Source organism: Schistocerca nitens, chromosome 5 (assembly GCF_023898315.1).
Source record: "Schistocerca nitens isolate TAMUIC-IGC-003100 chromosome 5, iqSchNite1.1, whole genome shotgun sequence".
Classification (NCBI taxonomy): Eukaryota; Metazoa; Arthropoda; class Insecta; order Orthoptera; family Acrididae; genus Schistocerca; species Schistocerca nitens.
The window spans coordinates 869292710-869436888 of record NC_064618.1 but is presented as its reverse complement, the minus strand read 5'-3'; the positions used below and the strand labels follow the sequence as shown (position 1 = coordinate 869436888).

General features: G+C 47.9%; 1 protein-coding gene across 1 annotated transcript; it reads left to right on the top strand.

The window, feature by feature from the left end:
* Window positions 1-44760: 44760 nt before the first annotated feature.
* On the top strand, window positions 44761-110491 carry LOC126260780 (mucin-19-like). The gene is made up of 54 exons (XM_049958117.1): window positions 44761-44854; window positions 64203-65657; window positions 65744-65850; window positions 65938-66235; window positions 66322-66432; window positions 66515-66620; window positions 66707-67774; window positions 67861-67966; window positions 68053-68158; window positions 68245-68350; window positions 68628-70270; window positions 70357-70467; window positions 70550-70692; window positions 70743-70848; window positions 70935-71040; window positions 71511-73345; window positions 73432-73574; window positions 73625-73922; window positions 74009-74063; window positions 74201-74499; window positions 74586-74691; window positions 74972-75075; window positions 75162-75267; window positions 75354-75464; window positions 75547-75851; window positions 75934-76047; window positions 76130-76273; window positions 76519-76818; window positions 77101-77207; window positions 77490-77595; window positions 77682-77825; window positions 78072-78214; window positions 78461-78566; window positions 78653-78958; window positions 79041-79274; window positions 79430-79536; window positions 79819-79924; window positions 80207-80350; window positions 80597-80703; window positions 80793-80897; window positions 80986-81090; window positions 81177-81288; window positions 81371-81477; window positions 81564-81675; window positions 81758-81864; window positions 81951-82062; window positions 82145-82288; window positions 82339-84600; window positions 84651-84983; window positions 93857-93945; window positions 96136-96251; window positions 98194-98447; window positions 109374-109525; window positions 109733-110491. Exons 1-54 carry the CDS (start codon window positions 44761-44763, stop codon window positions 109889-109891), a joined length of 15465 nt encoding a protein of 5154 aa, XP_049814074.1. The 3' UTR covers window positions 109892-110491.
* Window positions 110492-144179: the final 33688 nt, after the last annotated feature.

Here is a 144179-nt window from a genome sequence, read left to right as displayed (position 1 = left end):
CAGCCTAACGACAAACTTTGACACAAATGCACAGCAGTTTATTACTAGTCAAAACATCAACTGTAAGTACACTCAAGTATCGTCAAAGAAACACAGTGATCAATGGGATCATAGAATGAGTCTCTAACGGTAGTTTTAATGTAGCGTGCCCAGGTGGAGAACTCTTTATTTAGCCGCTTTTCTGCATATTATTGGAGAACTCTTTATGAAAATTTAGTAATTTGTTTAATAATAAGCGGCTTATTTTCATTGTTAGTATTAACAGCTTTTATAAGATGTGCCGTATGCGTACTTTGCATGTCTGCTTCAGTTTTTATTAACTTAAAAATCAATAATAATAGCAAATGTCAATAGCTCTGTCAATAATACGTTTACACGCACAGTTTAATTTGCAGTGTGTTCGTCTCACTGCCTTGAACCGTAAGCTTTCACACGCAGAGTTTAATTTGCAGTGTGCTCGTCTCATTGCCTTGAACCGTAAGCTGTCTTTAGCTTTCTCGTAGGATGCTTATCAGGCATTTGAGATATTGTCGGTGAATATAACAATGTCGGCTCACTAACCACTTGCTGTGACCGCCTGGCCACTGCTCTGCCCAGGGGCGAGCCTGTCTCATATAGCCCAGCCACACTGCAGCAACTTGCCGGCCACAGACCACTCAACCAAGCACTCAGCGCTCACACAGCATTTAGTGGACGAGCTGCCCGTAGTGCCACAGCGTACAACACCTCGCCACGTACAGTCCGCTCAGGATACAGTCGATGATGCGCAGCAACCAGTTTTCGTCCAAAGAGCTGGGCGACTTCGTCCGTTTGTTCGGAAGCTGAGGCCGACGATGTTTCCGACTTTATTTTTCCGGCCAGTTGGCTACACGCTGCGATAACAGTCAAGGCACACGCCCTCCAGTCTTTCGCAAACGCTTTTACAGAAACCATTTGGCAAAAAAAAAAAAAAAAAAAAAAAAAAAAAAAAAAAAAAAAAAAACATTTTTTCGTTACTTGTAGTTTTATACGTCAGCTTCGTGATGACATGCCCATCATTCTGTTAATAGTTATATTTATTGTGATATTTGCATTTAAGTGAGACACTACGCGAAATTCTAAAAAGATTGCAATGAAAAACAGGGGTCACTATGATTTTGCGTTTAGTTCATATTACCTAATGTGTTGCTACTTATGAAATTTAGCTAACACATTGAATTTTTCTTTAGACTTGGCTGGAGATCTCTGTCAGCAATCTCAAGAAAACTGATTGTATGTAGCACACTCACTTGCGATGGCGCGCGCAAACGATAAAGTCAGAATGAAATACCTATAGCATTCCTCACATCTCACAGGTAGTTCGAGATACCGAAATGAGATTTTGGCCGATGTTGGCAAGCAAAGAGCACAATATTTTGGCATATGGTTATTATGTACAACTTCTTTATCTACCATGTAATTCCACTAACTGCACACCTTTTCGGTGAAAGAATACAATTTTTAAGGACCATCGACAGCTTGTGAAACTAGAAATGCTGTGGGTTTTCCAACAACAGAAGCGAAGACGTTACACATTCACTTCTGTACCGAGTACGCGCTGATTTATGAGCTGTTGACCTTGTGTTTCCCCAGTTCTTCACTTAAGAAACTTAAGAAAACCACCGTTTCAGAATGTCTCGCAATTTCGTCTGCACAACGTGTTAGTGAGGTGACATTGTATAAACTCCACTGTCCTTTGGCAATAGAAGGAAATTTTAATATGGCAACAACAGAACTGTAGGTTTCACTGAAAATTCGCTACTCGTGTCGCTTCTCCCGAAAGTTGCAAATGGTTAAGAAGCTTTTGTTGTCTTTTCGACAGAATTCTTTTTAGTCATTAACAAAGACAGATGTGACACTAGATCTTTTTCATTGGTCGCCATGCAAGTTTGGGCATCCTGGGACTCAATATGTATAAGAAATGTGAACGTAGGCCTCAGTTGAGAACGGCACTTCTCCTCGAGTGCTTGGCATCACCCCTGCGGCACACTGACAATAATCCCCACCACCACCCCTCCCGCACGCGTGCCCTGCCGACTGTGCATCTAACAGCCACGTTATTCTGCGTCCGCTCCACTCGTAGCTTCACCATTCTTTAATCACTTCCCATAGATGTTTACGACAGTATCCGACCAGCTTTGCTGTTATCTAGATACTCACTCTCATTAGCTGGGCTACAACAATCTACCGTTTGTCGAAATCACTTATTTTAGTGTGTTTTTTGCCATTTACATCCCGCATCGTCTCTAGAATGATTTCCTATTCGCCTCTGTTGCATTTATATTCTCTCCTCACCGCATCACGTGTCTGCATTGCCGTCAGCTGGTATTCATTCTCGCAATGGGCATTGGTCATAATGTTTCGGCTCACCAGCTTGTAACGTAGGGTGCGGCTGAATTCTGTGACTCATCTGCAAGAGCATGAAGAGATAGGTTCGTTTTAGAACTGCGTGCCAGACTGGAACTGGAACCCAAAACTTTGTGGCTCGTGGGCAGCGCTCCGAATGACCGGGCTGTGCGGGCACCACCCACGGTATGACTTAACAACTTCAATTCTGGTGGCACCTCTCTACCGCTTCCCACGCTCCATTGAAACTCTCTTGTAGTCTTTGCTGGACTAACTCTGCTAAAATAAACGGTTCCGCTTAGATGCAGCCTTAGAGACAGTTCCCATAATGAATCATTCATTCCACTACAAAATGTGCTCTATTTTGAAATTTACTAGCGGATAAGGCTTTCACAGCAGTTGAACGGAATGGATAGTGTCTTGAAAGGAAGATATAAGATCAACATCAACAAAAGCAAAAAGACAATAACGGAATGTAGTCGAATTAAGTCGGGTGATGCAGAGGGAGCTAGTTTAGGAAATGAGACAAAGTAGTAAAGGAATTTTGCTATTTGGGGAGCAAAATAACTGATGACGGTCGAAGTAGAGGGGATATAAAATGTAGACTGGCAATGGAGAGGAAAGCGTTTCTGAAGAAGAGAAATTTGTTAACACCGAGTATAGATTTAAATGTCAGGAAGTCGTTTCTGAAAGTATTTGTATGGATTGTAGCCATGTATGGAAGTGAAACATGGACGATAACTAGTTTGGTCAAGAAGAGAATAGAAGCTTTCGAAATGTGGTGCTACAGAAGAATGCTGAAGATTAGGTGGGTAGATCACATAACTAATGAGGAGCTATTGAATAGAACTGGGGAGAAGAGGAGTTTGTGGCACAACTTGACTAGAAGACGGGACCGGTTGGTAGGACATGTTCTGACGCATCAAGGGGTCACAAATTTAGCATTGGAGGGCAGCGTGGAGGGTAAAAATCGTAGAGGGAGACCAAGAGATGAATACCCTAAACAGATACAGAAGGATGTAGGTTGCAGTAGCTACTGGGAGATGAAGAAGCTTGCACAGGATAGAGTAGCATGGAGAGCTGCATCAAACCAGTTTCAGGACTGAAGACCACAACAACAAGACTTTGACACTGGGTCGTGAGTCTTGTCTACATAGCTCTGTCCGTAAGAACCATGTCCGTAAAAGGAAAAGGTCCTCGGTTCGAGTTACAGTCCAGCACACACCGTTAGTCTGGTATAGTTCAATTCTTTTATCTTGGCGGCTCGCGCATGCCCGTCCAGACGCGGGAGATTGCTGCGTTGCCAGTTGCACACGACGCATGCGTCAAGAGAAGCAGCGCCATGGTATACCATATTTCGCAAGCTTACGTTTAGGGGGGAGCGCGCAGTTCATGAAGTAAAGCCGCCACGGCCGCATTAACCCTTTCGCTGCTACAAATACGTGCTCCGTGCATTCCGCGCTGTGCGCGATTTTGTCATCACTGCACTGCTCGCCTGTGCAGACACATGGTGTTCCGACTGCTTTGACACTCTTATCATTCGATTCCACAAAAACTATTTGGCCCAAAAATTTGATTTTTACACATCTTCTTGACTGATACCTTCCCCCCATAAATGACTTACTTTTGTTTCGATGTTCAACGCAGTTATTGTGCAGCATTAAATATAGTAAACCATTGCACGAAATTTTGAAGCGTTTGCAGAGGTAAAAGTCCATAGAGTATACTTTCCGTATGGTCGATTTTAGTTGCCACAATGTTGAGAATGAAATGTGGACAAGATACCTAAATTTCATATAAAATTTACTTTAAAACAATATCTCATTTAATTTAAGTACCACATAGGTGTCGTATGTAATATTGAGAAATATTCCATCTTTCACGACTGTAACAAAAGTTTTATTTACACCTGGCACATTTTGCTTTATTTTAAAGCCTTCAACATTTTTAAAGTGCTCAGCAATGGTGGGCAGATGGTACTGGTGGCACTGAGATTGTAGCCCAACTGGGCGGTCCTGTAGTAACCATCTGCCGTTTTATTCACTCAAGTGTCCGTGTCGCTCCCCTCAGTGATCACGCCACAGGGGGTACTGAACGGTCCTTAGTGGTTCCACCCTGTATACCAGAGCTAAAACTGTGGTCACGTTGCACATCAAAACGGTACGAGCACGTTCAACGGCAATACCGGCCAATAACGTCCTTAGAGAAGGGTTAAGTCGTTCGGGAGTTATCACCAGTGTCAAAAGTTGTCCAGAACGTCCTCCTTTTCCTCGTCACACTATGAAATGGGTGAAAATCAGCACCTCAAGGAGGGGGGTGGTTTCATTGACCCCTTAGGCCTTTTTGTGTTGGTTTTGAACGGTGGTGTGTGTGAAATGTTGCCTCGGCCACTCATAAAAGCAACCACGTAATTTCAATGCTGGGCGTCGCGGTTCTGGCGTGAAAAGAATGGGTGGACAGTGTGTAGGACGACCTTCCCACCGTGTGACGCGACCACGATGGCGCTGGGTATTGTTCTGGTGGAATTTGGTGCCAGTGTGACATTATTAAACCACCTTACACTTCGCGTTACCTTCTAAGCTCTGGCCTTTTTTTCGCTTGTGTCGGCACCTTGCTGTGTGAGGTGTTATCGACCCAGTGGAAGGCAGTTATTACGGTGTTACGAGAAAATTATCGTGTAATTGTTGTGCGCACTGTTTTTAGGCGTGTTGTGTCACACTAGTTTCTGATTAGATTCATTTTCCAGTCTTCATCTCAGGCCTGATCATCTCAAATATCTCTTCTTTATGTAGCAACGCTGTCAGCCTTTACATAATTACAGTAACGTGTGCCTTACAGAACCGTATTGGTTATCTGTTTGGAATTATGTGTATATGTATGTAACGCCGGAAATGCATATCCTCCTATTTCCATCTATTCTACTGTAAGTTTTTTCCTTAATTTGTTACCTGAATATATGACATTTCTGTGCCTTTATATATTGTAATTGGTTTACTATTTGTATACATATATATATATATATATATATATATATATATATATATATATATATATATATATATATATATATATGCATTTATGTCGATGTATAATTGGTTTGTTTCGTAAATATTATTTGTATTTTTACGCTGGGTCTTGCCTAGGGAAAACTGCTATCGAACGATTACATCGATAGGTCGTGTGAAGAATCAAAGTGTGTAGGATCTTTGGTAGGGTTAACTCTGCCGCGTGGAGCGCGGGCAGAGCAGTTGGAGTCTGGCTGGAGTAGCGAGTGGAGCAGGTGTGTGGTGTGACGCTCCCGCGAGTTGCCGCGCTTTCGGGGTTTAGCAGCATGTAATTGCGCTCGACTTGCGATGATAGTTTCTGACATGGTGTCGCGGACGGGAAGCATTAGCTGGCGCACATCAAGAGCCCGTTTCGTCTGGTGACCGTGTTGAGAAGAACGCGCGCCAACATCCAGCTTCTGCAACAGCGACGGCCGACAATGAGTGACTGTCGCCACCTCCTCGATCGACGGCTTCAAACCTTCAATCAACTAACAAGGAAGACCAAAAGCACGTAAAGTTTCAGAACTGTATGGCAGACCTCAGCTTTTCACATTGTTCCATTTGCCTCGCAAAATTACAGCAACTTAGCATGAACCTTTGTTGCTCATTGTCCCAATTGCATTACCAAGCAGGGTCCCTTCCTTTTCCGAAATGAAACCGAGTGTCGTTGAAATTCAGACGCCAGCATTAAAGTACTATCATTGCATTTCATTACTTTAGTTTCAAAGTGCAGTTAAAGCATAGCCGGCTACAATAGTTAGATTACACAAGCACAAATTAAGAGTGCGAGTTTTGTTAGCATATTTTAGCTTACCTGTGACTGCAGCTCAGCTTGGTACGTACTAAATTTTACTATTGTTAATTATTCAGAATCATTTAATTCAAGTTCAAAGTTAAATCTCTTGTTTCTAAATTGCGTAGAGTCAAGTTGCTTTTGAAATGATTGTTGAGGTAGTCCAAGGCTAACCGTATTCTGCTGGATTTCGATGTGCTTCAGAAAGAAAGCTCACTATTAACTTCAGTCACTAAATTAACTTTCGATTTTCCGGATTTATTAATTCTTTTGCTAAATTAAGTCAGAGTGTAGCGAAATTTATTACTTCTGACAAACTTTCAGTTTTCACACTACACGTGTCAACCTTCAGTTGCCACGCTTCTAGTGCTAATTATATGTGTAATAACCTTTCTTTTTCAGTTACTATAGTAATTGTCCTTAGGACAGGCGACCGTGTTTTCCCCCAAATCTCAAATGTCTAATTACCGCTAGTTAATTGTTGACGTAACGGCCGCACATTTACTTTCTTTATTAACTTTACCCCTTTTCAAAATTAATTTCCACCAGTTTCATTTGCATTTTTCCTTTCATTTAGATGTAACCCTTTCCTCCCTCTTTACCGACAGATTAACTTCGGTGACGATTGCTTTCCCAAATTTCCCATTAGGCACACGCGGTTTAATTTTTCACTGTCATTAAGGTCGATAAGTGAGGGGGAGGTTACACGTGGCGACCTGGTGACAGGACAATCTTCAAATTTGAGGTTGTTCTGGACACGAATTTTGCATTGTGCAAATCTCGTAACAAAGCACTGACTGGTTACGAAATGGTCGATACGTCAGCGAGATTATTAGTCTGAGGAATCCTAATTAGATTTGAGATTTGTTATTTATATTGAAAATTATTAAAATGAGTGAAGGCAACAATTACCAAAATTTGGTAGACTTGGGTACGGAACAATCGGTCGAACAGTGGGAAACACGCACCGCGGTACCCATTGTTCAGGGGCAGGCGGCTAGCATGAAAGACGCGACCGCCGAGACGCAACAAAGAGCAGAAATGGAATTCCAAACATTAGAAAATGTTTCGGAATCGGAAGTGAAAATCAAATCGGAATCCCTTGATGACGGATACGGGGGGACAATTAAAGAGGAAGCCGCTACGGAAGTAAAACCGGTAGTTTCCGGGAATTTAACTGATTTATTGAATGTTTTGATTAACGAAATCAAGGCTCAGTCTAGCAAGATAGAAACTCAATCGGCAGAAATTAAAGCTCAGTCTGAAAAAATTGACAGGAAGCTAGACAATCAGAACAAAGCTATTAATGTTGTTAACAACAATGTTGGAGTTGTTAACACAAAAGTTGATAAAATCAAAGAAGATATTGTTGTGATTAATACCGAAATCGGTAATCTTAAACAGGAAATGATAGGCGTTCAGGCGGAAATTGCGAGCATAAATACGCGTTTTAATTCCGAAATTAGCAGAATCGAGAAAAGTGTAGGAGACGCAGTTGCTCCGATCATCGAGAATAAGGTGACGGAACAAATTCAATTAGTGAGAAAAGACGATCAACAGAAGGTGGAAACTTTAAAGGTTTTAGTATCCGAAGTAGATACCAAAGTGAGGAAGCAGGCTAATACCTGCAAAGAGAAAAAGAGGGAAGTGGAAACGCTTGCGACAACCACTTGCCAAGTGATTACGAGAGTGTCGGAATTAGAAAAGAAACTTGAAGAAAAACAGAGCTATGTGCCAATCTGTGCACATAGTTCGGAATTGTTGACGAAAGAGGAGCGGTTCGACCCCTTGAAAAAAGGCGGTATACACGCGACGGATTTCATTAAAAACTGTGAAAGAGTTTTACCCAGATCATGGACTAATGAGAGAAAAATTAATGCGGTTATTGATGTGTTGGCTGGTGATGCCAAGCGTTGGGGCTTAAACCTCAACATTACGAACCTGACCTTTGACGAGTTTAAAAATTTGTTTCTAGCTGAATACTGTTCAGAGCAAAAACAGCAAAGTGTCTGGCGCGAATTTGTCGTATCGAGGCCTTTCGATGCGAATTCGCGCGGCTCGATGAAGGAGTTTTGTGAGGGCTGGATCCGCAAGTTGGAATATTTGCGTGATCGCCGCACGGAATCCGAAATAGTCTGGGAACTCTACAAGAAGCTTCCAGATGATACAAAACGCTACGTAGGAAGCAATTACAGGACAATCAATCATTTCCTGGAAAGAGTTGAGGACGAGGACAATTGGCGCAATAATCGCGATACTGGTAGAGGCCGTGGTAACAACAACGGGTACCACAGCAACCACAACAATCATAACTATGGGAATAATGCATACCGCAATCTTGGCAGCAATAACAATAGTGGTTCGGGCTGTAATGACAATCGGTACACTGCAAATAATAACAGGAATGACGGAAACCAGTATCATACTAGCGTGATACGGGCTTCGCAGAATAGTAATAACGCCAGAGTGTGTGATCAGCCGCCTCAGCAGCATCCGGGGAGCGTATCTGCTGGGACGAGACAGGGAAACCATTAGCCGCGCCGGTGAGGGGCCGACCGGGCGTGGAGAAATTTTGGCGGCCCAATAACAGTAGAAAACCCAGGTGTCGTCGTTATGAAAATTCCGTGTGGAATAATCAACGGCGGGAGAGTGTGCCAGTGTTAGGAGAAAGGAGTGCGCCCACAGGTAGTAAATCAGCTGTATACACGGCAGTAGGAAGTACATTCACTGTCAGTGAGAACAATTTAAGTAGTGTTCCGGAAATCGATTATAAAGTGGTAGCTGTAATACCCACAGCGGAACTGGAGATTGAGTTTAAGAATGATTCGCAAGTGTTGAGAGAAGATCAGATGTCGGATAAAACGTCCGTCATCGAGCGAGGGGATGCAGAGAGGGATGAGGTCTGGTTAAGGCAGTTCGGTCGCTTATACGACGAACTAAGAGATTATAGGGGTCTGTATGGGAGAAGCGTTTATGGGGAGCGCGGGCAGGATTTGCCGCGTTTCGTCCCACAGGAAGATAGTATTTGTGAAGTGATAGGAAGTTCTGGCCCTAACCGGCAGACTTTACTAGAAATAGTTGATGTTAATGGGGAGCACGAGCAAGATTCGTCGTGTTTCGTCCCGCAAGAGTTGGATGTTGAAGTAGTAACGGAAAGTTCTGGCCCTAACCGGCAGACCTTACCGAAAGTTTCAGTGGTAGAAGTAGCCGACCCATCCGACACAAACCTCCAGTTTAAACATTGCGAAAGTATTAAGGAGAAAGATTGCGAAAATTTTAGTGATAGCCGGACACGATTGGTAGAAAAGCACATAGATTACAGCGTGTATGAGGTTAGAGCTGACATTATACGGTCAGACGATAGCAGTGTGGGTTGCGCAGATCTGGCGGAAGTAATTACAGAAACTACTGGGCACATTCTTCCAGGTAGATTGGCGGATGAGATCAATCTGGCCAAAGAGGAATCAACGAAGGTGACAATTAGTGAAATGATAGCAGGGCAACACTCACTAGTTGACGAGTTAGAGGAAAAGGTTTCGGTATTGGAGGCGAAGCTACAGACTAAGCCTCAGGACAAACGTGTTGAAATTAAGACTGTATGTGAACAGAGGCTGAAAACGCCGCCAGATAAACCGGATTTAGGATCAAAGCCGGATGGTTTTTTCTGGAATGACCTGGATATAGACGAGGATTTACTGTGGGAAAATAAAGAAACAGTCGAGGACAAGTGTAGACAGATAGTAGTGTCTGCTAATATGCACGACCTACAACTAAACGTGTTGATTGACACCGGTGCAGAATTGAGTGCTGTATCTGGGAAAATATTTGAGTTACTGAAAGACAGACCTGGTATCGTAGTTATGCCAGTAACAGGAGTGAAAATTATCGGTGCTACTGGGAAGGCCAGTAAACCGGTCACAAAACAGATTTTTGTCAACTTCGAGATACGTGGGGCACGATTTGAGCAAGAGTTTGTCGTCGTGCCAGACTTAACTACGGAAGTAATTATCGGGTTAGATTGGCTATTAAAGTACCGTGCAGTGATTAATTGCGAAAGCAAAACTTTGACATGTACGTCACAAGATAAAACAATAGTAGTTAGCTTTGACGAGGCAGGAGACGGTGTGCATAGGCAATACCAGCCTATACACATTGTTAACTGGCCGAATGATATTGATGTAGGTATGAATTTGAACTACTGTAATGTGAGGAATCTCGGCATTGACAAAAGTGTAGAAAGTGAATTGGAAGAGATAATCAAATTCCCTCCACAGATTGACATTAATATTGGTGTGAAAAAAGATCGTTAGCGAGAAGTAATGAAGCTAAATGCCGATGCTCGCATACGTTGTCATGACGCTAAAGCGCGTTTTGCTAAGTTTGCAATCGGAGACTTAGTACTTGTAAAAGCTCATGAGAAATCGAGCGAGATAGACAATGAAATCTCTAAATTTAAGTTTGTTTATAATGGACCATATAAAGTCATTGGTATACCTCACACAAATGCTTATTGCTTAGAGTATCCAAGCTCTGGAAAACGATTAGGTATACGGAATATTGTAGACTTGAAATTGTACCAACCTAGGATTGATTAATACCACAGAATGGGTAATTTGTACAGTATGTAATATAGAGTGTAAGATTTAAGGATGTGCCATGTTGCGATGCTTTTGCCTGACCTAGAGGTCATTAAAGAACTTGTAATTAACAAGTAATTAATTTTTGATTAGACGTTTTAACCAATTGAAAAATCCAAGCTGCTAGTTTAAGTTTTCAGCTGAGTCACAGTAGATTAAGGAATGTAAATATGCTTTTGTAACTAGCTGTCAGATTTCATGAATGTGTGTTTTACTAGTCATTGCCGATGTACTTAGACGCTGTTTTAAGTTTCAGGCTAGTACATGCGTGTGATGATGGACAGTGTTGAGTTATCCACTGTGATAGTATTAAGGGACTCCTTGAGATTACTCGGGAGTGAGTTTTCCTAAAGAATTCAGTGAAACGGACGTTATGGAAATGCCGCTACACAGGCGAGTGAGATCAAGCGTGCCGCACAGGCGGGCGCAACAATACTGGCAAGGTGGAGCCGCTGTCGGCTCTCGGGTCGCTGTCGGCTCTTGTGCCGCTGTCGGCATTCTTTGTACTTGCGAGTACGGAAGGCGGAGTTGTTTTTCTTCCCGGACAGCTGATGTGAAAGAATTCTGCTGTCAATATTTATGTTTTTGTCGATCTACTGTATATTATTTTCTTGTTTAGCGTTAAGTGGACTCTCATGACGAGTTAATAATTATGAAAAGGTTATATAAAATGTGTATTCTATGCAATTAATTATTAATTTGCGTATTTTGATATACCTGTTTTCTATAACCATGTAATCTGATTAAATTTGTAAATAGTATTCCATTTCTTGATACTGCTAGGAATTTAGATTTTTAGAATAGCTAAACCATTTTCTATGCTTTCTATGAATTTTAATATGTCGTCAACCTGTTTTATTTTGTGCAAGATGACAGAGTGGAATAAGATTAGGACTGTCTCCACTCAATTTTTATGGTCTAAAAAATTGATTTATGCTTAATTAGACGAATGCTAAATTTTGATGATGTTTTGAGCATATGCATTTCCGCTGTTTATTTTTTGGGACATTTTCTGAGTCTGTTTAGGTTACACGAACATCCTCAGACAATGTGGGGCACGTGTAACGCCGGAAATGCATATCCTCCTATTTCCATCTATTGTACTGTAAGTTTTTTCCTTAATTTGTTACCTGAATATATGACATTTCTGTGCCTTTATATATTGTAATTGGTTTACTATTTGTATATATATATATATATATATATATGTATGCATTTATGTCGATGTATAATTGGTTTGTTTCGTAAATATTATTTGTATTTTTACGCTGGGTCTTGCCTAGGGAAAACTGCTATCGAACGATTACATCGATAGGTCGTGTGAAGAATCAAAGTGTGTAGGATCTTTGGTAGGGTTAACTCTGCCGCGTGGAGCGCGGGCAGAGCAGTTGGAGTCTGGCTGGAGTAGCGAGTGGAGCAGGTGTGTTGTGTGACGCTCCCGCGAGTTGCCGCGCTTTCGGGGTTTAGCAGCATGTAATTGCGCTCGACTTGCGATGATAGTTTCTGACATGGTGTCGCGGACGGGAAGCATTAGCTGGCGCACATCAAGAGCCCGTTTCGTCTGGTGACCGTGTTGAGAAGAACGCGCGCCAACATCCAGCTTCTGCAACAGCGACGGCCGACAATGAGTGACTGTCTCCACCTCCTCGATCGACGGCTTCAAACCTTCAATCAACCAACAAGGAAGACTAAAAGCACGTAAAGTTTCAGAATTGTATGGCAGACCTCAGCTTTTCAAATTGTTCCATTTGCCTCGCAAAATTACAGCAACTCAGCATGAACCTTTGTTGCTCATTGTCCCAATTGCATTACCAAGCAGGGTCCCTTCCTTTTCCGAAATGAAACCGAGTGTCGTTGAAATTCAGACGCCAGCATTAAAGTACTATCATTGCATTTCATTACTTTAGTTTCAAAGTGCAGTTAAAGCATAGCTGGCTACAATAGTTAGATTACACAAGCACAAATTAAGAGTGCGAGTTTTGTTAGCATATTTTAGCTTACCTGTGACTGCAGCTCAGCTTGGTGCGTACTAAATTTTACTATTGTTAATTATTCAGAATCATTTAATTCAAGTTCAAAGTTAAATCTCTTGTTTCTAAATTGCGTAGAGTCAAGTTGCTTTTGAAATGATTGTTGAGGTAGTCCAAGGCTAACCGTATTCTGCTGGATTTCGATGTGCTTCAGAAAGAAAGCTCACTATTAACTTCAGTCACTAAATTAACTTTCGATTTTCCGGATTTATTAATTCTTTTGCTAAATTAAGTCAGAGTGTAGCGAAATTTATTACTTCTGACAAACTTTCAGTTTTCACACTACACGTGTCAACCTTCAGTTGCCACGCTTCTAGTGCTAATTATATGTGTAATAACCTTTCTTTTTCAGTTACTATAGTAATTGTCCTTAGGACAGGCGATCGTGATTTTCCCCAAATCTCAAATATCTAATTACCGCTAGTTAATTGTTGACGTAACGGCCGCACATTTACTTTCTTTATTAACTTTACCCCTTTTCAAAATTAATTTCCACCAGTTTCATTGGCATTTTTCCTTTCATTTAGATGTAACCCTTTCCTCCCTCTTTACCGACAGATTAACTTCGGTGACGATTGCTTTCCCAAATTTCCCATTAGGCACACGCGGTTTAATTTTTCACTGTCATTAAGGTCGATAAGTGAGGGGGAGGTTACATGTATCGTGAACTATAAGAGTCTTCCTCTGCCGGAAGTTATGACTCTTCTGGTGCAGCATACCGGATACTAACGAACTGATGGCGCTGTCTAGGTTTTTCGGCTGTCTTTAAACTCGTCTCAATAGGTATTAGGGATTCAGTACAGATTAGAACTAAATTTTATTTTCACAAATGTATTCAGCAGTGTCTACGATTAACTGACTTAATTGTCAGTACATCGGATAAGAGCCAGCTCATAATGCCAATTGTACATATATAGCGTAAGTAAACCCGTACAGCCAGCTGCGGTGGTCTAGCGGTTCTAGGCGCTCAGTCCGGAACCGCGCGACCGCTACGGTCGCAGGTTCGAATCCTGCCTCGGGCATGGATGTGTGTGATGTCCTTAGGTTAGTTAGGTTTAAGTAGTTCTAAGTTCTAGGGGACTTATGACCACAGATGTTGAGTCCCATAGTGCTCAGAGCCATTTGAACCATTTTAAACCCGTACACATCCACTATGTGATCAAAAATATCCGGACACAGCCAAAAACATAGGTTTTTTAGGTGCATTGTGTGCCACCTACTGCCATGTACTCCATTTCAGCGAATTCAGTAGTCATTAGACATCATGAGAGTACAGAATGGGGTGCTCTGCGAAACTCACGGACTTCGAACGTGGCCAGGTGATATAGGTGTCACTTGTGTCAAACGTCTGTACACGATATTTCCACACTCTAAACATCCCTAGGTCCACTGTATCTGATGTGATAGTGAAGTGGAAACGTCAAGGGACACGTACAGCACAAAAGCGTACAAGCCGACCTCGTCTGTTGACTGACAGAAACCAACAGCAGTTGAAGAGGCCCTTAATGTGTAATAGGCAGACAAATATCCAGACCATCACACAGGAATTCCAAACCGCATCCCGATCCACTGCAAGTACTATGACATTTAGGTGGGAGGTGAGAAAACTTGGCTTCTCATAAGCTCCACATCACGCCGGTAAATGCCAAACGACGCCTCGCTTGGTGTAAAGAGCGTAAACGTTGGACGATTGAACAGTGGGAAAACGTTGTTTGGAGTAACGATTCACGGTACACAATGTGGCGATCCGATGGCAGGGTGTGGGTATGGCGAATGCCCGGTCAACGTCATCTGCCGGCGTGTGTAGTGCCAACAGTAAAATTCGGAGGCGGTGGTGTTATGGTGTGGTCGTGTTTTTCATGGAGGGGGCTTGTACCCCTTGTTGTTTTGCGTGGCACTATCACAGCACAGTCATACATTGATGTTTTAAGCACCTTCTTGTTTCCCACTGTGAAAGAGCAATTCCGGGATGGCGATTGCATCTTTCAACACGATCGAGCACATGTTCATAATACAGCGCCTGTGGCGGAGTGGTTACACGACAATGACACCCCTGTATTTGACTGGCCTGCACAGAGTCCGGACATGAATCCTACAGAACACCTTTGGAACGCCGACTTCGTGCCAGGCTTCACCCACCGACATCGATACGTCTCCTCAGTGCAGCACTCCGTGAAGAATGGGCTGCCATTCCCCAAGAAACCTTGCAGCACCTGATTGAACGTATGCCTGCGAGAGTGGAAGCTGTCATCAAGGCTAAGGGTGGGCCAACACCATATCGAATTCCAGCACTGCCGATGGAGGGCACCAAGAACTCGTAAGTCATTTTCAGTCAGGGGTCCGGATACTTTTGAACACACAGTGTATGCACGTCGCTGCTAAAAGGATACAGACTGAATTAAGCAAAGCAGAGTAAATTCCGAATAACCGAATGAGGCGATATTAATGCCAGTCCATCGTTGATATATTAATATTGATGCCAGTCCATTACTTGACTAACACAACTCGCGGTGCACTGAAGTTTTATCACATTTGGAGTTCAGTACAGGTCTCTAGCACTGCCAGCATGTTCTGCAACCAGCTATGCTCCAAAGAGCAATACAGACCTTCAGTGTCCCGCTCTTTCCTGCTGATAATTTCAGGAATCCAGTGGCTAATCACTGCTGACAGGCACGTCTGATCCCATTAACAACAGTTCAGAGATAACCTGATGATTGCATACCCGGGTGAAATGCGTCTTTTTTCCCAATAAAGGCCATTCTGCAATCTAGGACTGTCTTTTAACACTAATCACAATAGAAGCTTGCTGTACCACCACGGCACAATGGTTTGGAATAGTGTTTAGTAGCAATCTGGGATCGATTCTTGACGAAAAACACTCACTCAGTACAGAGTATTTGCGGTAGCTGGTGTGTCGATGAGGTGCAGAGTTTTAATTTTTTGCAGAGAACTGTTTGTGTTTGCACTTCAGTTCTGACTCCCAGGCACCAGTTTTGTGATTATCCACCATATCTTTATAGTATTGTGTCAGATTAGCGGTCACTTGATATTAGCGCTGTACTAATTCATTTGCCCAAACATCAGCGCGGGAGAAAGTTTTTCTTAGTGTTACTGAAAAAGAGAAGAACAATTGGACTTGAGAAACATGTGGTTTTATTGCGGTGAGCTACCGAAGTGTGCGTACCACTTGAACAGAAGCAGCGAGGTGAGTGTAGTCAGAGTTACTGAGACCCCTATAGGAGTACTAGCGTGTCAGTGTGATTACCGATAGCACTTACTCTTACTGCTGCTTTCAGTAATGTTCCCGTACACATTCAGACAGAAACAGAGCGAAACCGAACATCAAGAAAGACATCATCGTTCAAACCTCATATTAAAATAAGTAACGAAAACAAAAAGGCGAAAGGTACGCGACGAAGGGAAGCTGTGGTAACAGATTGACAATTTATTAAACATTCAAACCCGTCTTTAAGAATTGATGACGATAAGCATGTAGAAAAAAACAGTCCATTCCTTTTCCATTATCCTTTCTAACAAACGGAGTTCAGAAATAGGCCTCTTGCTAGGATAAAAAGCCCTTTATTAAAACCATTCTAGAATCAAGCCAGACGTAACTGAGCGACACGGTGCTGTGGTTGTTGAGAGTTTTCGCCTTCAGCAAATGACCCCTCATTCAGATAGCTATGTTTTCTGATCCGAAACGATCACCAAAAGCCACTTAACAGCTAACGGATTTTTTACGGTTAAGCCCTTCTGCCAGAATGGTAATAAATAATCTGAAACTTAATTAGCACTCAAGGAGGGAGTGGGAAATAACCGCCTAGGGGAAGGATCACGTACAAGAAGAACTGTATCTCTAGTTTAAACGAATAGTTGTCCATGCTGTCAGCATACGTAGAACATCCATGATAGGTAAAGATGTCTAGTCAGTAAGCTAGTTTAAAGATAAAGTCGTTTGCTGACTCACCAGACAAGCTCACTATTATGTCATTTAATACAGGAGCTTCTATGGAAGCTGTAACACAACACTTTGTTAATCCTCTGCCAAAATAGGTAACTATAACACTGCCACACTCCTATCATTTTTACGTTGTCCGGAGAACTTGGAAGTATACTTTTAACTGTTGAGTGAAGTAGTTACGTGTATGCCCACGCAATGACGCACAATCATTAGTTGGGCGTATGAGATAGGTTACATCATGTCGATTACACACTGAAGTAAGCGGTTTCGAATAAAGTTTTTAGTGACTTTATATTTCTAAATAGTGTAACCGTGATCTCAACTGTTTGATTCTTATTAATGTAATTACATCATTCAGCAACGTTTAGCAAATGTTAAAATACGTCTCTCGTACTTAATCACTTTTACGTACACCACACTTAACCCTCCGATGGTGCAGTGGGCAAACGGCACAGCTAAGGCACCGTGAGGTCTTCCCGGGCCCCACACTGCTGGAGTACGTAAAAGCTACTGTGGGAGCATGGTGGCATGCTCAGAAGAAACAAACAAGCCAGTAATATCAGACACTAGCATAACTGCATTCTTCAGGTTATATAAATATTACTGTAAACATGCTAGAGAAAATATTCGTACTCATCTACAAAACAAAATATTAACAGGTCTGGCACAGCCATGAAAATACTGCAGTGAATAAAATATTTGTGCCCTTAGTAACTTCATCAATAAATAAATAAATAAATAAATAAATAAAACACAAATATGACATATGGGCAGTTTATTGTACAGGTTGATTACCTGCTACAAAATAATATTTACAGTTTTTTTTCATTTTTTCACGGTAAATTTAAATCTGAGTTTTGTTCCAGAATCAAATAAGACGCTGTTAATGTAATAATTACCAACAGTTTCCTTAACGTGTGGAATGGATTGGGAAGTGTTGTCAGAAGGCAGAATAACCATCCGTAGACCTTTAAACGCATTTTTGAAATGAGTCGGTTTATCGTTTTCAGTTATTATTGTTTGCAAACCTTTTCTCTGTTTTTGAAATGGTGTTTACGTCTTGTGCATTTCAAGAGGATACCATAACAAAAGACTGAGCTTAAATAGCAGTAATACGTAAGTACAAAGAACTTTGTTTTACACAGTGGAAGGGTGGTTACACCAAACGCCGGCTACTGTGACGAGTTGTGAGAATATCCGTTTCAGACACATGATATTTTCAGGATACCTTCTGGTTATAACAGGCTATGATATCACGTTTCGAATGTTTCCAGCAAGACAAACGCTTGAGGAGATGGAGAAATGGCCTTCTTCCTTGCGATTGATATTAATAAATGGCTGTAACAGGCACTCGTCATTCTACCAAGCTGTCCCAGGTGTTCTCTCTCACCCTCGCCGTACCGCCTGCCTCGTCTGTCATGTGTAGACGACGTAAAGGAATTTGGTCGTCGCTCATTTCTACGTCTCGGTTTCGAGCGAAAGTGATATGCTAACGACATACGCAACAGTCGTGTATTTTCCTGAGCTGTTGCTGTTCTTTTTTTAATTCCTAATTGAAACCGTTATAAGTATTTGCGTTTTCGTAGCAAGTGTTGAGGGGATAAGGGGACATGTGTGCTAGCTACAATAATTCTACATCAACAAAATCACTTGTTACTACTCGCACTAATAGAATTCATTGCTTTTAGTGGACACAGCTGTTTGGTAAATTGACTGTCTGTGAATTTCGCTAGAAGAAATTCTTATGAGCATTGAATCTCAGTTGGCTGGGCAGAACTAGGCGTATCACCGTTACTGTAACACAGGAAAATAGTTATCTAAACACTTTTGTATGTATTTTCTGTAAAATCTCAGCTATCTTGCTGCTGTGATCTCAAAATTGTAATCCTTTAAAAAAAAAAAAGATAAAGAAAAGATAAGAGCAAAATTTTCTCTGTTTTTGTTATTTTCGTCTCAGTTGCGCGACTGGATTCGTGATTTCCTGTCAGGAAGGTCGCAGTTCGGAGTAATAGACGGCAAATCATCGAGTAAAACTGAAGTGATACCAGGTGTTCCCCAAGGAAGCGTCCTGGGATCTCAGCTGTTCCTGATCTATATAAATGACCTGGGTGACAATCTGAGCAGTTCTCTTAGGTTGTTCGTAGATGATGCTACAATTTACCGTCTAGCAAGGTCATCCGAAGACCAATATCAGTTGCAAAGCGATTTAGAAAAGATTTCTGTATGGTGTGGCAGGTGGCAGTTGACGCTAAATAATGAAAAGTGTGAGGTGATTCACATGAGTTCCAAAAGAAATCCGTTGGAATTCGATTACTCGATAAATAATACAATTCTGAAGGCTGTCAATTCAACTAAGTACCTGGGTGTAAAAATTACGAACAACTTCAGTTGGAAAGACCACATAGATAATATTGTGGGTAAGGCGAGCCAATGGTTGCGTTTCATTGGCAGGACACTTAGAAGATGCAACAAGTCCACTAAAGAGACAGCTTACACTACACTCGTTCGTCCTCTGTTAGAATATTGCTGCGCGGTGTGGGATCCTTACCAGGTGGGATTGACGGAGGACATCGAAAGGGTGCAAAAAAGGGCAGCTCGTTTTGTATTATCGCGTAATAGGGGAGAGAGTGTGGCAGATATGATACGCGAGTTGGGATGGAAGTCATTAAAGCAAAGACGTTTTTCGTCTATTTACGAAATTTCAGTCACCAACTTTCTCTTCCGAATGCGAAAATATTTTGTTGAGCCCAACCTACATAGGTAGGAATGATCATCAAAATAAAATAAGAGAAATCAGAGCTCGAACAGAAAGGTTTAGGTGTTCGTTTTTCCTAAGCGCTGTTCGGGAGTGGAATGGTAGGGAGATAGCATGATTGTGGTTCGATGAACCCTCTGCCAAGCACTTAAATGTGAAGTGCAGAGTAATCATGTAGATGTAGATGTAGATGCACATAAGGTCTAGCATTGATCATTGTGTGTGAAATCTTATGGGACCTATAAGGTATAGCCAAGGCTGGAGTTATCTTGCCAGAAACGGGAGTTAATCGAAGTGAACTTGAAATGTATAAGAAACTGCGTCGAAATCGTTGGCAAGCTATTGAGGACCAGCTCCGATAGCTCCGAAGACGCTAGCTAGTTTCATTTCTAGCGAGCACGAGGAACGCGCGGGATGCAGCGGTGCCAGCAAAGTAGCGAGCGCCAGTCGAGGAGGATCCAGGAACTGTCGGCATCCGGCGCGTCGGCGCGCTGTGACGCAGGGGGCGACGCGCCGCCTTCCGGCCGCTACCACGTGGACCGCAATCAGCTGATGGGCTGACGCGCAGCACAGCACGGCACAGCACGGCACACCGCAGGGCTTTGAGGAAGCGGCGCGCCGCGCCACACCAGCTGGTGGGCGATTCACGTCAGCCCAGCGCGCCGTTACAACACTCTCGTGCGGACGCAAACGAGGAGTCATCCAAACACTCGTCATAAATCTAAAACTGGAAACTGTTTCCTATTTCTTCGATTCAATCCAAGTTTTATAGGGTTCCTCGTATAGTGTAACGTGAAGAACCACCTGCGATTCTTGGATACGCGTCATACACACACACGGTATTCGGAAGTTGCACTATAGTCGTTGGTTTCGTACACCACCTAGTTTTTTTTTTTTTTTTTTGTGGTTTTAGGGCGCACAACTTCAACGGTCATTAGCGCACAGACTACGTTAGGAATGCACCGCGAGTTACAAGTTTAAAACAGCAACGAAACAGAAAACATGATAAAAGACAGACTGACAGGCATAGGGTTAAAAAAGAAAACAGCATAATCAAATGTCCTTAGAGAGGGTTGTCAAATTGATAAAATGAAGAACGCGAGCAGCTGCTCGTGGGTCATCCGCTAAAATGGCTTCTACAGTACAGGGCAGGCCAAGATCAAGACGCAGTGTGTTAAAATCTGGACAGGACGTTAAAATGTGGCGGACCGTCAGCAATTGCCCACATGGGCAGAACGGCGCCGGCGCAGCCGTCAGCAGATGGCGATGGCTGAACCGGCAGTGTCCAATTCGTAACCGGGCCAAAACTACCTCCTCCCGGCGAGAAGGGCGTGAGGAGGACGTCCAAGCCACGGGAAGAGGTTTTAAGGCCCGAAGCTTGTTGTCTGTAAGTGCAGCCCAATCGGCATGCCGCAACGATAAAATGCGCCGACAAATTACCCTGCTACAATCTGACGAAGGGACACAACAAGAAGCTGTCCGAGGCTGGAGGACGGCAGCCTTGGCCGCGGCATCTGCAGCTTCGTTCCCAGGGATACCGACATGGCCAGGGACCCACATAAAGCTAACCGGAGAACCGACGTCCACCAGCTGCTGAAGAGAGCGTTGGATCCGGTGCACGAAAGGGTGAACCGGGTACGGATCACTGAGGCTCTGGATGGCGCTCAGGGAATCGGAGCAGATGATATAGCCAGAATGTCGGTGGCGGCAGATGTAAAGAACAGCCTGGTAGAGGGCAAAGAGCTCAGCTGTGAAGACCGAACAATGGCCATGGAGCCGGTATTTGAAACTTTGTGCCCCGACAATAAAAGAACACCCGACCCCGTCATTGGTCTTAGAGCCATCTGTATAAATGAAGGTCATATTAATGAACTTCGAACGAAGTTCGACAAAACGGGAGTGATAGACCGAACCGGGGGTAACCTCCTTCGGGAGCGAGCAGAGGTCAAGGTGGACGCGAACCTGAGCCTGGAGCCAAGGTGGCGTGTGGCTCTCGCCCACTCGAAAGGTTGCAGGGAGTGAAAAATTAAGGTGTTGAAGGAGGCGACGAAAGCGAACTCCAGGGGGTATCAGGGCAGAGACATACAACCCGTATTGACTGTCGAGAGAGTCATCAAAAAAGGAACGATAAGACGGGTGGTCGGGCATTGCCAGTAGCCGACAGGCATACCGACAAAGCAGTATATGGCGCCGGTAGGTGAGTGGCAACTCACCAGCGTCAGCATGAAGACTCTCGACGGGACTAGTATAAAACGCTCCGATCGCAAGTCGTAAACCCCGATGTTGTATGGAGTTGAGGCGGCGTAAGATGGATGGCCGTGCAGAGGAGTATACGAAGCTCCCATAATCCAGCTTGGAGCGGACGATCGACCGATATAGGCGAAGTAGGACGGTTCGATCTGCTCCCCACGACATACCACTGAGAACACGGAGGACATTTAGAGAACGGGTACAACGGGCAGCCAAATATGACACATGTGGAGACCAACTAAGTTTCCTGTCAAATGTAAGACCTAAAAATTTTGTTGTCTCCACGAATGGGAGAGCAACGGGACCGAGTCTTAAGGGCGGTGGGAGAAACTCTTTGTAGCGCCAGAAGTTAATACAGACCGTCTTCTCGGCAGAAAAACGGAAGCCATTGGCGACACTCCAGGAGTAAAGACGGTCAAAAGAACGCTGAAGACAGCGCTCCAGGAGACACGTACGCTGCGCGCTGCAATAGATGGTAAAATCGTCCACGAAAAGGGAGCCTGATACATCAGCTGGGAGGCAATCCATTATTGGATTGATCGCTATGGCGAAGAGAGCGACGCTCAAAACTGAGCCCTGTGGCACCCCATTCTCCTGGCGAAAGGTGTCTGACAGGACAGAACCCACACGTACCCTGAACTGTCGATCCATTAAAAAGGAACGAATAAAAAGAGGGAGGCGACCGCGAAGGCCCCATGTATGCATGGTGCGGAGAATGCCCGCCCTCCAACAGGTGTCGTAAGCCTTCTCCAAATCAAAGAACACAGCCGCGGTCGGGCGCTTCCGCAAGAAGTTATTCATAATGAAGGTCGACAAGGTAACCAGATGGTCAACAGCAGAGCGGCGCCTACGAAATCCACATTGTACATTGGTAAGGAGGCGTCGAGACTCGAGCAGCCAAACCAATCGAGAGTTAACCATTCGCTCCATCACTTTACAGACACAGCTGGTAAGCGAGATGGGTCGATAACTGGAAGGCAAGTGCTTGTCCTTCCCCGGCTTAGGAATCGGGACAACAATAGACTCGCGCCAGCATGCGGAAACATGTCCCTCAGTCCAGATGCGATTGTAAGTACGAAGAAGAAAACCCTTACCCGCAGGAGAAAGGTTCTTCAGCATCTGAATATGAATAGAATCAGGCCCTGGAGCGGAGGACCGTGATCGGCCAAGTGCGTTTTCGAGTTGCCGCATGGTGAATGGGGCATTATAACTTTCACGATTCGAGGAGCGGAAGTTAGGCGGCCTAGCCTCCTCTGCCTGTTTGCGGGGGAGGAAGGCAGGGTGGTAATGAGCGGAGCTCGAAACCTCTGCGAAAAAGCGGCCGAAGGCATTGGAGACAGTCTCAGGGGCCACAAGGACGTCATTCGCGACCGTCAAGCCAGAAACTGGTGAGTGGACCTTAGTGCCAGATAGCCGGCGCAGGCTACCCCAGACAACAGAAGAAGGAGTAAAACTGTTGAAGGTGCTTGTGAAAGCAGCCCAGCTGGCTTTCTTGCTTTCTTTAATAATACGACGACACTGTGCACGTAATCGCTTATAATTGATACAATTCGCCACTGTAGGCTGGCGTTTAAAGGTGCGTAAAGCATGTCGACGAGCACGTAAAGCGTCTCTACATGCCGCGGTCCACCAGGGGACCGGTACGCGACGTGGAGAAGAAGTAGGGTGAGGGATGGAATATTCAGCAGCACTGAGAATGACGTCCGTGAGGTGTGCGACCTATCGCAGCTTGTGAATGTTTGATCCTGAAAGGTCGCCCTGGAAGAGAAGAGCCCCCAGTCTGCTTTGGAGATGTTCCAACTAGATGAGCACGGAGAGGGGGTATGCTGCAGGAGATGGATAACACACGGGAAGTGGTCGCTCGAATATGCATCAGAAAGTGCATACCACTCAAACCGGCGTGCAAGTTGGGGAGTACATATAGAGAGGTCTAAATGGGAATAGGTGTGAGATGTGTCCGAAAGAAAAGTAGGGGCGCCAGTATTGAGGCAGACAAGATTGAGCTGGTTGAAAAGGTCTGCTAACAGGGAGCCCATCGGGCAGGATGCTGGAGAGCCCCAAAGGGGATGGTGGGCATTGAAGTCTCCAGTTAACAAAAATGGTGCAGGTAGCTGAGCAATAAGTTGCATCATGTCTGCCCTGGTAACGGCAGACGACGATGGAGTGTAAACGGTACAAATGGAAAATGTAAAAGTGGGGAGAGTAATGCGGATGGCAACTGCCTGCAGGCCGGTGTGCAACGTGATGGGATCGTAGTAAATATCATCCCGGACCAGCAACATAACCCCTCCATGAGCTGGGATACCTACCACAGGGGGTAGGTCAAAACGCACAGAGGTGTAGTGTGCCAAGGCAATTTGATCGCAAGGGCGTAGCTTCGTTTCCTGGAGGGCGACGACGAGCGGACGGTGCAAGCGGAGCAGCAACTTCAAGTCCTCTCGGTTGGAGCGAATGCTGCGAATATTCCAGTGAATAAGTGCCATCGTAAGAAAAGAAAAAGGAAGATGAAAGAAGGGGTCACCTCGAAGGCCGCTGAGGGCCTGGCTTCGAGCGAGCACTGCCGCCGCTATCAGTAGGCGGACATTCATCGTCCATTGGGTCTATAGGTTCATCGGCCATCTTCGAAAGATGGCCGGGAGGGGGAGCTGCCTCCGCCGGTGAACGGCCAGATGTTCGGCTACCAGCGGTGCGGCCAGGCGAAACGGATGACGGCCTGGGGCGGCAACCGCTGGGTGGCGCAGGAGAAGAAATGCGCCGTGGCGGAGAAGGAGAACTGTGCTTCCTATTTGCCTTCTTGGAAGGTCGTTTGGTGGAAGTACCGGTCGAAGGCTGGGAGTTCGAGGTACGTAGGAAGTCTGCACGGGACGGTTCCTTCTTGAAGGCCCGTGCATCTGACTTCTGGGTCTTCGTCTTAGCAGAAGCTGATGAAGGGGCTGGTGCCTGTGGGGTGATGGGAGGAAGAGGAGACGTCGACCGCGCGATCTTAGCACTGGCCGAACGGACGACCGTGGTGCTGAAGGTCAGATCGCATGTCTGGGTTGCCACCTCCCTGGTAGTCCGAGGAGAGGCGAGGACAGTACTGTATTTCCCCGCTGGGAGCAGCGTGGGCTTCCTACTAGCCAATAGCTTGCGAGCAGCCGAGGTAGACACTTTCTCTTTGATCCGAATTTCTTGGATACAGCGTTCTTCCTTATAGACAGGACAGTCGCGGGAGGATGCGGCATGGTCACCCTGACAGTTCACACAACGAGGAGACGGAGGTGGACAGTCACCCTCATGGGCATCCCTGCCACAAGTGACACATTTAGCCGCATTGGAACAAGACTGTCGAGTGTGATTGAAACGCTGACACTGGTAGCAGCGCGTAGGTGTCGGGACATAGGGGCGAACAGAAATAACCTCGTAGCCCGCCTTGATGCGCGATGGCAGCTTAACACTATCAAAGGTCAAGAAAAGTGTCCGGGTCAGCACAAGGTCATTGTTGACCTTTTTCATGACCCTATGGACAGCCGTCACGCCCTGCTCAGCGAGGAAAGACTGAATGTCCTCGTCAGTCAAGCCGTCGAGGGATCTAGTATAGACCACACCACGAGACGAATTCAAAGTTCGGTGAGCCTCCACCCGGACAGGGAACGTGTACAGGAGTGTGGCCCGAAGCAGTTTTTGTGCCTGAAAGGCGCTCTCAGTTTCGAGTAATAAGGTACCGTTACGCAACCTGGTACAAGATTTAACAGGTCCGGCTATGGCATCTACGCCCTTCTGGATAACGAAAGGGTTGACAGAGGAAAAATCCTTTCCGTCCTCAGATCGAGAAACGACGAGGAACTGTGGGGCAGGCGGTAGTACTTTTGTCACTGGTAGCTGGCCACGTTCCCGTTTTTGGGCAGAAGTCGAGAGAGATGGAGTGGAAACCATTGCGGAGGAATCCCCCATGATTGCCAGCGTCTCCGATGGCGCGCTCCTTCCTTGTGGGGACCCTCTCAGAGGGCACTCCCGCCTTAGGTGAATGTTTACACCTCAGGTCACACCTCCCGAGAAACAGACGGAGGGACCAATCGGCATGCTCAGAAGGTATCAGCTCAGGCAATCACCCCTCCCCGGGCCTGGCCTTTACCAGGGGGTACGCGCGTGCCTTACATGTCTACCCAGGGCGGGGAATTTCGCGTTACCCCGTCACCGGCTACGCGTGCGAACGCGTGGGTCGGCCTTCAGGCGCGCACAGGGAGGAAGGAAGAAGAGGAAAAAGGACAGAGAGAGAGAGAGAGAGAGAGAGGACAGACTGTCTCAAACGCCGAGGCGGAGACCAGAGAAGGCAAGGAGAAGAAGGCAATGAGAAGGCAAGGAGAAGAAGGCAATGAGAAGGAGAAGAAGGCAATGAGAGGGCAAGGAGATTTTGCAGGGGAAAGTGTAAGGAAGACAGTGAGGTGGAGAAGAGCAAAGAAAGGAACCAACCAAAGGAAGGAAGATACGAGAAGTGAAAAAGCAAAATGACCGCAAATAGAGGTCGTGGAACCGTCCGTCTCCGGACGCAGGCGCTAACTACCCCCTTGAGGGGGAGGGACTCCTTTTAGTCGCCTCTTACGACAGGCAGGAATACCTCGGGCCTATTCTAATCCCCGGACCCGCAGGGGGGACCACCTAGTTTGGTTGTCGCTTTTAGGCGGTTTTCTGTAGGTACATTAGGAGACGTCTGGGTGCTCCTCAGTCTCCGCCTTAAAAATAAAACCAGTTAAAACACGAAAACCGAACAAAACGTGGACGATTTGTAGACAATGCAGAGCAGTTACTGGGGAACAGCGGCTCTGCAGTAGGAATGAAGGAAGGGAAGCGTTCCACGGTTCTGCAACAAATTTCAGTTAGAAACAGCAAATGTACTGTTCAGAAATCGCAAGAGGAGGATACATGCTTGGAAAACGCAGGACTCACATACGACGCTCGTGCGACTTGTTCTTGAGTACTGCTCCAGTGGTTGAGATCCGTACCACGTCGGCTTAAAAGAAGACATGGAAGCAATTCAGAGACGGGCTACTAGAGTTGTTACCAGTAGGTCCGAACAACACGTAAGTTTTATGGAGATGCTTCGGGAACTCAAATGGAAAACCCTAGAGGGATGGCGGCGTTCTTTTCAAGAGACTCTATCGAGAAAACTTAGAGAACCGGCATTTGAAGCTGACTGCCGGACGATTCTACCGCCCCCAACATACTTTAAGCGTGAAGACCACGAAGATATGATACGAGAAATCAGGCCTCAACCGGAGACATATAGACAGTCGGTTTTCTGTTGTTCTGTTTGCGAGTGGAACAGGAGGGAAAATGACTACTAGCGGTGTGGAGTACCCTCCGCCACGAGTTGTACGGTGCATTGCGGAGTATCTACGTAGATGTAGATGTAGATACCGGTTGGATCACATCATTGTGGGATAGAGGTTCTGAAATGAGATACTGGTTGTAAGGGGTATCCAGGAGGTGATATGGTCTCAGCTCACAATTTAATGATCGTGATCAGAAGGCTGAAGTTTGTGAGAATCGTTAGCATGACTTATTGTGTAAGCAAGTGGGATACAGAAGTATTAAGGAATGATGATGTGGGTTTGAAGTTTACCGAGGCAGCAGATACTGCAGTAGGCAGCGCCAGTTCGGGAACAGTTTTCCACAGAAGCGACATACCATTTGCCGCCCCAGTTCCCCCTCCCCCCCCTTACCTCCCACCCACTCACTGCCTAGACGACACTTCTCTGTCCTCTTCAGGAGGTGTGGTGTGACATATGTACCACATAAGACAGACGGAGGACGTGGATAGAGTCCAAAGAACGGCAGCTCGTTTTGTATTACAGCGAAATATGGGAGAGAATGTCACGAATATGATACGTGCACTGAGGTGGCTATCTTTAAAATAAGGGTCTTTTTCCTTGCGCCGAGGTCTTTTCACGAAATTTTCTGCTCCGAACGCGAAAATGTTTTGTTGATTCCTACCATGAAAGGGAGAAACAAACATCTCCGTAAGGTAACAGAAGTCAGAGCTCGCATTGCAAGATTTAGCTGCTCATTTTTCCCACCAGCTGTTAGGGAGTGGAACGGTCAGGAAATAATCTGAAAGTCATTAAATGAGTCCTCTGTCAAGGAATTAAATGTGGATTGCAGAGCAGTCATTTAGGTGTAACACAAATTTCTGAATCGTTTTCCGATGTTAAAAATTAAAATAAGACAGAATACATTTCCATTTAAGTTTATTACTGAGATCTTTAACGGCTTTTAGTGAAAACAGGAAGAACTAGATCTGTTGTACTGCATGTTTCGACAAAACTTTGTTTTCTGTTAAACGGAGTTGAAAAAGTGAAAACACAGACTTAATCTTATTTTTTTAGTTTGAAAATGTAAAGTTTTAGTTCTACAATTTATAAATTATTTCACTTTCCATTGTAAAACGTGAGAGATGCACACAAAGGACCATCTAATTTTATATTTTTAAGTATTAAACATAAGATACTGTTTAATTGTGTCAGTTTTATCTTCGATTAGGAGCAAACTCATCATTAACTAATTAATTTTTAGAAAACTTGGCAGGAAAGTGGTTAAAAATTGATAAACATGGTTCAGCTTTTCTTGTATGTAACCAAACATGAAAACCCAATTTGTACGTGAAACGAAAGAGAAATAAATTGTTATTAGAGTCATGCATGATTCCTACGTTGAACCAGGTAATACGGGCCTTACACAGAATTTGAGCTCTGTTCGACGGAGACCCATTAAGATACTAGGTTTCAAATACTACTTGTTTCCTTCTGGGTGTTCTACTGACCTGTTGTTTCCAGTTTCTGCACAGTATTACGACGACCAACTAGTTCCCTTCTTCAAGTTTTGCTGTTCTGTGCACTCGCCGTCTGGACGCCAAACAGTCTGTGAACAACAGGTATTTATAAGCAGAGTTCGATTCCCGAACGCCCACTACACCTTTTGATGCTCTTTTGATTTTGAGACATCGCACCGATATTACGCTCGAAACGCAAATTCCCACACATTTCCCAGCTCTGGGTGATATGATAGCCGGCGAGATTTTAATAAATTTAGTGTCGAACCCCAAGCATTATTTGAATGGATACATCCGTCTCTGCTTATTAGCTTTCCTGACATCTTTTTTCGATAGACTAAAACAACCAAGCACATCATCTGTCACCGAGCACTGCCTCCAATGTAACCATGGAACTACATACAATGAGACCAGTGTCGTCGTACGGATGCCAAACTGCTGGGACAGCGTAAAGGAGTGAGTCATTGTGGCACCAAATGCTAAGTGAGAATAAAGGTCCGCTAGCTTTCCTTTTTCGTAAGTCAAAGGGATGTTCATCCAGCACAACTTTCTCTATTCTCTTGTAGCTAGTGAGTCGTTTTCCGGGGCTACACCTCACACTGGCGTCGCTGCGTTTACTCGCTTATCCGGAGAGGTTGTTCCCAGGTAGTGAGTGACACTTTCCTAGAAATCCTACAGTGAATTTTTTTACGCATTGTTTTTGGCCATAAAATTAAATTAAATTCTAGCTTCTCTGTCACTTACCCATCTCACTAATTCTGGCTGTAAATTAGTTTATAACACTAACGTATATCACTCTCTCCTAACAATCGAACCGCCGGCCGCAGTGGCCGACCGGTTCTGGGCGCTACAGTCTGGAGCCGAGCGACCGCTACGGTAGCAGGTTCGAATCCTGCCTTGGGCATGGATGCGTGTGATGTCCTTAGGTTAGTTAGGTTTAATTAGTTCTAAGTTCTAGGCGACTGATGACCTCAGAAGTTAAGTCACATAGTGCTCAGAGCCATTTAACAATCGAACCTTTTGTCCTGTCACGTGAAAAGCCACATATACGACTATAACTAACGTGCCGTGAAACAAGCTAATGTTACCCTCTGAGAGGATTTAAAAGTTTGACCGCGCGTGTGTCTAATGGACAAGGAAATCAGACTATAATATCGATTTTGGTGAAATAACAGAAAAACCAAATGGTCTTTAATCCTGGGAGTCAAATAAAGTGGTAAAATCGTAAATGAATGAAAAAAAATGAACGATCGCCAGCCTAATTAGGCACACGCATTTGGAAATAAACATTTAAGAAAACTGAATATTGGTGAATATTGATTGATTACTGAAGTTGCTTTTGTTGAGATTTCCCTCTGAATAGCAAACAGGATACTAATTGACACATTGCACTCTGTCCTGTGTGTAGCAGTAGTTACCAATAACACACACGCCAGTAAATTATGGGAAGTAAATTTGCACCTAGCTCATACTAACGACAGCCACACTCAAGAGCGTTATTTAATCAAACACTGAAATGTCACAGGATGAAGTGCACAACTAAATTTGGACTTGAGGGGCTCCTATCTTGACTGGCATGAAAAACACAAATAAAGATGAATAACATCATAATTACTCTGTTTAAGCTCCTCTACATATAGCAGTTTTCCTTAGAAACAGTAGTAGGTCAATTTATTCCTGCTAGGTGTAGAATATGATAGGGACCCATAAACTAGTATATTTCACTAGTCAAAGCTCTTTGATTATTACAATGGTAAAGGCTAACTCTAAAAGATAATCGTTCAATTCACTTGGAGTAGTTCATAAATTACTTTTCAAGACAATAAAATACAACACTGGGCTTCATTAACTTCAAAAAAGAAACCTTTCATGATGGATACCAAAAATACACCTTCAAAATTGTGCATTATTTTTCTTCTAACAATACTATCGTATTGTTCATTAAAGTTTTATATATACTTGAACTTTAATTGACTATGAAGCAGGTATTCTTTGCAGTAATATTTACACAATGTTGCACTGTAATCCTACAAAACTATATTTTATATTACACTAAGGATACTCTTTCACAAGCCTATCCAACTTTACTTTTGTGGTTTTAGTTTTAACTGTTACTATTCCTTTTACTTTAGACAAAAAAAAACACTTTTAAACACATGAAGGCAATAATAGTTCATTTAAATCAAGATACTCTGTTTTAGTAGCACTTAGGTGAGGACCCTGCGTAGGTTCATGATCAGGATTGAAAATATGATTCCGGACATAAATTAATTTATAGTGTGGTTGTTATTGAAACAACACACAAATTAACTGGTCCATGCCCTGACATGGCAGTTAACTGAACTCACGGCTCTTGATGCACGAATGATCTATTATTTTCTTCTTGGCGTCGGGTTTTCGACGTATTAGAGCCATTCCATTATGCCGTGAATACCAAATAATAGCCAGATCCACATCCGAGGCAAATCCTCTGTCAGTACCGCCGGGCGCACAGTGCTAAGGCTAGCCACACACTGCGTGCCGTTGACACAAAGGAGCCGCGCAGTTCGAACGCCAAACCCACCTTTTACATCGCGCCATGCCACTTCCGTTGCGGAGGGACGTCGCTACAGCGTTTACATGTTACAAATTGCTCTAAGCATGAACCAGCTTTTAACAAACATAACTAACTTCTTTAATAAACATATTCATATTATAATAATTTACCATTTCAACATATTCTTTAGCTTTTTTCGTATAGACACTAGCCCCAGATACACGGAACTGAATATGTTGTGTCTTTTTAAAACTGAGGGTGATACCATTCACAGGATACCAGTCAGTGATACTTTTGAGAAAACTGTTTACCATTTCATCTGTTTATGTATGTATCCTTGGATTGATTACCATACTAGTGTCATCGGAAAAAAACTAATTCCACTTGCTGTAAACTAGGGAGAAGATCATTTATGTATATGAGGAACATCATTGGAACCTAGGACTGAGCCTTGGGGTACCCCATATGTGATTTCTTCCCAGTTAGATTTACGTCCCTGGATTATATTGGCTGAATTACTAAGCACAAGTTTCTACATTCTTTTGGTCAGATGAGACATTATCTACTGGGAGGCTAAACTATCAGTCCCATACAATTCCAATTTATCTAAAAGAATACCGTGATTCGCAGAGTCAACTGTCTTGATAGGTCGTAGGAAATACTAGCCAGCGCTGTTTTATTATTTAATGCTTGTAAAATTTGGTGAGTGAACGCTTGCATGGCATTCTGAGAAGAGCAACTATTGTGAAAGCCAAATTGTGATATGCTGACGGTATTATTGTCGTAAAGGTGGGATGCTATTCCTGAGTACATCTCTTCCTCAAAGCTTTTGGAAACTGAAGCCAGCAATGAGACAGGTCGGGAGTTATTAGCATCTCTCTCATCACATTTCTTAAAGAGGGGGCTTAACAACGGCATATTGTGGTTTCTCTGGAAAAATGCCTTGAGTTAGTGATTCATTACATATTTCATAAAAGACCAGACTTGTTATATGGGAACAAATCCTTAGCACTGTATTGGAAACACCATCAGAACCAGATAGTCTTCTACTTTTGAGAGACATAAGGACGAAGAAGCACATCTACTACAGAAAGGTTTAAAACAAAATGTAAAACGAAATTAAATGAACATTTCACAGAGAATCTGATCACAGAATTTGAGAACATACGGTCTCAAGAAGAGAGGAAAAACACAAGCACCGTGAACGTAAACCTAACAAGAAAATTAATAGGCAAAGACATTAAAATCATCATAGGTAGACAACCTGAATGCAATCGAACAAGAGAGGTAACTCCGAAAATCCTTATAGAAAACCTACGCACATAATCGTTATGAAGGTGGACTAGGATAAACTTGAATACAGTAACAAGATGCAAGAAGTCATTTCCCACAATAAAATCGCAAAGCTAAAGTCAGACCCAGAAACTGGTCCGATAAAATAACGAAAAACATAGTAAAGGTAGTAGAACACAGACTTTAAGACAGACAAAAAGCTCGTATGACACTAAGAAACCTGATGCACCGAAACTCTGAGATCACAAAGTAAATTTCCCCTGAGACTCACCATAAAGTACAGAAAAGCACCCACATACACCTTCACAATACATAAAAGGCTTTTATGTGCAGATACAGCTATGTTGATCTTTTTTATGTAGAAAACATGTACTCCACAACCTCAGTCAAACAAACAATCAAGATAATAGCGCAAGATCTAGATACATGCAATTAACTACCACAGGAACACATAACGGAGAAAAGCACACGCAAGAATTCTACCTAGAAGGAGATGGAATGCCAATGGGGTCCCCAGTTATAGGGATGCTAGCAAATATTTTCATGAACAAAGTAGAAGAAGAATTTTCCAGGAAATAGTATCGGGAAAATGCATTACACGATACTGGTGGACTTACATGGATGACAGCATCTGCTGGGTAGGTGAACTATAAACTAAAATAGAAGAAACAGACCAACCTGAATGCCATCGCTGGATGTCCCTGCTTTGTCAGATTATGTCCACATAGTAGCTGCTACGCGATCTCCTCGGCAGGAACTGGGGACCTGTCGGAAGTTGTCGCTTTGTTGCACCTCCTCGGGACTGTACTATTTCCAGAATTTATCCCGTGATAACACCACTTCTATACAGGGTCATACTCGGCTGACGACATCACGTGTCAGTTATTAGGCAACGCGGGCGGTGTAGGAGCAGAAATACGCGAACACTGAGCGAATAATTTTCACCAATTTGTTGGCAAAAACAGGCCACCACGCCGACCAACCATCACAGCGTCTTCCGCCCGAGCACCAGTGGTCTCGAACTTATCGAGACTCGCCACTACGAGTCGACAAAGACCGACACTTGATGCTACCCCCGGGTGGCTGAACAGCTTTTTCTACTCACGTGCCACGCGGCCAGCAATCCAGGTCCACCTGCAGTGACGCAAGTGGTTGCCGTGCGTTTCCGATAAGGCGGTGCCGCGTGCGCGCGTCCACACGAGTTGTTGCGTGCGAGCCCTTAGCCCTTACTCTTAACACATTTAAAACAGCTTACATGGCGACACGAAATTTTTGACGACATCCGCACTTTACATCAAAGGTTTCGTAGCGCCATGTAAACTGTTTTAAATGTTACTTGTGAATATATTGTAGATGTGAACAGTGATCATTGTGTTACCAATATTTACTATCAAAAACAGTCTTGATCACAATTTATTTATTACGGTGACCGCTTTCGACCACTACTGTGGTCATCTTCAGACCTACAAGTAGTATACAAAGCTTTAATTTGAGGGCTACATACATTAAAGAAAATACATAAAATTATAAAGCTATAAAACGATGAATTACCAATGAGTAAGAACCTCCTTCTTGTGGTAAATCACTACTGGTGAAACCAGTGCACGTCTTACTGTATATAATGGAGGCTCCGCCCACTTCAGACGGAATGATGTCATTACTAACCGATGGGTTATAGGTAGAATAACACTGTAAAATTTCTTAGTTAAAAGAACATTGTCAAGAAAGGAAAATAAACACATACTAAACTTAGCTTGCTTAACAGCTATTGTCAATTAAGAAGCGTTAAACATATTTAAACATGTAGGACAATGAACTTCGCTTTGACAGTACATGGGTCGCCCTCTCAAGGCCTGTTAGTGAACCATTTGGAACCACTGGTTGCCATGGTTAAGTTGACGCCTTTCCAAAGATGTAGCAGCAGGCTTCTTTCTAAAGAAGTTGTCGCGAAAGTGGAATGGCAGAGACTGTCACGTCAGACGATACACTATTGAGCAGCAACATGTCTTTATCGAAACGATTTTCAAGGAGTAGGCTGCAGTAATCGTTAACTGACATGTATAGTACATGCTGCACACATACGATTTACTGGTGTAATAAGAGACTTCCATTTACATAGATTACATAATAATTCTTACAGATCAATACTAAGCGAAAGAAAATCGAGAGGGCACAACGGTTGTGCATATTTATAAAATATAGTCTATGAAGTTCATATGTAGATTCCACTTTTTTTACATGTGACAATTTTTAAAAGGCATTGCTATGTCTTATGGTGGATGTCAGTCTTATAAACAAATAATAATGAAAATGGAAGGAATTTAAAAATATAATACTACGAGCTTAGTGTCAAAAATATAGGGTTTTGAGTTGGCAATATGCAGTCTTAATGCAATAAGCATATAAGCAAACACTCTAAAAACAGATAGTCATAAAATAATGTTTGGCGAAATAAAATTACAAAGTAAAGATAAATTATTTTCTAAAGGTCTTAATAATTTTAAAAACGAAGGACAGAAGAGAGATCATTCTAAAGCAGATCGTGGAAAAGCTCTAATAAATGTTTGTCTTTGAATTCTAGTTGTTCATTTAAAACAGATAACGGTTTACTCTTGTGAAGTGAATAGATTTCTATTTCTTCTTAATTGTTTCGCAGTAGTCCTTTTGGCACAGTAAGTAATATTTTCAAATTGTTGGAAACACAACCCTCAGAATGGTTGTATCCATCAAGATATTGACCAAATATTGATTTCGTACGTGCAGTACCAGTAGTATGTTCCTTAAAACGTGTTAGAAAGTTACGGCCAGTTTGGCCAATATATTGTTTCTCACAGTCATTACATAGTATTTTGTAAACGCTTGACTTTTGGTATATATTTGATTCCCCAATTGTGTGTTTCAGTTTCATCTGTAGTGGGTTATTGGTTTTGAATGCTATTGTCACGCTTGTATTCTTAAATAATTTATTTATTTTATCTGAAATAGGTCACATGTATGTCATTTGTGTACATCTCCTCTTGGAATTTATAACAGTGTCATTTGTTTGTTTTAATGTTTGATATAACAGATCAACCTGATGGGAATTATAATTGTTAGCAACTGCTATCTGTTTTAAGGTATCAGTTTCCTTCTGGAATGCATCAGGCTGAAGAGGTAATATCAATATCCTATGTATCATTGTTTTAAGAGACGCCATTTTCTATTTTAATGGATGGCATGATGTAGCATTTATTATTACATCGGTTGATGTGGGTTTTCTATAAATAGAAATATTATGTTCTCCATTCCTGTTTGCAATTGTGAGGTCCAGGAAATTAATACTACTGTTACTTTTGTTTTCTACTGTAAATACAAGTTTTGGATGTAAATTATTGAAGTTGTTAGTGAAAGTATCAATTTCTTCCTTAGAACCATTATATAATAGCAATGTGTCATCAACATATTTTTTGTAGTATATAATTTTATTTGTTATTTCTGAATTATTGTTGAAAAATTGAATTTCAACATAATTGAGGAAGATATCTGCTATAGTGCTAGCTAGGGAATTCCCCATTGCAACTCCATCTTCCTGAATATATTTTTATTATTAAATGAAAAATAATTAAAATCCAGAGTAAACTTAACAGTTCAATGAACTCTACTATTTCTTTATGGCTCATGATATTATGATATGCTAAGTTACCTTTAATAATAGAGATAATCTCTTGAATAGGTATATTCATGTAAAGATTGGTGATGTCCAACGATGTGAATCTTGCGTTTATTGGGATATCCACATCATAAATTAATTTACTTAATTCAAAACTGTTTTTAATGTATAATTTTCATCATAAATGTAAAAGGATTTTATGGTTTGGTTAAGCTTTTTGTTCAGTTTATAAGAGGGACTTGTGATGTTACAAAATAAAAGTGTTGTTGTTATTCAATGGAAAGTTGGAAATTGAGATTTAGCTTACTGTTTTATCAATAACAATTGGCGTAAGAATCATGGATTGACCATTGTCATAAAATATTGCATTATGAGATGTGAATAGTTTTTTACTTGCAGTTTCGCGTGGCTTGAGGCAGTCACATCTAGCGTGCTATTGATTAAGAAATTGCGTTATCGTCTTTCTAATTACTTCATGATCGTAGATAGGATCATACCCGGTTGTGAAGTTATTGTTATGACAAAACAATTTCCTAAGGGACCAGAAAGTTCTTAAGGGCGCAAAAACAACTGTAACATCACACAAAAGGGAAATTCAATATTAAAGCTGATGCAAGAAGACGATAAAACAGTTTTCTTTTTATCAATGTAACACGCACATTGGACTGCTGATCTTGGTGTCTGTAATATTAGCAAAATGCACAATTAAAATGAAAATAATACCTAAGGAGATAATAGGAATGAGCACTGCTAAATGATTATTCCCAGAACAAATATTTATTATAACTAAAACATATATCGTACCTTAAGCTTAGTACTACAATGACGGTAGATTTTTATGTCCGTATCATGTCCATTGAGCGCTCTTTTATATAGCCATTGTCTTCTTTGAGTCGCTCGTGCGTCGTCACGGTAAGTTATAACAGTTCTTTACACTTCACTCAAACTTAGACATAACACGTTTTTATACATTTAATAAAAATTAGATCAAACTGCCACAAATCTGCGTCCGTCTTACTTGAGAAAAACAGTACAAGTCTTTAGCGCTCAAGGCTTCATTTGTTCTCCAGCGAACAAAATAGTGAAGGATCGCATATCTATCCGTATTTTTCTGTTTATATTGCCGCCCAAAGACGACGAATTACATTATTTAGAAAATTCCACCGTCGCTATGCGACGCCTCATTATACATTAATCATTATTTATAAACAAGTATTTCCTTCTGGCTGAAAGTATTAACTACTCGTATTTGCTGTTTTAATGAAGTCAAAAATAGCGAATATCACAGACAGTTGATATTACTAACAATTGGACGAATTGGTAAATTTGGTTTGTGTAATTTGATTTGTGATCTCAACTTAGGTAAAGTGGGATTCATAACCTTAAGTGTTATTTTATCTTTATGTGAAAATAAAGAGTCACTATCATCAATCAGCTTTTTAATTTTCGTTTGAAATATCGAAGTTGGCTCTTTATAAACTCAGTTATTCCATTGTTGTTAAAAAATTGTAAAGTCTTAGAAACATAATCATCTTCACTAACAGTGACAAGGGTATTCCCTTTATATGCCTTGATTGCAACAGCTTTATTAGTTATTAACTTCTGGTTGTATTTGTTTTAAAAATTGTAATTCATTATTATGTTTATTTTTATCTTTTTCATTAGTAATGACATTTTTAGTTTTACGTGCAATGTCACATATTTCAGATATACTAAATTGTGCGTGTTTTGCGGCAATCTTCACATCAGCAATCACACGTTTAATATTTGCATTGCTCAATTCTGGAGCTAAATTATATTTTACACCTTTGTTTAAAAGTTTTGCCTCAGCAAGAGTAAAAGTAATTTTGGTTAGATTGGATAAAAGTTATGCACATTTGGTGAAACATCTTGTGAACACAACGTTTGGTGACTAACAAGGGCTGCAATCTTCTTATTATCCTTATTAAGAATAGTTTTCGGACTGCATTAATTTTATCATCTGTTAAGTAACTGTGAAAATATTAATGATGACAACTGAGTGCTAATTTTTAGATGTAAATTGTACATTTCAAGATTTAATGCATCTTTTTCTTTCTATGCATCTTTAATTTCAGATCAAATCCATAGAATGCTACTCTTCTAACGTAAAGATTTTTCTTTATTTGATCTGGTATTAAAACTAATTTTTACATAATTAGGAATCACATGATTCATTAGGCATTGTTTGTTAAAAGATATCTTGGAATTAAGTTTCATAATTTTAGTGCACAACCCTCTAAACTTCTTGTAATCTCCCAATACCTGAATTGTCACTAAATTAATTACTAATGAATACATTGTGGGAGTGAACAGTGATCAATATGTTACAAATATTTGCTATCAAAAACAGTCTTGATCAAAATTTATTTATTACAGTGACCGGTTTCGACCACTACCGTGGTCATCTTCAGACCTACAAATTGTATACAAAGCTTTAATTAGAGCGCTACATACATTAAAGAAAATACATAAAATTATAAAGCTATAAAACGATGAATTACCAATGTGTAAGGACTTCCTTCTGGTGGTAAATCACTACTGGTGAAACCAGTGCACATCTTACTATGTACAATGGAGGCTCCGCCCATTGAAAATCGTTTCAATAAAGACATGTTGCTGCTCAGTGGTACATCGTCTGACGTGACAGTCTTTCGCAACAACTTAGTTAGAAAGAAGCCTGCTGCCACATCTTTGCACTGGCGTTTATGCTCACCATGGCAACCACTAGTTTGCCTATCGACTTTACAACAACTTCAGTGGAAAGGAGCCTGCTGACACATCTTTGGAACGGCGGCCAACTTGACAATGGCAACCAGTGATTCTAAATGGTTCACTAACAGACCTTAAGAGGGTGACCCATGTACTGTTAAAACGAAGTTCATTATCCTACATGTTTAAATATTTTTAACGTTTCTGAATTGACAGTAGGTGTTAAACAAGCTAAGTTTAGTATGCGTTTATTTTCCTTTCTTGACAATGTTCGTTTAACTAAGAAATTTTACATTGTTGTTCGACCTATAACCCACTGGCTAGTAATGACATCATTCTGTCTGAAGTGGGGGGAGTTTCCATTATATACAGTGTGGTCCATTGATCGTGACCGGACCAAATATCTCACGAAACAAGCGTCAATCGAAAAAACTACAAATAACGAAACGTCTAGCTTGAAGGGGGAAACCAGATGGCGCTATGGTTGGCCCGCTAGATGGCGCTGCCATAGGTCAAACGGATATCAATAGCTTTTTTTTTTTTTTAATAGGAACCCCCATTTTTTATTACATATTCGTGATAAGCGCCTCCTAGACGCACGCTATTCGGCTAACGCCTGAAGAGCGAGAGAGAAACTTCATGTCCTCAAATTATCTCGGTTCGAGTTATTTGTCCACGACACCAGTCCCGTGTACTGAAGTCTTTACACCTAATAGGGCGAAATTTATCCCCTTCACGAACTTTTACTGGATGATGAAGAATACTTGTGTCGTCTTTCCCAATTCAAGAACTTCTGACGTCAAATAGGAGTTGACCCGTGATGAGAATGGTCCTGTGCGTGCTGACAGAGATTCTTCCTGCGACTATCGCTGAGCTTTACACATGCAGCTGGTCCCGTGGCACGCGCAGCACTTTTACGAATCAAGCTGCGAGCTGTACTCGACGATATGAGCCTTCCAGTCGCCGCAACGAGGAAGTACGTGGCCCGGATGTGGTTGCCGTTCCTGCTTCTTCGCGCGCATAATCGGATACACAGATAGCAGGCGCTTGTCGTGGATGAGTCTTCTCGGTTCCGAAGCCGTACTAGGGAACAGCTCCATCGTTAGATAAGTAAGGGTGAACATTTAACAAGCTGAACGTTTCTTTTTTTATTTCTCGTCAGTGTTATGACTGTGTAAAGCGGCCCGCCTCGAATTCCTCTATTGCGCCAGTCTCTTCATTCCAAAGTAGCACTCCCACACAACTTACTCAATTATTAATTGGATATTTATTTATTTACACGTCAAGTTCCGTAGGACCAAATTGAGGAGCAAATCTCCAAGGTCATGGAACGTGTCAGTACATGAAATTACAACTTAAAAGTAATAACAGTTAAAAATAAATGTTTATGAACCCGAAAAAAGTCAGTCCATAAGTTTAAGTAAACGCAGTCAACAATACAATAAGAATCAGCTTAATTTTGTCAAGAAACTTCTCTACAGAATAGAAGGAGTGACCCATGAGGAAACTCTTCAGTTTCGATTTGAAAGCGCGTGGATTGCTGCTAAGATTTTTGAATTCGAGTGGTAGCTTTTTGAAAATGGATGCAGCAGTATACTGCACACCTTTTTGCACAAGAGTTAAGGACGTCCGATCCAAATGCAGGTTTGATTTCTGCCGAGTATTAACCGAGTGAAACCTGCTTATTCTTGGGAATACGCTAATATTGTTAACAAGAAATGACAGTAAGAAATATATATATATATTGAGAGGCCAATGTCAAAATACACAGATTCGTGAACAGGGGTCGAAAAGAGGTAACGATCACTGTCTCCATCTACACTCTTTACCCTCTACACCTCCGTCCAGTACCATGCAAGTTATTTCTTAGTGTCTTAATACATGTCCTATAGTTCTGTCCCTTCTTATCAATGTTTTTCACATGTTTGCACATTTTCGAATAGCTCTCCATTCCTTATCCTATAAGTGCACCTAATTTTCAGTATTCTTCTACAGCACCGTAAGTCAAAAGCACGTTCTCTTCTTTTGCGATTTTGCCGCAGCCCATGACTCCGTGCGACACAACGCTGTCCTCGAAATGTATGTTCTCAGGATTTTCCTCTTGAAATTCAGACCGATGTTGGATAATAGTATACTTATTTGGGCCAGTAATTCCCTCTTTGCCCGCGTTAGTCTGCTTTTTATGTCCTCCTTGCTTCGTACGTTACGTGTTAATTAGCTTTCAAGTTATCAGAAATCTTCACATCTACGTCCCCAGTTTTAGTATGTCAGTAATTTCATTTATGCTACATGTCATTATTTCCGCCTTTGCTAAGTTTACTCCAAGTCCATAGTGTGTACTCATTTGACTACTCAACCCATTCACCAGCTCCTGCAATTCTTCCTCACATTCACTGAGGATAGCAATTTCATCATGGAATATTATCACTGATAACTGTCTTCACTGAACCTTAATTCCACTCCCGAACCTTTCTTCAATTTCCATCATTGCTGTTTCGACGTATCTATTGAACAGTATACAGGAAAAACTACGTCTGTGTCTTACACCTTTTCTAAACCGAACACCACGTTCCTCGTCTCCAATTCGTATTTTTCACTCTCGGTTGTTACATATTTTGTATGTTATCCATCATTCCTTATAGCTTATACACACTTTTCTGAGAACTTCGAATATCTTCGACCATTTTACGTTGCCGATCTCTTTTTCTGGGTAAACAGATGCTCTAAACGTATTTTCATATTTATCATCAGAACAGCCTCTCTGATGCCTTTACCTTCTCTAAAACCAAACTGATCATCGTCGAACAGAACATCAATATCCTTTTTTATTCTTCCGTCTATTGGTCCTGTCAGAAACTTGGATGCATCAATTTGTTAAACCGACGCTGCGATAGTTTTCGCACTTATTTAGCCTTGCTACCTTCGGGATTGTGTGAATGATACAATTTCCGAACATACGATGGTATATCTCCTAACTCATAGATTCTACAAACCAATTTCAACAACCGTTTGTTTGCCACGTCCAGTAATGGTTTTAGAAGTATCGAAGAAATATTGTCCGTAGCTTTCACATAGTAAATGATGGAATGTTGGCTGATACAGTTATCTCTGACCTTTGCAATATGCTCTCTTTCTCGCCAACATGCTGATGATGCGAGCAGACTGCAGCGACAATTGTTTGCGTCTGGTAGCTATGTAAATCCCGATTGCATGGGTAACATACTAAACTTGTTTGTCAATTACCACATGCGTAGGGGTACAAAAATATCGCGAAAACGCTAACAAGAATAATAATGCGAACTGGCGTTTTTTTGGAAAATTACACGAAATCGCCGATTTTTACGAAATTTCGTGAAATTTATCATTTTCACGATTAAAAAATGGTACAAATGTAAAGACGGCAGTTTACCAATATACACTATCGCACATTAAAATTGCTACACCACGTAGATGACGTGCTACAGACGCGAAGATTAACCGACAGGAAGAAGATGCTGTGATATGCAAATGATTAGCTTTTCAGAACATTCACACAGGGCTGGCGCCGGTGGCGACACCTACAGCGTGCTGACATGAAGAAAGTTTCCAACCGATTTCTCATACACAAACAGCTGTTGACCGACGTTTCCTGGTGAAACGTTGTTGTGATGCCTCGTGTAAGGAGGAGAAATGCGTACCATCACGTTTCCGACTTTGATGAAGGTCGTAGCCTATCGCGATTGCGGTTTATCGTATCGCGACATTGCTGCTCGCGTTGGTCGAGATCCAATGACTGTTAGCAGAGTATGGAATTGGTGGGTTCATGAGGGTAATACGGAAGGCCGTGCTGGATCCCAACGGCCTCGTATCACTAGCAGTCGAGATGACAGGCATCTTATCCGCACGGCTGTAACGGATCGTGCAGCCACGTCTCGATCCATGTGTCAACAGATGGGGACGTTTGCAAGACAACAACCATCTGTACGAACAGTTCGATGACGTTTGCAGCAGCATGGACTATCAGCTCGGAGACCATGGCTGCGGTTACACTTGACGCTGCATCACAGACAGGAGCGCCTGCGATGGTGTACTCGACGACGAACCTGGATGCACGAATGTCAAAACGTCATTTTTTCGGATAAATCCAGGTTCTGTTTACAGCATCATGATGGTCGCATCCGTGTTTGGCGACATCGCGGTGAACGCACATTGGAAGCGTGTATTCGTCACGCCATATTGGCGTATCACCCGGCGTGATGGTATGGGGTGCCATTGGTTACTCGTCTCGGGCACCTCTTGTTCGCATTGACGGCATTTGAACAGTGGACGTTACGTTTCAGATGTGTTACGACCCGTGGCTCTACCCTTCATTCGATCCCTGCGAAACCCTACATTTCAGCAGGATAATGCAGGACCGCATGTTGCAGGTCCTGTACGGGCCTTTTGGATACAGAAAATGTTCGACTGCTGCCCTGGCCAGCACATTCTCCAGATCTCTCTCCAACAGCAAACGTCTGGTCAATGGTGGCCGAGCAACTGGCTCGTCACAATATGCCAGTCACTACTCTTGATGAACTGTGGTATCGTGTTGAAGCTGCATGGGCAGCTGAACCTGCACACGCCATCCAAGCTCTGTTTGACTCAATGCCCAGGCGTATCAAGGCCGTTATTACGGCCGGAGGTAGTTATTCTCTGTACTGATTTCTGAGGATCTATGCACCCAAATTGCGTGAAAATGTAATCAGATGTCAGTTGTAGTATAATATATTTGTCTAAAGAATACCCGTTTATCATCTGCATTTGTTCCTGGTGTAGCAATTTTAATGGTCAATAGTGTAGTTACTGGATACTATGTTTCCTCCGGGATGAGGTTCGTGTACAATTTTTAAATGATAGTTCATTTCTCGCTTAACTAACTTCCATGTAATTCCAAAAAAAAAAAACGAATACGACAAAAAACACCAAAATTAGCAAAAAATAACACAGAAAGAAAGGAAAGTAGATCACAATTGGGAAAAAGTAAAAGTGAAACCCGGAAAAAATAATTTGGCATTTAAAATCCACTTAATTTTCTGAAAAACACTGAAATTGGCTGAAATTAACGGAGAAAAAGAGAAATTAGATCACAATTGGCAGAAAGTAATAGTGAAGTTCGGAAAAAATAATTTGGTAATAAAAAAGCGTTGAACCTGACAAAAAAACTGGAATTGGCAAAAATTAACACGGAAAGAAAAAAAATTAGATCAAAATTGTCAAAAAGTGTCAGAGAACTTCAGAAAAAATAATTTGGCAATAAAAAAACATTGAATATGACAAGAAACAGCACCGAAATTGGTAAAAAAATACCAGTGAAATTGGCCGCAAAATACTACGATTTTTTCCTTCCAGTCATTTCTTTCTGAGTTTTGATGGAGAGAATTTAGAAAATCTCGGTCTAATAACAACTGGGCTTACGCAGTCACACAGTATGAATGCCCACAAACTTTCGGCGACAAAAAAATGTTCAAATGTGTGTGAAATCTTATGGGACCTAACTGCTAATGTCATCAGTCCCTAAGCTTACCATGCCCGAGGGGGGGACTCGAACCTCCGCCGGGACCAGCCGCACAGTCCATGACTGCAGCGCCTGAGACCGCTCGGCTAATCCCGCGTGGCTTTCGGTGACAGACAGAGATGTTATGGCCACAGGCGTCGCTAGTATTTTCGCTCGCTAGCTGCACACGTGGGACTGCACCGGCCCGAAAGGGGGAAGTGACCGGGCCGGGCGGCGGCGAGCGCGCAGTGACGCCCGCCGCCCCCACGGCGTGGGCGGGGGACCCCCGCGCTGGTGCCGGCGCGGCGCGCTCCACCACCGGTATATAAGCGGCCGCCGCCGCCCGTCCTCCAACAGATCCATCCGGCCGTTCACTAATAGCGAGGTCGACCGCAATGGTAGCCGCCGCCGGGTCCGCGTCCTCCACCCCGCTGCTGCTGCTGCTGCTGCTGAGCACGTGCGCGGCCCCCGCTACACTCTTCCTCAGCGGTGAGTCGATGCACGCTGGATTCGTCACTGTACTACCAGTAGAAACCTACCCGCGGCTCTTTAATGAATATCAGCCCCCATGTACGAGGGGTGTTCTATAACTTACACTCTTTTCTGCAGCCAATTTAGGTTGGAAAAAATGTGGTAGTTGTTGCACGATGTCATACAATTTTCCCGCTTCTAACAATACCACCACTTGCAAAGTAGGTTAGAAATCAGATTAATAATGTTGCTCACGCAGCATATGTCCGCTTTGTCGGGCAAGAACGAAGTTATTGACTGTGGATGGTATCGTCAGAACGGAAATTATGAAGTCACTGTAAGAAAGTCATTAATTTTGGCACTTATCTTGAACGGATTCCCACGTCGATTTCTTCGAAGTTGTCATGGCTCATCTTGTTGATTCTAGGGTGATTCCACTTTGACTGCTAGAAGGTACAGATCTGTATTTTAGCAATACTTGAAGACCTAACAAATGCGTTTTTCAGGAAGTTCTTAATGATCAAACAATCCCAGATCAGAACAATGGTATGGTAGAAATAATTTTTGACTTGGTGTTCACGATCCACATTTTTATTAAACTTCTTGTAAATTCACATATACTTCTTCTTAATTGTCACATCATCAAGGAAACAGTTTTGTATCAATCTTCATATATTTAATTTTCACTTTAACCAAACACAAGACTTGACTGTTCTTTTACAAAGCGAAATAACAACTTAACTTGTGCCAAAGTGAAACAAAGACTGGTCTGTGCGCATTCGCGCCAAAACGGTTACAAGTAAGTCAAAGATTATGACAGTCTCACAGAAATGAATACACACAAGAACCATATCACTGTAATATATCGATACGTCGGAGTACCTATACATTAATAAAACCAAATGTGAATATTGTTACAAAAATATGTCTGTTACTACGCAGAAAAGTAGTAAGATATTACTGGTATCGAGAACTGGGGTTGGGGTGCCGTAATGGTCACGTAAATAAAGAACCATTACACGCTGAAGCGAGTATAGTTTCATGAGCTGCCGACAGGTGGCGGAGCTATATGTAACCTTCAAAATGGCGTCTGTAATGGAGGTGCATTACAACCACACAACTGTCATGAGTGCTTTTTTTTTTTTTTTTTTTTTGGCGGGAAAGCAGATCGTTGCAGATATGCATAGGCGCTCGCAGAATGTCTTATGAGACTTGTCAGTGAACAAAAGCACGGTGAGTCATCGGCCGAGGCGTCTGTCATCATCGCAGCTGTCCGACCTCCCGCGTGTCGGCACGCCGCACGCAGCTGTCACACCTGCTATGCTGGAACGTAGACTCTCTCATTCGAGGTGATCGTTGCCTCGAACGTTTCCTTATCACAAGTCTGCACACCAGGGAGGAGCTCACAAAAGTTCACTGGGCTCTTCTTCCTCACCCACCCTACAGCCCGCATCTCGCACCTTCTCACTTCCGTCTGTTCGGCACAATGACCGATGCACTCCGCGCGAAGTAATACTTGGGTGACGGGGAGGATATTAATGCTGCAAGACGTTGGCTCCGATATCGACCATGCGGGCAGACAGGCCGTCCCACTAAGGTGGCGTAAGGCCGTCACATTTAACGTTGAAAAAATAGGGTGTTTTAGCAAAAAGAGCGGGGAATAATACGGCGTATTGCAGTCCTGAATAAAGCCAACCTGCTTTCGGAAAAAAAAGTGTCGCATTACTTACTGAACGCACCTCGCATAAAGCGTCATTCTCCCGAACTATGTTTATAGGTACATTCAGTGGCGTATGTGGATATTGTCTACAAAATGTGCTGCGAATAGAGTTAGTGGTAGAGAAGTACCAAAATGTTACGTCTGATGCTGCAGCTTACTGTACGAACAGCGAAAATCTATTAAGCGATAAACTTTTTTTTCCGTTTCACCACTTTTTCGGTGGTATCTGGGAGAAAAAGATTTTGTAAAGCTTTGAAATTATATGTAAAGTTTTGTTGGATATGGTTAAGGGCTCTCATTTCTCAAATACTGGACGAATGTAGTCGAGGTAATTTGGTCGCCTTGAGTAAGGCTGTCTCGTAACGTACACACACTTTCCTACCAGTAATTCTTGACTCACTCTATTAAACCTATAACATAAGATTAATGAGCAGATTATGACAGCATTTTATTTTATTAAATTCGATCGATTACTGTATGGAATACTGAAAGTAGCATTATTGTTGCCTCTGGAAGCTGTTGGGTAAACAAAAACTGGTTTTAACGTCCGGGTTAGCCGTTTACTGCTCCACACAGGCCACTGTAGTGCTATCCTTTTGGAATTTAAGAGGGATGTGGTGGTGGAGGGGAGGAAGATGTAAGTGCAATACGCTTACTCCCACCTACATAACTGCTTAACAGCATGAAATATAAAGAAACGCCAGTTGAATAATCATCTGACAGTTTTTAGCCTGTTGCAGTGAAAACGCATAACAGCAAAATTTACAACACTTTTAAAGACAGCTAGGTCGGTAGTCGAAATATTACAAAATGGAAACAATAACTAGCCAGAACACCCGGAAGCTAACTCAATCAAATGAGCCGAGATAGTCTCAGATATCACGTATAAAAAGCCGTACACAAAAGCACAACTAGCTACGTCTGATAAAGATTAGCGTGGAAACAATCAAGAGAAATTTACGCGCAGTAGAAATGAAATTATTATAGCAATTCAAAATTTATTACTGTATACACCTAAATTAAATAATGTGAGTGAAACTCACGGTAACTGAAATTTTGTTTCCATCAAAATAAACAAATGAATAAAAATTAAAAATGACTTTCAATTACTATAGTGGGATAACTCTGACAGACAGATGAAAAATTGTTGTCAATAACAAAATAATTTAAAGGAATATTATGAGAAGGAAAGTCGCATCTCACAATATAGCGGAGATGCTAAATCGCAGATAGGCACAACAAAAAGATTTTCACACTTAAAGCTTTTCGGCCAATGGCCTTTGTCAGCAATAGACACACATTGTTGACAAAGGCCATTGACCGAAATCTTTAAGTGTGAAAATCTTTTTGTTGTGCCTATCTGCGACTCAGCATCGCCGCTGTATTGTGAGTAGCGACTTTCCTTCTCATAAAATTGTTACAGTCCACCCTGGATTTTCCATTGCTTAAAATAATTTATAAAGTGAATAGTTATAATTACATTGGAAAGCACCAGTGGTCTAGGCGTGGCACGGTAGCTCAGCGTGTTCGGTCAGAGGGTTAGCTGCCCTCTGTAATAAAAAAACTGAGTTAATCGATCAACAAATAACTTAAACGGATGTCTTACGACGTCCGCCCCGAGCAGATGCAAGAAACAAAAGCGAACAAAATGAGATTTAAGAAAAAAAAAACAAAAAAAGGGGTAGCGTCTTTGATTCATAATCAAAACGTCTTCGGTCACGGGTTCGATCCCCGCCACTGCCTAAATTTTGATAATTAATCAGCATTGGCGGCCGAAGACTTCCGGCATAAGAAGTCAGCCTCATTCTGCCAACGGCCTTGTCAAAGAGGGCGGAGGAGCGGATAGAGGTTCAGGGCACTCTCTTGTCCTAGGGGTGGGAAATTGCCCCTAAAGGCGGAAGAATCAGCAATGATCAACGACATGAGGATGCAGAAGGCAATGGAAACCACTGCATTAAAGACACGTAACGTGTATCCACAGGACATGTGGCCTGTAATTGAAGAAGTGTCATGATGATCTCTCCATTGGCAAAAGATTCCGGAGTACTCCCCCATTCGGATCTCCGGGAGCGGACTGACAAGGGGGAGGTTACCATGAGAAAAAGATTGAATAATCAACGAAAGGATAACGTTCTACGAGTCGGGACGTGGAATGTCAGAAGCTTGAACGTGGCAGGGAAACTATAAAATCTGAAAAGGGAACTGCAAAGGCTCAATCTAGATATAGTAGGGGTCAGTGAAGTGAAGTGGAAGGAAGACAAGGATTTCTGGTCAGATGAGTATCGGATAATATCAACAGCAGCAGAAAATGGTATAACAGGTGTAGGATACATTATGAATAGGAAGGAAGGGCAGAGGGTGTGTTACTGTGAACAGTTCAGTGACCGGGTTGTTCAGAATCGACAGCAGACCAACACCGGCAACGATAGTTCAGGTATACATGCCGACGTCGCAAGCTGAAGATGAACAGATAGAGAAAGTGTATGAGGATATTGAAAGGGTAATGCAGTATGTAAAGGGGGACGAAAATCTAATAGTCATGGGCGACTGGAATGTAGTTGTAGGGGAAGGAGTAGAAGAAAAGGTTACAGGAGAATATGGGCTTGGGATGAGGGATGAAAGAGGAGAAAGACTAATTGAGTTCTGTAACAAGTTTCAGCTAGTAATAGCGAATACCCTGTTCAAAAATCACAAGAGGAGGAGGTATACTTGGAAAAGGCCGGGAGATACGGGAAGATTTCAGTTAGATTACATCATGGTCAGACAGAGGTTCCGAAATCAGATACTGGATTGTAAGGCGTACCAAGGAGCAGATATAGACTCAGATCACAGTATAGTAGTGATGAAGAGTAGGCTGAAGACATTAGTCAGGAAGAATCAAAACGCAAAGAAGTAGGATACGGAAGTACTAAGGAATGACGAGATACGTTTGAAGTTCTCTAACGCTATAGATACAGCAATAAGGAATAGCGCAGTAGGCAGTACAGTTGAAGAGGAATGGACTTCTCTAAAAAGGGCCATCACAGAAGTTGGGAAGGAAAACATAGGTACAAAGAAGGTAGCTGCGAAGAAACCATGGGTAACAGAAGAAATACTTCAGTTGATTGATGAAAGGAGGAAGTACAAACATGTTCCGGGAAAATCAGGAATACAGAAATACAAGTCGCTGAAGAATGAAATAAATAGGAAGTGCCGGGAAGCTAAGACGAAATGGATGCAGGAAAAATGTGAAGACATCGAAAAAGATATGATTGTCGGAAGGACCGACTCAGCATACAGGAAAGTCAAAACAACCTTTGGTGACATTAAAAGCAACGGTGGTAATATTAAGAGTGCAACGGGAATTCCACTGTTAAATGCAGAGGAGAGAGCAGATAGGTGGAAAGAATACATTGAAAGCCTCTATGAGGGTGAAGATTTGTCTGATGTGATAGAAGAAGAAACAGGAGTCGAATTAGAAAAGATAGGGGATCCAGTATTAGAATCGGAATTTAAAAGAGCTTTGGAGGACTTACGGTCAAATAAGGCAGAAGGGATAGATAACATTCCATCAGAATTTCTAAAATCATTGGGGGAAGTGGCAACAAAACGACTGTTCACGTTGGTGTGTAGAATATATGAATCTGGCGACATACCATCTGACTTTCGGAAAAGCATCATCCACACAATTCCGAAGACGGCAAGAGCTGACAAGTGCGAGAATTATCGCACAATCAGCTTAACAGCTCATGCATCGAAGCTGCCTACAAGAATAATATACAGAAGAATGGAAAAGAAAATTGAGAATGCGCTAGGTGACGATCAGTTTGGCTTTAGGAAAAGTAAAGGGACGAGAGAGGCAATTCTGACGTTACGGCTAATAATGGAAGCAAGGCTAAAGAAAAATGAAGACACTTTCATAGGATTGGTCGACCTGGAAAAAGCGTTCGACAATATAAAATGGTGCAAGCTGTTCGAGATTCTGAAAAAAGTAGGGGTAAGCTATAGGGAGAGAGTGGTCATATACAATATGTACAACGACCAAGAGGGAATAATAAGAGTGGACGATCAAGAACGAAGTGCTCGTATTAAGAATGGTGTAAGACAAGGCTGTAGCCTTTCGCCCCTACTGTTCAATCTGTACATCGAGGAAGCAATGATGGAAATAAAAGAAAGGTTCAGGAGTGGAATTAAAATACAAGGTGAAAGGATATCAATGATACGATTCGCTGCTGACATTTGCTATCCTGAGTGAAAGTGAAGAAGAATTAAATGATCTGCTGAACGGAATGAACAGTTTAATGAGCACACAGTATGGTTTGAGAGTAAATCGGAGAAAGACGAAGGTAATAAGTAGTAGAAATGAGAACAGCGAGAAACTTAACATCAGGATTGATGGTCACGAAGTCAATGAAGTTAAGGAATTCTGCTACCTAAGCAGCAAATAACCAATGACGGACGGAGCAAGGAAGACATCAAAAGCAGACTCGCTATGGCAAAAAAGGCATTTCTGGCCAAGAGAAGTCTTCTAATATCAAATACCGGCCTTAATTTGAGGAAGAAATTTCTGAGGGTGTACGTCTGGAGTACAGCATTGTACGGTAGTGAAACATGGACTGTGGGAAAACCGGAACAGAAGAGAATCGAAGCATTTGAGATGTGGTGCTATAGACGAATGTTGAAAATTAGGTGGACTGATAAGGTAAGGAATGAGGAGGTTCTACGCAGAATCGGAGAGGAAAGGAATATGTGGAAAACACTGATAAGGAGAAGGGACAGGATGATAGTACATCTGCTAAGACATGAGGGAATGACTTCCATGGTACTAGAGGGAGCTGTAGAGGGCAAAAACTGTAGAGGAAGACAGAGATTGGAATACAAAAAAATGGTTCAAATGGCTCTGAGCACTATCGGACTTAACAGCTGTGGTCATCAGTCCCCTAGAACTTTGAACTACTTAAATCTAACTAACCTAAGGACATCACACGCATCCATGCCCGAGGCAGGATTCGAACCTGCGACCGTAGCAGTCGCGCGGTTCCGGACTAAGCGCCTAGAACCGCTAGACCACCGCGGCCGGCGATTGGAATACGCCAAGCAAATAATTGAGGACGTAGGTTGCAAGTGCTACTCTGAGATGAAGAGGTTGGCACAGGAAAGGAATTCGTGGCGGGGCGCATCAAACCAGTCAGTAGACAAAAAAAAAAAAAAAAAAAAAAAAAAAAAAAAAAAATCAAATAAGTTACCGGAATAATAGAGATATAAATAACAAGCTTCATCAGTTTCAGTGTATGTATGTGGCATTGTTAATATAACTTTACAGAAAGGAGGCGGAAAAGCGACAAAAATGAAGTCCTACGAATCTTTTGTCTGTGATGTCTCTGCTGCATAAAAGAATGACGAAGCAGATGTTGAGATAGAGTGCTAGAGGGGGAAGGAACCCTAGTAAACCCAAGACGAGGTGTGTTCATCAGCAACCTTTGAAAACGGATAGGCGGTTAGCCAGATGACTGGAAGTGAAGAAGATGATGCTAATCAGGCATTACTGTGGCTCAGCATCTAGAAGATCCAAACAGAAACCTCTTCTCATGTTCACTTAAACTGATGGTAGCTTTTTTAAGGACCTTATACGCCAACTCTGAAATGTGACAGCTTTGCCTTTATTAAAACGATTTTCACTCACACACGCGTTCCTTTAAATAATGTATTCAGTTGTTACAATTAAGACAACATTTTAATCTAGAACGTTACTTAGGTTAAATGCGGACATCTTATCTTAGGATTGGCCCCGACCGTTATGTGTATCTAATGAAATTACAAGTTGCTGTAACCGTCTACATATACTATTATTTCCACTGAGTCCTTCGGAGGTTACACCTCCATTATGAAGTAGAGTTATGCCAATTAATAAGGCATGCATGTTCTGAGAGTACGTCATTTGCAAAGCGATAAAAACTTAAAATAACGTTTCTTTTTTAGGCGCTGCAGTCTGGAGCCGCGAGACCGCTACGGTCGCAGGTTCGAATCCTGCCTCGGGCATGGATGTGTGTGATGTCCTTAGGTTAGTTAGGTTTAACTAGTTCTAAGTTCTAGGGGACTAATGACCTGAGAAGTTGAGTCCCATAGTGCTGAGAGCCATTTTTTTCGTTTCTTTTTTGCCTTCCTATACCAGACAGTGCCACAAGTTTCGAGAAAATCTGATACACCATGCACCCATGCCTTATTAACTAACATAAATATACACGAGGATGGAGGAGTTATATTCTGAAACTTGCGATGGAAATAGTAATTATAAATGTAAACTGTAATAGTAACTTATAGGCTAAATTGATGATTTTAGTTGTAAAATTGAGTATCTTTATATTCTGGAATAATATCAGACCGGCGAAAAATATGACTCGTGGAAGTGAAGAAACTACTTACTGCGTTACAGTATCATACCCATAAACAGTTAGAGGAACAGTATCACTTCTAAAAATCGATGTTACGGATGATTTCAGAACACGTATTGTTGGAGGTACGTGGAAATTACCGATATTGTTGCTCATATAATTAGCAACATATCCCACGTATGATTCATTCAATGTATCGTTGGGTTGTGCAACTTCTGTCAGTCTGTAGCAGTCTCTGCAAGTCTGAAGTGATTCCTGTCGCTAACGACATCGATATCTAGCACGGAGCAGAATTGCAGTCGACTGTGATAGCATCTGACTGACGTTATTTCCCTGGCAACGACCCGTTGACTGAAGGTGATTTGTCAGACAGTACCTTTCCTAAAGATCTGCAGGTGTAGCGGTGTAAAGGTTGGAGTGACATTTACGAGTTACTCAATAGTGCCATCGAGGATCATAACAGGAGGCTAGCGCACACACATCTAAAATCGTTCTCCTACATAAGTTAACAACGATAAGCTTTCACCTGCGTTTACTAAGCGTTGATAAAATTCAGACTTTCATAAGAAACTGTGAGGTGTGAAGTGTCATCCGATCGAGTAAATCTTTCTCGTAGGTCTCGGTGGAGTTATCTGATTGTGCACATATTTCGACAGCAAAAAGCATTCCCAACTAAGTTTGCCTTTACAGGGGGAACGAGTGTTCGTCTGTTACTCGTAAAGTGAGACATGTGAAAACTAAATCAGGCCGATTAAGCCCGAGAATGCACCGGCGCGGACACCGTACTGTACAAGCAGCGCGCACAGGTTGTTGTTTGTCTTTGATAAACGCCGTTCTCGACTAGTTGCGATGTGTCTACGAATGGTGAGTAGTTTTAATAAAGGCGAAAATAATGAAAATAGTCGCGGAAATCAGGATAGGGACCGAGATACAAGTTTCGAGCGAGCGAAATGTCACAGCATCGGACATTTACAGCCAAATCTGTGAGATTTGCAGGGAAAGAAGTATTGAGATTTTTTCTGAAGGGATCTTTTGGTCTGTCTCTGTATAGAAACGGTCTTGCGGGAACAAGAAGACCTCGAGTTCCAGTACAAACGTGTTACAGGAACTATGAAATGAGTGGCCACTAACATTCATGCATCTCGATTCATATTCTTAACAATCCTGTTCGCATTTAAATTACAGACTTTACAGTATGAACTGTTGTAGTTACATTATCCCGTGTTACCCATACCCTCAAAGCTAGTCCTACTTTATTCGTAATTAACATCGGATGGTATGAATTAGCGTTCATGAAATCTGTGATCTGAGTTTTGTTATCCTAAATGGATTACTTTTCCTTTTTCTCAGTTAGTAGCTAAACTGCTCGTGCCTGGATTGGTTCTGGGGTTTACAACACCCTTTTTACCTCAAGTGCTCGACTTTTGGCACAAAATTTTAAATCTCAAACAGCAAAAGTTATGTATGTGGTTTATTTAGATACCAACTCCACAGCCGAGGCCACTAAGACACGCCCGTGCGGGACTCTCGACTCTGAGGTACGTGATTCTAGTCTTGCCGGTCGAAGAACTTCTGACCACCGGTAGCCGAAGGTTGCTATCAATTGGACACCTGAAGAAAATGTGAAATAAAATCGCCGGATATCGTAATAAACATATTATTTTCAGAGCAGCTTCAACCTCGTCTTTTTCATTTAGCTGTAGCAGATACATAAGCCACAAATATTCACCGTTAATGAAATACTAGAAAAATAAGAACATCGGAATAATGAAGGCGATTGGTTTCCTTCGCTGGGCCAGGCAGCTTTATACTGTAACCCCTGTTGAATACTACGCAAATCTAAATAAGTGTCAATACATTTCATTTTTTTTTATTTTGGGAGATTTCTTCTGGAATCTGAAGTACAACAATATACATCCGAAAGCAAGGTGGCTAGAAGTAGAAATGTCACCGTCGAATGTAAAAAAAAAAGGAAAAAACGCGTCTGACTTATTATCACAACAAACTAACCATTAGAAAACATATAATAAAAAGCGTTACTTAAATTTTCTTTATAGTGGCCTACTTAGGGCTAGGATTAGACAGAATTCGAGGTGGCACGTAGAAAGCAACTCGCGAGCCATCGCTTAACAACACTCATTCGCCGTGCACAGCACCTAACTTTATGTTGTGGATACGACATGATGGTCTGAACTGCTCGTAATTTCCAATGAAGACTTCATAAATTTAATCACTATTACCATATTAGAACGACGTTTCAATCACTGATACTAGTCGATTACAAGAACACAGGCAAAATCCTACCTTTTTCCGTGTTACTTTGTGTTTTCGTGGAACAACTCGCGACTAAGATGCCGAATCTTTGGCAACAGAGGCACACTTAATGACAGGTAGTATGCACCTCTTGTCAGTATCCACAGAGAAATCGAACTGGCCCATCGACAGCAACCGTACCCTATTTGGCCAGCAAAGGAAAGCGACTTGTTGGTATAAAGTTCCTTATCACAAGATTATGCTCGAATGTGCTGGGATAAACTCCAAACCTCTCCATGGTGTATCATGGAGTGAGAGCAAGGGACACTTTTAACGGTGATCTTTCCACTGGATGGGGGGATGTCAGGAGAAAGGTTCTTTGCGAGACGAGTAGGCTGTGCTGCGGCACCGGGCTTCACTCCCTCTGTTTTCCCATCTGCAGGCGGCACAGTCATGACGCCGCACCGTCTAGTCCGGGGCTTAACAACTGGCCGGTTTTGAGCGCGAGTACTCGCGTCTGCTCAGGCACGTGCTCGCGAGCAGCTGCAAGGTCGCGGAGTAGGGAGGGAGGGAGGGGAAATGCGCGCGCACGTTTGAATAGGGCCGCAGCGTGCCTATTGAATTCGCGCCGACTGTGTAACGTTTAAAGTACTACGATCAGCTCTCAGCAGTCACTTCGCTGGTTAAGAATCGTGTGAAGTCGCCGTTGTGTAACCCCAACCATGTTTTCGCAGTTCAACCCCCATTGGGAGGAATTGTATCTGTTCACAGAAAAAGATGGTGTTGCAAAATGTTTAGTATGTCACAAAACGCTGAATTCTTTTACGAAATTTAATTTGCAGCGACATTATATGTCGTACCACGCGAAAGACTGCGGACGTGGAAAATGTGATTGACCAGATCGTGCACAGGAAGTTATTAAACTTAAAAGGAAGCTATCCGAAGAAGATCTGGACGACAAAGAAAAATCAACTGAGGCAGCTCTCAGAGTGGGTTACAAAATTGCTTTGCTTTTAGCAAAATCCCTGCGCCCCGTAACTGATGGCGATTTAATAAAAGAATGTTTGGTAGTTGCAGCGGAACATTTGTGTCCATCTCAAGTTGAACAGTTTCGGATTGTGCCATTATCTAACATGACCATTATGCGTGACATACAGGACACGGCAGACGACGTCCAGAGCCAGCTTGCAAATATCTGTAAAGATTTTATGGCGTATTCTCTAGCTCTGGACGAAAGTGTTGATATCACTGGAACAGCGCAGCTTGCCATATTTATTAGAGTTGTTAATAGAGATCTTCAGGTGAAGGAGGAGCTCCTCGATGTAGTAGCCATGAAGAACACTAAAACCGGAGGTGATATTTTAAGTAGTGTTGAAGAAAGTGTTGAAAATATAGGATTGTCGCGGAATTCTCTAGTTTCAGTGTCTACAGATGGTAGAGGCATACACTAAGCTAATAAAATTATGTGGCACATGTACATTCTCCTGTATTTGTTTCATTTGTCGCAGTAATAATTCGTGAGTGATATCCCTGCAGGTGGCCGCGGATTTACATCGACTGGCGGCAGCTGTTGTGTACCCCACGTGACTCTCCCCACTCTCCGCTCTGGTCTGGTAGTGGGGGTAGCGTCCTCGCGCTGCTCCGTGCTCGCGACTTGCTGCTCACAGCTTGCTCCGCGAGCACGTATGTTGTGAAGCCCTGGTCTAGTCCATAGCAGCCTCCCGCACTCAGCAGATGTACTTGAGACGCAACTCCAAACGCTTCAAATGGCTCTGAGCACTATGGGACTCAACATCTGAGGTCATCAGTCCCCTAGAACTTAGAACTACTTAAACCTAACCAACCTAAGGACATCACACACATCCATGCCCGAGGCAGGATTCTAACCTGCGACCGCAGCGGTCGATCGGCAACAGACTGCAGCGCCTAGAACCGCACGGCCACTCCGGCCCTCGCACGACCCCTAATTTCTTGTATATTATATTCGTGGTCTTTACTCGCAGTGTATGTTGGCAGCAGTAGATCCACCGGCAGTCAGCTTCAAATGACGGTTGTCTAAATTTTCTCTGTAGTGTTCCTGGAAACAGACGTCTATTTCCCTCCAGGGACTCCAATTCGAGTTCCGGAAGCACTGCCGTAACACTAACGTGTTGTCCGAACCCACCGGTAACAAACCTTGCAGCCAGTCTCTGAATTCTACATTTACTTCTGCATCTACATGGATATTCTGAAAATTACACTTAAGAGCCCGGCAGATGGTTCATTGAACCATCTTCACAATAATTCTCTATTTTTCCACTCTGAAACAGAGCACGGAAAAAAACTAACACCTGTATCTTTCAGTGCGAGCTGTGATTTCCCTCATTTTATTATGATGATCGTTTTCCCCTATGTAGGTCGGCGTCAACAAAACATTTATACGTTCATAGAAGAAATTTGGTAGGTAGAATTTCCTGAGAAGATCCAGCCGCAACGAGAAACACCCTTCTTTTAATGATATCCACCTCAAATCAAGTATCATGTCCGTGACACTCTCTCCCCTATTTCTGGATAGTACGTGCTACACTTCTTTGAACTTTCTTCATGTATTCCGTCAATTCTATCTGGTAGGGATCCCACACTCTGCAGCAGTACTCCAAAAGAGGACGAACAAGGGTAGTGTAGGCAGTCTCTTTAGTAGATCTGTACATCTTCTAACTGTTCTGTCAATAACATTCTTTGGTTCGCCAACAACATTTTTTATATATTCTTTCCAGTCTAAGTTGTTCGTAATTATAATTCCTAGGTATCTGTCGAATTTACGGCCTTTAGATTTAATTGATTTATCGTGTAACCGAAGTTTAACGGATTCCTTTTAGCACTCATGTGGATGACCTCACGCGTTTCGTTATTTAGGGTCGATTGCCAATTTTTGCACCATACAGATATCTTTTCTAAACATTTTTGCAATTTGTTTTGATCTTCTGATGAGTTTGCTAGACGATAAACGATAGCATCATCTTTACACAACCTACGACGGCTACTCAAATTGTCTCCTTAGAATTTGAGGTAGCGAACCTGCCATCGGAGAAGTCGGTTCAAGGAGATAATAGGAATAAAATCACATTACTGGGTAATTCTTTATTTACGTTAGTTACAGTTGACTGTAAATACCATCATTGACACAATTAACTTATCGTTTGTAGTGTATCCTACAAAATGTGTTTAAACTGGCGGTCATCAAGTGGAATGCAAGCACGACATCGGCGCACCCTGGCGGACCCCGGCGCACCCTCACAAATACCCCTGGTGTGTTTCGAATCCCATCACAGGCAGCTACAATTCTGGCAGCTAGTTCCATCTTCCTAGCAGCAAATAAATAATGTACATGTAAATAAACATCGCAGTAGGTGTATACTTGCACGCGTAGTTGTTGTAAATAAGCTGGAAAACAGTAATGCTAGGCAAAGCGTTAGACAAGTTTACTTCCGTATCTCTTTAAGCTGGCTTCTTCGACTCCAGGTTCCCACCTCATATTGTTCTATGGAGCATTCTCTATGTCCTTTCACATTTTTGCACGCTCTTACGGAAGCACCCTGTAGATGAGGAACAGCAGACGGCCTAAAACACCACCTTGGCGAACGCCAGAAATCACTTCCGTTTTACTCGCGACATATCGTGACCTCTCTGACAGGAAATAACGAATCCAGTCGCATGAGTGAGACGATATTCCATAAGCACGCAATCTGCCCACAAACCGCTTGTGAGGTACAGTGTCAAAAGTCTTCTGGAAATCTAGAAATACGGAATCAATTTGAAATATGCTGCCAACAGCAATCAATACTGCGTGTGAGTAAAGAACTAGTTCTGTTTCACAAGAACGATGTTTGCTAAATCCGTGCTGACCGCGTGTCAATAGACCGTTTTCTTCGAGGTAATTCATAATGTTCGAACACGATATATGTTCTAAAATCCTGCTGCATATGGATGTCAATGATACGGGCCTGTAATTTGGTGGATTACTCCTACTACCTTTCTTGAATATTGGTGTGACCCGTGCAACTTTCCAGTCTTTGGTTAAGGACCTTTCGTCGAGCGAGCGGTTGTACATGATTGTTAAGTATCTAGTTATTGCATCAGCATACTCTGAAAGGAACCTAATTGGTACACAGTCTGTACGGGAAGACTTGCTTTTAATAGGCAACTCAAGCTGCTTCACTATGCCGAGAATATCTACTTCTAAGTTACTTATGTTGGTACCTGTTCTTGATTAGAACTCCTTCGATGTCTTCCTTTCATCCGACCTAGTACGGATCACACTCAAGCAGTACTCAAGAATATATCGCACTAGCGTCCTATATGCAGTCTCCTTTCCACATATTTCCGAAAATCTTCCAATAAACCGAAGTCGACCGCTCACCTTCTCTACCACAGTCCTCATATGCTCCTTTCATATCGTATCGCTTTGCAACGTTACGCCCAGACATTTAAACGACGTGACTGTGTCAAACAGGACACTACTAATGCTGTATCGGAACCTCACAGGTTTTGATCCTCCCACTCATCCGCATCAACTTGCATTTCTCCACATTTATATCTATCTGCTATTCATCTCTTCAACTAGAAATTTCGTCTAAGTCATCTTATATCCTCCTACAGTTACTCAACTTCTACACCTTACCGTACAATACAGTGTCGTCTGCAAACAACTGCAGACTGATGCCACCCCGTGCGCCAAATCAGATATGTGTACAGAGGCACTCCAGACCGTACCCTTATCTCTGATGATGACTCGCCGTCGAGGACAACATACTGGGTTCTATAACGTAAACAGTCTATGAGCTACTAATCTGTCAACTTATTCCATATGCTAGTGCGTTTGTTAACAGCCTGCAATGTGGCACCGTGACAAACGCTTTCCGGAAATCTAGAAATATGGAATCTGCCTGTTGCCCTTCATCCATAGTTCGCAGTGTATCATGTGAGAAAAGGGCAAGCTAAGGTAATGAAGGGTAGTTCCCAAATTAAAAAAAATTGCTGATGACGCGAGCGCATTTGGCAAGTGTGCAAGACTCAGCCTTACCTGACATATCAGATTGCAGCTAAACTTAGTTTAAATCTTAAGCTCATAAAAACACCTTTATACGATTTCAGACAAGCAAAAATATTATGATATCACCAGTCGTAGATATTAGTGGCCATCTTCTAAACGCCCTGTGAAAATTGCTTGTCCTGTTGGATGTAGAGTTAAAATGGAGTCAACAAATAACTAAACTAAACGTGCTAATTTCAGCGTGTTATACCCTTAGAAGTATCTCTTGTTGTGTTGACATAAAAAAGACTATTGGTCTCTTTTTCATGTTTCCATTGCTTGGTGTGTCATAGAATTATCTTCTGGGGCTTTGCGCCCAAAGTGATTTTTTTTTTCCGCGCGGGATTAGCCGAGCGGTCTAGGGCGCTGCAGTCATGGACTGTGCGGCTGGTCCCGGCGGAGGTTCGAGCCCTCCCTCGCGCATGGGTGTGTGTGTTTGTCCATAGAATAGTTTAGGATAAGTAGTGTGTAAGCTTAGGGACTGATGACCTTAGCAGTTAAGTCCCATAAGATTTCACACACATTTGAACATTTTGAAAATATTTTTTCAGTAGACGCGATCAATAAGAATTTTGTGTAAAATACTTAACGGCATATTTTCCAGTAGCCTTTTAAAGGATCTTCGAGTTTTCAGTTAATTCCGAATGCCTTTTCTCCTTAGTCGATTATGTTGTAACATTTCAGCTGAAATGTGTACGGAATCACAACACACTAACTTGTCTTTGGTGCAGAATAGAGTTAAGCGCTCTAGTGCAAAAGTATTCAACAAGCACCCATCTAACATAAAGCAGGAATCTGAGAACCCCAACCAGTTCCAAAGAAAATCTAAAACACACCTCATCAACGACTCTCCCAGCAAGTCATCTGACTATCTAGATTCCCGGACACAAATTGTCTGTCGAGTATACGGCAGGAGACAGCACTCGTTATAGAGCATGGATGACTCGTAGCGGTGTGCTGTAAACGATTTTCTGTGTTAAGAGACGACAGTAGCTGTTTTGTTTGAAAATAACAACGCAATCAAGTAAATACTAACGTACCTATAGGAAACAAGATCAGCTAATAGTACCTAGTGTAATTGATAAATAGTGAAAGCTTTCTCCAAAGAAGCAGCTTTCTTTCCGATTTTTTTGATTAAATATGTCAGGCTTAAGAATAAACAGCATTAAGCAGTAAAGTGGTAGTTCACTCTTGATACAATTTACAGCTTCGGTTCGTATGTTTGGCTTCTCTTTCGTTAACATACGCCTTTACCCATTACACATTCCTGGAGGTTTTCTTCCTTGATGGGATCCAGTTAACACGATGAATGAACGGATGGATGACATAACGAATGGTGTATTCTCTACTGGACGTGCATTTGAAAAACGAATTTAAGGTGATAGCTGTATTGCAATGGGGCCAAAATTGAAATGAGAGTTTTTCAAATAGACGTCATTCAAGACTATTGTGAAGTATGAATTCGATATGTATGTGCGGATCAGATGTGTGAGAGATATGTAAGACTTGACGTGATTCGACGGTAGTAATAGAAAGCTGCTCCGAAAGCAAATAACCTCGCCACGGGTTTAATCGTAGCCAAAGCCTTGCAGACCAAACTGAAACTGAACGAAGCAACATGTGGGTCAGAAGAGCCATCCGTGAAACATACAGTGGCTTCAACAGCAAAGTTATTTCTACCGACCTAACAGAAATTGCTCGAAGTTTTGACGGTGTCTTAAATCAGTCATGGATCAGTGCCGCCTATCCATTCACTTATCATACTGCTACTAAAACTGAGTATGCTAAAGATTAGGGCGAAATATTAAATTCCATTTTGCTAAACTGCTTCACCGAGAAAGACTGTACTGTGATGCCTCGTTTCAATCATCGTACTAGCAATAAAATAGGTACTGAAACTGGTGACCACAGGATAGAAAGGCAGCTAACATCGCTCAACAGAGGAAAGACGACCTTCTTGTACTGGACGAAGATATGCTCGCCGGTAAAATGGTGGATTCTTTGGAGTTCGAATGGAACTATAACGCACAAAGTATTAGTTTCGTTTTCGACAATAGAGATAAGAAGGTTTATTTAACTTCCACGTTCCACATTCCACATTCCACAGGAATGTTGTGAGTATTAACAACTGTTTCTGAATATTAAAATGTCACCTGATACACACAAATTTGTAAGATTCTTCACTTAAAGTGAAGTATAATTGACAATGTTCACTTTAAATTCTGTGCAACATATTTAACGCTTTGACTACCAATTTTATTCAAAAACATTTTTGTATCGTTATTTTAATAATCTGTTAGTTAGAACTAACAGTATGAAAATAATATTTCCCTCCGTTTCGTTTCCCAAGGAGGTTCGAGGGGTGAAGGTAAGACATACAGGATTATCATAAGTACCTCCAGGCTTTCAGGAGACGACTGAGCTATAGCTACAAGACACACTGAAAACAGACAGTGGACAGGGCATCTGTCCAATATTGTAACTCACGCTACAGGTGCTCAATACGGTCTTCGTTTGTGATGCGGCAAGCGTCAGTTGGTTGGTGCAAGGCGTTCACACTTTGTGTCCTGGAAGGTGCGAAGGCAGCCCGTTTCGCGAAGCTGCTAGCTGGGTTGCCTATATTCTTCAAAACAAACGCGAACAACTCAAGTTCGGTGACATGGTGCGTTGTCGTCCATAAAAATGTGGCTGTTTGGAAAGACGAAGTCCACAAATGGCTGCAGATGGTGTCCAAGTAGCCGAATATAACCATTTCCAGTCAGTGATCAGTTAAGTTCACCCGTGCCATTCTACGGAAACACAGCGCACACTATAACGAAGCCACCACGGGCCTGCAGAGCGCCTTGTCCACAACTCGGGTCCATGGCTTCATAGAACCTGCCCCACACTCTAACCACACCGGATGGGGGAATCATCTGACCAGTCGTCTAGCGTACAACCCACATGTTGAGAAATGCTGTGGACAATGTCATGCTGTTGGTAAAGGCTCTCGCATCGGTCGTCTGCTTCTATAGCCCATTAATGTAAACATCGATACACTGTGCTAACGGATGTGTTCATCTTACGTCCCACATTGATTTCTGCGGTTACTTCACGGAGCGTTGCTTGTCTGTTAGCACCGACAACTCTACGCAAAAGCAGCTGCTCTCGATCGTTAAGTGAAGGCCGTCGGCCACAGCGTTGCCTGTGGTGAGAGGTAACGCCTCAAATTTGATGTTCGCAGCACACCCTTGACACTGTGGATTTAAAAGATTAGTTCAGTGGTAGGCTTTCTAAGATGTTACTGACGTCTCGATCGGTGACTGCGACCTAGGGCTGAGCGTTTCCCTGCACAGCCAGGAGTAGACCACTAACTGCGGTGGAGCAGCGAAGTTGTAGGAGGCGTGGCTACCCCGGCATTTCTCAGTCGCCGGTGCGGCATGCTGCGACTGTACTCTTGTGTGGTTTCGTTGCGGAATGCGAACCTTGCTTTGGACAACACTGTAGATGTCGTGAGAAACCTATACTATTCTGTACAGAACATGAAGCACTTGCTTCTCTTACAGCAGAGGCATACCGTAGTTCGGTGGCGGAACGAAGCATTCCTACTCATTGGAATGATATGCAAGTTGTTTTAGCATTCGGAAAATGTCCTCGAACGTGACTATATCGCTAACTTCACTCCCAAGTAAAATTTGGGAACAAGTTTCACGAGCAACAAAATGTGGGAGGGATAAACTGTAGTCTGGACAAGCCGGTGTTCTGCTCTCCGTCACTTCCTGGGAGGCGTTTCTCCTTCTCACACAGGTATAATACGATGTCCTGAGAAAGACTACACTGTGATGCTAACCATTTTCCCTTCCGAGTATTTAGTGCACTTCCTAGTGTTACTTTGTCGTTTGCCGCGTGTCGACTGCATACAGACGCCCTGCAGTCTATACAAAACGCAGTTGTTGTCGCTTCTCCTGCAAGGGCGCCGCCTGCTGGGACTCCGCTCTGCCGCGCCCAGCGCCGGCCACGCCACCCACGCCCCACCCACCACCACCCCTCCCGGAGCCGCCCCCACGCCTTTCGCGGCAAGGTCCGCCCCTCCAGAGCGCCGCAGAGCAGTTGGTGCACACAGCGCTGCTACTGCTACTATTGTTGTCGCTGTCCTCCCGCAGAGGGCGCCACCTGCTGGGACGACGCGTCCGCCGCCCCCGGCGCCGGCCACGCCACCCACGCCCCACCCACCACCACCCCTCCCGGAGCCGCCCCCACCCCTTTCGCGGCAACGTCCGCCCCTCCAGAGCGCCGCAGAGCAGTTGGTGCACACAGCGCTGCTACTGCTACTATTGTTGTCGCTGTCCTCCCGCAGAGGGCGCCGCCTGCTGGGACGACGCGTCCGCCACCCCCTGCGCCGGCCACGCCACCCACGCCCCACCCACCACCACCCCTCCCGGAGCCGCCCCCACCCCTTTCGCGGCAACATCCGCCCCTCCAGAGCGCCGCAGAGCAGTTGGTGCACACAGCGCTGCTACTGCTACTATTGTTGTCGCTGTCCTCCCGCAGAGGGCGCCACCTGCTGGGACGACGCGTCCGCCACCCCCGGCGCCGGCCACGCCACCCACGCCCCACCCACCACCACCCCTCCCGGAGCCGCCCCCACCCCTTTCGCGGCAACGTCCGCCCCTCCAGAGCGCCGCAGAGCAGTTGGTGCACACAGCGCTGCTACTGCTACTATTGTTGTCGCTGTCCTCCCGCAGAGGGCGCCGCCTGCTGCGACGACGCGTCCGCCACCCCCTGCGCCGGCCACGCCACCCACGCCCCACCCACCACCACCCCTCCCGGAGCCACCCCACCCCTTTCGCGGTAAGGTCCGCCCTCCAGAGCGCCGCAGAGCAGTTGGTGCACACAGCGCTGCTACTGCTACTATTGTTGTCGCTGTCCTCCCGCAGAGGGCGCCGCCTGCTGGGACGACGCGTCCGCCGCCCCCTGCGCCGGCCACGCCACCCACGCCCCACCCACCACCACCCCTCCCGGAGCCACCCCACCCCTTTCGCGGTAAGGTCCGCCCTCCAGAGCGCCGCAGAGCAGTTGGTGCACACAGCGCTGCTACTGCTACTATTGTTGTCGCTGTCCTCCCGCAGAGGGCGCCGCCTGCTGGGACGACGCGTCCGCCACCCCCGGCGCCGGCCACGCCACCCACGCCCCACCCACCACCACCCCTCCCGGAGCCACCCCACCCCTTTCGCGGTAAGGTCCGCCCTCCAGAGCGCCGCAGAGCAGTTGGTGCACACAGCGCTGCTACTGCTACTATTGTTGTCGCTGTCCTCCCGCAGAGGGCGCCGCCTGCTGGGACGACGCGTCCGCCGCCCCCTGCGCCGGCCACGCCACCCACGCCCCACCCACCACCACCCCTCCCGGAGCCACCCCACCCCTTTCGCGGTAAGGTCCGCCCTCCAGAGCGCCGCAGAGCAGTTGGTGCACACAGCGCTGCTACTGCTACTATTGTTGTCGCTGTCCTCCCGCAGAGGGCGCCGCCTGCTGGGACGACGCGTCCGCCCCCCCCTGCGCCGGCCACGCCACCCACGCCCCACCCACCACCACCCCTCCCGGAGCCGCCCCCACCCCTTTCGCGGTAAGGTCCGCCTCTCCAGAGCGCCGCAGAGCAGTTGTTGCACACAGCGCTGCTACTGCTACTATTGTTGTCGCTGTCCTCCCGCAGAGGGCGCCGCCTGCTGGGACGACGCGTCCGCCGCCCCCTGCGCCGGCCACGCCACCCACGCCCCACCCACCACCACCCCTCCCGGAGCCACCCCACCCCTTTCGCAGTAAGGTCCGCCCTCCAGAGCGCCGCAGAGCAGTTGGTGCACACAGCGCTGCTACTGCTACTATTGTTGTCGCTGTCCTCCCGCAGAGGGCGCCGCCTGCTGGGACGACGCGTCCGCCACCCCCGGCGCCGGCCACGCCACCCACGCCCCACCCACCACCACCCCTCCCGGAGCCACCCCACCCCTTTCGCGGTAAGGTCCGCCCTCCAGAGCGCCGCAGAGCAGTTGGTGCACACAGCGCTGCTACTGCTACTATTGTTGTCGCTGTCCTCCCGCAGAGGGCGCCGCCTGCTGGGACGATGCGTCCGCCACACCCGGCGCCGGCCACGCCACCCACGCCCCACCCACCACCACTCCTCCCGGAGCCACCCCACCCCTTTCGCGGCAAGGTCCGCACCTCCAGAGCGCCGCAGAGCAGTTGGTGCACACAGCGCTGCTACTGCTACTATTGTTGTCGCTGTCCTCCCGCAGAGGGCGCCGCCTGCTGGGACGACGCGTCCGCCACCCCCGGCGCCGGCCACGCCACCCACGCCCCACCCACCACCACCCCTCCCGGAGCCACCCCACCCCTTTCGCGGTAAGGTCCGCCCTCCAGAGCGCCGCAGAGCAGTTGGTGCACACAGCGCTGCTACTGCTACTATTGTTGTCGCTGTCCTCCCGCAGAGGGCGCCGCCTGCTGGGACGATGCGTCCGCCACCCCCGGCGCCGGCCACGCCACCCACGCCCCACCCACCACCACTCCTCCCGGAGCCACCCCACCCCTTTCGCGGCAAGGTCCGCACCTCCAGAGCGCCGCAGAGCAGTTGGTGCACACAGCGCTGCTACTGCTACTATTGTTGTCGCTGTCCTCCCGCAGAGGGCGCCGCCTGCTGGGACGACGCGTCCGCCTCCCCCGGCGCCGGCCACGCCACCCACGCCCCACCCACCACCACCCCTCCCGGAGCCACCCCACCCCTTTCGCGGTAAGGTCCGCCCTCCAGAGCGCCGCAGAGCAGTTGGTGCACACAGCGCTGCTACTGCTACTATTGTTGTTGCTGTCCTCCCGCAGAGGGCGCCGCCTGCTGGGACGACGCGTCCGCCACCCCCGGCGCCGGCCACGCCACCCACGCCCCACCCACCACCACCCCTCCCGGAGCCACCCCACCCCTTTCGCGGTAAGGTCCGCCCTCCAGAGCGCCGCAGAGCAGTTGGTGCACACAGCGCTGCTACTGCTACTATTGTTGTCGCTGTCCTCCCGCAGAGGGCGCCGCCTGCTGGGACGACGCGTCCGCCACCCCCGGCGCCGGCCACGCCACCCACGCCCCACCCACCACCACCCCTCCCGGAGCCACCCCACCCCTTTCGCGGTAAGGTCCGCCCTCCAGAGCGCCGCAGAGCAGTTGGTGCACACAGCGCTGCTACTGCTACTATTGTTGTCGCTGTCCTCCCGCAGAGGGCGCCGCCTGCTGGGACGATGCGTCCGCCACCCCCGGCGCCGGCCACGCCACCCACGCCCCACCCACCACCACTCCTCCCGGAGCCACCCCACCCCTTTCGCGGCAAGGTCCGCACCTCCAGAGCGCCGCAGAGCAGTTGGTGCACACAGCGCTGCTACTGCTACTATTGTTGTCGCTGTCCTCCCGCAGAGGGCGCCGCCTGCTGGGACGACGCGTCCGCCACCCCCGGCGCCGGCCACGCCACCCACGCCCCACCCACCACCACCCCTCCCGGAGCCACCCCACCCCTTTCGCGGTAAGGTCCGCCCTCCACAGCGCCGCAGAGCAGTTGGTGCACACAGCGCTGCTACTGCTACTATTGTTGTCGCTGTCCTCCCGCAGAGGGCGCCGCCTGCTGGGACGACGCGTCCGCCACCCCCGGCGCCGGCCACGCCACCCACGCCCCACCCACCACCACCCCTCCCGGAGCCACCCCACCCCTTTCGCGGTAAGGTCCGCCCTCCAAAGCGCCGCAGAGCAGTTGGTGCACACAGCGCTGCTACTGCTACTATTGTTGTCGCTGTCCTCCCGCAGAGGGCGCCGCCTGCTGGGAAGATGCGTCCGCCGCCCCCTGCGCCGGCCACGCCACCCACGCCCCACCCACCACCACCCCTCCCGGAGCCACCCCACCCCTTTCGCGGTAAGGTCCGCCCTCCAGAGCGCCGCAGAGCAGTTGGTGCACACAGCGCTGCTACTGCTACTATTGTTGTCGCTGTCCTCCCGCAGAGGGCGCCGCCTGCTGGGACGACGCGTCCGCCGCCCCCTGCGCCGGCCACGCCACCCACGCCCCACCCACCACCACCCCTCCCGGAGCCACCCCACCCCTTTCGCGGTAAGTCCGCCCTCCAGAGCGCCGCAGAGCAGTTGGTGCACACAGCGCTGCTACTGCTACTATTGTTGTCGCTGTCCTCCCGCAGAGGGCGCCGCCTGCTGGGACGACGCGTCCGCCACCCACGGCGCCGGCCACGCCACCCACGCCCCACCCACCACCACCCCTCCCGGAGTCACCCCACCCCTTTCGCGGTAAGGTCCGCCCTCCAGAGCGCCGCAGAGCAGTTGGTGCACACAGCGATGCTACTGCTACTATTGTTGTCGCTGTCCTCCCGCAGAGGGCGCCGCCTGCTGGGACGACGCGTCCGCCACCCCCGGCGCCGGCCACGCCACCCACGCCCCACCCACCACCACTCCTCCCGGAGCCACCCCACCCCTTTCGCGGCAAGGTCCGCACCTCCAGAGCGCCGCAGAGCAGTTGGTGCACACAGCGCTGCTACTGCTACTATTGTTGTCGCTGTCCTCCCGCAGAGGGCGCCGCCTGCTGGGACGACGCGTCCGCCACCCCCGGCGCCGGCCACGCCACCCACGCCCCACCCACCACCACCCCTCCCGGAGCCACCCCACCCCTTTCGCGGTAAGGTCCGCCCTCCAGAGCGCCGCAGAGCAGTTGGTGCACACAGCGCTGCTACTGCTACTATTGTTGTCGCTGTCCTCCCGCAGAGGGCGCCGCCTGCTGGGACGACGCGTCCGCCACCCCCGGCGCCGGCCACGCCACCCACGCGCCACCCACCACCACTCCTCCCGGAGCCACCCCACCCCTTTCGCGGTAAGGTCCGCCCTCCAGAGCGCCGCAGAGCAGTTGGTGCACACAGCGCTGCTACTGCTACTATTGTTGTCGCTGTCCTCCCGCAGAGGGCGCCGCCTGCTGGGACGACGCGTCCGCCACCCCCGGCGCCGGCCACGCCACCCACGCCCCACCCACCACCACCCCTCCCGGAGCCACCCCACCCCTTTCGCGGTAAGGTCCGCCCTCCACAGCGCCGCAGAGCAGTTGGTGCACACAGCGCTGCTACTGCTACTATTGTTGTCGCTGTCCTCCCGCAGAGGGCGCCGCCTGCTGGGACGACGCGTCCGCCACCCCCGGCGCCGGCCACGCCACCCACGCCCCACCCACCACCACCCCTCCCGGAGCCACCCCACCCCTTTCGCGGTAAGGTCCGCCCTCCAGAGCGCCGCAGAGCAGTTGGTGCACACAGCGCTGCTACTGCTACTATTGTTGTCGCTGTCCTCCCGCAGAGGGCGCCGCCTGCTGGGACGACGCGTCCGCCACCCCCGGCGCCGGCCACGCCACCCACGCCCCACCCACCACCACCCCTCCCGGAGCCACCCCACCCCTTTCGCGGTAAGGTCCGCCCTCCAGAGCGCCGCAGAGCAGTTGGTGCACACAGCGCTGCTACTGCTACTATTGTTGTCGCTGTCCTCCCGCAGAGGGCGCCGCCTGCTGGGACGACGCGTCCGCCACCCCCGGCGCCGGCCACGCCACCCACGCCCCACCCACCACCACCCCTCCTGGAGCCACCCCACCCCTTTCGCGGTAAGGTCCGCCCTCCAGAGCGCCGCAGAGCAGTTGGTGCACACAGCGCTGCTACTGCTACTATTGTTGTCGCTGTCCTCCCGCAGAGGGCGCCGCCTGCTGGGACGACGCGTCCGCCACCCCCGGCGCCGGCCACGCCACCCACGCCCCACCCACCACCACCCCTCCCGGAGCCACCCCACCCCTTTCGCGGTAAGGTCCGCCCTCCAGAGCGCCGCAGAGCAGTTGGTGCACACAGCGCTGCTACTGCTACTATTGTTGTCGCTGTCCTCCCGCAGAGGGCGCCGCCTGCTGGGACGACGCGTCCGCCACCCCCGGCGCCGGCCACGCCACCCACGCCCCACCCACCACCACCCCTCCCGGAGCCACCCCACCCCTTTCGCGGTAAGGTCCGCCCTCCACAGCGCCGCAGAGCAGTTGGTGCACACAGCGCTGCTACTGCTACTATTGTTGTCGCTGTCCTCCCGCAGAGGGCGCCGCCTGCTGGGACGACGCGTCCGCCACCCCCGGCGCCGGCCACGCCACCCACGCCCCACCCACCACCACTCCTCCCGGAGCCACCCCACCCCTTTCGCGGCAAGGTCCGCACCTCCAGAGCGCCGCAGAGCAGTTGGTGCACACAGCGCTGCTACTGCTACTATTGTTGTCGCTGTCCTCCCGCAGAGGGCGCCGCCTGCTGGGACGACGCGTCCGCCACCCCCGGCGCCGGCCACGCCACCCACGCCCCACCCACCACCACTCCTCCCGGAGCCACCCCACCCCTTTCGCGGCAAGGTCCGCACCTCCAGAGCGCCGCAGAGCAGTTGGTGCACACAGCGCTGCTACTGCTACTATTGTTGTCGCTGTCCTCCCGCAGAGGGCGCCGCCTGCTGGGACGACGCGTCCGCCACCCCCGGCGCCGGCCACGCCACCCACGCCCCACCCACCACCACCCCTCCCGGAGCCACCCCACCCCTTTCGCGGTAAGGTCCGCCCTCCAAAGCGCCGCAGAGCAGTTGGTGCACACAGCGCTGCTACTGCTACTATTGTTGTCGCTGTCCTCCCGCAGAGGGCGCCGCCTGCTGGGAAGACGCGTCCGCCGCCCCCTGCGCCGGCCACGCCACCGACGCCCCACCCACCACCACCCCTCCCGGAGCCACCCCACCCCTTTCGCGGTAAGGTCCGCCCTCCAGAGCGCCGCAGAGCAGTTGGTGCACACAGCGCTGCTACTGCTACTATTGTTGTCGCTGTCCTCCCGCAGAGGGCGCCGCCTGCTGGGACGACGCGTCCGCCGCCCCCTGCGCCGGCCACGCCACCCACGCCCCACCCACCACCAACCCTCCCGGAGCCACCCCACCCCTTTCGCGGTAAGGTCCGCCCTCCAGAGCGCCGCAGAGCAGTTGGTGCACACAGCGCTGCTACTGCTACTATTGTTGTCGCTGTCCTCCCGCAGAGGGTGCCGCCTGCTGGGACGACGCGTCCGCCACCCACGGCGCCGGCCACGCCACCCACGCCCCACCCACCACCACCCCTCCCGGAGTCACCCCACCCCTTTCGCGGTAAGGTCCGCCCTCCAGAGCGCCGCAGAGCAGTTGGTGCACACAGCGATGCTACTGCTACTATTGTTGTCGCTGTCCTCCCGCAGAGGGCGCCGCCTGCTGGGACGACGCGTCCGCCACCCCCGGCGCCGGCCACGCCACCCACGCCCCACCCACCACCACTACTCCCGGAGCCACCCCACCCCTTTCGCGGCAAGGTCCGCACCTCCAGAGCGCCGCAGAGCAGTCGGTGCACACAGCGCTGCTACTGCTACTATTGTTGTCGCTGTCCTCCCGCAGAGGGCGCCGCCTGCTGGGACGACGCGTCCGCCACCCCCGGCGCCGGCCACGCCACCCACGCCCCACCCACCACCACCCCTCCCGGAGCCACCCCACCCCTTTCGCGGTAAGGTCCGCCCTCCAGAGCGCCGCAGAGCAGTTGGTGCACACAGCGCTGCTACTGCTACTATTGTTGTCGCTGTCCTCCCGCAGAGGGCGCCGCCTGCTGGGACGACGCGTCCGCCACCCCCGGCGCCGGCCACGCCACCCACGCCCCACCCACCACCACTCCTCCCGGAGCCACCCCACCCCTTTCGCGGTAAGGTCCGCCCTCCAGAGCGCCGCAGAGCAGTTGGTGCACACAGCGCTGCTACTGCTACTATTGTTGTCGCTGTCCTCCCGCAGAGGGCGCCGCCTGCTGGGACGACGCGTCCGCCACCCCCGGCGCCGGCCACGCCACCCACGCCCCACCCACCACCACCCCTCCCGGAGCCACCCCACCCCTTTCGCGGTAAGGTCCGCCCTCCAGAGCGCCGCAGAGCAGTTGGTGCACACAGCGCTGCTACTGCTACTATTGTTGTCGCTGTCCTCCCGCAGAGGGCGCCGCCTGCTGGGACGACGCGTCCGCCGCCCCCGGCGCCGGCCACGCCACCCACGCCCCACCCACCACCACCCCTCCCGGAGCCACCCCACCCCTTTCGCGGTAAGGTCCGCCCTCCAGAGCGCCGCAGAGCAGTTGGTGCACACAGCGCTGCTACTGCTACTATTGTTGTCGCTGTCCTCCCGCAGAGGGCGCCGCCTGCTGGGACGACGCGTCCGCCACCCCCGGCGCCGGCCACGCCACCCACGCCCCACCCACCACCATCCCTCCCAGAGCCACCCCACCCCTTTCGCGGTAAGGTCCGCCCTCCAGAGCGCCGCAGAGCAGTTGGTGCACACAGCGCTGCTACTGCTACTATTGTTGTCGCTGTCCTCCCGCAGAGGGCGCCGCCTGCTGGGACGACGCGTCCGCCACCCCCGGCGCCGGCCACGCCACCCACGCCCCACCCACCACCACTCCTCCCGGAGCCACCCCACCCCTTTCGCGGTAAGGTCCGCCCTCCAGAGCGCCGCAGAGCAGTTGGTGCACACAGCGCTGCTACTGCTACTATTGTTGTCGCTGTCCTCCCGCAGAGGGCGCCGCCTGCTGGGACGACGCGTCCGCCACCCCCGGCGCCGGCCACGCCACCCACGCCCCACCCACCACCACCCCTCCTGGAGCCACCCCACCCCTTTCGCGGTAAGGTCCGCCCTCCAGAGCGCCGCAGAGCAGTTGGTGCACACAGCGCTGCTACTGCTACTATTGTTGTCGCTGTCCTCCCGCAGAGGGCGCCGCCTGCTGGGACGACGCGTCCGCCACCCCCGGCGCCGGCCACGCCACCCACGCCCCACCCACCACCACCCCTCCCGGAGCCACCCCACCCCTTTCGCGGTAAGGTCCGCCCTCCAGAGCGCCGCAGAGCAGTTGGTGCACACAGCGCTGCTACTGCTACTATTGTTGTCGCTGTCCTCCCGCAGAGGGCGCCGCCTGCTGGGACGACGCGTCCGCCACCCCCGGCGCCGGCCACGCCACCCACGCCCCACCCACCACCACCCCTCCCGGAGCCACCCCACCCCTTTCGCGGTAAGGTCCGCCCTCCACAGCGCCGCAGAGCAGTTGGTGCACACAGCGCTGCTACTGCTACTATTGTTGTCGCTGTCCTCCCGCAGAGGGCGCCGCCTGCTGGGACGACGCGTCCGCCACCCCCGGCGCCGGCCACGCCACCCACGCCCCACCCACCACCACTCCTCCCGGAGCCACCCCACCCCTTTCGCGGCAAGGTCCGCACCTCCAGAGCGCCGCAGAGCAGTTGGTACACACAGCGCTGCTACTGCTACTATTGTTGTCGCTGTCCTCCCGCAGAGGGCGCCGCCTGCTGGGACGACGCGTCCGCCACCCCCGGCGCCGGCCACGCCACCCACGCCCCACCCACCACCACCCCTCCCGGAGCCACCCCACCCCTTTCGCGGTAAGGTCCGCCCTCCAGAGCGCCGCAGAGCAGTTGGTGCACACAGCGCTGCTACTGCTACTATTGTTGTCGCTGTCCTCCCGCAGAGGGCGCCGCCTGCTGGGACGACGCGTCCGCCACCCCCGGCGCCGGCCACGCCACCCACGCCCCACCCACCACCACTCCTCCCTGAGCCACCCCACCCCTTTCGCGGTAAGGTCCGCCCTCCAGAGCGCCGCAGAGCAGTTGGTGCACACAGCGCTGCTACTGCTACTATTGTTGTCGCTGTCCTCCCGCAGAGGGCGCCGCCTGCTGGGACGACGCGTCCGCCACCCCCGGCGCCGGCCACGCCACGCACGCCCCACCCACCACCACCCCTCCCGGAGCCACCCCACCCCTTTCGCGGTAAGGTCCGCCCTCCAGAGCGCCGCAGAGCAGTTGGTGCACACAGCGCTGCTACTGCTACTATTGTTGTCGCTGTCCTCCCGCAGAGGCGCCGCCTGCCGGGACGACACGTCCGCCGCCCCCGGCGCCGGCCACGCCACCAACGCCCCACCCACCACCACCCCTCCCGGAGCCGCCCCCACCCGTTTCGCGGCAAGGTCCGCCCCTCCAGAGCGCCGCAGAGCAGTTGGTGCACACAGCGCTGCTACTGCTACTATTGTTGTCGCTGTCCTCCCGCAGAGGGCGCCGCCTGCTGGGACGACGCGTCCGCCACCCCCGGCGCCGGCCACGCCACCCACGCCCCACCCAGCACCACTCCTCCCGGAGCCACCCCACCCCTTTCGCGGTAAGGTCCGCCCTCCAGAGCGCCGCAGAGCAGTTGGTGCACACAGCGCTGCTACTGCTACTATTGTTGTCGCTGTCCTCCCGCAGAGGGCGCCGCCTGCTGGGACGACGCGTCCGCCACCCCCGGCGCCGGCCACGCCACCCACGCCCCACCCACCACCACTCCTCCCGGAGCCACCCCACCCCTTTCGCGGTAAGGTCCGCCCTCCAGAGCGCCGCAGAGCAGTTGGTGCACACAGCGCTGCTACTGCTACTATTGTTGTCGCTGTCCTCCCGCAGAGGGCGCCGCCTGCTGCGACGACGCGTCCGCCACCCCCGGCGCCGGCCACGCCACCCACGCCCCACCCACCACCACTCCTCCCGGAGCCACCCCACCCCTTTCGCGGTAAGGTCCGCCCTCCAGAGCGCCGCAGAGCAGTTGGTGCACACAGCGCTGCTACTGCTACTATTGTTGTCGCTGTCCTCCCGCAGAGGGCGCCGCCTGCTGGGACGACGCGTCCGCCACCCCCGGCGCCGGCCACGCCACCCACGCCCCACCCACCACCACTCCTCCCGGAGCCACCCCACCCCTTTCGCGGTAAGGTCCGCCCTCCAGAGCGCCGCAGAGCAGTTGGTGCACACAGCGCTGCTACTGCTACTATTGTTGTCGCTGTCCTCCCGCAGAGGGCGCCGCCTGCTGGGACGACGCGTCCGCCACCCCCGGCGCCGGCCACGCCACCCACGCCCCACCCACCACCACCCCTCCCGGAGCCACCCCACCCCTTTCGCGGTAAGGTCCGCCCTCCAGAGCGCCGCAGAGCAGTTGGTGCACACAGCGCTGCTACTGCTACTATTGTTGTCGCTGTCCTCCCGCAGAGGCGCCGCCTGCCGGGACGACGCGTCCGCCGCCCCCGGCGCCGGCCACGCCACCAACGCCCCACCCACCACCACCCCTCCCGGAGCCGCCCCCACCCGTTTCGCGGCAAGGTCCGCCCCTCCAGAGCGCCGCGGAGCAGTTGGTGCACACAGCGCTGCTACTGCTACTATTGTTGTCGCTGTCCTCCCGCAGAGGCGCCGCCTGCTGGGACGACGCGTCCGCCGCCCCCGGCGCCGGCCACGCCACCAACGCCCCACCCACCACCACCCCTCCCGGAGCCGCCCCCACCCGTTTCGGGGCAAGGTCCGCTCCTCCAGAGCGCCGCGGAGCAGTTGGTGCACACAGCGCTGCTACTGCTACTATTGTTGTCGCTGTCCTCCCGCAGAGGGCGCCGCCTGCTGGGACGGCGCGTCCGCCACCCCCGGCGCCGGCCACGCCACCCACGCCCCACCCACCACCACCCCTCCCGGAGCCGCCCCCACCCCTTTCGCGGCAAGGTCCGCCCCTCCAGAGCGCCGCAGGGCAGTTGGTGCACACAGCGCTGCTACTGCTACTATTGTTGTCGCTGTCCTCCCGCAGAGGGCGCCGCCTGCTGGGACGACGCGTCCGCCGCCCCCGGCGCCGGCCACGCCACCCACGCCCCACCCCCACCACCACCCCTCCCGGAGCCGCCCCCACCCCTTTCGCGGCAAGGTCCGCCCCTCCAGAGCGCCGCAGAGCAGTTGGTGCACACAGCGCTGCTACTGCTACTATTGTTGTCGCTGTCCTCCCGCAGAGGGCGCCGCCTGCTGGGACGACGCGTCCGCCGCCCCCTGCGCCGGCCACGCCACCCACGCCCCACCCACCACCACCCCTCCCGGAGCCGGCCCCACCCCTTTCGCGGCAAGGTCCGCCCCTCCAGAGCGCCGCAGAGCAGTTGGTGCACACAGCGCTGCTACTGCTACTATTGTTGTCGCTGTCCTCCCGCAGAGGGCGCCGCCTGCTGGGACGACGCGTCCGCCGCCCCCTGCGCCGGCCACGCCACCCACGCCCCACCCCCACCACCACCCCTCCCGGAGCCACCCCACCCCTTTCGCGGCAAGGTCCGCCCCTCCAGAGCGCCGCAGAGCAGTTGGTGCACACAGCGCTGCTACTGCTACTATTGTTGTCGCTGTCCTCCCGCAGAGGGCGCCGCCTGCTGGGACGACGCGTCCGCCGCCCCCTGCGCCGGCCACGCCACCCACGCCCCACCCACCACCACCACTCCCGGAGCCGCCCCCACCCCTTTCGCGGTAAGGTCCGCCTCTCCAGAGCGCCGCAGAGCAGTTGGTGCACACAGCGCTGCTACTGCTACTATTGTTGTCGCTGTCCTCCCGCAGAGGGCGCCGCCTGCTGGGACGACGCGTCCGCCACCCCCGGCGCCGGCCACGCCACCCACGCCCCACCCACCACCACCCCTCCCGGAGCCACCCCACCCCTTTCGCGGTAAGGTCCGCCCTCCAGAGCGCCGCAGAGCAGTTGGTGCACACAGCGCTGCTACTGCTACTATTTTTGTCGCTGTCCTCCCGCAGAGGGTGCCGCCTGCTGGGACGACGCGTCCGCCGCCCCCTGAGCCGGCCACGCCACCCACGCCCCACCCCCACCACCACCCCTCCCGGAGCCGGCCCCACCCCTTTCGCGGCAAGGTCCGCCCCTCCAGAGCGCCGCAGAGCAGTTGGTGCACACAGCGCTGCTACTGCTACTATTGTTGTCGCTGTCCTCCCGCAGAGGGCGCCGCCTGCTGGGACGACGCGTCCGCCACCCCTGGCGCCAGCCACGCCACCCACGCCCCACCCACCACCACCCCTCCCGGAGCCGGCCCCACCCCTTTCGCGGTAAGGTCCGCCCTCCAGAGCGCCGCAGAGCAGTTGGTGCACACAGCGCTGCTACTGCTACTATTGTTGTCGCTGTCCTCCCGCAGAGGGCGCCGCCTGCTGGGACGACGCGTCCGCCGCCCCCTGCGCCGGCCACGCCACCCACGCCCCACCCCCACCACCACCCCTCCCGGAGCAGGCCCCACCCCTTTCGCGGCAAGGTCCGCCCCTCCAGAGCGCCGCAGAGCAGTTGGTGCACACAGCGCTGCTACTGCTACTATTGTTGTCGCTGTCCTCCCGCAGAGGGCGCCGCCTGCTGGGACGACGCGTCCGCCACCCCCGGCGCCGGCCACGCCACCCACGCCCCACCCACCACCACCCCTCCCGGAGCCACCCCACCCCTTTCGCGGTAAGGTCCGCCCTCCAATGCGCCGCAGAGCAGTTGGTGCACACAGCGCTGCTACTGCTACTATTGTTGTCGCTGTCCTCCCGCAGAGGGCGCCGCCTGCTGGGACGACGCGTCCGCCGCCCCCTGCGCCGGCCACGCCACCCACGCCCCACCCACCACCACCCCTCCCGGAGCCGGCCCCACCCCTTTCGCGGCAAGGTCCGCCCCTCCAGAGCGCCGCAGGGCAGTTGGTGCACACAGCGCTGCTACTGCTACTATTGTTGTCGCTGTCCTCCCGCAGAGGGCGCCGCCTGCTGGGACGACGCGTCCGCCACCCCCTGCGCCGGCCACGCCACACACGCCCCACCCCCACCACCACCCCTCCCGGAGCCGGCCCCACCCCTTTCGCGGCAAGGTCCGCCCCTCCAGAGCGCCGCAGAGCAGTTGGTGCACACAGCGCTGCTACTGCTACTATTGTTGTCGCTGTCCTCCCGCAGAGGGCGCCGCCTGCTGGGACGACGCGTCCGCCGCCCCCTGCGCCGGCCACGCCACCCACGCCTCACCCACCACCACCCCTCCCGGAGCCGGCCCCACCCCTTTCGCGGCAAGGTCCGCCCTCCAGAGCGCCGCAGAGCAGTTGGTGCACACAGCGCTGCTACTGCTACTATTGTTGTCGCTGTCCTCCCGCAGAGGGCGCCGCCTGCTGGGACGACGCGTCCGCCACCCCCTGCGCCGGCCACGCCACCCACGCCCCACCCCCACCACCACCCCTCCCGGAGCCGGCCCCACCCCTTTCGCGGCAAGGTCCGCCCCTCCAGAGCGCCGCAGAGCAGTTGGTGCACACAGCACTGCTACTGCTACTATTGTTGTCGCTGTCCTCCCGCAGAGGGCGCCGCCTGCTGGGACGACGCGTCCGCCACCCCCGGCGCCGGCCACGCCACCCACGCCCCACCCACCACCACCCCTCCCGGAGCCACCCCACCCCTTTCGCGGTAAGGTCCGCCCTCCAGAGCGCCGCAGAGCAGTTGGTGCACACAGCGCTGCTACTGCTACTATTGTTGTCGCTGTCCTCCCGCAGAGGGCGCCGCCTGCTGGGACGACGCGTCCGCCGCCCCCTGCGCCGGCCACGCCACCCACGCCCCACCCACCACCACCCCTCCCGGAGCCGGCCCCACCCCTTTCGCGGCAAGGTCCGCCCCTCCAGAGCGCCGCAGAGCAGTTGGTGCACACAGCGCTGCTACTGCTACTATTGTTGTCGCTGTCCTCCCGCAGAGGGCGCCGCCTGCTGGGACGACGCGTCCGCCACCCCCTGCGCCGGCCACGCCACCCACGCCCCACCCACCACCACCCCTCCCGGAGCCGGCCCCACCCCTTTCGCGGCAAGGTCCGCCCCTCCAGAGCGCCGCAGAGCAGTTGGTGCACACAGCGCTGCTACTGCTACTATTGTTGTCGCTGTCCTCCCGCAGAGGGCGCCGCCTGCTGGGACGACGCGTCCGCCACCCCCGGCGCCGGCCACGCCACCCACGCCCCACCCACCACCACCCCTCCCGGAGCCGGCCCCACCCCTTTCGCGGTAAGGTCCGCCCTCCAGAGCGCCGCAGAGCAGTTGGTGCACACAGCGCTGCTACTGCTACTATTGTTGTCGCTGTCCTCCCGCAGAGGGCGCCGCCTGCTGGGACGACGCGTCCGCCGCCCCCTGCGCCGGCCACGCCACCCACGCCCCACCCCCACCACCACCCCTCCCGGAGCCGGCCCCACCCCTTTCGCGGCAAGGTCCGCCCCTCCAGAGCGCCGCAGAGCAGTTGGTGCACACAGCGCTGCTACTGCTACTATTGTTGTCGCTGTCCTCCCGCAGAGGGCGCCGCCTGCTGGGACGACGCGTCCGCCACCCCCGGCGCCGGCCACGCCACCCACGCCCCACCCACCACCACCCCTCCCGGAGCCGGCCCCACCCCTTTCGCGGTAAGGTCCGCCCTCCAGAGCGCCGCAGAGCAGTTGGTGCACACAGCGCTGCTACTGCTACTATTGTTGTCGCTGTCCTCCCGCAGAGGGCGCCGCCTGCTGGGACGACGCGTCCGCCGCCCCCTGCGCCGGCCACGCCACCCACGCCCCACCCCCACCACCACCCCTCCCGGAGCCGGCCCCACCCCTTTCGCGGCAAGGTCCGCCCCTCCAGAGCGCCGCAGAGCAGTTGGTGCACACAGCGCTGCTACTGCTACTATTGTTGTCGCTGTCCTCCCGCAGAGGGCGCCGCCTGCTGGGACGACGCGTCCGCCACCCCCGGCGCCGGCCACGCCACCCACGCCCCACCCACCACCACCCCTCCCGGAGCCACCCCACCCCTTTCGCGGTAAGGTCCGCCCTCCAGAGCGCCGCAGAGCAGTTGGTGCACACAGCGCTGCTACTGCTACTATTGTTGTCGCTGTCCTCCCGCAGAGGGCGCCGCCTGCTGGGACGACGCGTCCGCCGCCCCCTGCGCCGGCCACGCCACCCACGCCCCACCCCCACCACCACCCCTCCCGGAGCCGCCCCCACCCCTTTCTTGGCAAGGTCCGCCCCTCCAGAGCGCCGCAGAGCAGTTGGTGCACACAGCGCTGCTACTGCTACTATTGTTGTCGCTGTCCTCCCGCAGAGGGCGCCGCCTGCTGGGACGACGCGTCCGCCGCCCCCTGCGCCGGCCACGCCACCCACGCCCCACCCACCACCACCCCTCCCGGAGCCGGCCCCACACCTTTCGCGGCAAGGTCCGCCCCTCCAGAGCGCCGCAGAGCAGTTGGTGCACACAGCGCTGCTACTGCTACTATTGTTGTCGCTGTCCTCCCGCAGAGGGCGCCGCCTGCTGGGACGACGCGTCCGCCGCCCCCTTCGCCGGCCACGCCACCCACGCCCCACCCCCACCACCACCCCTCCCGGAGCCGGCCCCACCCCTTTCGCGGCAAGGTCCGCCCCTCCAGAGCGCCGCAGATCAGTTGGTGCACACAGCGCTGCTACTGCTACTATTGTTGTCGCTGTCCTCCCGCAGAGGGCGCCGCCTGCTGGGACGACGCGTCCGCCGCCCCCTGCGCCGGCCACGCCACCCACGCCCCACCCACCACCACCCCTCCCGGAGCCGCCCCCACCCCTTTCGCGGTAAGGTCCGCCTCTCCAGAGCGCCGCAGAGCAGTTGGTGCACACAGCGCTGCTACTGCTACTATTGTTGTCGCTGTCCTCCCGCAGAGGGCGCCGCCTGCTGGGACGACGCGTCCGCCACCCCCGGCGCCGGCCACGCCACCCACGCCCCACCCACCACCACCCCTCCCGGAGCCGCCCCCACCCCTTTCGCGGTAAGGTCCGCCCTCCAGAGCGCCGCAGAGCAGTTGGTGCACACAGCGCTGCTACTGCTACTATTGTTGTCGCTGTCCTCCCGCAGAGGGCGCCGCCTGCTGGGACGACGCGTCCGCCACCCCCGGCGCCGGCCACGCCACCCACGCCCCACCCACCACCACCCCTCCCGGAGCCGCCCCCACCCCTTTCGCGGTAAGGTCCGCCCTCCAGAGCGCCGCAGAGCAGTTGGTGCACACAGCGCTGCTACTGCTACTATTGTTGTCGCTGTCCTCCCGCAGAGGGCGCCGCCTGCTGGGACGACGCGTCCGCCACCCCCGGCGCCGGCCACGCCACCCACGCCCCACCCACCACCACCCCTCCCGGAGCCGCCCCCACCCCTTTCGCGGCAAGGTCCGCCCCTCCAGAGCGCCGCAGAGCAGTTGGTGCACACAGCGCTGCTACTGCTACTATTGTTGTCGCTGTCCTCCCGCAGAGGGCGCCGCCTGCTGGGACGACGCGTCCGCCACCCCCGGCGCCGGCCACGCCACCCACGCCCCACCCACCACCACCCCTCCCGGAGCCGCCCCCACCCCTTTCGCGGTAAGGTCCGCCCTCCAGAGCGCCGCAGAGCAGTTGGTGCACACAGCGCTGCTACTGCTACTATTGTTGTCGCTGTCCTCCCGCAGAGGGCGCCGCCTGCTGGGACGACGCGTCCGCCACCCCCGGCGCCGGCCACGCCACCCACGCCCCACCCACCACCACCCCTCCCGGAGCCGCCCCCACCCCTTTCGCGGCAAGGTCCGCCCCTCCAGAGCGCCGCAGAGCAGTTGGTGCACACAGCGCTGCTACTGCTACTATTGTTGTCGCTGTCCTCCCGCAGAGGGCGCCGCCTGCTGGGACGACGCGTCCGCCACCCCCGGCGCCGGCCACGCCACCCACGCCCCACCCACCTCCACCCCTCCCGGAGCCGCCCCCACCCCTTTCGCGGTAAGGTCCGCCCTCCAGAGCGCCGCAGAGCAGTTGGTGCACACAGCGCTGCTACTGCTACTATTGTTGTCGCTGTCCTCCCGCAGAGGGCGCCGCCTGCTGGGACGACGCGTCCGCCACCCCCGGCGCCGGCCACGCCACCCACGCCCCACCCACCACCACCCCTCCCGGAGCCGCCCCCACCCCTTTCGCGGCAAGGTCCGCCCCTCCAGAGCGCCGCAGAGCAGTTGGTGCACACAGCGCTGCTACTGCTACTATTGTTGTCGCTGTCCTCCCGCAGAGGGCGCCGCCTGCTGGGACGACGCGTCCGCCGCCCCCTGCGCCGGCCACGCCACCCACGCCCCACCCACCACCACCCCTCCCGGAGCCGGCCCCACCCCTTTCGCGGCAAGGTCCGCCCCTCCAGAGCGCCGCAGAGCAGTTGGTGCACACAGCGCTGCTACTGCTACTATTGTTGTCGCTGTCCTCCCGCAGAGGGCGCCGCCTGCTGGGACGACGCGTCCGCCGCCCCCTGCGCCGGCCACGCCACCCACGCCCCACCCACCACCACCCCTCCCGGAGCCGCCCCCACCCCTTTCGCGGTAAGGTCCGCCTCTCCAGAGCGCCGCAGAGCAGTTGGTGCACACAGCGCTGCTACTGCTACTATTGTTGTCGCTGTCCTCCCGCAGAGGGCGCCGCCTGCTGGGACGACGCGTCCGCCACCCCCGGCGCCGGCCACGCCACCCACGCCCCACCCACCACCACCCCTCCCGGAGCCACCCCACCCCTTTCGCGGTAAGGTCCGCCCTCCAGAGCGCCGCAGAGCAGTTGGTGCACACAGCGCTGCTACTGCTACTATTGTTGTCGCTGTCCTCCCGCAGAGGGCGCCGCCTGCTGGGACGACGCGTCCGCCACCCCCGGCGCCGGCCACGCCACCCACGCCCCACCCACCACCACCCCTCCCGGAGCCACCCCACCCCTTTCGCGGTAAGGTCCGCCCTCCAGAGCGCCGCAGAGCAGTTGGTGCACACAGCGCTGCTACTGCTACTATTGTTGTCGCTGTCCTCCCGCAGAGGGCGCCGCCTGCTGGGACGACGCGTCCGCCGCCCCCTGCGCCGGCCACGCCACCCACGCCCCACCCACCACCACCCCTCCCGGAGCCGGCCCCACCCCTTTCGCGGCAAGGTCCGCCCCTCCAGAGCGCCGCAGAGCAGTTGGTGCACACAGCGCTGCTACTGCTACTATTGTTGTCGCTGTCCTCCCACAGAGGGCGCCGCCTGCTGGGACGACGCGTCCGCCACCCCCGGCGCCGCAACGCCACCCACGCCCCACCCACCACCACCCCTCCCGGAGCCACCCCACCCCTTTCGCGGCAAGGTCCGCCCTCCAGAGCGCCGCAGAGCAGTTGGTGCACACAGCGCTGCTACTGCTACTATTGTTGTCGCTGTCCTCCCGCAGAGGGCGCCGCCTGCTGGGACGACGCGTCCGCCGCCCCTGCGCCGGCCACGCCACCCACGCCCCACCCACCACCACCCCTCCCGGAGCCGGCCCCACCCCTTTCGCGGCAAGGTCCGCCCCTCCAGAGCGCCGCTGAGCAGTTGGTGCACACAGCGCTGCTACTGCTACTATTGTTGTCGCTGTCCTCCCGCAGAGGGCGCCGCCTGCTGGGACGACGCGTCCGCCGCCCCCTGCGCCGGCCACGCCACCCACGCCCCACCCACCACCACCCCTCCCGGAGCCGGCCCCACCCCTTTCGCGGCAAGGTCCGCCCCTCCAGAGCGCCGCAGAGCAGTTGGTGCACACAGCGCTGCTACTGCTACTATTGTTGTCGCTGTCCTCCCGCAGAGGGCGCCGCCTGCTGGGACGACGCGTCCGCCACCCCCGGCGCCGGCCACGCCACCCATGCCCCACCCACCACCACCCCTCCCGGAGCCACCCCACCCCTTTCGCGGCAAGGTCCGCCCTCCAGAGCGCCGCAGAGCAGTTGGTGCACACAGCGCTGCTACTGCTACTATTGTTGTCGCTGTCCTCCCGCAGAGGGCGCCGCCTGCTGGGACGACGCGTCCGCCGCCCCCGGCGCCGGCCACGCCACCCACGCCCCACCCACCACCACTCCTCCCGGAGCCACCCCACCCCTTTCGCGGCAAGGTCCGCCCTCCAGAGCGCCGCAGAGCAGTTGGTGCACACAGCGCTGCTACTGCTACTATTGTTGTCGCTGTCCTCCCGCAGAGGGCGCCGCCTGCTGGGACGACGCGTCCGCCGCCCCCGGCGCCGGCCACGCCACCCACGCCCCACCCACCACCACTCCTCCCGGAGCCACCCCACCCCTTTCGTGGCAAGGTCCGCCCTCCAGAGCGCCGCAGAGCAGTTGGTGCACACAGCGCTGCTACTGCTACTATTGTTGTCGCTGTCCTCCCGCAGAGGGCGCCGCCTGCTGGGACGACGCGTCCGCCGCCCCCTGCGCCGGCCACGCCACCCACGCCCCACCCACCACCACCCCTCCCGGAGCCACCCCACGCCTTTCGCGGCAAGGTCCGCCCTCCAGAGCGCCGCAGAGCAGTTGGTGCACACAGCACTGCTACTGCTACTATTGTTGTCGCTGTCCTCCCGCAGAGGGCGCCGCCTGCTGGGACGACGCGTCCGCCGCCCCCTGCGCCGGCCACGCCACCCACGCCCCACCCACCACCACCCCTCCCGGAGCCGGCCCCACCCCTTTCGCGGCAAGGTCCGCCCCTCCAGAGCGCCGCAGAGCAGTTGGTGCACACAGCGCTGCTACTGCTACTATTGTTGTCGCTGTCCTCCCGCAGAGGGCGCCGCCTGCTGGGACGACGCGTCCGCCGCCCCCGGCACTTGCCGCAGGGTCCGCCACTGCCGCAGCGCGCTCGGCGCCATCCTCGAGCGCCGGCCGCTGCCGCGCCGCTGCGGCTTCGTCGGTTTCGACGAGGTCGTCTGCTGCACGGACGAGCGGCGCGACGAGACGGGGCGCGACGAGTACGACGGCGGCGTCCCGGCCGACTGCTGGGATCGGTACGACGACGGAGACGACGACGTGCGAGATCCGTACTGGGACGCCGGTGACAACGACATCTGGGCAGACGAGGGTCGCGCGGGGCTCGACGGGGAACGGCCCAGTGTGGCAGGTGAGCAGGTCTTACACTGGTCCGTGCAACATAACGGCCGGTTCTCTCGTCCAGACCACTTCAGTAAAACATGACGCTTATTTCCACAAGTGTGAAAAACTTGGAACTTCGTTCTAGGACACACGAACCCTTTTTTTCTCAGTTAAAATCCTTCTAATTATTCGAAATGTCGTGTCGTGGTCAGTAATATACGGGAAAAAGTGCGACTTATGTAGAAGGCTTCTTCCTTTTCTTCAACATCTATACCGTCTCTGGCGCAATTCGGAATGGTGGACAACTGCTTCTTCATGATTCGGTAATTATTTTGTTTCCAACTAGCTGAGTACCAATTGTAGCACGGTTATGTATTTGTTCCAGTTCTATTAGCTTATCTTCTTCTTCAATCTCTCTCTGTCTGTCTCCTTCTCCCCCTCCCACCGTCCACTTCTTCCAGCCAGCTCCATCTCCTCCAGGTCCTATCTCTGTCCACCTGCCTGCTCCTCACCCCTCTTCCTGCCCATCTCCCCCTCCGCCTCTGTCTATCATCTCCTGCTCCTCTCTCTCGTCCATTTCTCCACTGTCTATCTCATCTTCCTTTCTCTGTTCATTTTCTCCTACCCATCTCGCGGCCCATCGTCTCCTCCTATTCTCTTTCTTCGTTCATTTCCCTCTCTCCTCACTGTGTCCACCGCCTCCTCCTTCATATCTGTCTCCATGTCCTCCTACCCCTTCTCTGTCTCTCAGTCTCTTCCTCCCCCTTTCATTTCCACGTTATTACCCCCAACCGAATAGTACATTCCTGGTTTCTACCCACATTATTTCTTTCCATATTGTATGTAATATGTGTATCACATTCGTAGACATCGATCCGGAGCAGCCTTTTAGCCGAGATATTTCCAAAATAAGCCCATGTCACATATGAAAGGCTTATTTAAATAGTGGTACAAGTCCATTTTTGTTCATTCTGAGATACAGAGTCCTAAAGTTAAACGAGCGCTGAAAAATCTGCAGGTGAGATTCCGGAAATATTCAGGTTTACCCAGTTGAACAATTCATTGCCAGAACTCACTTTGCCCTGATGGTCAGTTCATTCGTTTGTTCGGAAGATGAAACCGGTAAGTGTTTTCCACCTTTTGTCCGATCAGCGATGACAGAATCGAGGCGCGCTGACTGCAATCTTTCTCAAACTATTTTACATAAACTATTCTGTTAAAAATATTTTTGCTTTCCTTATAGGGACCGACGAATAAGACTTGAAGCATATAGGCTTGCACAAGACTTAGACCCTATACAACACGCGTAGACAACAATGGGAGCTATTTGTAACAACACAAACAGCGCAAAATATATGGGGGGAACCATACAAAATACTTACAGAGAAGATAAAAACCCCACTAGTTCTGGGAACGCTAAGGCAGGATGACGGCACGATGACGAGGGGATGGAGGAATACAGCGGAGTTTCTGCTGTATAAACTGCTCCCTGACGACGTTATCGATACAGACACACAATATCATGCAACACTAAGAGAAAACCTACACACACCATACAACACTGCAACAGTCACCTGTCCTTTTGCGCAAGAAGAGGTTGCGCTAGCAATCTCAGAGCTCAAAAACAAAAAAGCACCTGGACCAGATCAGCCCGTTCCTAACAACGTTAGTGACCGATGCCTTACGGCTGGGCAGGGTACCTACAGTATGGAAAACCTCCAAAGCAGTCATTATTAAGAAACCAGCGGACAGGGATCCTTCGGATCCAAAGACTTACAGACCAATATGCCTAATAAACACCCTAGCAAAGATTCAGGAGAAGCTACTATGTAAGCGCCTGCAGACACAAAGAGCTCTCAGGGGTATGAGCCAACACCAGTTCGGCTTCAGATCTGGCAGATCAATAGATGATGCCATCAACCAGGCCCTCCACATAGTTAACACCACAAAACAGAAATACGCCATGGCAATAATGATTGACATTGCCGCAGCATTTGATAATCTTTGGTGGCCAGCACTGTTTCAGAGGCTAAGACATCTGGAGGTACCGCAATCACTGTTCAACAGTTTTCTGGACTACTGTAAAGACCGAGTAGTCGAATGGCAGATGGACAGCCGGAAAGTAATTAAAAGAATTACCAAAGGCTGTCCTCAAGGGTCGATCTGCGGCCCCATCTTCTGGGGCATAACAATCGAACCCCTCCTACAACTTCTGGATGGGGATAACACGTCAGACGGAATTGTCGCCTACGCAGATGACGTATTAGTTGTAGTCACTGCAAACAACAGAGCCCAGTTAGAAGAGAAAGCCAGTGGATTACTACAAACAATTACTCAGTGGTGTCACAACAACAAACTCAGGATAGCCGAAAACAAAACAACATACACTTTACTGAAAGGATCATTCCAAAGGAATCCTTCGGTTAAAATTGGGGACACAAACATCAAACGAGCACGCATTACGCGCTATCTTGTGGTACACATAGATGAAAAATTGAATTTCCACGAACACATAAGGCTAACAACAGACAAAGCAGAAAAAATACTCCACAAACTGGTGATGCTAAATTCAAAACAGTACAGACTACCTCTACCAGTCATACGTACATGCCACTGTGCGCTCTTCGAATCAGTACTCAGCTTTGCAGCTAGCACGTGGGCACATAGACTGAACGTGGTCACCGACAAAGCATCCGTCAGACGAGGGCAGAGAAGTGTCCTACTTAGGCTATCTGGAGTCTTCGGTACCACCTCAGCGAATGCACTGTCTGTGGTGCTCGGAATATGCCCCATAGATATCACGATCAAATACAGAGCTGCAAGGTACTGGTTAAAGGTGGGGAGACTAGATAAGGTACACACTATAACCGGTGTGCCCATAGAGACGATACGTCACCTTAAAAGTTGGCGTTTGGATGCATGGCAAGGTGAGTGGGATGTAAGTGATAAGGTACGAAGACTGCACGACTTCGTCCCTGACATAAGGGAGCGGTTGAGAATGAGACATATCGATCCCAGCCGCGGTATGGTACATTTGTTAACCGGGCACGGACCTTATCCCACGCACTTAAACCGCGTGAGTCTGAGGCAGACACCTACATGCACATGCGGGGAAGAAGAATCCCCAGAACACACTGTCTTTTTCTGCGGGCAATACGCGAACAATAGACATACACTACACTTAGATTACACAGATACAGACATAGATATATATACAGCAATAAGAAACGAAGAACAATGGGCACAATTAAACGCGCTGACAAACAGTATTTCAAAAACAACACATGAAGAGTATATGCGGACACGACATCACAGATATGCCTATGTGCAGCGTAACAGAAATCTCCAGAGGGTGGACAGCGATACCCACAGTGACAGCGAAGTGACAATGAGGAGGAACAGGAGGGGGAAGCTGAGATGTGACAGTAAATAAGCAAATTGCTGGCAATCTAGCCAAGAAAACACCAAATGCTGTACATGGATGCGCACCTAATGTAGTTAATACATAGGATTAGTAACAAATAGGATAAGAAACATTATTTCTCTACTAATAACCATTTGCGTGTGTGTGTGACTGGCTGTCAACGGCTCGATGAAACCATTCCGAGGTATTCACCGTCAGTCACACTCGGTGATGGTACTAACATATCTCTCATCTATCCTATCTTCTTTTTATAGTCTTCTTAAAAACAACAAAATTTTATTTATATTTCAACCTCAAATTACTGTTATTTTGAATCATTCTTTCTAAATGTTGTAGATAAAACAAAAGGAAAGAAAACTGTAAAAAGATGAAAAACGAAAATTGTAAGATGTACGACCTGTTTTAAACATCAGGTAACAGGTATATAATTTGGCAATAAATAAATAAATAAATAAATATAGTTTTATATTTCAGTTTCATGATGATGTACCCATCATTTCTTTAATGGTCGTAGGTATTTTGCTTTTTATGCGAAAGTAAGACACTGCGCGAAATTTCGAAAAGTGTGCAATGAAAAATAGGTGTCGCTATGATTTTGCGTTCGATGCAAATTAAGAAATACGTTGTTGAATAGGAAATTCAGCTAACATATTGATTTTTTTTTTGTACACTTCGGTAGTGGTATTTATTTGTCGCCTGTCTCGAGAAAATTGATGTGATGTAGCTCACTCATTTGCGATCGTGACGTGCCTGTGATAAAGCCAGAGTGAAATATCCACAAAATGCCTCATGTTTCATAAAAGGTTTCAGATATCGAAATGAGGTTTTGGCAAATGATAGCGCACAAAGAAGAGTGTATTTTACCATATTGTTATTATATAAAACTTCATTATCCACCGAGTTATTCTAGTAACTACAGACTTTTTTGGAAAAAGAATGTAATTTTTAAGGACCGTCGATAGCTGGTGAAATGAGAAATCTTATGGGTTTCGGAACAACATACGTGAACACATTACAGGTTTCTTTGTACAGAGGATGTGCTTCTTCATAAGCTACTGACTTCACTGTTCCTCTCTTCCTCATCTAATAAACTTAATAAACCAATGTTTCATAGTTGTCTCGCAATTGTGTCTGCACAACATGTTAGTGAAATGAGACAGTGCAGACTGTGCTGTCTTTTTGGCAAAAGAAGGAAATTTTGACATGCCAGCTAGAGAAATGTATATCTTTTACTCAAAATTCGCAATCATGACGCTTCTCTGAAACAAATGGTTAAGAAGCCAGGCGAAAATAAATCGCTGCATTTTCGGCGGAATTCCTTTTAGATACTAACGAAAGCAGGAGTGACAGTAGATCTTTTTGAATGGTCCCCATGTAAGTGTGGGCGAGGAGGGGCCCCAATTAACATTTACAAAAAATGTGAGCATAGGCTTCAGTTTGGAACGGCGCTTCCCCTCCAGAGATCCACTTCTTCCACTACAGCGCTCTGAGCGACCCCCCACCACTGCACCTCTCACCATGGTTCCCCACCAGACTGCGCGTCCAGCGGCCACGGCATTTTGCACGCACTATAACTGGTGTATTCTTAACTTCAGAGTAAGTCGCAAAATTTTATGAAATAGATCACTAATCGTGCTAATGTGATTGAGGAACTGATCTAACATGAATTCCATACTCGGCAGCGCAATGTAGCTGTGTTTATATGATCCTGCCAATGATTTCTTGATAGAATTGCTACGAAGGTGTGGAAAAACATTTAAACAAGTTTTCTGAATTGATAGTCGACACAGAATAACGTTAATTTCTTGCTTTTACATTTAAATTGTATTAAAATACACTCCTGGAAATTGAAATAAGAACACCGTGAATTCATTGTCCCAGGAAGGGGAAACTTTATTGACACATTCCTGGGGTCAGATACATCACATGATCACACTGACAGAACCACAGGCACATAGACACAGGCAACAGAGCATGCACAATGTCGGCACTACTACAGTGTATATCCACCTTTCGCAGGAATGCAGGCTGCTATTCTCCCATGGAGACGATCGTAGAGATGCTGGATGTAGTCCTGTGGAACGGCTTGCCATGCCATTTCCACCTGGCACCTCAGTTGGACCAGCGTTCGTGCTGGACGTGCAGACCGCGTGAGACGACGCTTCATCCAGTCCCAAACATGCTCAATGGGGGACAGATCCGGAGATCTTGCTGGCCAGGGTAGTTGACTTACACCTTCTAGAGCACGTTGGGTGGCACAGGATACATGCGGACGTGCATTGTCCTGTTGGAACAGCAAGTTCCCTTGCCGGTCTAGGAATGGTAGAACGATGGGTTCGATGACGGTTTGGATGTACCGTGCACTATTCAGTGTCCCCTCGACGATCACCAGTGGTGTACGGCCAGTGTAGGAGATCGCTCCCCACACCATGATGCCGGGTGTTGGCCCTGTGTGCCTCGGTCGTATGCATCCTGATTGTGGCGCTCACCTGCACGGCGCCAAACACGCATACGACCATCATTGGCACCAAGGCAGAAGCGACTCTCATCGCTGAAGACGACACGTCTCCATTCGTCCCTCCATTCACGCCTGTCGCGACACCACTGGAGGCGGGCTGCACGATGTTCGGACGTGAGCGGAAGACGGCCTAACGGTGCGCGGGACCGTAGCCCAGCTTGATGGAGACGGTTGCGAATGGTCCTCGCCGATACCCCAGGAGCAACAGTGTCCCTAATTTGCTGGGAAGTGGCGGTGCGGTCCCCTACGGCACTGCGTAGGATCCTACGGTCTTGGCGTGCATCCGTGCGTCGCTGCGGTCCGGTCCCAGGTCGACGGGCACGTGCACCTTCCGCCGACCACTGGCGACAACATCGATGTACTGTGGAGACCTCACGCCCCACGTGTTGAGCAATTCGGCGGTACGTCCACCCGGCCTCCCGCATGCCCACTATACGCCCTCGCTCAAAGTCCGTCAACTGCACATACGGTTCACGTCCACGCTGTCGCGGCATGCTACCAGTGTTAAAGACTGCGATGGAGCTCCGTATGCCACGGCAAACTGGCTGACACTGACGGCGGCGGTGCACAAATGCTGCGCAGCTAGCGCCATTCGACGGCCAACACCGCGGTTCCTGGTGTGTCCGCTGTGCCGTGCGTGTGATCATTGCTTGTACAGCCCTCTCGCAGTGTCCGGAGCAAGTATGGTGGGTCTGACACACCGGTGTCAATGTGTTCTTTTTTCCATTTCCAGGAGTGTATACTATACACTAAAGAGCCAAAGAAACTGGTACACCTGCCTAATATCGTGTAGGGCATCGTGAGCACGCAGAAGTGCTGCAACACGACTTGGCAAGGTCTCGACTAATGTCTGAAGTAGTACTGGAGGTAATCCATACCACGAATCTTGCAGAGCTGTCCATAAATCCCTTAAAGTACGAGGAGATGGAGATCTCTCTGAATAGCACGTTAGAAGACATCCCAGATATGCTCAATAATCTACATGTCTGAGGAGTTTGGTGGCCAGCGGAAGCTTTTAAACTCAGAAGAGTGTTCCTGGAGCCATTCTGTAGCAAATGTAGATGTGTGGGGTGTTGTTCTGCTGGAATTGCCCAAGTCCGTCGGAATGCACAGTGGACACTAATGGATGCAGGTGATCAGACAGGATGGTTACGTACGAGTCATCTGTGAATGGATCCCATATCACTCCAACTCCATACGCCCCACACCATTACAGCGCTTCCACCAGCTTCAACAGTCCCCTGCTGACATGCAGGGTCCATGGGCTGATGAGGTTGTCTCCATACCCGTACACGTCGATCCGTTCGATACAATTTGAAACGAGACTCGTCCGACGACGCAACATGTTTGCAGCCGTCAACAGTCCAATATCGCTGTTGACAGGTCCACGCGTGGTGTAAAGCTTTGTGTCGTGCAGTCATCAAGGGTACACGAGCAGGTCTTCGGCTCCGATAGCCCATATCAATGACGTCCCGTTGAATGGTTCACACTCTGGCGCTTGTTGACGGCTCACCATTGAAATCTGCAGCAGTTTCCGGAAGGGTTGCACTTCTGTCACAATGAACGACCCCCTTCAATCGTTGCCTCCGTTCTTGCAGGATCTTTTTTCGGCCACAGCGATGTCGGAAATTTGATGTCTTACCGGATTCCTGATATTTACGGGACACTCATGAAATGGTCGTACGGGAAAATCGCCACTTCATCGCTACCTCGGAGATGCTGTGTCCCACTGATTGTGCGCCTACTATAACACCACTTTCAGTGTCACTTAAATCTTAATAACCTGTCATTGTAGCAGCAGTAACCGATCTAACAACAGCGCACGGATTGCGTGGCCCCTCCGGCCGAGGTTTAGAGTTGTCCTTCGAGCATGGGTGTGTGTGTTGTCCTTAGCATAAGTTAGTTCGAGTTAGTTTAAGTAGCGTGTAAGTCTAGGGACCGATGACCTCGGCGGTTTGGCTCCTTAGGAATTCACTCACACTGAAACGTCCCCTTAGAAAAATTATACATGACTGTGCTTAAACTGACACACAATATTTTTTAGCGCAACGCAATCTGACTTTCAAAAATCCCTACAAAAGAATGGCCCTGACTAACATTAACCTATACCTTTCACAAATCACATACCTCACCAAAAATCTTCGTTACTCGAACTACTGCAATACAGCGAGCGCCACTACTGCCAGCTAAATAAAAGATTCAAACTACTGAAGGCACTAACTACTGATAGGCATAGTTAGCAAATGAAAGATTTTAATAGAGAATAAACAATGTATTTACCTTACTAGTGATAAAAAGTCATAATATATATAGCAGTTCATGACATCCAGTCTTACAAATTTCAAAACTCCGCCATCTCTCTCCCCACATCCACCACTGCTGGCGGCTCACCTCCAACTGCCCATCGCTACGCGCTGTTCACATCCAGTTGCCCAACGCTACAATGGCGAGTATTACAACAATGCAAACCAGCCACAGACTGCACACAGCACAGCCAGTGATTTTCATACAGAGCGCTACGTGGCGTTACCAATAAGAAAACATAAACAGCCTACTTACAACACATTAACAACTGCGCCCGTGACTTCTTGTCTTACATAGGCTTTGCCGACCGCAGCGTCTTATTCTGCCTGTTTAAACATCTCTGTATTTGAAAACTCATGCCTATACCAGTTTCTTTGCCGTTAGAGTGTATATTACGTTGAGAATCATTTCATATACAAAGTGGCAATGTTTCGTGAGGCAAATGCAAAATATGCTCTCTGTTTTATTTAGAATTTTCTGAAGCAACCACAAGTGGGGGATTCACATGAAAGGTAGATGGACAGGTCTACCTTCACACATACAGGCCGAAGCGCAATCTGTGTAACAAGAATGGAAAGGAAGATAGACTGTGTTCTGTGCTCAAACGTGCTGAATCTTGCTCACTGAATCACCTTCTTCTTCTCGTTTTCCACAGCCTGCCGCAAATACAAAAACGAGCGGAGCGGCCCTGAGTTCTACATTCTCCTAGGCAAACTGGTTGGCCAACTCGAATTCCCACACATGGTGAGTTTAAGAACTTATTCTCTGAGCAATTTCTACCGTATGATATGGTATCGAGGTTAAAACACTGAAACGGTATAATTCTGACTTAGGGTACGGAAATTGAAATTGAAAGTTTTACGAAATATACATATGGTGTTTCAGAGTCATTGCATCAAACGTCTGGGGGTGAGGAACCGCGTCATGGGAAACAACTTTTGCCAGAGACAAAACGCTCGCTGAGGTGAGGCTTCACATCGACGCCAGACGTCCTTTGTTACTGGTTAGCCCGTGAGAGGCGGCAGGGCATTGGCAACCTGCAGCGTGCGTAGCCAGTCTGTGATGGCAATAAGCCAGTCATCTGATATGTATGAAAAGGGACAGCTCTAGTCTTTAAAAATTGTTAAGGTTTTCTTATCGTTAATTACTCTATCACTTTACTGGGGTACGTGGTATGCAGGACACTGGTTAGCACACCCTGTTAGTTCGGTGAAAACTCATCGTCCCAGAGCCGACGAATACTAAAGGACGGCTAGCGTCACCGGAAGCCTTAGTGAACATCTTGTGTCCTAGCAAAATTGGTTCCCCCATGACGTCATCCATCACCGTCGGACTTCCGGTGCAAAGACTTTCGAACACCCTGTAAGCAGAGGGTTTTCATACGCCTTATGCCTAGTGCCAACAAAACATTTCCAGAATCGTAAAATGTTAAGTTCAGCGACAGGGTAAGTCACAATTAATAAAATATTTCGCGCTACTGTGCCATGGTCGGATGGATTTTGCATTAAAGCCCAAGGTAGCTTCTTTGTGCGTCCGATTCACGCCCCGCCTCGCTAATGACTGCATCAGAAGTCCGTTCAAGCGTGCTCCAATGTAAGAACGTGACGTCACTCGCTTCGAATTCCCGAGCGTAGCTGGCCGTAGCCGGTGACTTGTGCCACTCGGTTCACCGAAAACCCACGCACACAGTCAGTTACCAACACCACGATTCGAACGACCGTCCACAGTAAAAGCGCGGTATCACAAAAAGATTGACCGATAGAGCAAGTATCATCTGCAAACGAGAGCTGCTTGACGTGGAATTAAAAAAAACTCACCAGTGCATTTGCTCAAGAATGGTTATGAGGCCGCTGAGGTAAAAAGAGCTTTAAGACCGCCGCCCAAAGTGGATACCGAAAGTTTTCTTATCCTTAGCTAAGAACGCTACAGACCGCATATGAAAAATCTTGAGAAACGGAAAAAAATTGGAAATTGGTTGTAAGGTCTTATGGGACCAAACTGCTGAGGTCATCAATCCTTAAGCTTACACACTAATTATACTAAGTTAAACTAACTTACCCTAAGGACAACACACACCCCCATGCCCGAGGAAGGACTCGAATCTCCGACAGGGGACCCACGCGGACCGTGACAAGACGCCGTAGACCGATCAGCTACCCCGCTCGGCCTGAGAAACGGAACATCATGGTAATCTACAAACCAACGCAGAAGATACAGGATCACCTAAAACCGGCCAAGGATAGTGGCAAACCGCTGGGAAAAAAACAGGAATTTATAGGATAGCGTGTAGTTGTGGGGATTTGTACGTGGGCTCTACAGAAAAAACGGTCAAATAAACGACTAGAAGGAGAATAGTAGAGAGGGAGAGACTGCCAGGTCAGCCTTTGTAGAACACGTTTTGCACCCGGAGACCACCACATTCATTTTTATGGGGCCCAGGTATGGGCAGCCACCAGCAGATACCATTGAAGTCTGTACATACGAACAATAGAGATTGTTAAACATACCAGTAGTTTCACTAGAAAGGAGGAGGACGTGAAATTGAACGATATCTGGATCAACAATGCGATGATAGCAACAGCGGACGACGGCAACCGACAACGGACAATTGTACTCGGGTGTTCAAACCATATGACGACACGCCGCTGCGCGGGAGCACGGGTAAACGGAATTTTGCTGCAGTCATTAGCGAGCCGGTACGTGAATCGGACTCTCAAAGAAGATACGATTCCCCTTGAAAATGGCAACCGCAGATGGGGACGTAACGTTGGGTTTTAATGTGAAATCCATTCGACCACGGCGTAATAGACCGGAATATTTTGACTAAGTTTCTCGATATGGCGAGCAAAGTCAAACACACGTTTCTGTGTCTCGTTTTGCAACGGCTTCACAGGCATCGGCTCAGACTCTTGAGACGGCTGTGGTGTGTTGCAGGCGGCGCTGGGCTACAGCGTGGCGGGCACCGAGGGCCTCAGCTGGCTGTGCGGAGGGACCCTCATCAGCGACCGGTTCGTCCTCACCGCGGCCCACTGCTGCGCCAACAGGATCACGTGAGTAGCCTTCTCTGTACATCTCCGTGGCACAAAAAAATATCTAATCTCTCCTCTGATGTATCATCAGTTGGTGGCAGCGATTCATGCAGAGAGTACCATGTCACATTAATACTTGGGAACGCGTGTTAATGACAGGTGGAATGTTGGCATTGTGTGCGTCGTCGGTAAAATGGGAAAGTCGATTCACTAGTTCAGCAGTAGTGCGCTACGAAAGGAAAGGAAGGAAGGAAATTAGCGTTAAATGTGCGGTCGACAGCGGACTCATTGGAGATGTGGAGGTGGAGCACGGATCGGACTGGGGAAGGACGGGGAAAGGGCAACTCCGTTTCGGAGGAAACATCCCGGCATTTGCGTTAAACGATTTTGTGAAATCACGGAAAGACTAAACGTGCATGGCCAACAGACACCAACATTCTGATAGTAGTCTGCACGAAGGGTTGCTACTCTATGTCAGGCATGTTCTAGAGCCTGCAGAATGTTCCCTTCTTTAGGCACCTCCACCTGCCGTACTTCAGTAAGACAATGACCGGCCACACGGGCCTCCACGCACGCGTCATGCGTAGCTCATCAATATATCTTGCATGCGGTGTAAGTCAGCTGGTTTGCCTATGTCTTCCAGCAACAACTGTTGTTGCTTTGTGTACTCACAAACAAATCTCGTTTGTAATCCTCTTCGAAAAAGAATTCCAAGTGCTCTTTGATTGCATATTGAGTAGTCTAGAGGCATCAGCTACACTCTATTATAGTACCGCTTCTGCAGAGCCATGCACTTAACCTCATTGATTTCGGAAATAGATATTCTTATTGATTAATTTTTACAAACATTCGGAAGAAAGAGCGTTTGGGTAATTACAGTCGGAGCCAAGCACTGACTGGACTGCGATTAGAAAGGAAACCGGCCGTCTCCTTTACAAAAATACCATCCCTGAATTCCACTTACCTGATACGGGGAAACCGCATAAAACGTAAATATTTTGACCAGGCAAGGATTTGAACCCAATGCCTTAGCCACCGATTTGCCGAACAATCAGAAAAGTTGGTTACTTTTTAACCGGAATTTCATACAGAGTCTCAGTAACCTGTTTTCAATTAAAAGTTCTAGCATGGTACCTTCGATACTTGTGACATAGACACGACAGTTCCAGTGCACACAAAGTATCTATTCTAACCCATCCGAGCATGAAATGAAATGATGGTATGACATTATTATGGCGTCTGGAACCGCGAGACCGCTACGATCGCAGGTTCGAATCCTGCCTCGGGCATGGATGTGTGTGATGTCCTTAGGTTAGTTAGGTTTAACTAGTTCTAAGTTCTAGGGGACTGATGACCTCAGAAGTTGAGTCCCATAGTGCTCAGAGCCATTTGAACCATTTTGACATTATTAGTAGGGAGACAGCATCTGGGTTCTTCGGTCCCCCAGTGCAAATCTTTTTATTTGACGCCACTTTGACGACTTAAGCGTCGATCATGCGGACAACACAACATCCAGTCCCCGTCAGTCGTCTTTCATTCAAAATCTGCTGACCAATCCATTTGCTGTTTTTTGGGCAAATCGTGCAGCAAAGTGACCCGACTTGGAGCGCTACATGCCAGGTTTATAAATTATAGTCTCGTGGGATATAGCTGAACTGGAATGCGACCAAATTACTGTCCAGTGATAAGTGACTGATAACAATCCTAGGGATGCCCAGGAAACGAACCTGTGACCTTTGAATCCATAATCTGGCGCTTCATTACAATTCTTGCACCAAATAATGACGCAGGTTATCTGTTTTCACCCAAATCTTAAGTTTGGGATGGAATGATAGTTACACAGCCGGGCTCTCCTATCCCTGATTAATATAATCAAGACGACATCCATGTTAAGGCTGTAAATCTGCGACATCCGGAGCGTGAGGGCTGATGAAGAGTGTAACATGCTTCACGTCTGTTGCAGGGGCAGACCGGTGGCAGTACGCCTCGGGACGGTCGATCTGACGTCCACAGGAGACTATGACGCTCAGTACGGGATCTCAGAGATCGTGCTGCACCCCAGGTACAGGAAGCGGCAGTCCTACGGCGACATAGCGCTGCTGAGGCTGGACAGGGGGGTGGAGTTCAGCGACGCCGTCTTCCCCGCCTGTCTCAACACGCAGGACGGAGACCCGCCGAGCTTCACTGCCGCCGGCTGGGGGGCCACGAACGCTGCCGGTGAGTGAAGCGGCCAGAATGTCTGAATTAAAATCAAATGGAAATTACTAAAGGACAAGCAGGAGAAGTTTCTTGAAAATATCAACAGAAATTTGTTGTTCGACTATATCTTCTGCAATTGGATGCATGTCAATAATTTTAATTCGTCTACGTATTCATTCCAGACTGATAAAATATTGACATGTCCAGCAATGACTGTTTCTCAATAGAATAGTCTCACAACAATAAATGAACAGATATATCTTTTTCCTCGCTGAAACGTAAATAAATCCTCACCCCTTTTCGAGGCACTGTGTTTCTCTTTGTATGTTTCTGTCAGTCTCCCACTCTCTCTCTCCCACTCTCTGCCTCCCACTCTCCCACTCTCTCTCTCTCTCTCTCTCTCTCTCTCTCTCTCTCTCCCTCCCTCTCCCCCCTCTGTCCCCCCTCTCATTCTCTCTCTCTCTCCCTCTCTCTCTCTCTCTCTCTCTCTCTCCCTCTCTCTCTCTCTCTCTCTCTCTCTCCCTCTATATATCTCTCTCTAACACACACACACACACACACACACACACACACACACACACACACACCACACCACACCCTCACACACTCTCTCAGTCACACTCCGACCATATCACACACCACATTATCGTACTGTCTCGATTTGTCCTCTTCCGATACTACACTCACTTCCACACTATAAGCTATTTGAGTTCATTTTACCTGTTTTCTTGATTTGTGGCAAGTGGCAGTCGACTAAATATTGAAAAGTGGGAGGTCATTCACATGAGTACTAAAAGGAATTCGCTATATTTAGGTTGCAGGAAAATCTAAAGGCTGTAAATTCCAACTAAATGTTGAGTGATTACAATTAAGAATAGTTCAAATTAAAACGATGTCATACGTAATGTTGCACGAAAAGCGAACCGAGGACTGCGATTTATTTCCAAAAAAGGTTAGAAGATGCAACAGGTCTACTAAAGAGACTGCCTACGTTAAATTTGTTTGTCCTCTTCTGGGGTATTGCTATGCAGTGTGGGATCCCCATCAGACGGGACTCACGGAGAGCGTCGAAAATGTTCAAACAAGGGCAGATCGTTTTGCATTGTCTCTAAATAGGGGGTAGAGTGGCACGGATGTGACATGCGGGTTGCGTTGGCAATCATTAAAACAAAGGTGTTCTTCATTGTGGAGAGATATTTTCACCAAATTTGAATCACCAACTTAGTCTTACGAATTCGGGAATGTTTTATTGGCGCCCACCTACTTAGGGACAAATGATCATTGCAAAAAAAATAAGAGAAATCACAACTCACACGGGAAGATCTTAGTGTTCGTTTATCCCGCAGATTGTTGGAGTGTAGAACGGTAGAGAAACAGCGTGAAACTGCTTTGACGAGTCCTCTCCCTGGTGCTTAATGAATTGCAGAGACGTCATGTAGATGTAGAGACACACATGATAGTATTGTTTGATAACATAAGCATATATACATATAAATTACACTCTAAGATAAAAAATACGACGCACCACGAAGGAATTATCAGAGTGCGGTGGAAATCGCTAGATGTGATGTACATGTACACTGAAACAAATGATTACAATTTCAGAAGAACTGGATGCTCTATTCAGGAGCAGGAGCTTCACAAACAGAGCAGGTCAACAACGCGTCGGTCCCCCTCTGGCCATTACGCAAGCAGTTATTCGGCTCGGCACTGATTGGCAGAGATGTTGGATGTCCTCCTGAGCTGACATCGTGCCAAATTCTGTCCAGCTGGCGCGAGAGATCGTCAAAGTCGCGAACTGGTTGGAGGGCTCTGCTCTTACTGCTCCGTACGTACCCAGCTGGGGAGGGATCCGGTGACCTTGCTGACCGAAGCAGAGTTTGGCAAGCACGAGGACAAGTACCGAGCGAGGTGGCGTAGCGGTTGGCACACTGTACTCGCATTGGGGAGGACGACGGTTCAAAACCGCGTGCGGCCATCCCTAAATTGCTCCAGGCAAATGCCGGGACGGTTCCTTTGAAAAGTCACAGCCAATTTTGTTCCCCCTCCTTGACACAATTCGAGCTTGTGATTGGTATATCGGTATCTGATGACCTCGATGTCAACGGTATGTTAAACCCAATCTTTCTTCCGAACACAAGTAATAAAAACGTGTGGAGGCGTGCACCATCTTGCTGAAATGTAAGCCCATCAATGACATCAAAACGCGGCACAGAATGTCACCGACGTACCGGTGTGCTGTGTGGGTACCGCGGATGACAACCAAAGGAATCCAGACGTGGAACGAGTGGCGCCCCGGACGATCACACCTGGTTGTCGGGCCGTACGACGGGATACAGTCAGGTTGGCATCCCACTTGTCTTCCGCCTGTAATCACATTGGAGTAGAACTGTTTCAGTAACGAGTCGCGCTTCGAACTCATCCCCGACGGCCAGCGAAGACTTGTCTGGAAACGCCGTGGACAGTGTGTGTGTGTGGGGGGGGGGGGGTACCACCCTGACTGTCGCCCGCTGTGCGGCCGGAGTGGTGGTCTGGGCAGTCACTTCATTTCACAGCACGGCGCCTTTGATTGTCGTCCGCGGCACCCCGACAGCAAAGCAGGTACGTCTACGATACTCTACGCACCGTTTTGGTGTCCTTCGTGGCAGGCATCCTGGGCTTACGTTTAAGATAATGCCCGCCCGTGCTTGCCAAAACCTACCTCAGCCCGCAAAACTGAGAACGTTCGGAGCATTATGGGAAGGGCCCTCCAGCCAATCAACTGCACAGAATTTGGCACGATATCCCTCAGGATAGGTATTAAAATCCATGGAGAAGAAATAAAAATTTTGAGGTTCGCCGATGACATTTTAATTCTGTGAGATACAGCAAAGGACTTGCGAGAGCAGCTGAACGGAATGGACAGTATCTTCAAAGGAGGATATAAGATGAACATCAACAAAAGCAAAACGAGAATAATGGAATGTAGTCGAATTAAGTCGGGTGATGCTGAGGGAATTAGATTAAGTAATGAGACACTTACAGTAGTAAAGGAGTTTTCCTATTTGGGGAGCAGAATAACTGATGATGGTCGAAGTAGAGAGGATATAAAATGTACACTGGGAATGGCAAGGAAAGTGTTTCTGAAGAACAGAAATTTGTTAACATCGAGTATAGATTTAAGTGTCAGGAAGTCGTTTCTGAAAGTATTTGTATGGAGTGTATCCATGTATGGAAGTGAAACATGGACAATAAATAGTGTGGACAAGAAGAGAATAGAAGCTTTCGAAATGTGGTGCTACAGAAGAATGCTGAAGATTAGATGGGTAGATCACATATGACATGTTTTGAGGCATCAAGGGATCACAAATTTACCAATGGAGGGCAGCGTGGAGGGCAAAAATCGCAGAGGGAGACCAAGAGATGAATACACTAAGCAGATTCAGAAGGATGTAGGTTGCAGTAAGTACTGGGAGGTGAAGAAGCTTGCACAGGATAGAGTAGCATGGAGAGCTACATCAAACCAGTCTCAGGACTGAAGACCACAACAGCAACAACAACATCCCTCAGGAAGATATCAGACAGCTCTGTCAATCAGTGTCAAGCCGAATGACTGGTTGCATAAGGGCCAGAGGGGGACCAACGCGTTGTTGACTTGCTCAGTTTGTGAATCTCTTGAATAAATTGTCAAATTTCTCTCAAATTGTAATCACTTGTTTCCCTCGACATCAGATTTACCGATTTCCTCGGATAATTCGTCAGTGGTGCATCCATATTTTTTTCTTTTTGTCTGTGAGTGTGCACACAAAGTAGAGAATTGTGACGAGTAACGTGCGTCACGTAGCTTGCTACTAAAACTGCCAGATCTCGTTCTTCGGGTGTAAAATCCAGGTAAATTAATTTTAACTACCAAGCCACTCGGATATTTCATTTTATTCTTTTATTTTATTTATGTACCTAAAACAATATGACATGTATTTATTTAACACATCAAAGAATGACAAGTGAAAGTGTGTCGTTTGATGATTGTAGTTACAGCTACAAACTCGTTATGTTATTTGGAGTGTAAGTGTAAATATGGATGTAGTTTCATCAATAGAGAAAGTGAACCATTCGTAGCCATATAATTGCTTCTAAAATAAATGCTGCGTCAGTCAATTTTTTTCGTAAAACTAACGACTGTGTGGTTCATTTACTACTAGGAGATAAATTGAAGCAGATGTAACGACCAAGAACATAAACTTGGGCTTCGAAAATGGGGTTGCTGTTTCCAGATATGTCGGACGTAAACGGTAAATTAATACACTATGATTGAAGTCTGTTCTGTTACTAGCAAAAATAGTCGTAGAGTATGAGCAAGTGTCACAGATGTCCCGTGAAGCATGTTCGGGAGATCTAAAGTCTGTGTGCCTTGGAGTAAACCGTTTGGATAAATTTCACTGCAAGTGCTTGTAGTGTGATCGCCGACCGCCAGTGGACCAGTTGTACTGCCATTTCGTACAATGTCTATAAACACGGGGGTTGGACAAAAAATAAGGAGAAACTGGAAGAAATGCATGCTCGAACGTGCCAGCAGAGCCTGCAGTTTGCGCTGCTGTAGCTGACCGCTGGGCGGCGGCTGCCGAATGTCCTCAATGCTTCGCGAGCTTCAGTCGTGATCAGAGCAGTGTGTCCTGCGCTGCACTGCCAGAAGTGATTTGGAACGTGGACAGGTTGCCCGTGCTCGTACGGCTGGTGCTTCCTCAACGAAGGGAGCCGAAGTGTTTGATGTTTCAAGAGGCACCGTATCGAACACCTGTACCACATACAGGGAAAGCAGGAAAACATCGTCATCTAAGACGCAACGCGAACGGAGCGGTTTGTTAAGTGTTAGTGACAGACGGTTATTAAAGAGATTTGTGACGAAAAATAGAAGGACGACAGCTGCAAAAGTCGCCGCAGAACTGACTGCCGCAATCGCGAACTTTGTCGGCACCAAAGCAACACGAAGGGAGGTCCGTAAACAGTCACCTGCAGGGCGGGGTGGCGCTCCAGTTCCACTCACCAGTGATGTAAACATCGTACCGAAGCCATTAAACGTGCGCTGTAGAGCAGAGGAACAAAGGCGTTTGGCAGGATGAGATTTTTCTCACTGTTTCCCACTTCTGGCCGTGTTTAAACGCCAAGAGTTGAACGTGGATGGGGATCTGGTGATGATTTGCGCAGCCATATCGTGGTATTCCATGAGTCCCACTGTTGCTTTGCGGAGTCACATTACAACCAAGGGTTTGTGTGACCATTTTGGCTGATCACGTCTATACCACGGTTCAGTATTGGTTCCCCAGTGGTGATAATGTGTTCCGAGACGACAGACCGCACCGCTCAGGACTGCTTTTGTGAGCACGAGCATACATTCCCGCGTCCCTCCTGGCCACCAGTCACTAGTCTCAACGTTATCCAGCCTTTGTGGTCTACATCAGAGAGAAGTGTAGGCGAACGCTATCAGCCTCCAACAAGAATGGCATCAGATTTTCTTGAAGACATACAGAACCTCTATTTATCCATTCCGAGACGACTAAAAGCTTTTTTGTATGCCAACGGATTTCCTAAACCGTATAGGCACAGTGATACGTCGTGTTTGCGTTCTTTCCATGTGTTGGCCCATCCCTTGTAGGTACAGCGCTGTCAGCTGTTCGGTTAGCCCTTTTCGTGAGCAGTGACTCTCCTTTTCGTAAGGTTATGTACAGGCACGTGACAACCATCATCTCAGTCTGAGCGCGTAAAGCGGGTGTTATACGACGATCCGCAGCGAACGGCACTAGTCCAGCCGATAGCCATCTAGCGGTAGAATGGGTGACACTGCGAAAATTAGCAGACTCATTATCCGCTCGCCACAACAGCAGTTCTAATCTGCCGTCCTCAGCTCGTGGTCTACCGGCTTTCGTTACTACCTCTGGATCACGGCGTCCCGGGTTCGATTCCCAGCCGCGTTGGTGGTTTTTCTCTGCCCAGGGACTGGGTGTTTGTGTTTTCCTCATCATTTCATCAACGTCCACATCATTCGTGATCGTGGCTAAATTGGACTGTGAAAAAATTGGGACTTTGTACGGCGCTGATGACCCCGCAGTTGAGCGCCCCCCACAAACCAAACATCATCATCGTCTAAACTGCAGTCAATCCGCGCATGCGCCCTAGGTAGCGATAACTCGCGCATGCGCAGAACGGCGTACCTCAGTGCATTCTGCTTGGTATTTATTTAGTGTTCGGTGGCTAGTAGCTAATTTTAATTTTCCGTTGGGGATTTTCCACGTTCTTTTCAGTAAGTAGGTTTTCATAAGTGCAGAAAAAAAACTTTCTTTTATACTAGCTGTTTGTGAAAGCATTTTTTTCTTTTGATTCCTTCGTATTATAGAAATGAAATGGAGCAAAGAGGCGGTAAGCGTCTTAATTCAGGTATACAGCGGCGAAAGGTGTCTCTATCATCCACTGTATCATAATACGGTACGTTGGCAATCGTTTATTTCTGAGTAATATGCGTATAATGTTACATGGTGATTTTCGATTTGTATCGTAATGCCTTAGCTTACGAAGGTTCATGTTTGATTTGATTTCATCTCTTGCTTTATTTCAGCACGCCAGAAAAGAGAAACTGGCAGGGATGTCGAGAAAATCCGTGCAGTTTCGCCCAGTGCGAAAAACGATGACTGCCAAACTCTGAGTAGCACATTGACCATCGCATTCCATTTTCCAAACTGGAAAAATAACACAAGTGTGCACCTTTACGTACTGGTCCTTTATAGTGTTGCAAATTGCAGTGCATACACCCACAACTTCTTTTGAAACGGTGGCTATGCTATTCTGTGGCTAAAAGCCAGACTCTTAAAAGGTCACCAGGAAACGTAATGTTACAACCAGCCTGCAACATAACAGGGCGTGTACTAGTTTCTTTATCAATGATCTAGGCTTGTATGATCACAAAACATAAATTTATATGATTTAATTCTTACTTTCGAGAAGTTGAGATAGCCTCCCTCTTGACTGTGTCACAGTTACTGCTTCCATCTTTCATCATAGACAGTAGCTTCTCGAAACAGGCCATGTCCATACTCGGGAAGTTCCGAAAATCTTGCGGATCTTCGGGCCTCAGTTCTTTCATAAGTAATATAATCCCCTGCCTCCGTTTCTTCTTTCCAGCCACGGTGGAACTCAACAACGTCTAGCTTTTCGCTTTCGTCGTCGTTCTGCCCTAATTCGAAGATTTACTGTCACAGCCAGGGCAATAGCTCCAATAAAACGTGGGTCCTCCACGCGCAAAATGTAAATTTAGATATAGATGTACCTGTGTAACCAAGTGTCGTAGTATAAAACTAACTGTTGAGTCTGTAATTCAGAACAATAGTAACCTACATAATAGAATAACAATTACTTAATAAATAATGATAAAAAAACAGTTTCTCATGTAATAGAAACCTTGATCTCACATAAATAATTTGGACGAGTGACTTTCCAATATGTCACACTGTACCCCTTGTGTTTCGCGCGATAGAACGAACGACTTTACAAGAAGTCAAACGGTTCCATCTGCGTTTGCCGCGTGGAGTGGTCGCGCGGTTTGAGGCGCCATGTCACGGATTGTGCAGCCCCTCCCGCCGGATGTTCGAGTCTTCCCTCGGGCGTGGGTTTGTTTGTTGTTCTTAGCATAAGTTAGTTTAAATAGTGTGTAAGTCTTGGGACCGATGATCTCAGTAGTTTGGTCCCTAAAGAATTCACACACATTTGAACATACATCTGTTTGCCTTACATGCGTTATTATCGTCGACTGCGCATGTGCGCCAGGTATATCCTGCGTAGATGGTGAAATAGGTTTACGTTAAACCGCTTGTAGTTACAGATATGCACGCCTGGGGCGCTGGTGCGTAGGTATATGATTTACGCACATCGTGTAATAGGGGCTTAACGGTCTGCGGAAACGGAAACCGTGGACATTTCACGTCGAACTTTTTCGGACTTGAAATACCCTCTGCCAAAAGTGTGCTGAAAGGTCTCATCTAACATAGCGGAAAAACCAGTAGCCGACCACACTGATCAACGATCGTGACCATGACGTATGGGAGAAGACATTTGTGCTGACATGCACACCGGAAACTACAATAGAGACTCTTCTAGCTTTATCAGTTAACATTTCTGTTCACTTATTCGAAGATTGAGGATTCGATGCCAGCTGAAAGTCGAAGACACACGATTAGGTGACGGAAGACTTTGGTACAAGAGGCGCCGCCATTCTGCTGAATGCATTTCGAAATAAAGTTGATAGGGTATGTTTCAGGATATCATCTCGGTCTACGAGTCTCCAAATAGCGGAAGATTCAACAATGATAAACGAAACGGAAATAAAGAAGACTACGGAAACTATAACATTGAAATTATATGTACAGAACCGATACTCTTTTAAAATAACCTAGTCAACGTCGCTTGCGTTACAGATTTGCGGGGGTTAGCTATCTCCAGTTTGGTTCTCCGCATTGAACTAATCAGGAAGAGATGATCCTATGAAACAGACAGCAAAATGTTTGAATCTTTGTTACTCTGAAGACGCTGTTCTGTGCGAGAGCTCGTTTAAAAAGATAATGTCTCGTTTCTCTAGCAAGACGCTGTGCGACAGGTTTTTACTAGCTTTCTGAATAATTTTGGCGAATGATTCGGCAAGCTGGTCTGCCAAATGCAAGACAAGTCGAACAACTTTCTGACACGATCGAAAGAGCAATTTTTGAGTAAAATTCTCGTAGGAACAGATCTTCCGATACACAGCATTTCATGCCACGCCTTTGCCCCAGAATTTCTACGTAATATTACTTGTACAGCCCTCAAATTTTGAGACTTCAGTCTGGCTTAACGCACTGCAAATAATTTGGAAAATTAAAGTACAAGGGTGTAGGCCGGCAAACAACCGTTTCTCTTTTTAGGAGTAATATACCTTGTAATGTTGTTGCATTAATTTGCTATGAAAGCGGTACTGATAGACAATAAAAGCAGGTTAAAAGCTGTGAGCTGTCTGGGGAAGTTAACCGTGCATTACTGCGCAACTTTTTCACCAGGTATCTAGTCTAGGTTTACCAAATTCCCAACCAGACTAACATTAATTATAATCTTTTAATAGTCATACAACAACCGGTAATATATATATATATATATATATATATATATATATATATATATATAAAAGAGAATTTAAATAAAAAGAAAGAAATCAGTTTATATTTGGAAATTTATTTTAAGATTGATCATTGAAATTTCAGCATATTAAACTCGATTCATAACTAAGCTGGTGCCTTATTTAGGATTGTGAAAATGTGAGATTGTAATCTTACGGAACACATCAAATATGGAGCCAAGATTGGGAGACTGCGTACAACACTGCATTCATAAAATAACACACGAAGAACGTTGAAACATATGCAAGAGGAAATTAACCACAACCAACCGATTCAATTTTCACCCAAAGAAATTACGTTCGTAGCACAATCCTGTCCGTCATGTAATTACCACACACTGGTATACTAAATTCATACTAACTCTCTGTGAAATCTTCCCGAAAAGAATAGCTGAGGGCTACTTTAATGATTACGCCATATGCTTCACGTGGTCAACTTGGTTTACACAAAGAGTGTAACTCCACAATGATTTTGATAATTAAAATAAATTAGATCGAAAAGCAGTTTACAAAAGAAAAACCTCGAACTGGTTACTATCGTCTTACTATTAACCTGATGGGTCAAACAGTTATATAAGCACGTGCTACTGGTCTCGCAAAGTACACCCCACGTGGGTTGAACATAAAGAAAAGTTGCTATATTGAAAAATATTGTCAAGACGAGACGATATAATCACACAAGCATTCGCATTTAAGATTGATGATCTCAGTTAGAGTTACTGATCAACACGTGGTTCCACTTTACTCACAAAGTATTGACAAAGCAACTACCGGAAAATAATCTGAACTTCACACGAGAATTACACTGCGCTGCAATTTAAGATAACATTAGATATTTCAGAGCTAAACCTGAAATAAAGGTGATTAAATTTTCAGTTAGGCTGAACTTAAGAAATCCATTGTCCTACGGACTTAGCAGACACGCGCTTAGCCGGAGATCTTACCACTTCAGACGCTCGCCACGGACAGACTGCCCTGGTCCCTTTCTGAGGGTGGCTCACAAATACAAACGGAAGTGGCCAGAGGGGCAGCTTCCTATACCAACATGACAAGAGACGGACAGGACCATACTAAGGATAGAAACCTCTTTGCTTTTAGAAAGCGTAGCTACCTGTTCCGACGTTGGTCCTACTGTTCTCTAGCAGACAGGCTTGTCTGCTACCCTCAAACATGCAACTAGAAATACATTTGCTCGTTCATCCTCTCACACAGAAGGGAAGGGGGATGACAGTATCTTATCATATACAGTATATAAAAGAAAGCGGATGTAGGTTCCGTATGAGACTGTGTGACATGAAGTACATATAAACTGTGTTTTAAAGTGTAGTAGTGTGACAGATCGTTCTTGTTTATGTGTAAAAGTAACACGTTCCACTACTCAGTCTCCTCCCAGATAGTCATAAACGCCACAGTAAATTTAGAAGAGGAATTTATGCCGTAAATGACAGCAGATTTAAGAAATCAAACATGAAAGGAATCCAACAGAGACCTTTCAACCTCTGTGAAAATTATCTGCCAGAGTTGTCGCTGCAGGAAGATTTTTTCTTCTTTTCTTTTTTGTAAGTACATATAAGTAAACATTTGATTCTCCTTTGGCCAAATCCATTGCCATTTCCCAGAACCGAATTCATTCTAGACCTAGCCTACAACATTATGTCTACAACTCAGTGTGGGATTTCGACATTTTAATTCCAATCCATCTGATATATTTCGTGAGCGAGAATAATTTCATTTGTCAAATTTATAAGACATTATATCTAGTGACTCATTTTCAGGAACGCGGATGAGCTCAACGCTTCTGAAGACCACAATTTACCCATTCCCGTTATCGGACTGCCAAAACGCTTATAAGGACAAATTTCCAAAAGAAATTGACTCATCAATAATATGTGCCGGAGATCCAGAAGGAAAGACTGATACCTGCGGGGTATGTATTAAACTAAAGAACTTGTATATTACGCAGTATTAATTGCCACTGATACTCATATTAAGTGGAAATTTCAAAACTTTCTGTCATTACCTTGCTTCAAATTTACCTATATCAGTCTTTTACAATATAGTTTGGTAAATAATAATATGGCTAAAAAACCAAATGCTTTTTAAGTATCAAACACTGATTAATTTCTGTTTTTAGGGAGATTCTGGAGGACCTCTGGTCATGGGGAAGTCGGCACCTTACACGGTTGTAGGCATCACTAGTATGGGTCCAAAACCGTGTGGAGGTAATGTGCCTAGTATTTACACCCGTGTGTCCCATTACATTGACTGGATAGAAGATCACGTCTGGCCCTGACATGAAAGCACAAACGTCAAGGATTTCTCAAGCACGTTTACGGATGTGTTGTCTCTTGCATTCAAACTTTACCAAAGATTTTTAAGTTTTATGTCATTAATGTTTAATGGCCCTCACTTGTTTTAAGTAGTTGTGTACCTTGAAGTTTCTGAACATTGTTGACAATAGAGTGCACTTAAGGTGTACTGCGTTACCTACGAATTGCGTTACAGAACTTCTACGCTGTAGAACGTGTCAGATTAATACGTGTAGTACCAAGTACTCTGCAGTGACTGTGTTTACGCTGCTTTTACATTCTCAAAAATTAATTGTTTTGATGAAACTCAGCTTTAAATGAACTGCGGTAAGATGAACTGTTCAAATTGGTACTGCCATCTAAGTTATCGTGCAGTGAATATATTCACACTGAAGATTCAATGGTGAAAGAAGATGAAAAGTGTTTATTGCAAGTCAAAGACTGATTACTGTCTGTGATAGATGTACCCATTCACATAAATTAGTACGAGTAGGTTACAAAAAAAAGACTGATATTTATTATATAAAACTGTGATATATTTCCAGCAAGACATTTCTGTTCCGTTAGAACTACTGGTAGTTTGTTTATAGGGAACAATGTCTTACCATATTGAATGTACACTGTGTTTTCTACTTGATGTGCCCATGTGTTAGTAATTTATTACGTTTTATGTTTTTATGTAATTTTGAAGGAAATTAATCATTAGTGTAATAAAGTACTTAAATGAAGGTCGAATAGGTTTTTAGCATAATCCCTGATATGTGGAACGAGAATAATAAAAGTTCTGGTATGGTATTGTTCTTTCACCCTTCGACTGATAGAGCGGTAGTCAAAAGATTGATGGTTAGGAAAATTTCAGACCAGCCGCCTCAGTCACCTCTCAGTCGTAAGTCGAATTTTTTCCATTGTTGTTGTTGTCGTCTTCAGTCCAGAGACTGGTTTGATGCAACTCTCCATGCTACTCTACCTTTGCAAGTTTCTTCGTCTCCCAGTACCTACTGCAACCAACATCCTTCATCCATTATTCCATTATAACTCCTAAATAAACGAGGTGATTATTTGCTACAGGTGAGTCACTAAAATCTTCTGCATTTTAATGACTTATAAAACGAAAATGATTACAGATAGAAACTAGTTTATTCCAGGATATAGAATTTTATTTCAAACAGTTTTCATTTAATTTTTTTATACTTATGGCTAAAAGATATCAATTCTTGTCAATACACCTTTGAAGACGATTTCTAAAAATTCCCATCATCCACCGATTGATGTCATGCTGCAGTCTTCTTTTCATTAGCGGAACTGACGCGATCCATATGGTAGTGTGGAACTGATTTGTATGACATTATACGTAAAGTAACCTCGCTGGAAAAAAGAAAAAAATCCAGGGGGTTGGACTAGAGAACGCACTGGTGATAAAGCATTATGATGAAGGAAACAGGTCTGTTAGCACTACCATTAATGTACCAGCTCTGTGTACGTACAACTATCTTTTTGAATGCACATATATAGGTTTTGCAGTCCTCAGCCACGAAGCTGGTGATTTCAAAAGTTCCGAAGCACGGCAATGTAACGGAGGGACTTTATCGTAACCATTACACATTTCTACTTTTTTTAATGAGAAAACGCTACATTGGAATTGGATTCATCTCTGAACAAAAGAACAATATTTTCTGGGGTAGGTTGTAGAGTGTCCACTTAAAGATAATTCAAAAGTATTATCTTTGGCAGCGTTGTCTAGGGGTAAATCTTTAGTCGTCGCCAACTTATTAATAATCCGCGTTTCATATGTGTGTTGGAAGTATACGCACGCCGACCAGAATATTCTGGAAACCTCCACTGTCACGTTAATTATTACGTTATATCAGTTTTGCTATTAGTACAACTTTAGGCAAGTTTGTACTTTTTATGAACACAAAAATCTAAGAGCAAAAGAAAGATATGTTGAATAATCATGAACTGAAAACCGAAATTTCCAGAATGTTATGTCTGTGTGGTTGTGATTTTGTAAGTTTGTACCAAGTGAAACTGTTTTTCGTGAAGCTAAATATTTTTGTTAAGCACGAGTTGACTATTTACCTAATGGAGGAGGAGGAGGAGGAGGAGATTAGTGTTTAACGTCCCGTCGACAACGAGGTCATTAGGGACGGAGCACAAACTCGGGTTAGGGAAGGATGAGAAAGGAAGTCGGCCGTGCCCTTTCACGGAAAACCTAAATCAGGATGGTCGGACGCGGGATTGAACCGTTTACCTCATTAATAATAACTTACTGCCTGGAATAACTTGAATAAAATGTCAAGATTTAGTGAAGCACACGTGGCAGTTGTTATTATTTGAGCGGCATAATGATAGCATCCTACATTATTGTCGGAAACCATTTATCTTCAGATTTATATTACCATTTACTTTTCTCTTTATTTGAAATGGCAGGGAGCCTGGATCAGAGAGTAGCAAGACGCTGCGTGTACAAAACTCAAAAATTTTCTACTTTTAAAAAGTTTTAGCAGATGTAAATTCTTAAATAAAACAGACATTTGAGATCTTGCCCTAGAGACACCACTACACAAAAGGTGTATCCAAGGGTACACTACTTTCTAAAATGTTTATGTAAATTACCTCGCTCTTTACAAAACGAATAAAATTAATGAAACGTCGGCCAAGTAGAGCAAACCGCTTCCTGACCTTCGGATGGAGAATGCGCTGCAGTGGGTTACAAGCAGGCTGACTCGCGAATCGTAGACTACAGCAAAGAGAGGTACCTCCGTGTATCGACTTCTGTACAGTGGCGGCTAATATATATATACTTTCTGGGTGTCCACAAATTTTTAAATTCAGAAAAATATGAGCATGCGGAATTAATAGCATCTGCTGTATAACAGTCATGGGCGTCAACATACACTCCTGGAAATTGAAATAAGAACACCGTGAATTCATTGTCCCAGGAAGGGGAAACTTTATTGACACATTCCTGGGGTCAGATACATCACATGATCACACTGACAGAACCACAGGCACATAGACACAGGCAACAGAGCATGCACAATGTCGGCACTAGTACAGTGTATATCCACCTTTCGCAGCAATGCAGGCTGCTATTCTCCCATGGAGACGATCGTAGAGATGCTGGATGTAGTCCTGTGGAACGGCTTGCCATGCCATTTCCACCTGGCGCCTCAGTTGGACCAGCGTTCGTGCTGGACGTGCAGACCGCGTGAGACGACGCTTCATCCAGTCCCAAACATGCTCAATGGGGGACAGATCCGGAGATCTTGCTGGCCAGGGTAGTTGACTTACACCTTCTAGAGCACGTTGGGTAGCACGGGATACATGCGGACGTGCATTGTCCTGTTGGAACAGCAAGTTCCCTTGCCGGTCTAGGAATGGTAGAACGATGGGTTCGATGACGGTTTGGATGTACCGTGCACTATTCAGTGTCCCCTCGACGATCACCAGTGGTGTACGGCCAGTGTAGGAGATCGCTCCCCACACCATGATGCCGGGTGTTGGCCCTGTGTGCCTCGGTCGTATGCAGTCCTGATTGTGGCGCTCACCTGCACGGCGCCAAACACGCATACGACCATCATTGGCACCAAGGCAGAAGCGACTCTCATCGCTGAAGACGACACGTCTCCATTCGTCCCTCCATTCACGCCTGTCGCGACACCACTGGAGGCGGGCTGCACGATGTTGGGGCGTGAGCGGAAGACGGCCTAACGGTGTGCGGGACCGTAGCCCAGCTTCATGGAGACGGTTGCGAATGGTCCTCGCCGATACCCCAGGAGCAACAGTGTCCCTAATTTGCTGGGAAGTGGCGGTGCGGTCCCCTACGGCACTGCGTAGGATCCTACGGTCTTGGCGTGCATCCGTGCGTCGCTGCGGTCCGGTCCCAGGTCGACGGGCACGTGCACCTTCCGCCGACCACTGGCGACAACATCGATGTACTGTGGAGACCTCACGCCCCACGTGTTGAGCAATTCGGCGGTACGTCCACCCGGCCTCCCGCATGCCCACTATACGCCCTCGCTCAAAGTCCGTCAACTGCACATACGGTTCACGTCCACGCTGTCGCGGCATGCTACCAGTGTTAAAGACTGCGATGGAGCTCCGTATGCCACGGCAAACTGGCTGACACTGACGGCGGCGGTGCACAAATGCTGCGCAGCTAGCGCCATTCGACGGCCAACACCGCGGTTCCTGGTGTGTCCGCTGTGCCGTGCGTGTGATCATTGCTTGTACAGCCCTCTCGCAGTGTCCGGAGCAAGTATGGTGGGTCTGACACACCGGTGTCAATGTGTTCTTTTTTCCATTTCCAGGAGTGTATTTATACAACTTCAGCTGCTGTCAATAATACACACATCAAAAAAAGTTTTGCATCTCCCCGGTTCCCAGAACTCGTGAAGATAGACGTTGACTGTGGATATTGTATCACAGACACAGTGCCTTTGAATGTTCAGAGATGTTACTAAACCAGCCCAAAGATGTAAACAACCTTGCATTAGTAGCGCCTATTAGGCGGAGGCGGTCCGACAGCCGATAAGTTCCAGTCATTCCACCAGGAAGGAGGTACACGGCTCGTATTGTCTGTAGTTCAACCATGCCTAGACGGTCAATACCGCGGTTCTATCGCGTCCCCATTGTTACTTTGTCTCAGGAAGGGCTCTCAACACGTGTCCTGGCGTCTCGGAGTGAACCAAAGCGATGTTATTCGGACATGGAAGTGATACATAGAGACAGGAACTGTCGACGACATGCCTCGATCAGGCCGCTCAAGGGCTACTACCGCAGTGGATGACCCCTACCTACGGATTATGGCTCGGAGGAACCCTGACAACAACGCCACCATGTTGAATAATGCTTTTCGTGCAGCCACAGGACGTCGTGTTACAACTCAAACAGCGCGAAATAGGATGCATCGTGCGCAACTTCACTCCCGATGTCCATGTCGAGGTCCATCTTTGCAACCACAACACTATGAAGCGCGCCGCGCGGGATTAGCCGAGCGGTCTCGGGCGCTGCAGTCATGGACTGTGCGGCTGGTCCCGGCGGAGGTTCGAGTCCTCCCTCGGGCATGGGTGTGTGTGTTTGTCCTTAGGATAATTTCGGTTAAGTAGTGTATAAGCTTAGGGACTGATGACCTTAGCAGTTAAGTCCCATAAGATTTCACACACATTTGAACATTTTTTGAACATGAAGCGCGGTACAGATTCGCCAAACAACATGCCGAATGGACCGCTCAGGATTGGCATCACGTTCTCTTCACCAGTGAGTGTCGCATATGCTTTCAACCAGACAATTGTCGGAGACGTGTTTGGAGGCAACCCGGTCAGACTGAACGCCTTAGACACACTGTCCAGTGGGTGCAACAAGGTGGAGGTTCCCTGCTGTTTTGGGGTGGCGTTATGTGGGGCCGACGTACGCCGCTGGTGGTCATGGAAGGCGCCGTAACGGCTGTACGATTCGTGAATGCCGTCCTCCGACCGATAGTGCAACCATATCGGCAGCTTATTGGCGACGCATTCGTCTTCATGGACGACAATTCGCACCCCCCTCGTGCACATCTTGTGAATGACTTGACTTCCTTCAGGATAACGACATCGCTCGACTAGTGGTCAGCATTTTTTCCAGACATGAACCCTCTCCAACATGCCTGGTATAGATTGAAAAGGGCTGCTTATGGACGACGTGACACACCAACCACTCTGAGGGATCTACGCCGAATCGCCGTTGAGGAGTGGGACAATCTGGACCAACAGTGCCTTGATGAACTAGTGGATAGTATGACGCGACGAATACCGGCATGCATCAATGCAAGAGGACGTGCTACTCGGTATTAGAGGTACCGGTGTCTACAGCAATCTGGACAACCACCTCTGAAGGTCTCGCTGTATTGTGGTACAACATGTAATGTGTGGTTTTCATGAGCAATAAAAAGGGCAGAAATAATTTTTATGTTGATCTCTATTCCAATTTTCTGTACAGGTTCCGGAACTCTCGGAACTGAGGCGATACAGAACTTTTTTTGATGTGTGTAATAATATTAATAATAGTAGTCATAACTTGACTGAAAAAAGGAATAATTGTTTTGTGGAATTTTGTTGTTTTATACATAATTAAGTTTAGTTTATGGCAAGAACGAAATAATGTTTAAGCTTTCGCGACTTTCCTTTTCGCATTTTTGTGTAAGTGGGAATTTTCGTGGTTTTTTTTTATTTTTTCGGACAAATGTACTTGATCCCTAATTCGTGTATTAATTAACGAATTGACTTCTGGGCTGAAACTCCGGCAGTCTTACATTGCACCCAGATAACGACTTACTCTTATTATACACTTCTTTGTTAAATGGCCGCTTGCAGTCACTGTTATTTGATTTTGTCACTTTCTCAAACAACATATCTGGTCTGGAATGCCGTACTTTCTTTGCGGCTAACTTTTCCTGGTAAGTTTTTTTTTTCTGTTAGCGCTTAATAAAGGTTCAACAGAGTTCATGTTGACACTGCACAGGAAAGCGGATTCCTTCACAGCAGGCAACCAACTTCAAACACAAACTATCGTTTGCGAAAATGATTAAATTCAAGTAGTACTACCTACCAACAAGGTCACTTGCCTAGAATGCAAATGAAGCAGAAAGAGCCAGAAGGGCCAAAGTACACCGTCCTCGATCCCCCCCTCTTTAAGTGAATATCAGAGAAACCAGTCAGTTCTTCGTGAATTTTCAAATGTATGTACAAAGTGGGCCTACAGTACAGATAAACCATAAGATCAACAGATGTCAGATGCACGAATAAATGCTACAGTCTCATAATCGACGATGATTTGCTATATGGTTCTCAGCAGTTCAAGCGGCTTACTTTATGATAAAATCCAAAACTTTATGTATCATATCTCATGTAGAATCCCACCACATAGGTTTTCTCGCAGTATGACTGTAACATATACTGATGTCCCATCTACTTTTAGTATACAGTGTGTGAATTCGCAGATCTGTTTATTGTACTACCGGCTAGCGGAATTTTTCGCGAACGTACATAAAAGTCTGCTGCACTGTGCTACCACCCAGTGGCACTGACGTAAACTAGTAATTGAGTGGTAAGGGCTAGCAGTGCACGCCATAAATCTTGCGAATTGTTTATCAATTTCGTATGTCAGAATGAGATTTTCACTCTGCAGCGGAGTGTGCGCTGATACGAAACTTCCTTGCAGATTAAAACTGTGTGCCGGACCGAGACTCAAACTCGGGACATTTGGCTTTCGCGAGCAAGTGCTCTACCAACTGAGCTACCCAAACACGACTCACGCCCCGTCCTAACATCCGGCACACAGTTTTAATCTGCCAGGAATTAAAAAAAAAATAATGGTTCGAATGGCTCTGAGCACTATGGGACTTAACATCTGTGGTCATCAGTCCCCTAGAACTTAGAACTACTTAAACCTAACTAACCTAAGGACATCACACAACAGCCAGTCATCACGAGGCAGAGAAAATCCCTGACCCCGCCGGGAATCGAACCCGGGAACCCGGGCGTGGGAAGCGAGAACGCTACCGCACGACCACGAGCTGCGGACCAGGAATTTTCAATTTCGTGTGTATTTTGGGCCGTAAGGCAACTACGTCACGCCAGTTGTGTATGCGCAAAAGATCCTTAAAACGTGCACAAGTGATGGTGTACTAACGACCCTGATGCCAAGCTTCACTGACCGTGAGGGCAATATGTAGCGCAGCGTGGTAGATTTAGCGCCATGTATTTCAAATGACCACATCTACATTACGTTTAACACCATTCAAAGAGCCAATAAATCCGCAAGGGGTCAAAAGTGAGAGTCCTCTGGTGCTCTTACGCAGCAGCCGCCACTGCTTCTGTATTAAATTACTACAAACCTTGTTGACGTCCTCAGTTTCCAAGGTGAATCCTTGTCAGTGAGGAAACACAATTCCCTAAGGAAGCTGTGTCCAACGGTCAGGACAGTGACATGTGGGATAAAATATATATCATGCCACATATTCAAGTGGACCTCTGCACACCTTTGTTAAGTTACAGCTATCTGTGATTATGATGTTAACGAGTCATTCATCCTTCGTGGCTGCCTGAAGGATCTCACACGTGTGATTTTCTTGGAAAGAGTTCTGGTGCATTTCTATGAAAATGTCAGAGGCACATGCTGTGGTTGCAGTAAGTATTACATACCATGTACTGCCCATCTTTTATCGATTGCAATCAAGGTGATCGCTAGAAATTAGTGCGAGCGTAAAAAGGTGAGACAGTTTTTGTGCCTCACAGAAAGTGCCGTTTCTGGTCATGTTTTCCTATGTAAAACCATGTCTATTAAATCCGATCTACACTCTGCAGAAGTGCATTACCATGTGCAATATCGTAACGTCAGATAACCATCTTTTCGTTGACAGCGGAGCTTTCTCTGGAACATGATATTACATGTATTAGGTGAGATATCCCTCCGATGATTTCTGTGTTGCCGTCTGTCAGCAGGAGGTGTCACTTCGCCATCACTGGTCTTACTTCATTTTAGCTAGCTTGCGTATTCGGCACTGTCTTTTCAGCCATCGCCATGTGCTCATTGCCTTCAGCCTCTGACGGTTTGCCATTATCTGACGGAATGCCCTTTTTTTAACAACTTACGTTCTCATTTATGTTTGCCGTCTGAGTTGTCGGCCGTTTTAGCGAACTACGCGCGGGCTCTCGATCGCGTTTTACTTTTTATTCGTCGTAGCAATACGGCGAAGGACATTAAATGTTTAGTTCAGGATCTCCTTTCTCCAAGTCGCTATTTAATCTGTCTTTCCTTCCGTCGATTGAGCCTACCGTGTAGACTTCTTTAACTCCTTTCTTCGTTTTCGTGTTCTATGGTTCTAACATGGGCGCGTACGACCTAGTTATTTTTGAGTCTTAAAACAAAAACAAACAAACCGTAGTACAGATCGTCCGTGGTCGTTGGTGAGTGATATTCGTGGTGTCGGTCTGAAATAATGCTGCAGAATGAAGAGAAGCGCTGGTAGGGAAATCAGATCAGGGAGTAAACACAGGCCACTACGGTAATAGTTGCGGCGCTCTGTGTCGGTGTGGAGCGGAGCGCAGTCTCTAATGGGCAGTCCGCGGACATTTATAAACTTTTTGTTTCCATTGTGGAAACAGGTTCACGCAAGGCCGAGGTCGTCGCAGCAGGTGTGTGAGGATGCGGGAGATCCCCGGCTAGCAGCGGCGGCGGCGGCAGAAAGCAGGCCGGCCAACTGTGGGGCCGCAGCGGACGTTGAGTCAGTGGCTCTCGCAGTCAGAAGCAGCGCGCAACCGAGCCTGCGCGTGCCGGCACAGAACGTCGGCCCTGGTCGTGGTACTCGCCGAGGACATCGGGGAAGGCTGCGGACTGGGGAGCACAGGTTCACATCGTGTTTCTCGTCTTCCAGGGAGCTTTCCGCACAGCTCCGCATTCCCGCCTTGTAAATGAAACACGCTCTTCTAGAGTATCATACGCAGGATGCAACCGGACCGAAGCCTTTTCAGGAAAGAGAACTCATACGAACTTTCTCGATGCGATCTCATCGTTGGAAGGGATAGTACAGGAGGAAAAGTTTTCAGCTTGTCGCAGCAATAGCGTTCAAGCACAGATGAATTGTTAAGCCTTTACAGATGACACAGAGACTGAGTCTACGTGAGCATTAAGAAAGTAGCGTGCAGTAGACATTTATGTTTCGAGCAGTCATCGTATGTAAACATGGAAAAATGTAAGTATGTGACAGAGTGGCAAAAAGGGCAACTGTGTTTGGCCTGAACAGCGGCCATGCGGCGTGTGAAATGGCTAGATTTGTTGGTCTTCTGTGGCGGACTGTTCAACTTGTCGACAAGCAGTGGTGTAACACACGTGGCTGCGAAACACGACGTGCGAATTGTGGCCGGAAAAATATTCTGACGGCGAGGGATCGGAGGCGCGTTTCGCGGCTTGTGAATCAAAATCGCTTCCAAGCGCGACAGGAATTGCTGCGGGCAGTGAATGAAGATGCATAACAACCTGTTACCGAGAGGACATTGCAACGGAAACTGCATGCAATGAACACATCGGTCACTTCGTAAGAGCCCATCGCTCATACAGGCACGTAAAGACGACAATAGTAAAGTTCATCGGGTTGGAAGAATATATGAGTGGTTCTCTGAATATTCCCCAACTCTATTACATCTCCATTGGCCCGCAATATTATTTGATTTGGACCCCATTTACAAACCTGTGGGAGACGCTGGAACAGCGGCTAAAACGACGACATTAGTATCCCCGAAGTTTGGTGGAACTGCAGGATCAAATCCTCAGCTCTTGGCTTAACCAGGATGTAACGTTACTGCACAATCTTGTGGCCCCATTTCCAAACCGAATTCAGGCGGCTACCAAGTTCAGTGGCCCGATTACACGGTATATTCAATGATGCTTGTAATGATTCCTCTATGGGTGACCAATTTTTTGTCCGGTGACGTTGTTAATAAAATTTTATTCTTATCACGTTCGCACAAGCTGCACAGCAATGTAAGTCAAGTGTAAACTTAATCTAAGAATCAGTTTGAACTATATGGCTATTTAGAATAGTCTACATCTACATCTACATTTATACTCCCCAAGCCACCCAACGGTGTGTGGCGGAGGGCACTTTACGTGCCACTGTCATATGTAAAATCGGTAAGCGGATCTAAATCCCCTATTCAGTCACTCGTTGACCACGATGGCACCGAAACAGAGGACGACCGAAGAAAGGCAGAAATACTGAATTCAGTGTTCCGAAACTGTTTCACTGCGGAAAATCGTAACACGGTCCCTGACTTCAGCCGTCGCACGGACGCCAAAATGGAAAATATTGAAATAAACGATATCGGAATTGAAAAACAACTACTATCACTTAGTAGCGGAAAAGCATCCGGACCAGACGAGATACCCGTAAGATTCTACAGTGATTATGCTAAAGAACTTGCCCCCTTTCTATCAGCAATTTATCGTAGATCTCTGGAAGAACGTAAAGTACCTAGCGACTGGAAGAAAGCACAGGTCGTTCCCATTTTCAAGAAGGGTCATAAATCAGATGCGAATAATTATAGGCCTATTTCACTTACGTCAATCTGTTGTAGAATAATGGAACATGTTTTGTGTTCTCGTATTATGACGTTCTTAGATAATACAAATCTCCTTCATCATAACCAACATGGATTCCGCAAACAGAGATCATGTGAAACCCAGCTCGCCCTATTTGCCCAAGAAATTCACAGTGCCGTAGACACTGGCGAGCAGATTGATGCCGTATTCCTGGACTTCAGGAAGGCATTTGATACGGTTCCGCACTTACGTTTAGTGAAAAAAATACGTGCTTACGGAATATCGGACCAGGTTTGTGATTGGATTCAGGATTTCCTAGAAGAAAGAACACAACATGTCATTCTTAACGGTTCAAAATCTGCAGATGTAGAGGTAATTTCGGGAGTACCGCAAGGAAGCGTGATAGGACCTTTATTGTTTACAATATACATAAATGACTTAGTTGACAACATCGGTAGCTCCGTGAGGCTATTTGCAGATGACACGGTTGTCTACAAGAAAGTAGCAACATCAGAAGACTCGTACGTACTCCAGGAAGACCTGCAGAGGATTAATGAATGGTGCGACAGCTGGCAGCTTTCCCTAAACGTAGATAAATGTAATATAATGCGCATACATAGGGGCAGAAATCCATTCCAGTACGATTATGCCATAGGTGGTAAATCATTGGAAGCGGTAACGACCGTAAAATACTTAGGAGTTACTATCCGGAGCGATCTGAAGTGGAATGATCACATAAAACAAATAGTGGGAAAAGCAGGCGCCAGGTTGAGATTCATAGGAAGAATTCTAAGAAAATGTGACTCATCGACGAAAGAAGTAGCTTACAAAATGCTTGTTCGTCCGATTCTTGAGTATTGCTCATCAGTATGGGACCCTTACCAGGTTGGATTAATAGAAGAGATAGACATGATCCAGCGAAAAGCAGCGCGATTCGTCATGGGGACATTTAGTCAGCGCGAGAGCGTTACGGAGATGCTGAACAAGCTCCAGTGGCGGACACTTCAAGAAAGGCGTTACGCAATACGGAGAGGTTTATTATCGAAATTACGAGAGAGCACATTCCGGGAAGAGATGGGCAACATATTACTACCGCCCACATATATCTCGCGTAATGATCACAACGAAAAGATCCGAGAAATTAGAGCAAATACGGAGACTTACAAGCAGTCGTTCTTCCCACGCACAATTCGTGAATGGAACAGGGAAGGGGGGATCAGATAGTGGTACAATAAGTACCCTCCGCCACACACCGTAAGGTGGCTCGCGGAGTATAGATGTAGATGTAGATGTAGATTACCTCCCTTTTCTGTTCCAGTCGCGTATGGTTCGCGGGAAGAACGACTGTCTGAAAGCCTCCGTGCGCGCTCTAATCTCTCTAATTTTACATTCGTGATCTCCTCGGGAGGTATAAGTAGGGGGAAGCAATATATTCGATACCTCATCCGGAAACGCAACCTCTCGAAACCTGGCCAGCAAGCTACACCGCGATGCAGAGCGCCTCTCTTGCAGAGTCTGCCACTTGAGTTTGTTAAACATCTCCGTAACGCTATCACGGTTACCAAATAACCCTGTGACGAAACGCGCCGCTCTTCTTTGGATCTTCTGTATCTCCTCCGTCAACCCGATCTGGTACGGATCCCACACTGATGAGCAATACTCAAGTATAGGTCGAACGAGTGTTTTGTAAGCCACCTCCTTTGTTGATGGACTACAGTTTCTAAGGACTCTCTCAATGAATCTCAGCCTGGTACCCGCCTTTCCAACAATTAATTTTATATGATCATTCCACTTCAAATCGTTCCGCACGGATACTCCCAGATATTTTACAGAAGTAACTGCTACCAGTGTTTGTTCCGCTATCCTATAATCATACAATAAAGGATCCTTCTTTCTATGTATTCGCAATACATTACATTTGTCTATGTTAAGGGTCAGTTGCCACTCCCTGCACCAAGTGCCTATCCGCTGCAGATCTTCCTGCATTTCGCTACAATTTTCTAATGCTGCAACTTCTCTGTATACAACAGCATCATCCGCGAAAAGCCGCATGGGACTTCCGACACTATCTACTAGGTCATTTATATACACTCCTGGACATTGAAATAAGAACACCGTGAATTCATTGTCCCAGGAAGGGGAAACTTTATTGACACATTCCTGGGGTCAGATACATCACATGATCACACTGACAGAACCACAGGCACATAGACACAGGCAACAGAGCATGCACAATGTCGGCACTAGTACAGTGTATATCCACCTTTCGCAGCAATGCAGGCTGCTATTCTCCCATGGAGACGATCGTAGAGATGCTGGATGTAGTCCTGTGGAACGGCTTGCCATGCCATTTCCACCTGGCGCCTCAGTTGGACCAGCGTTCGTGCTGGACGTGCAGACCGCGTGAGACGACGCTTCATCCAGTGCCAAACATGCTCAATGGGGGACAGATCCGGAGATCTTGCTGGCCAGGGTAGTTGACTTACACCTTCTAGAGCACGTTGGGTGGCACGGGATACATGCGGACGTGCATTGTCCTGTTGGAACAGCAAGTTCCCTTGCCGGTCTAGGAATGGTAGAACGATGGGTTCGATGACGGTTTGGATGTACCGTGCACTATTCAGTGTCCCCTCGACGATCACCAGTGGTGTACGGCCAGTGTAGGAGATCGCTCCCCACACCATGATGCCGGGTGTTGGCCCTGTGTGCCTCGGTCGTATGCAGTCCTGATTGTGGCGCTCACCTGCACGGCGCCAAACACGCATACGACCATCATTGGCACCAAGGCAGAAGCGACTCTCATCGCTGAAGACGACACGTCTCCATTCGTCCCTCCATTCACGCCTGTCGCGACACCACTGGAGGCGGGCTGCACGATGTTGGGGCGTGAGCGGAAGACGGCCTAACGGTGTGCGGGACCGTAGCCCAGCTTCATGGAGACGGTTGCGAATGGTCCTCGCCGATACCCCAGGAGCAACAGTGTCCCTAATTTGCTGGGAAGTGGCGGTGCGGTCCCCTACGGCACTGCGTAGGATCCTACGGTCTTGGCGTGCATCCGTGCGTCGCTGCGGTCCGGTCCCAGGTCGACGGGCACGTGCACCTTCCGCCGACCACTGGCGACAACATCGATGTACTGTGGAGACCTCACGCCCCACGTGTTGAGCAATTCGGCGGTACGTCCACCCGGCCTCCCGCATGCCCACTATACGCCCTCGCTCAAAGTCCGTCAACTGCACATACGGTTCACGTCCACGCTGTCGCGGCATGCTACCAGTGTTAAAGACTGCGATGGAGCTCCGTATGCCACGGCAAACTGGCTGACACTGACGGCGGCGGTGCACAAATGCTGCGCAGCTAGCGCCATTCGACGGCCAACACCGCGGTTCCTGGTGTGTCCGCTGTGCCGTGCGTGTGATCATTGCTTGTACAGCCCTCTCGCAGTGTCCGGAGCAAGTATGGTGGGTCTGACACACCGGTGTCAATGTGTTCTTTTTTCCATTTCCAGGAGTGTATATTGTGAAAAGCAATGGTCCCATAACACTCCCCAGTGGCACGCCAGAGGTTACTTTAACGCCTGTAGACGTCTCTCCATTGATAACAACATGTTGTGTTCTGTTTGCTAAAAACTCTTCAATCCAGCCACACAGCTGGTCTGATATTCCGTAGGCTCTTACTTTGTTTATCAGGCGACAGTGCGGAACTGTATCGAACGCCTTCCGGAAGTCAAGAAAAATAGCGTCTACCTGGGAGCCTGTATCTAATATTTTCTGGGTCTCATGAACAAATAAAGCGAGTTGGGTCTCACACGATCGCTGTTTCCGGAATCCATGTTGATTCCTACATAGTAGATTCTGGGTTTCCAAAAACGACATGATACTCGAGCAAAAAACATGTTCTAAAATTCTACAACAGATCGACGTCAGAGATATAGGTCTATAGTTTTGCGCATCTGCTCGACGACCCTTCTTGAAGACTGGGACTACCTGTGCTCTTTCCCAATCATTTGGAACCTTCCGTTCCTCTAGAGACTTACGGTACACGGCTGTTAGAAGGGGGGCAAGTTCTTTCGCGTACTCTGTGTAGAATCGAATTGGTATCCCGTCAGGTCCAGTGGACTTTCCTCTGTTGAGTGATTCCAGTTGCTTTTCTATTCCTTGGACACTTATTTCGATGTCAGCCATTTTTCCGTTTGTGCGAGGATTTAGAGAAGGAACTGCAGTGCGGGCTTCCTCTGTGAAACAGCTTTGGAAAAAGGTGTTTAGTATTTCAGCTTTACGCGTGTCATCCTCTGTTTCAATGCCATCATCATCCCGGAGTGTCTGGATATACTGTTTCGAGCCACTTACTGATTTAACGTAAGACCAGAACTTCCTAGGATTTTCTATCAAGTCGGTACATAGAATTTTACTTTCGAATTCACTGAACGCTTCACGCATAGCCCTCCTTACGCTAACTTTGACATCGTTTAGCTTCTGTTTGTCTGAGAGGTTTTGGCTGCGTTTAAACTTGGAGTGAAACTCCCCTTGCTTTCGCAGTAGTTTCCTAACTTTGTTGCTGTACCACGTTGGGTTTTTCCCGTCCCTCACAGTTTTAATGGCTCTAAGCACTATGGGACTTAACATCTATGGTCATCAGTCCCCTAGAACTTAGAACTACTTAAACCTAACTAACCTAAGGACATCACACAACACCCAGCCATCACGAGGCAGAGAAAATCTCTTACCCCGCCGGGAATCGAACCCGGGAACCCGGGCGTGGGAAGCGAGAACGTTACCGCACGACCACGAGATGCGGGCCTCACAGTTTTACTCGGCATGTACCTGTCTAAAACGCATTTTACGATTGAATTTTTTCCATAAACACTCAACATTGTCAGTGTCGGAACAGAAATTTTCGTTTTGATCTGTTAGGTAGTCTGAAATCTGCCTTGCTAAACAGATAAACCTTCCTCCCTTTTTTTATATTCCTACTAACTTCCATATTCAGGGATGCTGCAACGGCCTTATGCTCACTGATTCCCTGTTCTGTACATACAGAGTCGAAAAGTTCAGGTCTGTTTGTTATCAGTAGGTCCAAGATGTTATCTCCACGAGTCGGTTCTGTGTTTAACGCTCGAGGTAATTTTCGGATAGTGCACTCAGTATAATGTCACTCGATGCTCTGTCCCTACCACCCGTCCTAAACATCTGAGTGTCCCAGTCTATATCTGGTAAATTGAAATATCCACCTAAGACTATAACATGCTGAGAAAATTTATGTGAAATGTATTCCAAATTTTCTCTCAGTTGTTCTGCTACTAATGCTGCTGAGTCGGGAGGTCGGTAAAAGAAGCCAATTATTAACCTAGCTCGGTTGTTGAGTGTAACCTCCACCCATAATAATTCACAGGAACTATCCACTTCTATTTCACTACAGGATAAACTACTACTAACAGCAACGAACACTCCACCACTGGTTGCATGCAATCTATCCTTTCTAAACACCGTCTGTACCTTTGTAAAAATTTCGGCAGAATTTATCTCTGGCTTCAACCAACTTTCTGTACCTATAACGATTTCGGCTTCGGTGCTTTCTATCAGCGCTTGAAGTTCCGGTACTTTACCAACGCAGCTTCGACAGTTGACAATTACAGTACCGATTGCTGCTTGGTCCCCGCATGTCCTGACTTTGCCCCGCACCCGTTGAGGCCGTTGCCCTTTCTGTACTTGCCCAAGGCCATCTAACCTAAAAAAACCGCCCAGCCCACGCCACACAACCCCTGCTACCCGTGTAGCCGCTTGTTGCGTGTAGTGGACTCCTGACCTATCCAGCGGAACCCGAAACCCCACCACCCTATGGCGCAAGTCGAGGAATCTGCAGCCCACACGGTCGCAGAACCGTCTCAGCCTCTGATTCAGACCCTCCACTCGGCTCTGTATCAAAGGTCCGCAGTCAGTCCTGTCGACGATGCTGCAGATGGTGAGCTCTGCTTTCATCCCGCTAGCGAGACTGGCAGTCTTCACCCAATCAGATAGCCGCCGGAAGCCAGAGAGGATTTCCTCCGATCCATAGCGACACACATCATTGGTGCCGACATGAGCGACCACCTGCAGATGGGTGCACCCTGTACCCTTCATGGCATCCGGAAGGTCCCTTTCCACATCTGGAATGACTCCCCCCGGTATGCACACGGAGTGCACATTGGTTTTCTTCCCCCCTCTTGCTGCCGTATCCCTAAGGGGCCCCATTACGCGCCTGACGTTGGAGCTCCCAACTACCAGTAAGCCCACCCTCTGCGACCGCCCGGATCTTGCAGACTGAGGGGCAACCTCTGGAACAGGACAAGCAGCCATGTCAGGCCGAATATCAGTATCAGCCTGAGACAGACCCTGAAACCGGTTCGTCAGACAAACTGGAGAGGCCTTCCGTTCAGCCCTCCGGAATGTCTTTCGCCCCCTGCCACACCTTGAGACGACCTCCCACTCTACCACAGGTGAGGGATCAGCCTCAATGCGGGCAGTATCCCGGGCAGCCACAGTCGTAGTCCGATCGGGGGATGCGTGGGACGAGCTGGCCGTCCCCGACAAACCCCCATCCGGACCCCCACAGTGATGCCCATTGGCAACAGCCTCAAGCTGTGTGACCGAAGCCAACACTGCCTGAAGCTGGGAGCGAAGGGATGCCAACTCAGCCTGCATCCGAACACAGCAGTTGCAGTCCCTATCCACGCTAAAAACTGTTGTGCAAAGAACGTCTGAAGTAATCTACAGAGAGCGCAAACAAATCGACACAAAATTTAAACGGTTATTAAAATACAAGATTGCCTAGTAAATGCAGTAATGGTGCTACTTGCGCACTGCTGACACACTGCTCGGCGGCGGAAGGAGACTACGCGAGTTACACTATTCAGGCACTAAAACGCGATGCTACAACCTTCAAATACTATAATACGCCCGAAATTTATGAATTAAACAATGCAAGTACCAAAAACACGCAAAGAAATTAAGAATTAAACTATGTAGCAAATGAGTGAGCTAGGAGTATACGACTTGCTGCTGTAGCTGCTTATCCAACGACGGCAGGGAGCACGTTGTTTCTCGCTGTCATGGATGAGTTGGAATATCGGGCTGAAATAAAATTCTTTGTTTTCGACAATGGAAGTCGATCCAATGTTATTAATAATGAGCCGAGAGATTTGACTTAATGTGGTCGTACCGCACTTGAAGGTGACCCATGTGAAGAGCTATCGGACTGATCATTACGGTATTTCACGAAAAGCGATACAGTGTGTAAGAAGTGCCTGACGTCAGGGGGCTACCTGAATGAGGAGCAGCATTTATATTACACTAGTGACTAAAGATGAGATAGCTTTGTGCAAGTAGGGCACTGTTTCAGTCAAATGCTACCTAGTGCAGCCGGCCGCGGTGGTCAAGCGGTTCTAGGCGCTCAGTCCGGAGCTGCGCGACTGCTACGGTCGCAGGTTCGAATCCTGCCTCGGGCATGGATGTGTGTGATGTCCTTAGGTTAGTTACGTTTAATTAGTTCTAAGTTCTAGGGGACTGATGACCTAAGATGTTAAGTCCCATAGTGCTCAGAGCCATTTCTACCTACAGTAACGTCTAGACATACAGGGTGTTTCAAAGTCCTTGCATCAAACGTCTAGGGATTACAGATAACTCCACGGGCAGCAACTGTTGTGAGAGACGAAATGTTCGCTGACGCTTCCCGCCTACGGCAGACTTCCTGTTGTGTTGGTTATGTCCCTGATAGGCGGCAGGGCTTAGGCAGTCTGCTGTGTGCGTATGCCTTGCGTGTTGCGTACAACCCAGTTACCTGCCGTCTGTGAAAGTGAGTAGGTCGAACAAAAATGAAGTTCTTGATTCGCTTCTAAAGTACCTTTAGACCTTTAGAAACACTGCTTTTTAAGATTTTATTGTTGGAAACCGCTACGGGGTAGGTAGCACGCAGAACATATGGTTAGCACGCCCTGCTTGTTCACTGATATCTCGCCATCGCAGCGGCGACGACTCCTAAAGGACAGCCTGTGTCGCCTGGAAGCGTCAGAGAACATTTGCTACCTTAACAAAATTCTCTTCTCCATAACGTTTGATTCAAAGAGTTAAGAGAACACTGCTTATTTCTCATACCACTATACAGTGTACGGTGCATATTATTTCGTACGAGTACTGTCGATTTTCTCTCCCATTCCATTACCGTGTGCAGTGAGGGGAAAATGACTGTCCCTAAGGCTCTCTGCTCTCTGTAATCTCTCTCGTGTTATTCTCATGATACCCACTTGAAAGAGACGATGATGGTCGAGAAAGCTTCTCTAAATTTGTTCAATAGTTTTCCGTAAGGACTACTTAGTCTTTCTTCCAAGGGTTTCCATTTCAGTTATACGCGTTCACGTTACACCTTATGGACCGACTTGTTACTGCCCTAGCGGCGCGCATCAGAATTCGTGCTTGTCAAGGACTGCAAACACTACTCCAAAATTGGTCTCACTAGCGGCCCGTATGTTGTTTCCTTTACATATGCTTAACACGTTCCCAGGACACTCCTAACAAATCCAACTCTTGCATGCATCTTCCTCATACTGATTTTTACGAGATGGTTTTGTCACATGTCGCTACTTATATGATGTGAAGTCCTCAAGATATTCACCGCTAATCTTACAATCAGATACTGTCTTGTTTTCCTCTTTGTTACAGATATTATTTACATTTGGCCACATTTAAAGAGAAATGCCATTCACAGTGCCAAGTGTAAATTTTCTCCAAGGCTTTCTACAGTTCTTTACGACAGTCCGACGACGAAACTTGCCTATACGCAACAGAACCGTCAGCAAACAATGTTACACTGGTGCTGATCCTGCCTGGTAAACAGTTTGTGTGCACTGGGAAAATTAGCGATCCTACTAAGGCCCCTGTCGTTTCTGTAGAACAAAGGACACCCAGTTTGACTTTCCGCCAGTCAATTATTCACCGAAATATTAGAAAGCATTCTTGACTTGAGCACAGCGATCAGTATAAAATGCTAAAATCAATAAAAACAGTCTGGATCGCATTTTCAGATTTTTTATTTGAAGGCAAGCGGTTTCGGCCCTTCCCTCGGACCATCTTCAGGCTTACACCGCCATTACGGCTGCTGGTGGCGGCAGACGGTGCGAGATCCGTAGCAGTGAGGTTGTCACGTCAGCAGCCAAAACGGCGGTGTAAGCTCGAAGATAGTCCGAGGCAACGGCGAAACCGGTTCCCTGCAAATAACAAATTGGAAACACGATGATGTTCTTGAGAGCCGAATGCCTCTCGAAAATCTGTTCTTCACAAGATGTTGCGTATGAATAAAGCGAGCCGTTCGTCACACCGGTCGCTTGTATCGAATCCGTACTGATTCTCAGAAAGAAGCTCGTCTTCCTCCAGGAACATGATAATACACTACTGGCCATTAAAATTGCTACACCAAGAAGAAATGCAGATGATAAACGGGTATTCATTGGACAAATATAATATAGTAGAACTGACATGTGATTACATTTTCACGCAATTTGGGTGCATAGATCCTGAGAAATCTGTACCCAGAACAACCACCTCTGGCCGTAATAACGGCCTTGATACGCCTGGGTATTGAGTCAAACAGAGCTTGGATGGCGTCTATAAGTACAGCTGCCCATGCAGCTTCAACACATTACCACAGTTCATAAAGAGTAGGGACTGGCGTGTTGTGACGAACCAGTTGCTCGGCCACCATTGACCAGACATTTTCAATTGATGAGAGATCTGGAGAACGTGCTGGCCAGGGCAGCAGTCGAACATTTTTTGTATCCAGAAAGGCCCGTACAGGACCTGCAACATGCGGTCGTGCATTATCCTGCTGAAATGTAGGGTTTCGCAGGTATCGAGTGAACGGTAGAGCCACGGGTCGTAACACATCTGAATGTAACGTCCCCTATTCAAAGTGCCGTCAATGCGAACAAAAGGTGACAGAGACGTGTAACCAATGGCACCCCATACCATCACGCCGCGTCATACGCCAATATGGCGATGACGAATACACGCTTCCAATGTGCGTTCACCGCGATGTCACCAAACACAGATGCGACCATCATGATGCTGTAAACAGAACCTGGATTCATCCCAAAAAAATTACGTTTTCCCATTCGTGCGCCCAGGTTCGTCGTTGAATACACCATCGCAGGCGCTCCTGTCTGTGATGCACGTCAAGGCTACTTCAGCCATGGTGTCCGAGCTGATAGTCCATGCAGCTGCAAACGAGGTCGAACTGTTCGTGCAGATGGTTGTTGTCTTGCAAACGACCCCACCTGTTGCCTCAGGGATCGAGACGTGGCTGCACGATCCGTTATAGCCATGCGGATAAGATGCCTGTGATCTCGACTGACCCGGTCGGGGTGGCCGAGGGGTTCTAGGCGCTACAGTCTGGAACTCCGCGACCGCTACGGTCGCAGGTTCGAATCCTGCCTCGGGTATGGATGTGTGTGATGTCCTTAGGTTAGTTAGGTTTAAGTTGTTCTAATTTTTTGGGTGACTGATGACCTCTGAAGTTAAGTCCCATAATGCTCAGAGCCATTTGAACCAACCATCTCGACTGCTAGTGATAGAAGGCCGTTGGGATCCAGCACGGCGTTCCGTATTACCCTCCTGAACCCACCGGTTCGATATTCTGCTGACAGTCATTGGATCTCGTCCACCGCGAGCAGCAATGTCGCGATACGATAAACCGCAACCTCCTTACACGAGGCACCACAACAACGTCTCGCCAGGCAACGCCGGTCAGCTGCTGTTTGTGTATGAGAAATCGGTTGGAAACTTTCCTCATTTCAGCACGTTGTAGGTGTCGCCACCGGTGCCAACCTTGTGTGAATGCTCTGAAAAACTAATCATTTGCATATCACAGCATCTTCTTCCTGTCGGTTAAATTTCGAGTCTGTAGCACGTCATCTTCGTGGTGCAGCAATTTTAATGGCCAGTAGTGTATCTGAGCTCAGAATTTGCTGGAGGATCCCACAACAAACAAAAGCCAACTATATTTCTCTGTAACCCTGAGCATTCAGCCTTCCTGTAAACAGGAACGGCCTCCGTTCTGAATGAGTCACGCGGAACTATTTGTTGTTCAACAGATTTTCGATCAATGGTATGTCAAGGAAAAAGCTAATTCCGCAGTGTCTTCAGTTTAATATCTAATTGCAATTCCATAATGGCCTGCTAGTGCTAAAATCAGTCTCTGTCATCTGCGAATCTGCGTTTTATTTGGCCACTAAGTTGAGAGCTTTCAACAAGATTTGTTTGCAGTTCATTCTGTCTATATCCGCACAGGTGCCTCATTTTCATGCACTTGTCAAGTAATCCAAAACTAGACGTAAGGTCGAAATATTACGTACACTCTGAGACAAATAAATGACGAACCACGATTATCCGAATGGGATGGAAAATTATAGATGTGATGTACATATACAAACAAATGATTACAGTTTCAGGGAAATTGGATGATTTATTCAACAGAACGAGCTTCACAAATAGAGCAACTCAAGAACGCGTTGGTCCACCTCTGTATCTAATGTAAGCAGTTACTGAACTTGGCATCGATTGAAAAATTTGTTCGTTGTCTTCCTGAGGGATACCGTACCAAATTCTGTCCAACTGGCGCTTCACGTTGTCAAACTTCTGAGCTGGCTGGGGAGCCCTGCCCCAAATTGCTGCAAACGTTCGCAATTGGGGTGAGATCCGGCGACACTGCTGGCCGAGGTAAGGTCTGGAAAGCACGAAGACGAGCAGCAGATATTCTCGCAGTGTGATGGCGGGCGTTATCTTGCTGAAATGTAAGCCCAGGACGACTTGCCATGTGGGGCGACAAAGTGGGGCGCAGAATACGTCGACGGACCGCTGCGCTGTGAGGGTGACGCGGCTGACAACCAAAGGGGTCCTGCTGTGTACTGAAGCGGCACCCCGGACCACCACTCGTGGCTGTCGGACCGCACAGCAGGCGGCAGTCGGGGTGGTGGCGTCCCAACACTGTCCAGGGCGTCTCCAGACACGTCTTCACTGGTCTCTGGAGCTCAGTTCTAAACGGAACACATCACTCAAGACACTTGTACTCCATTCAACTAGATTCGACTCGAGATGTGGCCGACACGAGTGCAGACGAGCTTGTTGGCGCACTGAAGTGAGGGGCAGCCGTGAGCCCAGTCTCCTCCCTGTGAGCCGGCTGTTAACGGTCGTTGTGGTCACTTCAGCACCAGCTGCACGCCGTATCGATGATGATGACTGTCTCTGTGATGACTGCTCTGTCCTCATGGAGCAACATATGTAAATCAAATGCTCGAGGTGTTCTCCTGAATGTTTTGAAGAAGGGAAAGAGTGTCGAAAGTCTGATCCGCACAATCAGATTGCCGGACCAAAACAACTACACGTGGACGCCCGCTGCGATTTGACTGAAATGCAGGACATGGGCAGTTCTTTTCTGGAAAGAATCATCAAAGGTTATCAGACTTCGTATTATCAATACGAACCTACCACAAAACGACAGGAAGCAGAAATTCGCAGGAAGTGTCAGCACTTTGACGACGTTCAAGCCACTGTAATACGACAAGATCCTAAAAAAGGACTTCTCGGACAGTTTCACAGGGGTGTAATGAACCTTCTGCGCGTCGTACTCAGATACGGGGAAACACTGTATAGAACACCTGAAACATTAAAGGCAACATCGTAACTTTTCTCCTTTTTTTAAGATTCACTCTCGAAACTTTTTGGTGTTCAAAAAGTCTCTCCGCAGTGCCGTATGATTGTTCGCCTGCCTGGGTTACTTCCCTTCAAGTGGACTCCCCCAACATTCCACGGTTTCGTTTATCTCAGCCAGCGTCAGTAGTACCGTTGATGTGTGTCGTTTGTAAGGCCGGAAATGCATATCCTCCTATTTCCATCTATTGTACTATAATTTTTTTCCTTATTTTGTTACCTGAATATATGACATTTCTGTGTCTTTATATATTGTAAGTGTTCTACTATATATATATATATATATATATATATATATATATATATATATATATATATATATGTGTGTGTGTGTGTGTGTGTGTGTGTGTGTGTGTGTGTGTGTCCCTGTATAATTTGTTTGTTTCGTAAATATTATTTGTATTTTTACGCTGGGTTTTGCCTAGGAAAAACTATGCTATCGAACAACTACATCGATAGGTCGTTTGGAGAACCAAAGTGTTTAGGATCTTTGATCTTTGGTAGTGTTAACTCTGCTGCATGGAGCACGGGCAGAGGGAGTCTGGCTGGAGTAGGGCGGTGGAGCAGGTGTGTTGTGTGACGCTCCCGCGAGTTGCCGCGCTTTCGGGGTTTGGCAGCATGTAATTGCGCTCGACTTACTATAATAGTTTCTGACACGACGTCGCGGACAGGAAGCATTAGCTGGCGCACATCAAGAGCCCGTTTCGCCTGGTGACCGTGTCGAGAAGAAGGCGCGCCAATATCCAGCTTCTGCAACAGCGACGGCCGACAATGAGTGACTGTCGCCACCTCCCCGATCGACGACTGCAAACCTTCAATCAACCAACAGGGAAGACTAAAAGCACGTAAAGTCTTAGAACTGTATGTGCAGACTTCAGCTTTTCAAACTGTTGCATCACAAAAATACAGCAACTTAGCATGAAACTTTGTTGCTCATTGTCCCAATTGCATTACCAAGCAGGGTCCCTTCCTTTTCTGGAATGAATCCGACTGTCGTTGAAATTCATACGCCAGCTTTAAAGTAATATCATTCCATTTCGCTGCTTTAATTTCAAAGTTAAGTTAAAGTATTCATAGCTGGCTACAATATTTAGATTACATGAGCAGAAATTAAGAGTGCGAGTTTTGTTACCATATTTTAGCTTACCTGTTGTGGGGCAGCGAGTGGAATCATTGTTACTAAATGTTCCTATTATTTATTTAATGCTGTTGTTTGCCGTTCTCAATACTGGCTCTCTAACTACAATATTGGCAACCTGAAAGTGATTAGCAAAACGTGAAGCCTGTAATTAGAATTCCTAGTGCCCACTTCATCTGAGAAATACATTTATAGCTACAGCTTATGGCTCTGAGGAATTAGGAGATTTCTCTAAAATGTTCACTGCATTCTGAAAGTCACAGACCAAAAAGAATCCACACAATCCAACCACGATAGCAGTTCAGAGTCTAATGCGCTGATGCGACTATAACTGTTCAAATTAAATGTTTAAGTGAATGCTCGCCATAATTTGATGATAATGTTCATCAAACGCCACGCTAAATAATGGTAGAATGTCTGTCCTGCGGCGGCACGTGAAAATACGACATACGCAAACTGAAGATAGATCATTAAAGTCATCCCAGAACTAACACTTCACTCGAAAACGATTTCATGGTTACGCGTAACCCAAGTAACTTATTACGGCATCCGAGGCTGTTTATATCAACGATACCGACGCGACGCGACTCCCGGCACAGGTGGTGCGCTAATCAGCGTCTGGAGAGAACTGGGGCCTTCCTGCCTCGCGCAGCGTTGTTATATATAAAGCCGCGGTGCTGACGGCTAAGAGAACGCGGTGCGGACGGCTAAGGGAACGCTTGATCAAATCCACTCTCCCGACTAGACGCTGGGCTAGTAATGCACCACTTTAAGTTATTCAATAAATCATTGCTTCCTTTGCTGATGTCCGATGAAGCTCTCAATTTAAATGTGCAATCAGCACACAGGTAAGTAATCATAATAAAAGTCTGACGTGGCTAAGTCAAATATTTTGGTCGAGAGAATTAATTTAATTACACTACACGCAGTAGACGAGCTCTGAACTTGCTCTTTGGAGATATGCTATAGCTATAGTTTTATAGTTGTTCTGTTGAAACTTCTCACATCTTTATGATTATAGCGGATCTCCCTTCTACTTAAATTTAAACATCCTAGCTTTATTTATTCGCCTACTTAATCTATCTTGCTTCCTTAATTTTTAAGACAAGAACCAGAAAATCATGAATTTCAGCTAAAATTTTAATTTGTGAGATCCGGAATACTGTTTCTACTAAATTATTATGAAAAAGGAATCTAAATATAAATTTTTAAGTTTCTAGCTCTTTTCTGTTGCGCCAATGATTTTTACAGAAGAACGTCCATATTTCGAAAATGGTTAAAGATATTGAAGTGATATTCAACACATAATGATTTAGTATTATTCCTGACATGCTAGAAACGTTTCAGGTTATTCACTTGATTTTTAAAGTATTGCCCAACATTTATGACGTCAGAGCTAGTTACAGCGGACTAGGCTGGCACACAATGGAAAGACTGATGTGAATTTTATACTGCGTGAGTAGGCTGCTTCCCTACACTGTGACTGCAGCTCAGCTTGGTACGTACTAAATTTTACTATTGTTAATTGTTCAGAATCATTTAATTCAAGTTCAAAGTTAAATCTCTTATTTCTAAATTGCGTAGATTCAAGTAGCTTTTGAAATGATTGTTGAGGTATCCCAAGACTAACCTTATTATTGAATTTCGTAGTGCTTCAGAAACAAAGTTCACTATTAATTTCAGTCACTAAATTAACTTTCAATTTTCTGGTTTTATTAATTCTTTTGCTAAATTAAGTCAGAGTGTAGCGAAATTTATTACTTCTGAGAAACATTCAGTTTTAGCACAACACGTGTCAACCTTCAGTTGCCATGCTTTTAGTGCTAATTATATGTGTATTAATCTTTCATTTTCAGTTATTATAGTAGTTGTCCATGGGACTGGCGACCGTAATTTTCCCCAAATCTCAAATATCTAATTAACGCCAATTAATTGTTAACATAGCGACCGCACATTTACTTTCTTTATTAATTTTAGCCTTTTCTCAAAATTAATTTCCACCAATTTCATTTGCATTTTTCCTTTCATTTAGATGTAGCCCTTACCTCCCTCTTTACCTACAAATTAACTTCGGTGACGATTGTTTTTCCCAAATTTCCGTTAGGTGCACGCGGTTTAATTTTTCACTGTCATTAAGGTCGATAAGTGAGGGGAGGTTACACATTAATTGTTTGATGTGAGCGTTTTAGTTCCTTTGTACGTTTGCCTCGTTTTTGTCACTGTTAAAATGCTAACCATTGAAGAACGTGTGCTTTTAGTCGCACAATTGTTCAAAGCTGGCAGTAAATACATAGTTTCAGTTCGTCAAACATTTAATTCAGTTTTCCCGGTGACAACACTCCAGCATCAGGTTACTGTGCTAGATTTGATTAACAAATTTCGAAGTGCGGGTTCAGTGACAGATGTACCGAAAAGTAGTCGTCCTAGCGTTTTGTCTGAGGATAAACTACTCGATATTTCCGATAAAATGTCCACGAGTCCGAACAAGTTAGTAAGAAAACTCGCCCAGGAAATCGATGTTAGTGTCTGAACGGCCCACGCAGCTGTAAGGAAAAAATTACAACTTTTCCCATACAAAGTGACAGTCGTGCAAGAACTGAAAAATACTGATCATGGCAAGAGACTGCATTATTGTCAATGTTTCAAAAATTTCGTTCAACAAAATGGAAGGGATATTCTTAATGAAACGTCGGTCACTCGTGAGGCGTGGCTTCATTATATGGATACATGAACTCGCAAAATTCTCGTATGTAGAGTAATGCAAATCCATTGTGTATTCATGAGGAATCACTCCATTCTGTGAAAATAGGAGTTTGGATTCCAATTTCTAGACGTCAGATTGCGGGTCCCATATTTTTCAACGAAACAATAAACCCACAACAATACTGCAGTGATATTCTGTACCCATTCATAGGAGAACTTGTGTTAAGTGAGATACTGAACGGTTGTTTTCATCGAGATGGTGCAACCGCGCATACAGCTCGCCTTTAAATGTCACTGCTTGCTGATGTTTGGGTGATCGCATCATTTCACAGGGACTTTGGCCCCCACGATCGCCTGACCTAACACCACCTGACTTTTTCTTCAGAGGTGCAGCGAAAGCAACTGTATCTAAAAAAACCGTCCAAAATCCATCGATGAATTGAAAACTGCAATATCCACTTTCACTGCTTCTGTTACAGAAGAAATGTTGCAGCTTGTGTTTGGAAACATGCTTAGACGAATTGAATTGTGTACTCAACAACAGGGGGGACACTTTCAACATTTAATGTTAAAATTTGTAAGTAAAAATGATTATTCAATAGACTAATAACTTGTATTTCATTGGGTTTCATTTCGGTATATTCACTGCGGCACACGGCACGGGCGGCAAACAAACATACGGCACCGCGGAGAGACTTTTTGACCTCCCCGCACTTACTTTGACGACGCAACAGGAACATTACGCCAGACCTTGCAGCATATACAGGGTCTCCTAAGAGGAACGATCAGTATTCACAGTTATGACAGGAACGAAGCAAGAAAAGTCTGTTAACCGTGGGCTCCAAAATGCTTAGCTTAAGAGCTGTCAGCACTTGCTGCCCTTGGCTACTGTGAAAAACATCACCTACTGAACGAGGGCTCATAGCTCATAAGGTATACATTTTAGAGCCTACGGTTACCAGAAAATTTTTCTTGGCAGGATCCATATTACATCCTCCTAAAATATGGAAAGCAATGACTTGCGGGACAAGAGAATTGTTTCACAGTAACGAAGATGAAGTGCTCATGGCTCTTAAGGTATACATTTGAGAGCCGTGTTCACCACTATTGCTGTGAATGATCTATCCTGTTATATCCCCGAATGTACCATTCTTCCTGGGACACTCTTTATATACGACAGCGGGTAGATTATTTTTGCCTATGAGTGCATCTTATCTGGTTCTGAGAGACACAACATTATGTAGACCTGCGACACTGCAACTTATATCGAGGTGACAACAGTGGTGGGGCAGCGATATGCATCTACACAGATAGCTGCAGTATCGCGTAAATAGTGTATAAAACGCCAGTGCGTTGGCAGAACTGTGACTTGTACCCAAGTGATTCGTGTGAAAAAGTTTCCGAGGTGATTACAGGGCCACGACGGAGACTAACAGGCTTTGAATGCGGAACGGTACTTGGAGACAGACACACGTGACATTCAGTTTTGGAAATCGTTATGGAATTCAATATTCCGAGGTTCAGAGTATCAAGAGTGTGGCGAGAATAACAAACTTAAGGCATCACCTCTCACTGCGGACAGTGCAGAGAGAATCTGCCGGCCGGTGTGGCTGCTTTCTGTCGTGAAGTGAAGGTCGTTGGAGAGACTTTTTGAACACCCCGCACTTACGTTGACGACGATACTCTCAAAAAATGGATTTTTTATGGATGACAAAGCGCCATGTGACAGCGCCACAATTGTTTGAGTTTGGTTTGAAAAACATTTTGACCAGTTCGAGCTGAGTGTGGCTGAGCGGTTCTAGGCGCTTCAGTCCGGAACCGCGCGACTGCTACGGTCACAGGTTCGAATCCTGCCTCGGGCATGGATGTGTGTGATGTCCTTAGGATAGTTAGGTTTAAGTAGTTCTACGGGACTGATAACCTCAGATGTTAAGTCCCATAGTACTCAGAGCCATTTTCGAACACCTGAATCTACAGACACGCCACAATTCACATTCAGCATTAATACGATGGAACAAAATAATATTGCAAAACCTGTAAAATCTCGTAATCTTGTGGTTGGATTAAATGATCTGAATTACATTTTTCCACCTGGCGTCCCCATTTTGTAAAGTACTTACGTTTTAACACATCCCAATATAATACTTGTGATGCACTGTGTCTTTCATTATGTATATCTTACAGCCATTTGCTCGTTCTACTAGTTCACCAAGTTTGGGTAGCCCTTGGGGGAACCTGCAAAGTGCATACGCTATGAATTTTTTACTATCTTTAATATAAAAACTTTCAAAACCATATTTCTGCAAGAAGAGATAGCATCTAATCTTTGATGAATCAGATTACAAGTCATCAGAAAACTCGAAGTCTTGTGATCACAGAAAATTTTTATATGATGATCATAGATGTAATGACTCAATTTATCAAATGACCACACAGCAGCATTTGTCTCTAATTCTGTTGCCGAGTCAGCTCTTTCACACTGACACAACACCCTCTTCGTAAGGTTAATGTTACGTATTTCAGTATTCCCTTCATTTTTGCTTATTTGAAAGAGGCATAAACTGAGTCCTGAGCAGCATGCACCTGACGCAGTACAAAGATTCTTGACCATGACTGGAAGACACTAACTCTTTCTTTACGTTACCAAAAGCTTCTTGGTATTTTCTGACCATAGCCAATGAGCATTTTTCTTCAGTAAATTTACTAGTTCCTAATTGTTCATCAGATGATTAGGAACGTATTTCGTGTAAATGACATGAGACTGTACGATCCATTTAATTTTCTTTTTGTAGTAGGAGTAGGAAAGATTTTTACCGCACTTACTTTGTCCTGGTCAGGTGCAATTATGGTAGAAGACATGACATGGCCTGAAAATTTTATTTGTTCTTTGGTAAAGTTTGATTTGCCAAGGTTGGTAGTGGCACCTAATTCTCAAAATTTCACAAATACTCTATTCAAAAAAAAATGCTCTTCCCGTGTTGGCGTTGCAATCAATAAATCGTCAATATATACTTCGTCTAACAAATCAGAGCCTAAAACAGTCTCAGGGACTGAAATAAATACACCAGAACTAATGTTTAATCCAAAAGGTAGTACTTCGAACTGATACAAACGTCCGGAAAAATAAACGTTATATACCTTCATATTTCTTACGATAACGCAGCCTGCGGAAACGACAATTTCAGATCAATCGTGGGTAAATATTTTACTTCTTGGAATCTCTTAAGTTGTTCTCCGAGCTCTTCTGGTCTGGTACTAATTGTTACTATGATCTTATTTATGTTGCGAGTGTCCAGAACCAAACATAAACATCCAGCTGTTTTAGTGACTGCTAACAATGGACTGCTGGACGGTGATATCCGAGTGTCTATGTTCCAAACTATTATTTTACATATTTCCTGTTTGACTGCCTCTTTCTTCAGCCAAGGAATGGAATACGTCTGTCGAGTACAAGTCTCATGGCGAACGACATTCGTAATGTATATATTACCTTAGATGATTAGGAAAATATATTTACAAATAACAATAATAGTTCAGATAATTCAGTTTTGCGCTATTAGCTTGGATATTAAGATTCTTGTTCCTGAGCTTACGTCAGCTGACACGAGCTGCCGTTTCCATACTCGACAATGCCACTATGTGTCCACAGCACCTTCCTGGTTGTTATTTTTAATTTCAGATACTGGCAAAATTTGCCTTCGTGTGCCTTAGTGCATATAAAACTCAAAATGATTTCTTTCCCACCAACAACTACACTCCTGGAAATTGAAATAAGAACACCGTGAATTCATTGTCCCAGGAAGGGGAAACTTTATTGACACATTCCTGGGGTCAGATACATCACATGATCACACTGACAGAACCACAGGCACATAGACACAGGCAACAGAGCATGCACAATGTCGGCACTAGTACAGTGTATATCCACCTTTCGCAGCAATGCAGGCTGCTATTCTCCCATGGAGACGATCGTAGAGATGCTGGATGTAGTCCTGTGGAACGGCTTGCCATGCCATTTCCACCTGGCGCCTCAGTTGGACCAGCGTTCGTGCTGGACGTGCAGACCGCGTGAGACGACGCTTCATCCAGTCCCAAACATGCTCAATGGGGGACAGATCCGGAGATCTTGCTGGCCAGGGTAGTTGACGTACACCTTCTAGAGCACGTTGGGTGGCACGGGATACATGCGGACGTGCATTGTCCTGTTGGAACAGCAAGTTCCCTTGCCGGTCTAGGAATGGTAGAACGATGGGTTCGATGGCGGTTTGGATGTACCGTGCACTATTCAGTGTCCCCTCGACGATCACGGCCAGTGTAGGAGATCGCTCCCCACACCATGATGCCGGGTGTTGGCCCTGTGTGCCTCGGTCGTATGCAGTCCTGATTATGGCGCTCACCTGCACGGCGCCAAACACGCATACGACCATCATTGGCACCAAGGCAGAAGCGACTCTCATCGCTGAAGACGACACGTCTCCATTCGTCCCTCCATTCACGCCTGTCGCGACACCACTGGAGGCGGGCTGCACGATGTTGGGGCGTGAGCGGAAGACGGCCTAACGGTGTGCGGGACCGTAGCCCAGCTTCATGGAGACGGTTGCGAATGGTCCTCGCCGATACCCCAGGAGCAACAGTGTCCCTAATTTGCTGGGAAGTGGTGGTGCGGTCCCCTACGGCACTGCGTAGGATCCTACGGTCTTGGCGTGCATCCGTGCGTCGCTGCGGTCCGGTCCCAGGTCGACGGGCACGTGCACCTTCCGCCGACCACTGGCGACAACATCGATGTACTTTGGAGACCTCACGCCCCACGCGTTGAGCAATTCGGCGGTACGTCCACCCGGCCTCCCGCATGCCCACTATACGCCCTCGCTCAAAGTCCGTCAACTGCACATACCGTTCACGTCCACGCTGTCGCGGCATGCTACCAGTGTTAAAGACTGCGATGGAGCTCCGTATGCCACGGCAAACTGGCTGACACTGACGGCGGCGGTGCACAAATGCTGCGCAGCTAGCGCCATTCGACGGCCAACACCGCGGTTCCTGGTGTGTCCGCTGTGCCGTGCGTGTGATCATTGCTTGTACAGCCCTCTCGCAGTGTCCGGAGCAAGTATGGTGGGTCTGACACACCGGTGTCAATGTGTTCTTTTTTCCATTTCCAGGAGTGTAAATGAGACATTCCACTCCGAAGGTCGACTTCTGCATTCCTCCTTCTTCGATGTTCCATACAGAGTATACGGAACGCAGACAAGCCCTTAACTATGGTGAACGTGTATTCTGTCGCTCCACTTTGAAACAATACCTCAATCTGTGAATGAGTGCTAACTCTTTGTGTTCGTGCAGCAGTGGCTCCTTAGACAACACAGTTTAGCACAAGCAAAGTTGGAATCTCCTTTATTTCACATTTCTTACTGAAAAAATGTGAGAGAAGAGCATTTAATTTCGCCCCTGTGTCAACAGCTACGGTGGTTGGTATACCTGCTTCCTGAAATAAGTCGCCTGCATTCGCGACGCCACATTGTGGTACTTCAGTGCCGGAATCTGCCATTTCTTTAGTCGGCTCGGCTGTACTGTCGCCGTCGACTACAATTTGCTTTCGTGTGTAGGTACCCATCTCCATTTTCTCCGGTTTCCCCACTTTGTCATATTATTAAAAATTTCTCACTGAATTTCAGAATTATTTTCGAACTGAAAACAATCAATGAATCCAGGACACAATTAGAAGTAAATGCGCCGCAACAATATTCCGTAATCTAATACGACACCACGGTGACTCATTTAAATACAGAAGAATGGCTAGCAGTCCATCTTGATGACGAGTAGCTTTACAGCGGCCACGATGGACAACTTAATTTTAACAATGCATTGTGTAAGTTAGTATTACTTTAACTTTAAAAAATCAGCCACACAGTGTCTACTCGAATTTTGAGAAGCTGTCTAACTTCCTTAGGCGGGCTAGCTGCACCGGCTTTCCCAAACCTTTTCTTTACAGTTCGTTGTCGTGTTGGCAGTAAATTTCCGTTTCAGCCACGTGTCCATCTGACATCCAGATTCTCATCTGGACAACAACATCTCTACATCAGATTTGTCATCTCGCAGCTTGGATACATCAAAATGAAAATGCAACATAATTATACACGCAAATGTTGCACCGCGCCCCACGAGGTTTTACCATTTACGAGCCATAGTAATTTAACGCCACCACCACTTTTGTAGGGCCTGTATCCGACAGAAGCGAGGACAGCAGAGTCACAGTTCGGAGACAACGCCCAGATCATACGTAATTTGCGCTTGTTCAGAATAATGGCGAGTAACTGTTAAATGATCCACAAACAATCTCATGTATGCGCTTTGTTTATAGCAGAATGAAATCAATCAATGGCTGAACGCAACTGCATTCGGCACGTTGTGTCTCTTTGCCACGATCTGCTGCGCTCGCGGTTCTATCTAGCTTTTCTGAAACAAATATTACAAAATCGTTATTCATGCACAACTAAATAACAGCGGAGAGAACTTGGAGCTATAAATGATAACAAGAGCGTAAACCGTTTTTCACATATTTTTTTAGAAATAAAATTTGTATGTACCACAGAGACACCTATACAAAATACGTCTGCTTAGTTC

What these genes read in the sequence shown, in the direction of transcription:
- LOC126260780 (XM_049958117.1), top strand. Translation starts at nt 44,761, where the DNA reads ATGGTAGCCGCCGCCGGGTCCGCGTCCTCCACCCCGCTGCTGCTGCTG. An exon ending in GCCACCCCACCCCTTTCGCG is followed by an intron (nt 73,923 to 74,008) that starts GTAAGGTCCGCC and finishes GTCCTCCCGCAG; the next exon opens with AGGGCGCCGCCTGCTGGGAC. An exon ending in CCGCCCCCACCCCTTTCGCG is followed by an intron (nt 80,704 to 80,792) that starts GTAAGGTCCGCC and finishes CCTCCCGCAGAG; the next exon opens with GGCGCCGCCTGCTGGGACGA.